The 144,179-nt window shown below is 41.1% G+C and overlaps 2 protein-coding genes across 7 annotated transcripts in view; one reads left to right on the forward strand and one right to left on the reverse strand.

Moving 5' to 3' along the window:
• Positions 1 to 2,664: 2,664 nt before the first annotated feature.
• Positions 2,665 to 89,004, reverse strand: Map3k2 (mitogen-activated protein kinase kinase kinase 2). Of its 2 annotated transcripts, XM_057788406.1 has the most exons (18): positions 88,464 to 89,004; positions 59,895 to 60,002; positions 43,515 to 43,583; positions 39,876 to 39,994; positions 38,576 to 38,616; positions 36,631 to 36,730; positions 32,576 to 32,689; positions 31,801 to 31,888; positions 28,398 to 28,528; positions 27,940 to 28,019; positions 26,719 to 26,786; positions 26,475 to 26,567; positions 22,592 to 22,798; positions 19,853 to 20,001; positions 18,772 to 18,903; positions 16,767 to 16,896; positions 12,750 to 12,927; positions 2,665 to 11,359 (listed from the first exon to the last, which is right to left on the reverse strand). In XM_057788406.1, the coding sequence occupies exons 3-18, from the start codon at positions 43,516 to 43,518 to the stop codon at positions 11,134 to 11,136; spliced, it is 1,860 nt and encodes a 619-aa protein (XP_057644389.1). In that variant the 5' UTR covers positions 43,519 to 43,583; positions 59,895 to 60,002; positions 88,464 to 89,004; the 3' UTR covers positions 2,665 to 11,133. The 2 variants fall into 2 exon arrangements, with proteins under 2 accessions (XP_057644389.1, XP_057644388.1); XM_057788405.1 differs by lacking the exon at positions 59,895 to 60,002.
• A 39,616-nt stretch (positions 89,005 to 128,620) lies between these two features.
• Positions 128,621 to 144,179, forward strand: part of Proc (protein C, inactivator of coagulation factors Va and VIIIa) — an 18,802-nt gene continuing 3,243 nt past the window's right edge. Inside the window, exons 1-7 of one of the 5 annotated variants that reach the window (XM_057788994.1) lie at positions 128,621 to 128,666; positions 131,035 to 131,115; positions 131,939 to 132,105; positions 132,921 to 132,945; positions 133,069 to 133,206; positions 133,301 to 133,435; positions 143,919 to 144,058. In XM_057788994.1, coding sequence (XP_057644977.1) covers positions 128,621 to 128,666; positions 131,035 to 131,115; positions 131,939 to 132,105; positions 132,921 to 132,945; positions 133,069 to 133,206; positions 133,301 to 133,435; positions 143,919 to 144,058 — 732 coding nt within the window. Of the gene's footprint in view, positions 128,667 to 131,034; positions 131,116 to 131,917; positions 132,106 to 132,920; positions 132,952 to 132,985; positions 133,226 to 133,300; positions 133,436 to 143,918; positions 144,059 to 144,179 lie in introns of those variants that run through there. The other 4 variants (XM_057788999.1, XM_057788997.1, XM_057788996.1 and 1 more) reach the window with 4 other exon arrangements.

Here is a 144,179-nt window from a genome sequence, read left to right on the forward strand (position 1 = left end):
AACAAGACACAAAAGAAAGGGGGAAAGGGTCGGGTCAGCTGCTTTAAGTCATCAAATTCTGGTCAGCAGTCTCTCTCTCTCTCTCTCTCTCTCTCTCTGTGTGTGTGTGTGTGTGTGTACGCACTGAACAATTGTAAACAGCCTGTGTGCGCTTGCAAAACAATTGTCAGCAGCCTATGTACGTGTGTGTGCGCGCACACTTGCCCTACATCACATAAACCAAGTGTGGTAGCTCATGACTGTAATCCCAACACCTGGAAGGTGGAGGCAAGAAAAGTTGAAAGAAATACTTGGCTACCTCATAGTGTATATATATGCTACATGCTTCCAAAAATAATAGTAGAATGGTCCTGGAATTGCTCTAAGTAAACAAAATGATGACTGGTTTCATTCTGTGCTTATTTTGAAAGAGAAGTAGATGGGATTTGCTGACTGAGATAATATGGGAAGGGTGAGGAAGGAAAAGTAACATCCAAGACGTTTGGTTTCAGCAGCTACTAAAATGATGTATCTGAGGCAAAGTGCAGATTCGGAAGATGATTTGCAGCAAGTCAGATGTAAGTGGCAAGTCAGTTTGCTGTTCCAGAATAAAATGTCAGAGGTGGCATGATTTAAACAGCAAAACTTAGATAAGAAGGTAGAAGGGTGTGAGAAGGGGACTTGAAAGAGGCAAGAGGGAGGAAAATGAAGCATGCCATAGTATGAAAATGTTACAATGAAACCCATTATGTTAACAAAGTGAACAAGCAATCAAAAATTTAAAAGAGAGCTGGGAAGATAAGTTAGTGGGTAAAAGTACTTGAGCAGAAGCATGAAGCCTTGATGCAGGATCTTCAGAACCTACAGAAATGGGGCAGGCGTGATGTCATTGCAGACATGATGTCAGGTTGCTGTGGTCCTAGCACTGAGGAGCAGAGAAAGGAGAATCCTTGGGGCTTACTTGCCAGTCTCGTCAATGAGCTCTCATTAGTGAAAATTTCTGTTGCAAACTAAACAAGGTGAAGTGGGGCTGTGGGGAGATGGATCAGTGAGAAAGCACTTGAGACAAAGATGTAAGGATCAGAATTTGGAGCTAAGAAACACTCATGGAAAAGCTGAAGAGATAGCTTAATGGCCGAGAACACTTGTTGCTCTTCCAGAAGGTCTGGTTTGCTTCCCAACACCTACATGGTGGCTCACAGCCATCCCTACATCCAGTTCCATGGGATCCAAGGCTTTCTTCTCACCTCTGCAGGCACCAGTCACACATGAGGTGGACATGCATTCATACAAATAAATCTAAACAAACAAAATTCAAAAACAGGTAAGCCGAGTAAACTGCTTCTAATGATGACATGAAGGAAGCAGACAGTAGGTTCCTGGAGCAAGCCCAATCACTGGGCTCTGAATTTAAATGAGAGACCCTGCCTCTATAGGTGAAGAGCAAAGGAGGACAGTAATAGAGGAAGACACTGGACATCAGCCTCTTGTATTAATGGGTGTATACACATACACACACATACCAAGCAAGCATGGGGAAGTAAAAGTCAGCAGAATTAGTGGATTTAGTTCCCTTTGGTTTATACTGCTACTGAATCTATATTGAAAATGTGTTCACTGGACTGGAGAGATGGCTCAGTGGTTAAGAGCACTGATTGCTCTCCCAGAGGACCCGGGTTCAATGCCAGTACTCACAGGGCAATTCACAACTGTCTGCAACTCCAGTTTCAGGGAAAAACACCAATGCACGTGATATAAAAAAATAATTTAAAAAATGTGTCCTGTGTCTATGAGAGCAGTCTTCACAGTGGCTATTTTCCTTCTTTGTGCCTCTACCAGCTTTGCATTCTATGGACTGAGCAAGGTCTCATCCTCTGGAGACTTCCTGATCATATCCTTGTGGGAAGGGAGAGTGTGGAAGCAAGCATAGCACTGAGATGGGTCCAGACGGAGGACCTGTCTTCATACTTTCAAAGCCACTTGAGTATTATTGATCATACTGTTGGAGGAACTCAGCTGTGGCTATCAAATACATCTAGAACAGTGAACCATAAAGAGATGCTTCCAGAATTTGATTCTCCCCACTGGCCTGAGGATCAGCTATCCCACTCCAGGCTTATTCTTAGCTGAGATCAGCCTCCTGTCTCCTGTCCCCTTCAGTTTATTAAAACCCAGCAATAGAGTTCCTCTCAGATAGTATCCAGAGTCATACAGTGTGACAAAACTGGAATTCACTCTTCTGCTGGCCCATCTGCCAGAGGAATCACTACCTCACCAAACCCCACAAATGGAGTGGAGACTCATGAGGACTGTAGGACTGTCCTAAGAATAGGAATGCCTGGTTTTCACCCATCTTTCCTTTTGAAGTGGCATCTGAATCCCCTTCCCTTTCTCCTTTGGCTTTTCCCCCCACCTCTGAGGATTGGACTCAGGTCCCCAGGCTTGTGGGGCAAGCACATTAACCCACTGAACTGGCTCCCCAGCCTGTTGTTTGTTTTTAATCACTGCTACATTCAGTCTGGGCCATCGTTACCTCCACAAAGATCTACTAAAGAGGCTTTATGGGCATTACAGGCTCAGACATTGAGAGTTTCTAGGTAACTGTTAGGTGTTCCAAAGAGCAAGCAAAGCAAGACCGAATTTCTGTAGACACATTATGTCCAAGAACATATCTGTAGACACAAATCACAGTGGGAATAAATACCAGCTTTATTAACACTCAAAGTGCCATCATTTATGTCCATCCCATAGTCCAGAAGGTTACTGAGAGTAAGCCTCTGTACCACAATCCATCCAAAGATGAACAGGAAAGAAAAAGTATGTCTCACTGTACTAAATATCGCAGGCCTTCATGCATGACAAATCTAAATAAAGATGTGTCAATAATACACAGATTGCCATATAAACAAAGTCATTATCACTAACAAAATATAAACATGGTTTCTTTTATATTAAATTTTTAAAAAGCTATTTACCAGCAAGAGAAAAATACATAGAAATTATAAAACTCAAGAAATTTTATGCATTTTTTACAAGCACAATTTTGAATAAACAACAAACCCAAAATGTGTGTGAAATGTGGTACATACTACACTGTGTCTGGCTTCTGGTAGGTTCTAATCACATGGGTTCCTTTCAACTTAATAATCTTAGTGATAGTCAACTTCAACCGTGGGCTTTATTCCTAACACAGATCATTTATAACACCACATATTTTAGAAGGCTTCCATTGAACACTGAATACAGAAACACTGTCAGATGGGAAACCTAATTTCCAACTCTTTTTCTGCCAGTTGCTTAAAACACACAGTACAGTATAAAGACATACCGCGTACTTTGAGATTCCTAACAATGGTAGTCAACTGTGAAGAATCACAATATGCCAATGCATTGTCTCATACACTCAGTCTAACTTTGCTCAGTAAGAGAAAAATTAAAACCTAAAAACTGGGAAATAAAGGATATATTCAAAAACAAAAGCCAGACAGGCCTAAAGTTCAAGACAATTTAATTTCTTACATTTTTAACAACTCCAAGAGGTCAAATGCCATATTTGTGGACAGTGTGTTTTGCTACTGTTTAACAATCCCCCACCCCAACCCCCAAAAGAATGTTAGTTGCAAGAGTATTTTAACTGAGCTCTAAGCAAAATCTGTATCTGATTTTGGAACTACAAATGCCTAAATGGTTAAAACCAAAATTTAAAAAATAATTTTGACCAGCCAGATGAAAAATATAGTATATATATAGTAAATAATTTTTCAGAAAGCCTTTACATATATTTAATTATCATAAAGTTCTTTAAATTGTAGAAATGAAACAAAAATAAGAATTTACTAAGATATATACATGTGCCTACACACAGAAAAGGGCATCTCCAGACAAACACATATCTATTGATACAGAATACTTTCAACCTAGGAACTGATTCAGAATACAGGATAAAATTAGAACGCAACACTGAACTCCTGAGTTCCTCGACAAAGACAGAACCACACAAGGTAACTTTGCAAAAGCAAGAAGGTCCTACTAAGTGTTGTAGCAGCGTAGTAATTGAGGGCTACATCTGGGAAGAAGTGCAAACACGAAGACAGTAGTTCAATGCACACACTCATGATCCTCAGACACTCAACAATTATTGGTCATATAAATCAGTGTACAAATTAAATGTTTGGAAAATGTGCAAAAAAGTCAACATTGATAAGAAACATAAAATATTTATACATAATTATAAACTGCCCAGTATTCAACTGAGATTAAAAACATTTGCTGAAAATAATACATTAAATATAGAGAATTTAATGGATACACTTTAAATTTACATTAAGTCAAAGGGTAAATTTACAAATTGATAATCATAGTTTGTAAGATAAAAGTTTATTTTCAAATTTATCCAAGTTTATTTACAATGAGTAAAAACAACCACATGAGATATAAGAGATGTCAACATTAAAAGTATTTTTTGGTATTAACTTGGTTATGATATTTTAGAATGCAGGCTAAATTTAAAAATCAACAGCAATAGAAGAAATGTAAACCTTTTACTTACTAATTATCAAAAAAAAAACCAAAATTATTTGTTTTAAAGAAGTTTGGCCCACTTCCTTTTGCCCATAAGCCTTTCTGGCTTGTAGCTTCCCACCAGTCTACTCTCCTTACTTCAGGTGGGAAAAAGACTCTTTGGAAAAATGAGAACCTATCAAATACATCCTGGAGTCAAAGCATCTACTAGAGTTTAACATATAGTTACTTATCTTCCCTTGTAAGTAATACTAATGCTAAAATCACTGATTACACAGGGTTGTTTTTTTTTTTTTTAAAGAAGTTATAAAATATACAAATAAATGAACACAAAAGTGGTTTTCAGAATAGATATAAACTTTTCTCAACTGGCATTACGAGATTCATAAATCCAAAGCAGGAGACAAATTCTGTAAGCTTTAAAGAACAGAGAGCAGATGCTTCTGTATGTTCCAAAATGTCTATGGCACAAAGCAGACTTTAGTTCATAACCTACTTTTCTTCACAGCATTGTCGAAATGTCCCTTTAAGTCAAACACAAGCTCATAAATGTTAAGAGACTATAAAGAAAATAAGCCACCAATCTGAGGAATCAGATGTCAATGTAAATCTACATACATCAGTGGTCAAATGACATTAATAAGATTGGCACACATACGAACTTAAGTCTGCAGTATTTATACAGCTTCACGATAGTCTAAATGCAAACACTGAGCACCTGTCCTTTTCCTTGAAGGATTGGCATACAAAGTCTACTGGCGTCTGCTCTACCACTTATCTCCTACTAGTTTACTCACGGGCAGATTTAACAGGACTAATCATTTTGGCTATATGTGCAGGGAATACAAAAGCTTTGGTTTAAAGTGATTCTGGTAATACAGACTGAGATACAAACAAACATCATCAGGCAGAAGGACAGGAGTATTCTCTTGTTTAATGTCTTTGCTGTTAGGAAACAATACCTTATGACTAATACCTTATGACTGTCTATGAAAACACACAACACAAAAAAGCATGAAGAATTATATAAGACTGTATACAGGCAATGGATACAAGCTATGACTCCTCCCTTGAAGCTCAACCTTGACTACACTTAGTACCTCTATCAAAAGACCTGTCTAGGTTCCCCTGAAAGCTTGTCGTCTCCAGTTCTGAATGGAGAGAATGGAGGGAGAGAAGGATGGTCCTGGCATTTCCACAGCTCCTAATGCATCCTGTCTAGTTGATGAGAGAAGTCAAAGCAACACTAAAGGTGACTATGACGTAGGAACAGTGACATCACAGCACGCCTTCCTTAGCCAACCAAAAAGAGGTATAATAATATTTCCTTTTAATGACTTGGTAAGCTAAGGAAGCTGGTTAGGTTAGATAATGTCTGGCAGAATTTCTATTCCAAAAAGTTCATGAAGAAATATCTAAGATTGAATATTTTCTATTTAAGAATTATATATAAGCTAATTATTATACACACAAGCACACAAATTGAATTTTCATCTACTTTTAGCAACTAAGAGCTTGGCAATTTACAATAAATACCTTTATTAAACAATCATTTGTACTAACTACTTACAGAAAATATACTGGCATGCCTACTTGAGGATGATTATTCTCACCCCAAATTAGTAGATCATACATTTTCAGTTGTTCTTCCAAGAACAGAAACAGATCTAACTGAACAACTAACTACACCTTCTTTCCTACCCCTGCCCCAGCTCCAAACACACACACACAGACACACATACACACACGCCACGCACTTCACATAACAGTAAGCTAGAGTATTAGTCAAAATACTAAACACTAAGGATTAGAATTTGCTGTCCCTGGATTTCTTGCTCATTGCCTCAACTTTTGTTAAAGGAGTTCTTTAGGGCAAGATAACAACCCTAGTTCTATGAAAATCACACCAAATAATAATACACAAAAACTTGGACAGTGCCAATATGACTGAAAATCAAGTAATCAACCCAAAAATTAATTTACTATGTCTTTTAGAATGAGAATACCTTTCTGCATTTATTTTAGGACTTCACATATAGTGGAGACTGCAATCATATAAATGCTGCTGTTTCTCTCCTAACTTTTTTAAAGGAGGTAGAAAGGGTAAGAGTAAGAAATAAGCATTAAGAAACACATAAGGACCAACACACAGTCTAAGGCCAAATAAACTCTTGAGGCCTAGTGATTTTGGAAAACTTCATTTTGTTAGGTAATTTCAATTACACATATAAAATAAAATTAAGGCATACAGAGAAAAAGGCACTACTAAAAATTAACAAATTGCTTTTCATTGAAGTTTAACCAGTGTTAAAGTTAAATAAATATGAATGTTATATCTAAAAGTAAATGCCAAACTTAATGATAAAACAATAGGGTCTCAAAAAAATCTGATCTAGCATAATAAACACTTGGCACAAGTTCAACCTCTATCAAATATTTTGGATATTTCAACACCCCAAAATGAAGTTTGGGTTTTTATCCCCCTTAAAACCAAATTAAAACTGTAACAACAGCAGGGTCAGGGAGAACCCCAATACAGTGTGGTAAGGAATAAATATCCCATTGTGGTAGAAGAGTCTGGGTTTGTGTTGTGTAGTAAGAACAGGTGCTGATAGAGAGGTTGTCTAACCTGGGATGTGGGGATAGTTTTACTCTAATCCTTCTTGTTAATGTCTTTGGAGTCTACAATAGCCAACAATTACCCAAACAATTTCTTCCTTATTATTCCATATAAAAATGCTAGCATTTTAAACGTCACTGCTAAACTTTCAGAGTTAGGGTATGCCATAAACTGTCTGCCCATACTCATCCTCGACTGTAACTTCCTGAAGGACATTAATTTAATATGACATAGCATCACAATTATTGAGGAAAAAATGAAAAAGATTGACCCTATTTTTTTAAGAAATGGACAAAGCTGGGTACAGTGGGTGGCACATGCCTGTTTTCCCAGCACCTGGAGGTGGAGGCAGAGCATTGAAGTTCCAGGCCAGCCTGGAACCACATAGTGAGGACCCTGACTTCAAAAACAAATTAAAATAAGACATATATTTGTACACCTGGTTGACTCCAGCTGAATTTATATAAAAGTTCTCAGACCCCAAATAAAACCTTTGGCATGAACTGTGCCATTAGCCAAGGAGTCTGTATCATGCTGGGTCACCTGCCAATCTATTCAGGTTTGATTTTATTTTCTTAGCGATTTCACGTATTTTATAGCAACCCTATTTCAGAAACAGCACAGATCAGACCTGAATGATGTCAAAACTTAGTAGCAGAAAGCTGCTCTAAAGATGTATCTTTACTTTTATGTAATTTCTATTGGGAACAAGGTAAGACTCAAATGAAAGTCAATTCAGTTTAATCTGGAATGAAAGTTTTAATTTCTTTTATAGTCCAGCATGTGCATTAATATTTGACTTCTCACATGTTGTAGATTGTGCCTCTTAATACTTTCTAAGGCAATAGTTATAGATGTTTCTAAAGTTAGAGATATATTTTTGTAAACAAGGAAAAGTGCTGAAATTGTTCAAGGCATTCATTCTGAAAACCTCAAAGTACGTAAAACTTCAATACATTTAAATGCCAATCCATCCAAAATTGTGTTTGTTATGTTTTCCAACTCTTTTATTCAACTACTTTTGTTTACACTACAAAATGTCTTCCATTTGACTCAGTCCTGTCATGCCACTTTGAATCTCTGAGGGTCTAAGCAGAAGGTGCTTCCTGGAAGCACACCTGACGCTGCTAGTGGATCTGGGTCCAGCACCGGAAGTCTGCTACTGGCAATGCAGAATGCATTTAAAGGCACAAAGTCAGCAGTCTGGCCATTTTCCAGCCACAAAGAAACATTGCCGTACCAAAGAATCAGTTGTACATCAAAAACACAAAACAGATTTAGGCAGGAAAAAAATGGAGTGTAATATTTTACTTCCTTTGACAAAACTGTTTCCTTTCAAAAAAAAAATCTTTTTTTAAAAAATTTACTATTGACCTTCCATGTCCCATACCCCTATCATCTACTTCGAGCTTTTTGGCTCTAGCAGGGTTTGCTTTTACACACAAACACACACACACACACACGGAGCATTTGCTTTTATACACACACAAGTGTGTGTGTGTGTCTGTACTTTTATACATATGTATGTGTATGTATATACACACACATATATACATGTATGTGTGTGTATATAAACTTTCATTGTGTTTTTGGTACCTTCATAACTGGTCTGAAATAAATTCACATCATATTCCATATAATAACTCTGTAAACTATTAGTCTATTTTTAAGTCTTTATAATTTTATTTTTCTTATAAAGCAAAAGTATTCTGATACAACTATTTACTATTGAATTTAGAAAAGAAATAGAAGACTGTAAAAAAGCTAACAATTGCTTTGATTTCCAGTGTGCAGGTATCTTTTTGAAGAGTGTTTGTCTCTCTTCTGTACTGCACATTACCCTGATGGACCAAAAATGAGCCAAAGGAAAATCACAACCAGACTAGAGACAAAGAAACAACAATACAAACAAACAAAATAAAACCCCAACAATCCAGGTACCATGACTTTGCTCAAGTAGAAAAGATGTCCTCACTCCTAAGAGATAAAGAAATTACAACACACCCACACGTTAGGTTTGCTGAAGTGGGAGGCACCTGACGTTTAGTCTTTTTAAGGGCTTCCTTTGCTTTACAGTGTGCAGGAGAAGTGTTAACTAATATTTTCTGCTTTGACTCTTACACTACTTCAAATTTCAAAAATTATTACAGGGTATTCCCGATAGTCTCTTGATACATTAATGCCAGATCTACATAACTTCAGAAGCAAAGTACTTAAAAGGTATCTAAATAAACATAATAATAACAACAATGAAATCAGAATCTTTGTCTCTTCTGATGAAAAGAATTCCATTCAGGGTCTCCTGGAAGAGTGTTAGCATCTAGACTTTGGAAAATAAACTACTTAGCACTTGGTTTAATATGCTGAAATATTTAGAAGTGGCCAAATTACTGACACCTTCATGTTTTTTAAATCTCATAATTCTACTAGACAGCGGGATCCTCTCCAGCTCAGTCTTTCTATTTAATGACATGGCTCTAATAGGTGCTTACACTGGAAATACCTGGCAGTGTTTTAATCTTCCCACTGCTAGTAAACAGTTTGTTTTGATGTACTTTTCTGGGCCTAGAAGGATGAACTGACTTTTAGGAAAGAATATACAGAGATGCTAAATTCAAAAGGTTCAATACTCAAATTCATTATTTCTAAAGTGAGAGTTAGTGATTCAAGTGCAATCAGCAGCTATCAAAGGACCGTCTGTTATCTGCTGTGATGAGGTTGTTCATCCCTGACTCTTTTGACCCTCATTTGCCCTACATCTTTCCTCTGAAATGTTTTTACTGATTTGTGAATGGCTGCTTTCAGCTTATAACTGGGTTTTTATTCTAGGCACTTATGCCATCTGTGGCAGAATCATTTCTGAGAAGGGAGTCCTTGTATACTACAGTCTGTTTAACAGCACCCCCAACCCCTGCCCACCAGGTAGTACCTTGCCAAATGCCAAATGAAGTGAAATGACTCCCCACCACTGCCCTCACTGTTACCTGATGTTTGCTCTTCTGAGTGCCTCTGGCTTAGCACTCTGTGATCACAAGAACAAGGGTTTTATTTCATGACAGGAGCTTTAACAGATGGGCTAAAGACTGCAAATATGGGAAACCAGGAACTTGAAATAGAAAGATATGAGACACAATTTTTATTATTTCTCAGTTCCTTTCATTTTGGGAACTTTCCTCTCAAGTAAACAATGTTTAAAATATACTGAATGACACTTGGTTGTTTTTCCATTATTCCTACTGACTGGCAAATGTGGTCTCGTCTACTGCTCAGACGTTTAATGAGCAGTCGTCTGTGTTTTAGTTGAATTTAGTCGTTGGATGCATGTAACCTGCTTTCAAATACAACAGTATTTTTAAGCAAGAAGCTATCTCTCAAGGTTTATAGATTCCAGTAATATGGATCTACTATAGTGTATTTGCCTATCATACTGCCTAGGATTAACAAACATACCTCTGAGAGATTCTCATCTTCTAGTCAAGATTCCTACTGAGCAAAAGAGCTTGATAGACAGAGGTTAGGCTCTAAAGAATACAGATATAAGAAGGAACCTATATTCTTTAAGTTGAGTACCTACCTAAACCCAAGTTTAGGCTCAACCCCACAAATAAGGATCTATTTAAATACTATCACTAAAAACTACAAATTGTACATCACTTTCTTCTCTTGTCTCCCATGTCAGTGATACAGGGCAAGACTACAATCTTTATATATTCCAAATGATTTGTTTGTACTAAAAAGAGCAACTATGTACTAAAGTGCTTTATATCTCTGAACCACATCAGTACATTATAAAAATTTTAAAAAAAACTTTCAAGTTCTTGTAAAGAAAAAGATTAAATATAAAAAATTTAGTTTACTATTATTATTAAACAAATTTAACCAAGAATCAAGAGAAATATTTTCCCTCTTGTCTTTTTCTCCCCATCTCTCATTTTTATAAAAAAAGGAAAGTGCAGTAAGAGAGAAGGTGAACTCGAAGATGGAGCTGGTGGAGGCACAGAAGCTGCCGGCTGCTAGTGATAATGCACAAACATGTGCCGTAAGAGCTCCTCAGCTGACGGTCGCAGTTTGGCCTCTACAAAAATCCGTTTGAGAAAGTCTCGAGTATAGTCTGAGACATGAGGTGGTAGCTTCGGGTTTGTTGGCTGAGTGGCAATCTTAAAGATGGCAGCCATTGCTTCAAATTCAGCCCAAGGTGGCTTTTCAGTTAGCATTTCTACCACAGTACATGCTACACTCCTAAAAAAAAAAAAAAATAAACAAACAAATAAATAAATACAAAAAGGAGCATTACCCAAGCAATAACTTTAGGAAAGAAAGCTGGTTAACCAGAAAATGAGAAACTGGGAAAAGTTCCATAGAGTTTAATATTACTCATTTCAAATACAAAGTTTCACTCAAAGGTTAATTAAATAAAACTGTAATTCAAACATGAAAATCAGTAAAATCCTGGAGCAACATATACATTTCAATGAAAATATATCATAATTATCTATGATCACAAATGTATGGTGAGGCAAAAAAGTTTATTATTTTGTTTTAAATCATTTTCTAACATGACAATAATTTTGTCTCCATCCTACAAAGACTAAAAGTATTATAAATTATTTGCCTTCAAATAAAAATGAATATATTTTTCTGGTTAGGAAGTAGGAAATGGCCATTTTATGATCTAACTTAAAATTATCATGTAATTTATTAATTCACTTTTAAGACGCTAACAACTAAGCACACAGCCCCTGCCATGACAGAGCCCTTGCCAGAGGTATAGACACCAGCACAATTTCTCTTCTTCCTTACCTGGAAGATTTGCAGATACCTTAAATCATCCAGAATCCAATAATGTATTTTCCAAAAACAACAGAGCTAAGCATATTATGAAAATACCACATCACACCACCACCACAGCAACAGTTTTTATTTCTGTAAAGCAATTATCAATTTATTGTAAATAATTATATGATTGACATTCAAGATCCTTGGAAAATCTGATGTTGCAATCAAAACTAAGTCAGCTATTAATGAAGATCTCCTTGTTCTTCAAACACATAAACAGAAATTACATGATGACCCATTCAGAACTGCACTGCTTCACTGTAAGGTTTTAAAATTTTAAGTAAATATTCCTGCAATGGAAAGTTTGAAGAGTCTGACATGTCCCAGCCCACGGTGGTGGTGAGGAGTCAAGATTCGAGTTAGAGTGGGTAGGTATGACATGATCAATTAATCTCATAGCCCTTCTTACCCCAATCCTACTTGTAGCCTCACCCTCATAGAGGTAGCTATTATCGGTTTTCAAATGTTTATAAATATACCTTTGTGACTTAAAAAGGATATCACTGATTCTTTTGTTTGTTTGTTTTGTTTTTAAAGACACTGACAATGAAGAGTACTCTACAAGTTACTTGGGGAAATAAGACCTTTCTAATGTTGATTTGATTAAGACAAAATCCTTCCTAAAAAGACTCAAGTATTTAGTCAAGTTAGCCTTGATAAGGTATAACTGAAATGACATTACAATTCATATATCCTGCTTCCAAAGTATACAGGATAATTTAAATCTGACAATTTCAAATGTGAGTAGAAATAAGAAGGTAAGTTTCTAGGTAAATCTGATATCCAAACTTACCAGATATCTGCTTTTCTGCCATAGCCTTCTCCACTAATGACCTCAGGACTCATCCAATAAGGTGTACCAGTGACAGACTTCATTCCTGTGCCCGAAAGACAGATGGTCTGAAGCCGTTTGCTAGCCCCGAAGTCTCCTAATTTGATATTGCCCGTGGAATCCCTTAAGATATTTGCTCCTAAAAAAAAAATAAGAAATGGTGTCATTTCAATGATTTTATTGGCATTCTACAATGTGCATAAGTGGAAGAGAATTACTTTGAAGATTCTAATTTGTCCCCAAATTAGGTTGTCTGTTTGCTTCCCAGAGTGCATTAACATCTGCTGTTTATACATTTACCCAAGTGTTTCAGAACCTGGATGGAACAGGGGCAGGTGAGGTGGAAAGGGGCTAAGAACAAAGCTTGGTGAAGCACCAAGAAATGCTCTGGCTCCATTTGTTTGCTATGAAGCAAGAAGTCCATAGCTGAAGACTCAGGAACTTCCAACAGGACCTTCATAATCAAAAATTTCTAGCATCATTCCCCTACAGCAATATTATTGAAGCATTAATTACCTGTATTTTAAGGTGTTCTTTTGTTGTTGCTATTGTTATTTTTAATTCAAGGCTACACTATATAGTTCAGACTGACCTCAAACTTGAGATCTCCCTGACTCACTGCCCCAGCATTGGGATTACAGGTATGCACCACCACGCTACACTTTTCTTCTTTTAATGATTTCTACGGAGGAGGCTAAATAGTGCAGACAATCTACATTACAGACCATTGAGAATACACTCTCCATCTTCATCGTGGTCTTCTATTTTTGCAGAAATCTCCCCAGCTTTAGCAGCTGTAATTTCCAGAGGAAAGTCTAGGATCCTTCTCAGCAAAACCTAGTAAACCTGTCTGGCCCACCAGTAATCTAATGTAGCTCTGCTTGCTTATTATTATTTCCTACCATCTAGTATGTAAAAAAGGACTCAGAAAAAATCCAACCATCTCTAGAATATTTATTTAATCACAAAGAAACAGACCTCATTGTTTGCTTGAGATGTGGTCTTGCCATGCTGTTCATGCTGGCAACTTGAACTCTTGGGCTTAGGTGAGCCTCGCGATCCTACTTCAGTTTTCCTAAGTAACTGAGACTACACATGCTTAATAAACCAGATTTTACTGGCTACAAGCAGACGACACTTTCCTTACACATACATGTGCATACGTACAAAGGGTCATCTTTGGGGAAGTAGTATCAATACTGAACCAATACTTGCTCACAGGAGAAGCTGGGGAAAAAATAGGCAGTCAGGTTCCCAACAAAGTTTTGTTTTTTAAACATTATTTTAGTAAATTAAAAATAAGCCCTTTCAAATATGTGCAAGGGTAGACAGAATTGCTAAGGTTCCCATTACTCAGATCCAACATCCAACCAAACAACTAAAAGCTAAAGCAAAACAAAAAATAGTAAGGATAAGAAGATGACTCAGTGGGTAAGGGTACTTTTTGTTCAAGCATGAGGACCTGAATTCAGACCCCCAACAACACATAAAAGCTGGGTGTTATCTGCATGCATCTGTAGTCTCAGTGCCTGGGTCAAGGACATAAACAAGAGGATTGACTAATACTCCTGGCAAGCCAGCTTAGCTGGAAAATAGTGAGCTGCAGATTCAGAGAAAGATCTGGACCCCAAAAAAAACAAACATGATGGAGAGAGACAGCAGGCATTCCCTGTTCTCTTCTGGCATGCACGTTTGTGTGTGTGTGTGTGTGTGTGTGTGTGTGTGTGTGTTTATGCCTGTGTGCATGCGTGCATGTGCACAAATAAAACCATTAGGAAAACCAAGTGTCCTTTTATTAAATATTTGGTATTTAATAGTATAGTCCTCCCCAAACCCAGTTGGCTTTGAACTCATAGAGATTCACATGCATCTGCCTCTGCTATGATTAAAGGCATGTACCACCAAGCCTGTCAACAGTATAGTTCCCTAAAAGAAAAAAAAGATAAAGAATAGGGCCAGAGAGATGGCTCAGTGAGTAAAAGCCGTGATGTGAGTGGTGGAAGAAGAGAACCAACTCCTTCAAGATGTTCTCTGCGTGTTGTGCATGCTCTGTGGCACTAGCATGCATATGCATACACACACAAATAAAATGTGATGAATTGGGGAGGGAGGAAGGAGAAGGAGAGGGAAAGGAGAGGAAGAATGGAGGGAATAAACTTTGGAAAAGAATGAGTTCCCAAACAGTAATCATCTTCATCTTTGTTATGATCCAGCAGCTCTGAAATTATAATGAATCAATTCTCTTTACTTTTCCTTCTGCCACTTATAAATTGTTTATGAAAAATAGAAGACAGAACAGGTAAAAAGTATATTGTATAAAACATATACTACTATGTTGCCATTTGGTGGCCATCATTTTCCTCCTACCACACTTAAATTTACAAATTTGATACTTATTTTTCTAACTTATTTTTCTCCTTTACCAATATATTTGTCTGATAATATTTATATATCAGCTTGCCTCCATCCCCCTTCAATTGACCGAAGTGGTTTGTCATACTTTCTGGTAAGAATAGAAAAATATTGATCTATATAGAAGATGGCTGCCTCTGTTTCTTTTCTTACTTCATTTTGAGGGCCAAAGAGAAGTTGGCTTGTCTAGGAACAGTTATTCCTCATTGAATAATTTCTTTAGTTATCAATCTTCATACTTAATAATTTAGTGCATGTGATCTGCCTCAGGAAATCTGCATACTAGACTCATATTAGAAATTCCTATTCAATTACCAGAAATGATTGGCAATTTTCTTCCTGGCCTAATCTGGACATAGTTAAAATGTGCCCCCACCATATGAAAAAGCAGAAGTTTGGGAACTTATAAAAGGAACAACAAGATCAATGAGTAAATATTATACAGACATACTTACTTTTTTACTCAGTGATTTTCTAAATTTTGGGTCATACCCCAGTTTTTAAAGACTCATGTAGGCTCCAAAGTAAACAGTTTTTAACACACTCAAATTTTACACACTTTTACCATTAACTCACTTCATGTACTCATTTCTGTTTCTGACCCTGGGGAGGAAAGCTCATTCTTGGGATCTTTCCTTTCTTCCTCTTTATTCTTTCATGACATATATTCCCATGACTTTAAATATAATTACAACACACAGTAGCTAGGTTTTAAGTGCTGAGCGGCAGGCATTGTTTTAAACATTACAACATGTTAATGCATTAGATTCTTTTAAGAATCCTATAAATTGGGCTGGAGAGATGGCTCAGAGGTTAAGAGCATTGCCTGTTCTTCCAAAGGTCCTGAGTTCAATTCCCAGCAACCACATGGTGGCTCACAACCATCTGTAATGAGGTCTGGTGCCCTCTTCTGGCCTTCAGACATACACACAGACAGAATATTGTATACATAATAAATAAATAAATATTAAAAAAAAAAAAAAAAAGAATCCTATAAATTGAGTACTATTATGACCCTAACTTAAGAATAAGTAAAAGACAAGACAGTGGGTGCATCTCAGGGGTAGAAACCTTACCTATATGCAGTTTCCTAGATTCCATTTCCAGAAATTAGGGGTGTGAGTCATGAGGAGGGAAGAAAACGAGGGAGGATGAAAGAGAGAGGGGGATGGGAAGAGTAATGAGGACTGAAGATACAGAAAGATTAACATGTCCAAGGTTACAGTTAGAAGCAAATGAAGCCTAAGTTTGAATCCAACTCTGTGATGGCCTAACCCCAGCTCATTGCCCTAATGCCTAGGAAATACACTTACAAACATGGTTATATTATTCTAGGGTGTTTGAATTAGACTGATTCTATGGATCCTTACACTGAAGCTAATCATTTATGTAGGTTCCAACTTGAGAACTGGTCTGACAGGACACTAACAAAGTCCATGAGAAAGCTGGAAAACTGTTTCCTTAATGGTAGTTTACAGTGTAAATGTCCAATGCTTTGATGGTATTTCTTCATTCACACTCACAAAAAAACTGTGTATTTAAAGTAAAAAGTAATTCATGACTTACCTTTGATATCTCTATGGACAATCATATTACTGTGCAAATAATGGACTCCCTCCAGAATCTGACGGGTGTATTTTCTAGTCACATTCTCAGTAAGAGCTCCATATGCTTTTAGTTGGTCCTTAATTGAACCCTAGGAAAAAAGAAAACAACTAAATCTTCTGTTTAAAATAAAAACTGCTACTAAATCTTTATTTTTAGAGAATCCTACTTCAAAGCTAGGAGACTCTAAGTAGAAAGGGCAGGAATTCTTAGTAAAATAAATATGCAGAGTTTCTTTCTCTTCTTTCAGATTATTTATGTTGAACTAATCTCTTTGAAATTAACAAATCACAAGTTTTGCATATTTCTAGGACCTTAATAAAACCCCAATTTGTTTTCCAAAAAAATAATGTTTAGGCCAAGTTACACAGGAAATAGAATATTTGAAAACATTTAAGTAGTAGCAAATAAATTCAGTGAGTAGCAATGGGATCATGATAAAGAGCTGTGCATAATGGTGAGAGTAAACTGCTACTCTGTGTCTAACACTGATGGCCAACAATGGCACTACCAGGTCCTGGTTGATCTATAAGCTCAGATGGCAACCTTGTACCATCAACATGTAATTCTGGCTATCTACTCCCACAAAGCCCCATGAATCAAACTTCTTTTTCCTAACTTACTCTAATAAATTATGAGAATATATTTTTCTCCCCCACCCTTTTTGTTGTTGTTGTTGTTTTTTGGAGACAGGGTTTCTCCATGTAACCACCTTTGCTGTCCTAGAACTCACTCTGTAAACCAGGCTGGCCTCAAACTCATAGAGATCCACCTGCCTCTGTCTCCCAAGTGCTGAGATTAAAGGCATACACCACCACTGCCTGGATACATTTTCTTTTTTTAGGTTTTTTTTTAAGTCATTTTTTTTTTAATTTCAAAAGTCTTTATTTAATTGAACTGGTAACATGTAATAATGCAAGAAACATTCTTCTGTGTATATATTTATAATATTAAGAGTTAAAAGTAGAAAAAATGTATATGGAAAAAGAGTGAAGATCTTGGTCAAGTCTAGATTGGTCTTGAACTTGAAATCCTTCTACCTCTACCGCTTGAGTGCTGGGATCACAGATATATGTTATTATGCCTGGCAGAAGGCACCTATCTCTTAATGAGTAATTACCATCTTGAAGTATGTTTACAAATGAATTAAATATTCCTATTTTGGCTACAGAAAAAAAAATCAAATTTTACAATAATGAGTCAAACCATGACTATTCTCCTCTTGTGAGCAATCAGCACGGCTACAGTGGAATCACCAGACATCCTATGTCTCCTGACATCAGCACATCAGGTTCAAAATTTCATCTCTGACACAGCAGATCAAAAGGGCTGAACTAAATTCTCCTCAACTATTTTTTTTTTTTTTTTGACAGTGTAGCCCTGGTTGTCCCAGAACTCACTTTGTAGACTAGTCTGTCCTCAAACTCAGACATCTGCCAGCCTCTGCCTCCGAAGTGCCAGAATTAAAGGCGTGAGCCACTACCTCCTGGTGACCTCAACTTGGCATATACCCCATAAAGATACGTGGACTTATCCCTGGCATAGACTCCATAAAGATGCATGGTCTTACCCCTGGCATAGACCCCATAAAGATGCATGGACTTACCCCTGGCACAGACCCCATAAAGATGCATGATCTTACTCCTGCCATAGACCCCATAAAGATGCATGGTCTTACCCCTGCCATAGACCTCATAAAGATGCATGGTCTTACCCCTGCCATAGACCCCATAAAGATGCATGGACTTACCCCTGCCATAGACCCCATAACGATGCATGGACTTACCCCTGCCATAGACCCCATAAAGATGCATGGTCTTACCCCTGGCATAGACCCCATAAAGATGCATGGTCTTACCCCTGCCATAGACCCCATAAAGATGCATGGACTTACCCCTGCCATAGACCCCATAAAGATGCATGGACTTACCCCTGGCATAGACCCCATAAAGATGCATGGACTTACCCCTGGCATATACTCCATAAAGATGGAGAGTGTTTTCTCCTGAGGATCCCTCAAACAACCATAATACTGAACAATTCGCTCGTGCAGCAAGTTTTTCAACAACTGAATTTCACACTCAAGTGCATTTACTTCCTGAAAGACAGAACTCCTGCTAAGTCTTTTTAAACAATAAGTTACTCTATTTGTTTCTGTGTGTGTGTGCAGGTTCATTCATACATGCACCATGAAAGACAAGTGGAGGTTAGAGAACAACTTGCAGGAGTTAGTTCTCTCCTTCCACCATGAGGGTCCCCAGGAGGTGGATTCTGGGTATTGACCTAAGGTTGACAGGCTTGGTGGTAAGTACCTTTACTTGTTAGACAATTTCAATGACCCTACATTAAGTCTTTATCGCATAATAGTAAACACAAGATACTCTTAGTTCATGGACAAAATGTTCACTGAACATAGAATATTTTAGTCTCTAATCAATAATTTTTAAAATTTTTATTGTGTGTGAAGTTGCCTGAGCTTATCTGGACAGTGTGTGTGTGTGTGTGTGTGTGTGTGTGTGTGTGTGTTGGCATGCGTGCACACGCAGCCCTCAGAAACCAAAAGAGGATGCTCAACACCCCTGGAACTAGAGACAGGTGTGTGTTGTGCACTTAGCATGAGTTGTCCGAAAGCACAACAGGTGCTCTCAATCACTAAGCCATCTCTCCAGACCCCCAATACCTTTTACTTAACAGTCCCCGAGGGTTTGCTAAAGCACTATACAAATGAAGCATTAAAATAACATTTTACTACAACCCACAAATCCCACCACACTGTCCTATTACATTTTAAAACCTTTTATGTACATTTAGTCTGGCTCTGGGTATGGGGGCAGAGGGTGAACACACATGCCACAGCACAATTGTGGAGGTCAGAGAACAACTTGTGGGACCTGACTCTCAATTATCATGTGGGTTCTGGGGACTGAATCAGGCCTTTAGGCTTGGAATAATCTCACTAGTCCTGTTTTTGTTTTGAGTTTTTTTCCCCCTCCAAGAAAAAATGCTTTACAATGGCCAAGTGAAGCAATCTGCATGGTGACTTTTACCTTGCTGGTCTCCGGGCTATCAGGGTTAAACTGAACTTGTTTAACAGCCAGTTCTCTTCCGGTATCAACATCATAACAGAGGTAGACTCTACCAAATGCTCCTTGGCCAAGCAGTTTGCCCAATCTCCAGTTCGTTGGAGCTCGAGGAGCTGAAAAAGAATATTTTCTTAAAATGGAATAGTCAGGTACTATAAAATGACATCCTTAACTGAACATTGTAGATACAAGGGAAAATTATAATCATCCAAATTTATAATGGTCTCCATCTTCCAAAAAATGTTCTCCTTATTCTTCTAAGAAATCTAACTAAAAGTTTGCATCTTGTGACACATTTTTTACCCCCCCAGGAAGATTTTCTTTTCCCCAATACCAAAGTGACAGCCATTTTTTACTTAATTTAAGATGTAAGATACCCAATTTTCCAATTTACTGCAGCAAATTAAAATATTTGTAAAGAGGGTTTTCAGTTCCATCTATAATACAGAAATCTGGAAAAAGTATCATTTCCCACTTCTGTAGGAGAAATCAGGCAATCAATAAAATTACAGTTTTATTTTATGTATACAGGTGTTTTCCCTGTATGTGTGTATGTGTGCACCACATGCATACAGAACTGGAAGCAGAAAAGGGCATGTGATATCCTGGTACTGGAGTTACAGATGGTTGTAAACTGCCTCCTGAGTGCTAAGAATCAAATCTAGATCATCTAGAAGATCAGCCAGTGCATTTAACCACTGAACCATTTCTCCAGCCCCCATAACTTTTTTAAATTGTTTTTTTGAGACAGGGTCTCACTATGTAGACTTGACTGTCCTGTAACTTGTTATGTACCTCAGGTTGGCCTTGAACTTCTGGTGCTTCTGCTCCCAAGTACTGGAATTATAGATGTGTATTGCTCTCTCTGGAAAAAACTATAACCTTTACTGAACATTTTGGAGCACAGATTACAGGGTATCAAACTAACCTAAAATCTAAGGAAAAGGAGGCACTCCAAGGAGAGAAAGGAAATGATGAAGCATATAAACAAATCCATTCCAGCCAGCAAGGAAAGCTAAGCTCCACTGTGAACAAGTGTGTTTGCTATGACAGCAATGAACACAGGAAAAGCAAGACATACATAAGCCCAACTTGCCCAGCTTCACTCTGTACCTCTTCCCTGTACTCATAGGAGCCAGAGATTATAACCTTGATGGTCAACGATAGGAAATGGAATGGCCCTGTGATAGACAGCCACCCTGAAAAGAAAGAGTCACTGCTGGTGACACACACCTTTAATTCTATCACTAAGGAGGCAGAGTGAGGGGATTTCCCTTGGAAGTTTTGAGCCATCAGGGACAGAGTGAGATCTGTTACCTGCCCCCCTGCCAAAAAAACCCCAAACAGCCTGAAACTTCTTGAAGAAGAGTAACAAGCCCCATTATCACTATGTTAGAGCAGTGGAAAAAGAAATGAAACAAAACAAAAACCAAGCCGGGCAGTGGTGGCACACACTTTTAATCCCAGCACTCAGGAGGCAGAGACAGGAGGATCTCTGTGAGGTGAGGCCAGCTTGGTCTACAGAGCTAGTTCCAGGGCAGGCTCCAAAGCTACAGAGACACCTGTCTTGAAAAACAAAAAACAACAAAGACAAAACAGAACAAAAAACCCTGGAGAATAAATGAGGCCTGGAAACCTGACCATTAAGAGTTTTCTTCCTCCAGAAAAGGGCAGGATCTGTGATAAAGCCCATCTGAATGGGGCCTGCTCAAGACTAAAGTCACAGACTGTCTCTAGCAGCCCACAGCTGAGGAAGCAGGATAAGGACACAGGGAGAGTTTGCCTTTCTGAGAAGCAGGCACAAAAAAGTACCAAATGCTGGGGCTTGAGCAGGATCACTTAGAAACCATCTAAAAAGCCAAGTTGGCAAAACTCTAGAGGAATTTTAAGCCCATGGTACACAGGTATAGGAGCACGCAAAATAACCAACCCAGTAAACTAGGAGTCTGCTGACTCAGTCCATCGTAAAAATAACCAACCCAGTAAACTAGGAGTCTGCTGACTCAGTCCATCGTAAAAATGAATGAGGTACAAGAGCTGTGCATATGCCCAGCTATATAAATTTTATTTACTTCAGTCTTCATGATCCTATAAGTGATGTCTGGCACTCCATGCAAAATTGTAAAAAAACATAAAAAAGCAAACTTAAAAAACAAAAAAACTAGGCATAGTGGTGTATACCATTAATCCTAGAACTTAGGAGGCAGAAGCAGGAAGATCTCTGTGAGTTCAAGACTAACCTCGTCTATGTAATGAGTTCCAAGCCAATCAAGGCCACAGAGATCCTGCTGGGTCTCCTTTAAGTTGTTTTGGAAAAGTATTTCATCTGACACACACAACTAGCAAATTTCTGCATGTCAGGATCTAACAAATGTTATATTGTAATTTTTCTCCATAAACCAATCTCCTCACTAGGCTATTTCTTAGAAATTGCATAGAGAGTCTCAGTGCTTAACACAGACATGTAGACTAGAATAGACAAGAACAATTAGTAACAATTTTCCTAATAAAAGTGAAGAAAAATTAGTAATTATGGCTACAGTAATTAGCGCTAATATACACTTATACCTGAATGTCTAGTCACCTTTAAAAAGCATGCTATTATTTCTTGTGAAGAGTGTTTTTCCCTGAGTTCTGACTTGCCATTTATTCCTGTTAACATAAAACTATGCAAATGTTTTGCTAAACATTTCTATTACTTACAACGGCTGGGTGGGCTGATGTCTGTGACAGTCAAAGTAGGATTGTCTATGTCACTTCCCCTTCTTCTTACTCGACCGTCGTCACACTCTGGGGTGAAGATGCTGCTGCCACTACTAGTGCTTAAGGAGTGATCAGTAGGGCTGAAACTCACAGGAGACCGGAAGCTGGTGCCCTGGGTCCTTCTAGCTCTTGGAAAAGTCTTACGACCTACAAAGTGAAAAGAGAATTAACTTAGTTCTTCTATTAATGTACTACACTTTCAGGATATTTAAACATCTATAATGTAGAATAAGAATCAGCCTTGAAATATAGGCTGAGAAACCTGAAATAACAATGATTACGTGTGCTCTGCTATGGAAAAAATGCACAAACACTCATGTGCACAAGAAAACCACAGAAAAAATTCTTCACTTTCACAGAAGAAAAACAATTTCATTTCCAATAATGACTTTAAAATAAATATAAAAAGCAAACTGGAGAGTTAGAGATAGCAGAGAGATACTGTCGATCCTGGTAGGCTCTTTTAGTTTGTTTTGTCAAGTTGACGCAAGCTGGAGGCATCTGGGAACAGGAAATCTCAATCGAGAAACTACCTCCATCTTATGGGCCTGTAAGCAAGTCAGTGGGGCACTTTCTTAATTAATGATATGAGTGGGAGGGCCTAGCTTACCATGGGTGGTGCCACCCCTGGGCAGATGATCCTGGGCTGTATAAGAAAGCATGCTGAGTAAGCCATGAGAGCAAGCCAGTAAGCAGAATTTTCCCATGGACTCCGCTTCAGTTCCTACCCTGACTTCACTTCATGATGGGCTGTAGCCTGCTAAGTGAAATAAACCTTTTCATGACCAAGTTGGCTTTGGTCATGGTGTTTACCACAGTAGCAGAGAGTAAACTAAGACACTGACACATCTACGTTTATTCATAAGAGCAAAGAAGTGCAAACAGTCCAGATATCCATAAAAAGGTAAATAGAAAAGGAAAATGTAAGGCACATACTGTGGCTGTTGGAATAAAAATGCCCCAGTAGACTCATATCTGAAAGCTTGGGCCCCAGTTGATGTACTCTGAGGTTTCAAAAGCCCACAACAGGCTCAGCTTTTCTGTCTGCTGCCTGCAGATATGTAGGCCCTCAGACACTGCTCCTTCCCCTTGCCTGCTTGCCTGTCTACTGCCGTGCTCCCCACCACAATCATGTACTAAACCTCTGAAACTGTAAGTAAATCCCAGTCAAATGCTTTCTTCTATAAGCTACTTTGGTCATGGTGTCTCTTCATAGCAATTGAATAGTAACTAAGACACACAAACAGTGAATTTTTTTTTCTGCTGTAAAGAAAAATGATATTTGTAAGAAAATGGATGGATCTAAAACTTTATTAAGTAAGGCAACCCAGACTCAGAAAGACAAAAAACTCATAGTCTCTCTCACAGGAAGATTCTTAAATGATATGGGATGTCCTTCTGTATATACGTTGCTTTTATTGGTTGATGAATAAAGCTGTTTGGGTCAATGGCTTAGCAGAGTAAAGCCAGGTGGGAATCAGAACAGAGATATATAGAGAGAGTAGGCAGAGTCAACAGGAAGATTCTTAAATGATATGGGATGTCCTTCTGTATATACGTTGCTTTTATTGGTTGATGAATAAAGCTGTTTGGGCCAATGGCTTAGCAGAGTAAAGCCAGGTGGGAATCAGAACAGAGATATAGAGAGAGAGTAGGCAGAGTCAAAGAGATGCCACATAGCTGCCGAAGGAGATGGACGCCAGAACCTTACCAGTAGGCCATAGCCTTATGGTGATACAGATTAACAGAAATGGGTTAACTTAAGATGTAAGAGTTATTAGCCTGAGCTAATAGGCCGAACAGTGTTGCAATTAATAGAGTTTCTGTGTGATTATTTGGGTCTGGGTGGCTGGGAACAAAAAAACAGTCTACATTTAACTGTTAATGTTTATATGCATGCATATATGTGGGTATGAACATAGTTACAGATTATGAACTAAACAGGAGATGACAAGAGGAAAGGATTTTGAAAAAGTGGGGAAAAACAAAAAGGGGAGGAGGGTAGAGGGGAAAAGCAACAAAAATAAATTTTGTCTAAAAAATGCTATAATGAAACCTAATATTTTGTGTGCTAATTTTTAAGAGTTGTAACATTTTTAAATTTATATATACATATGTATGTAAACCAGCCTCAGTGAAACGTTTTCCTTTAGAAGAGTTGTCACGACCATGAAGTCTGTTCACAACAATAGAACAAGACCAGTTTGATATATATGTGCCCATGCGTGTGGAGACGCAAGGTCAACAATGGGCATCTTCTTCAAACACTCTCCACCTCTATTATCTTGTTTATTTATGTATGTATGAATTTACTTATTTAAGACCAGGGCATAACCATGTAATTTATTTATCTGTTCGGTTTATTTAAGACAAGGTATAATTATGTGATTCTGTAATTCTGGCTGGCCTGGAACCCACTATGTAGACCAGGGTTGTCTCAAACTCAAAGATCCACCTGATTCTGCCTCCCAAGTGCTGGGATTAAAGGTGTGGGCAACATGCCCAGCTGCCATATTTACTTTCTTGAGTATTACTTTTGGATCTCTCATTGAACCTAATATTCACTGATTCATCAAGACAAGCCAACCACCAAGCTTCAGGAATCCTTTGCTCTACATCCTCTCCTCCAAGCTCAGTAAGAGACATGCACTGCTGTGCCAGCTTTTCTTGTGCTTGAGCAGCATATACTTTAGTGACTAATATACCTTCTCTGACCCAATTTGTTTTTCCTTTTCTCTCTGAGACAGTGAGTGGTGTAGGAGTTCCTTCCTTCTGTTTGTGTGCTGCTTTCATAGGATAATGAATAAAAAAAACTGCTTTGGCCTAGTTGATAGGGCGGAACTTAGGTAGGCGGAGAAGACAGAAATGAATTCTGGGAGAAAGGAGCAGAGAGAGAGCCGCCATGGAGCCACCAGGTCAGAGATGCTGAATCTTTCCCGGTAAGCCACGACCTTGTGGTGATATTACAGATTAATAGAAATGGGTTAAATCAAGATGTCAAAGTTAGCCAATAAGAGGCTAGAGATAATGGGCCAGGCAGTGACTTACATGAATACAGTTTTTGTGTGATTACTTCAGGTGTAAGGTAGCCGGGCTATCGGAACAGAACAAAGGGACCCCTCCTCGTGCAAAAAGACAGGGTTTTTCTTGGAACCTATCCTGGAACTAGCTCTTGTAGATCAGGCTGGCTTTGAACTCACAGAGATCCACCTGCCTCTGCCTCCTAAGTGCATGTGCCATCACCACCCAGCCCAATTTACTTTCTTAAAGGGACAAGGAAATATGAATTGTACCCTTAGGGACTAAATTTCTGATTCCTGATTTATACCATTTCCAATTATCCCTCTGTAATTAAACATAAATATCACAAGATGGCATAAAACTACTATATTATTTTGCTTTACTTATAACCTGATATTCTCAAAAAATGTTTTTGGAGGATTGACAGAGGACAAATTTGGGGCTTTGGGCAAGTACTTTACCACTAAGCTGCAGCCCCAGCAAAAAAGGTTTGTTGGGTTTGTTTGTTTGTTTGAAACCTGGTCTCTCTATGTACCTGGCTGTCCTGAGACTCACTATGTAGGTCTTGAACTCATAGAGATCTGCCTGACACTGCCTCCTGAGTATTGAGACTAAAGGCAAAGGTTTTTATTTTATTTTTCCTAGCAAAGGTTTTTATTTATTTATTTTTAACCAGAAACTTAAGTGACTCAAGAACAAATTATTTGGTCATCATAAATATGAGGCTTTTCAAACATGTGGTCATTTTTATAATATTGGCTAATGTTAATCTGTTTTTATAGTCTCATTGTTCGAAACTTACCATCATTATACTCTTGATGATGATATGAAACATGATACCTTCTTGGATATGTTCCTCCTTTTCCAAACTTCTCAAATATAGGGTTATCATAGTCTGTTAAGACATAAGAATGTTATCATTAAAAAAGGAAAGTATTTTTAATAATAAAAAGCATATTTATCATTTTTAATTTTTTTCAAAAATTTTTTCCCTCCCAGCTAAAACGTGACATAAACATTCAAGCACGTAGAATTTGTAGTCTAACCTGAAAACTCCTGATGATTATCCGGGTAACTCTGTGCTCTAGGCATCCGTGACTTTGGATAGTTTTCTCTATAAATAGAAAATGTAAGATTAAATTAAAAGAAGGTATGTAATAAAATGTTTAAAAATTTTTAACCAATATCTGTATTTGTATGTGTGTTAATATCGTGGGGTGGGGGTGATGTGTGGGTGTGTAAAGGAGCTCACATAAGTACTAACATAAAGTTTTAACAAGAAACTTCTTTGAAACACTCATTTAGTACACTCAGACAAAAAGTCAAGCTTTTAAAAATCAGCTACTACTTTTGGGGTAAGAATGGCACATTTGAAACCATGGAGATCTGAAGCACCTGCATTTCAGTTTAATGCTGAAAGATTTTTTTCTAAAATTGTTTATGAATCTATATAAGAGACATATAATTTTAACTTAACAAATATCAATGACAAATTTTCAGGATGGAATACTACAAATTTTCTTTCTTTTCTTTGGAGGTGGGGTGGGTACGAGTAAACAGAGTAGATCCCCAAAGCAAGCACTGACAGACAGGCTTCATAGGTGTGTGTGGAGGAAATTATAGGTGAATTTCCAAATGTGTATCTGGTGTCTAAAGAAGCCTGGAGGAAATAACAAGTGAAGCATCTCATACTAACTGTGCTACACAAGACTGCAAAGAGCAATGTCCTTCTGAGAACAAAAGAGGGCGCCCTCACAAATGCACATCATGCATACAAGGAACAAATAAAAATAAATTTTAAAAGAAACTGCCAAAACCAAACATGAGAAACTTTGCAACAGTTTCAAGAGCTGTCTTAAAATAAACATAGTCTAAGTTTGCACTTGCTACAAACAAGATTTTGAAAAGCATAAATAGAAAAAAAAATAAGACAATAAAGTTATTGAATCTCATGAGGTTACAGGATTTATTCACTTCAGGAGCTGTGGTGCATGCCTTTAATCCCTGCACTCAGGAGACAGAGGTAAGCGAATCTCTGTGAGTTCAAGGCCAGCCTGGTCTACAGAGTGAGTTCCAGTACAGACTCCAAAGCTATAGAGAAACCCTGCCTTGAACCAAAAAGATTTATTCACAATATAGAAAACTTTACTTAATGTCAGTGTAGACAATTATCAATAAGCTACATTTTTCAGAATATAGAATAAAAGAATTATTAATAACTCTATATATCAACATGAACTAAAAGGCAGACCAATAATCATAATTACCCATCCAAAGGACTATCGAGTGATGGACAGCTTCCTGAGCCAGAATTTTCAGGGCTGCTTAAAGACAATGGATCCAGCATCTAGGAAAATAAAGAGTTCCACCATGATTCTGCCTGATAATAACCAAAAGTTACTTTAAAAAAAAAAAAAACAAAACTGCTTGGGGCTATATGTGGGAGGAGGGGGAGGGAAATGGGAAACGGGGAGCAGTTGGAAATTTTAAGTAAAAAAGAATAAAAAAAAAAAAAAGAAAGAAAATCAAATTGTTTCAGTAATTTTACATACTAATACAAAAAGGCATATGTAAATTAATGAGAAGCTTCTAATATTTTTTCACTTAAGATAGAGGATTACAGAAAATGTACACACACACACCCCACCCTGGTATCTGCCAAATCACACTGGTCCTGATCAGTGCATCTTCACATACAGTGAAAAACAGCATCTATCTGGCTTACTTGGTCCATGCTCTCTGGAATGAACTCTCCTTCACTGTTGATGCTAGTGAATGACCCATTCCGGGCGATCTCATGTAGTTCATCTGGAATGTATCCTGGGGGAGGGGAACTTCTATCTCTATTAGTGGTACCTCAAAAAGAAAAATTTTAAGTTTTATTACTGTCAGCAAGCAAACTAATTTTTGTTTCAATTTAATAGGTTATATTTCTAACCACATAAATATAAATTAGCAAGAAAATCTAGTGCTTATAGAAACTTAATCAGAATATTCAGGCTTAGAGCTTTTATAGCCTCTCTAAACTCTAAATTAACATTTGACAACCTCACTCGAATATGCTAATTTATACTAAAGTTTTTCAGACTGATGACAACCATACCATGAACTGATAACAAGAGAAACTTATATTAATGCCACTTATTCTGAATTTCCAAAGATAATTTGTATCTGCTAGTCTTTGATATAACTTGTTGCTGATATCATGGTATAGTAAAAGAATAAGGGCTCTGTATTCAGGCATGGCTTAAAGTCTAGGGCAAGTTACCATCTTAGTGTCTTTGGCAACTGGTTTGTTTGACTATCAAAGTACACAGTACTACATCACTTCTTGGTAAGAATGCTATGATGGTAAATTCATTCACCACAAACATATGTTGTGCACATTTGGTTCCATGACATTCTTTCTGGTCACACTCTTTAATCTTTAGAAAGCTGAAGTGAGATTGCTTCCTACTCATTTGGGTCCTATTTTATATTTACTATCCTATATCTTATTTTTTATTACTTAAAACTATGTTCTTGTGCCAAGCTATATTCCTTTCATTTAAATGTCTTCATAATTTCCCAGGTGTGCTGGCAAACACCTTTAATGCCAGCACCCAGGAGGCAGAGACAGGCAGATCTCTTAAGTACAAAGCCAACCTTATCTACGTAGAGTTCCAGATGAACCAGCCTATACAATAAGACTCTGCCCTATCCCTCTCCTCCAAAAACTTCATACTTTAAGAAAAAATGGAGGAGATCCTGACATTCATGTAGATGGTTCATTTAACTATTTGCAACTCTTATGAAACAATAATCTGCCTATTTTTACCTGGTTCATAGGAAATGATACTTTATTGACATAGTTTTCTGCTCTCCTTGCAGGTTCTTTAAAAGTAAATAGATACATAAGTGGTGTAAGCATTTAAATTCTATTTAAGTTTAAAGGAAAAGAAGCATATATAAAGGGGTCTTTTACTAAGTAGGGAGAAGGAGCAAGAGAACACCTATTAAACGTGCAGAGACCTCATCTGCTGTCTGAAAAGAAGTGTGGGCTGAGTTCAGGGTTCATGTCGGCTTTGTAATAGCTATGGTTAACAGTTATAACTGCATCCCTGGTATTTCTACTCTTTCTGAATATTCCTTTTTTTAAAAAAATAAAAGAACAATATACTCAACTACTAACTGAGATGGAAGGCAGCTATAAAAGTTTCTTCATCCGATTACCTGACAACACATATTCTTAACATTGATTGTAATGGGCATATTAACACACTCATAGAAATTGATTGTAATGGGCATATTAACACACTCATAGAAATTGATTGTAACGGGCATATTAACACACTCATAGAAATTCTGCACAATTTTCAGTTTTTGTCTTATCCTGGCACCAAGTCAAACAACAAAAATACTTATTAGTAGGTTAATAATGGAGAATTCAAAATTGCATTTTAACTAGTGCATTTAAGCTTTTTGTGTCTAACAACTGAAACAAAGTGGCTGATTTTACTTCTACAAAGAAAAACTAAATAGTTAATAGCAACTGTGCCTCCAGTTTGAGAAGCAAAGCCTACTTTACAAGTATTCTGTTTGTGGCTTTAATCTTCTGCTTCAAAGTAAGGGAAAAGGCACTGGCTTCATAGTGAGAGTGCCAGAATTTGAACTCAGTTCAAATAGTCTTTCACTTTTTTTTAAGTAATATCAAGTACATCTGCATAAGGATAAGCCCTGTCTATTTACGTATCATCTCTGTAGGTCATATCTCTAGTTCTCTGAAACAGACTCACATGAGACAAGACACTTAAAAAGAGAATGATCATAAAGCAGCTTATTCTAGAAAACAAAAGAACATAAAAAACTCCTCTACTTTCTCACATGCTAATTTAATCTTTTCATTCATTGTTAACACCCTTCTTCTATTGAAGTCATTTCTAGATTTTTACCCAAATATTTTCTTTTGCCCTGCTTGCTTGCTTTCTCTTTACTTACCTGCATCCCCTCTTTTACTTTCCTTTTCAAGTCTATGCCTTCAATACAAGAGTTCATGCTACCTGGAGTGACTACATTCTATTCCCTATCTGTTAAAAACAGCTGTTCTTTAAGCAACAAACACTTTGATATTGTCTATTTTTTTTTAATTTTTAATGATACTTTAAGAATTTATCTTGTTAGCCAGGCGGTGGTGGCACACGCCTTTAATCCCTGCACTCGAGGTAGAGGCAGGTGGATCTCTGTGAGTTCAAGGCCAGCTTGGTGTACAAGAGCTAGTTCCAGGACAGACTCCAAAGCTACAGAGAAACCCTGTCTCAAAAAAACAAAAAACAAAACAACAACAACAAAAAATTATTTTATTGCCTTTATTTATATGTACACGTGAGTCAACACGTATTCATATGCATGCAAGTGCCAGCAGAGACCCAAAGATGGTGTTGTATCCCCTAGACCAAGAGACACAGATGGTAGTGAGCCGCCTGACACTGGTGCTGAGAATCAAACATCACAAAAATCACTTTTAACCACTGAGTCATCTCTTCAGCTCCTTGTAAATGGCTTTTTTTTTTTTTTTTTTTTTATGGCAACAAGTATGGAGGGTTTAAAACACCTCTGCCTACCCAGGCTCAATAAGGCCACCTCACAAGATAGCACACAGGATCCTTATTTCTTTATATCATAAGCTTACGTATAAGAAATTCATTATTCATGATAAATAAAACTAGATACAAGAAAAAATAACACAATCTAGTTATTCCTAGCCATGTTTATATTGATAGATAACAGCATACTCTGGCAATACCTAAAACCTTAGAGAACTTAGAAACGAGAGTCCAGTCGTAATGTCTTAGTTACTGCCTTTCTTTACTCATATCATTAAAACCTCTTCGAAATTTTACTTCAATTCCTGAATATTAAAATACTCTGTATAAACAAAAATTTTAAATTGGATATAGCTAGTCCTAAAATATGTAAAATTAATTTCTCAGGAACAACAGTTAAGACAAAGTAGTTCAAGCATGTAATTGCAGAGAGCATAGAGACAAGGTACTACTTATCAGGAATATATTTCATGTTACAATACATTAAAAGATGAGAAGGATTTGAGAAATCACTCAATTTCCTTATTCAGACCCTGGCTTTCTCACCTACTACAGATAGCCGCTTTTTCCTCTCTGCACCAAGTTGTGTATTATTCAAATCTTCTGATGATGGTGATGGTTCTAAATTAGTAGCCTAGAAGAGAAAAGAGCAATTAATGCTATTCTTCCCATTTGAGGCTTTCAACTGAATCCTCCTCTCACTACAACACAGCCTAGCTATTCTCCACTCTTGTTGGGACTTTTCAAATCTACTCTTACAAATTTTAGTTTACCAGAAGAGTGGCACAAGCCTGACTGGAAGGCGAGAACAAGAAGATCTCTTGCACCCAGGAACAGAAAGGGACGGAGGGAGGAAAGCAGGTGGTTGAAGGGAGGAGAGGATGAAGAAGACAAGATATTCCAGGGCCAGTAAGATGGCTTAGCAGGTAAGCGTGCTTGCAGTTCAAACCCTGGAACCAACATGTGGAAAGAAGAGAACTGATCTTCTTCATACATGTGCCTGTGCACATCTCACCCCATCCACACAAAATAAACGTAAAAGGTAAAAATAAAAAATGGACATTTCAATTCTAACGTAATTTTTTCCAAGTTGCCAGTTTCTATTCATTTCACATGTATAATATATTCTTATTTGTAACTCTGACTGTATAGTTTCGGGGGAACAAGGATATTAAGTTACAGTAATGAAAAGTATGTAAGTTCAATTTTGTAAACTAAACATAAATCAAATAATTTATAAAACTTAATTTTATAAATTAGAATATATTAAATGATTACAAGTCTTAAAATCTTCAGTGAGAAATACAACCCCAATTCATACCTGTGTACTTCCATTCATTACAAGTAATATCTTGAGACTCTTCATGTGAATACTCCGATCCAGCAGTTCCACGGCTTTGTCTAAGTCATCTTGGGTAGTTAACGGAATTACCAGCTGAACAAAAAGATACAGGAATCATGCAAACATCACATCAGGTCAAGCTCTTCCATGAGCAGCTCCATTACTGGGGAACTGCAAATCTCAAAACACCTGTACTCTATTACTACAATGACAGTTTAAGGAGTATACACATCTCTGTCCTCTATTCCAACACCACTTAAAGTCTCAGAAACAATGTAAAGAGTCAAAATGTATTTCTTATTAATCATTACATTCTTCTAGTAAATATAACTAAAAATTAATTTTCTGTGATATTTTATAACTGCTAAATTTAAGGTACAGTAAGTATATTCATGCTAAGAACAGTGAAAGGTAAAAACACAAATTATATAAAATAAGGTACTCTTTTCATCTGCACAAATAAAATTCTTAGTTCTTTTTCAAATAGTAACCACAGATTTATACTCTGTCTGATGTGTTTGTAATGTAACAAACCTTGAGTATCTGTGACAGCTGCCATGGGAAATATCATCAGCTACATATCTGCAATCTACAATTCACCTGTATTCATCTCTGGTCCTGGTGACTGACCACTACACTCTAGAACAAGCAAGCTAAATGAGCGATCATCTCAGGAAACCCTCAAAGTGATGTCTACTTTCATTAGGACTCACTCATGGCTAAGATGTTATAAAAGACAGAAGCACCCAAGATGTATATGAAAAAAAGTAGGATTCACACAATTTACAAAAATCAGAATCTTTTATTTTTTTAAGTAAAAAATTTTGTGCAGCTTAAGGAAACTGTCAATGATATAAAAGTATGTATTATTTCAGTGGAAGAGGAACACTGTAAATAAAAGGACATATGCCACACTTACTAATCATCTCTAAAGAGCAGAGCATGCGAGACATATTTAAATGTAAAGTCTACTTAGCTGAGAGTCCTCTGCAGTATAAATCCATGAAGATAGGATCCCTTCCAGCAGAATACAGCAAAGAGCAGGCCCCTGGCAAATGCTGTTCAGTACGTATCATTGGGTGAGCACCAGAGATGTGCCCAAACCCAGGAACTACTATGGTATGTAATTATACTCTATAGAGTGTTTTATGAAAACAGTGTCTTTTTTTTAAGATTGACAGAAGTTTAAGGTCATCCTAAGAAATACAGTGAGTGCCAGATCAGCCAAAGTTACATGGTTAAGATTCTGTCTCAAAATTATTATTAATTTTTTTTTAAAAAGAGAAAACTGTCAAGTGCAAATATAAACCAAGACTAATTTGAACTCTGTTTACATCTATCTACTCTCTACTTAAAAGTTTATTCCCAATTTCTATTTGCAGCTAATTTTGTGCTAGTACACATCAACTTAACTCCTCTTGCCTATCGCTGACAAAACACCCTGGGAGAGACAGGGAAAGGAAGAAGGGGTAGACAAAGGGGTTGGAAGGTAGGATGTCTTTGTTTCCCTGAGAATCATACTAGGAGATGATGACTCAAGGTCAAGTTATTTATATGGGAAAAGAATCTAGATAGGTGATTTGGAAAAATGGGGGGAGGGGGTGAAAAATGCATTATCCAGAGAGCTGCCCTTCAGGACAGCTGATAATCATCTTCCCTCTATGTCCTTCACCCCGTGCTTACATCTAGAAAACCCCAAGAACCCTAGGCTGGCTGTTAATTTTTTTTTAAATATTTATTTACTTATTATGTATACAACATTCTGTCTGTGTGTATGCCTGCAGGCCAGAAGAGGACACCAGACCTCATTACAGATGGTTGTGAGCCACCATGTGGTTGCTGGGAATTGAACTCGGGACCTTTGGAAGAGCAAGCAATGCTCTTAACCTCTGAGCCATCTCTAAGGCTGGCTGTTGAAAACCTGGCCAGCATGAACCTATGATACAGTACCCGGAAGACTGGGTAAGACAAATGCTTATGGGTAATAAAACCACAAATGAACTGAAAAGTACAATTTCAAAATATTGCTATCGTACAATACTCATTACTCTGTTTAGAGATCCTATTTAAGACTCAGATTTGTACTTATGAAAGCATGTTCTTCTTGGGACTCCTACCCAGGTCCTGCTGTGGCTCTGTGTCTGTAAGCTGGTGCAGGCAGAAGGGGCTGACACAGGTTGGCTGGTTGATGGAAGAATTACTTTCATTGGTTAATAAAGAAACTGCCTTGGCCCACTTGATAGGCTAGCCCTTAGGTGGGTGGAGTAGACAGAACAGAATGTTGGGAGGAAGTGAGGCAATCGCCATGCCTCTCCTCTCTGGGCAGACGCGATGGACCCAGCCACCAGGTCAGACATGCTGAATCTTTCTTGGTAAGCCACCACTTCGTGGTGCTACACAGATTACTAGATATGGGTTAAAGCAAGATATGAGAGTTAGCCACTAAGAGGCTAGAGCTAATGGGCCAGGCAGTGTTTAAAAGAATACTATTTGTGTGTTGTTATTTCGGGGCATAAGCTAGTCTGGCGACCGGGAGCCGGGCAGCGGGAAGCGGCCTGCAGGTCCTTCTACAGCTGGTGTTGCTGTAGGCCCTGGAGCTCCCAAAGCAATAAACTGTCTGGTATTCAGCACAGAAAGTACTCTATGTTGTAAATAAGCAATCAGACTATGCTACTGTGGTGATGAGTTCTGTGCCTTTTATGTTTAAAAGAGTATTTTCTTCAAATACTCTATTAAATACATATGAAGAAAGTGAAAAAAAATAAAGTATTTTCCTTTCAGAGCTATTCTGAAATACTTTATTTGCACAGGTTTCATGTATTTTCTCTGTTAAAGTTTTAGGGTGACCTCTCTCGTCTCTCCATCTCCACCAGTACACTTGCTATTCACAGTTCTCAAGCTGCTCCATCTTCTGTTCTTCCCCTGAAACTCTTTGTAGGGCTGGCTTTAAATATTAAATCTCGGTATAAATATTATCTCAGCTAGTTTTTCCTTAATAGTGTAAAGAGGATACTCATAGACCTTTTTTGTTTGGGTTTTTTTTTGAGACAGGGTCTCTATGTAGACCTGGCTGTTCTGAAACTTACCAAGCCTGCCTGCCTCTGCCTCCAACTTGCTCCTGCTACCAAGTACTGGGATTAAAGCAGGCACCGCCACTCCCACCTTTGACTTCTCTTTTATTCATTGTCACAAGAGTTTATGTATTTCCTTAAAAATTTTTCAACTCATCTACTGTCTGCTTCTTCTACAAATCTGTAAAGCCTACCCCATAAAAGGCTGCAACTCACAAATCATAACATTAGGCCAATAAAAAGTATTTTCCAAAGATTAAAAAAATTAACTAAAAATTTTAAGATCCCACACAGAGTAAGAAAGTCCAGTTACTATCTAATACAGTTCTAATCTCAAGATTAAAAGGGTTTCCCAAAAACATAATGAGCCCTCAAGACCATATGTACTGACCCCAAACATAAATAACATAGGAATGGGGCATGAAGAGATGCCTCAGTGATTAAGAGCACTAGTTGTTCTTCCAAAGGACCCAGGTTCCATGCCCAGCATCCACAACTGTCTGTAACTCCAATTCCAGGAATCTGGTACCCTCACACTGACACACATGCAGACAATGCACGGAACATATATATATATGCACAGAAAAATAAATAAAAATATTTAAATATATATAGGAATAAAAAAAAAATCCTAAACAACATCCAATGATCCTAAATTTTAATGAAGTTGACTCCCAAAGCTCTATAGGCCCAAGGAAAGTAAATTCACTGCGTACATAGAGTAAAAGGAAAAAAAACTAAAGCAAAAAATGTTGAGGTGATGCCTATCATGCTACTGTATATTCTTACTCAATTATTTTCACAGCAGCACCTCCACTTAATAGGGTAAAATTTACAAACATGTCACATCAGTCATCTAATGTACCACTCTTTTCCTAGTCACCAAATGAAAGTACAGGCTCTTACATGAACACATGAACTGTTCAAAATAAAGACTACTAAAGTGAAATGGCACACATTTACCTCATTGTTGGTATAGTGTAGATCCATAGACTGTCCAAAAGCAACTTTCGACTTAGACCTCAGATCTTCTAGTTTAACTGGTCTGGTAACCTGCAGGATTCTACAGGAAAATAATTTTAAAATATTTTATTTTCTTTGTAATAAACAATATACTTACAACAGCTGTTTCATTATATAAAAAAATTAAGGGCTAGAAAGATGGCTCAGAAGTTAAGAGCACTGGCTCTTCCATAGGACCCAGGTTCAATCCCCAGCACCCACATGACACCTTACAACTGTCTGTAACTCCAGGGTATCTGACACCTTCGCACAGACATACACGCAGAGAAAACCAGTGCACATAAAAAACCCATAAGTTTAAAAAAAAAAAAAAAAGCTGAGAGGTGGTGGCACACACCTTTAATTCCAACACTCAGAGGCAGAGGCAGGCAGATCCCTGTGAGTTTCAGGTCTACCTGGTCTACAGAGTAAGTTCCAGGACAGTCAGGGCTACACAGAGAAACCCGGTCTCAAAAAAATCAAACAATGAAAAAAAAGTGAAAATTATAACACACTTTTAATAAAATACAAAAAATTATTTCAATATAAAACTTAAAACAGAACCACTAAAATTTGTTCTATGCTAATTTATAATTTTTAAAAGATTCTCAAAGTTTAATTCATAATCACATAAATATTAAAAACCAGTGTAAAGCATCCACTTAGGAAAGTGAATTTAATTAACTATGTGACATATTTGTAACAGAATGCTGTGAAATTGATAAGAATAGTAAGTTATCCACTCTGTGGAGATCAAATTTGATTTCTGGATCCTTATTAATTCAACATTTTAGCACATTTACTATATAAGCAACTCTAAGACTCTAAGGGACTGAAGTGAAATAAAATTATGATATTTGCTTTTTCTATTCCTGAAGCCTGGCCGGCCCAGAGAACATGCACTAAGTCTAGAGAGAACCATGTTAGATTAGCTCCTCAGGGGATAAGCCACTTCCGTGCTCATTTTTTATAGTATTAGGGCATATCACATACAAAATCCAGAGCTGAGGAAACGGAAAAGCTAGCAAAGACTCAGAAAATGTCAAACGGGGAATACATTACTAGACAACAGGTTTTAGTTTTTTTGTTCATTTGGTGTGGTTTGGTTTTCGGTTTCTCAAGACAGGATTTCTCTGTGTAACAGCTCTGGCTGTTCTGGAACTTGCTTTGTAGACCAGGCTGGCCTCGAACTCACAGAGATTCACCTGCCTCTGCCTCCTGAATGCTGGGATTAAAGGCATGCACTACCACCTCATAGCTTAGATAATAGTTTACAGTTTGTCAGGTATACTTTTTCCCCCCAGTATCTCTGGTGAATTATACTCACATCTTCGAGTTATATGACTTATGAGCCATTTTAAATTCCTTAGACTAACAAGCCTTCATTAACATCATGAGTCACTAATAACAACAACAACAAAAAATTGTACCTCCTATTAGATCTTTTTGTCAGTTATTTTGCCCTGAGGTACAAATACTAGTCGGACAGCAGGCATAGAAGGCTAGGCTTACAATCATGCTAAATAAACAGTCTGCAGTCACCATTCCAACTCACTGTACAACATTATTAACAAAACACATGTCATGGCATTGAAATCTCTTGAAAACACTCAAAAATTGAACTCAGTAAAAATAAAAGTAAAGAGTAAAATTTAAAGTGTGTAGTATGAGACAATCTTATTTACTTCCCGATATTACAAAGCAAGCACATTCAGTATTTCCAATGGTCAGCAGGCACCTGACATATTCTATTTCTCTTCAGTCTAAGTGAGTATCACATATTACCAAAGACTATTCCATTTTTAATTTTAAAATCACAAAACTTCATTCAAATCTAAAAAGAATCTTTAATAGCTTAGTTGGAATACATGTTTTATTATATAATTTAATTGATTTCCTTACTTACCTTTTTTCTCCTCTGTGTTCAAATTTGACTCGGACATCATTCTATAATAAAGTGAAGATATTACTTATTAGCCTACTCATTGGACACAGAGCAGAAGAGAGGGGGTTTCATTTTCAAAGTATAATTTTAATCACCTGATGTCTGTCAAAAAGCTGAGGTGAGACTACACTGTCAGGTCTGACAATAAGGAAAGAGCACCAACGTACTCGAATGACCTGAACCTAAGGACATACAGAATGCTATACTATAAATCTTCTTCATCTGTATGTTTCAAGGCTTCTGAACATATGCTTGTTGTTTGGCTTGGTTTTTCCTTATTAAATTCAGAACTTCCTCCTTTTTTCTTAAAGGAAGTACTTTAAAGCTTCTTTTCTGAATGTTCAAATTGTCAGTCTCTTTTTTCTCATATTTCAGTAGTCAATCCCATAAGTTAAATAGCTTCTAAGTAACAAACATGGATATACAACATGGATACAACAAACACAGAGGTAGAATTCATGTCCTAAGCAAAGTAGGGCAGGATAGTGTGAGATTTTACTGTGCTACTTCAAACTGCATGAAATTTAAAACTTATGATCTGCTTATCTCTACAATATCATACCTGTTATTTTCTGACCTAAGCCAACCATGAGGAACTGAAACTACGGGAAGTAAAAACGGACATAAGGGGAACTCTAAAATTCTACTTTCCATGCTTTCTACCTCATACTAATCTTGTTTATCATCATATTTCTAAGTATCCAGAAGAGACTTCTGGGAAAATAAATTGTTTATCTTAGGTGCTTGAAGAATAAGTGAAATAAAAACATACAATTATCATATAGCTTTTAAAACATGTATTCATTTTTTGTTATTTCAATATTCTACCTATACACAGCATTTACACTGTATCACATTAAATGTTGTAGATAAGACAAAATTAAAAAAGCAAACATACCAGATAATTTGTTAAACACAACATTTGATTCAAAGTATAAAAGAAGTCTTTACAAGATCAGACTATGAAATGAAAGTTATTCATAAAACAGTAAAATATACTTATTAAAATATTACTGATCTTGGGACTAGAAAGATGGTGCAGTGGTTACTACATACTGGTCTTGCAGAAGACACAAGCTCAACTCCTAACACTCATGTCCGACAGCTCACAACCACCTCTAGCTCCAGCACCAGTGGGTCCCAGTACTGCTGATCTCTACAGGCACCTACAATTTCATCCACATACCCACACAGACACACAAATATACATAATTTAAAAATAATAAAAATGAAATGTTTTAGGTATTATTGAAATAGATACCTGTTTTTTTGGTGATGAAGGTTTTGTTTTTCTGGTTTCCTGTAAAGATAATGCTGGCCGACTAGCCTTATGAAGGACAGCCAAATCTTGCATGATTGAATTCAAAGCTTGCTGATCATCTAGGTATTTTTTAAAAGAACACATATACAAAACTGTAATTTCAACATATATTCATCATAGACAAGAAGCAGAATGTATAATGGAATTGAGTTTAAAGATGAATTAGCTGGACTAGAGAGATGGCTCAGCAGTTAAGAGGGCTTGCTACTCTTCCAGAACATCCAAGTTTAGTTCCCAGTACTCACACTGAGCAGCTTACAACCACCTGCGACTCTAGAATCCTGTACACTCTTCTGGCCCTTATGGTCACCTCCAAACATGTGGAACATACTCATAGATTATATAAATTTGTTGCTGCTGTTCTGTTGGAGACAGGGTCTCTCTATGTAGCCCTGGCTGTCCTGGAACTCACTATGTTTATCAGGCTGGCTTTGAATTCACAGGGATCAACCTGCCAAATGTTGTGTTATAAGTAAATACAAAATACCACCTCTGAGAACAGCTAACATCAATCTACGTAAGACTCAAGTTCAACATAAACTAAGTATCCACACATGAGACATTTATTTTTGTTTTAAATATTTTACCTGTTACTTTATATTATTTCTATTACTTTTAATTGAGTGTATGCATGTGTTTGTGTGGGGATAAGTATATATGAGTGCAGGTGCCCATGGAGGCCAAAGGTAGAGGTGTTAATCCCCTAAAGCTGCGCTCTTCGCTGCTGAGCTCTCTCCAAGCCCTCTACACATGAGACATTTGTAGGGAAAGTAAATGCCATTCTAATTCATTTACTGATTTAACACCTTGCATCAAAACAGCTCAGCTGGAACAAATTCTTTTCTATGACTCCCAAACGAAACATCAGGCATCAGAAACCTTACTAAAAGTGAGTAAAAATATAAACCTTATGTAAACATCATCTTCCTTTAGCATTTATATATTAAAAACACAGACTTCACCTTAGAGATGTGTTCCTAGATGTGATACTTAGAACTATCAGTAAAGCTCTCTCTGGACACTGCCTACTAATGCTCTGAAGGGTTCTCTCAAACTTCTCACAAAGACTACAAACATAAAAGTATTTATCAGGCTGGAGAGATGGCTCAGTAGTTCAGAGCACTGGCTGTTCTTCCAGAGGACCTGGGCTCAATTCCCAGCATCCACATGGCAGCTCACAACTGTCTGTAACTCTAGTTCCAGGGTTTCTGACACCTTCACACAGACATACATGCAGACAAAATATCAATGCACATAAAACAAACACATAAATTATGAAAACAAACAAATAAATTGAAATATTTCTCAACAAAGACCAATAACAATGTGGAGCTGAAGAGATGGCTCAGCAGTTAAGAGCACCAGCTCTTCCTGCAGAGGAGAGGGGTTTCATTCCCAGCACCCACACAGTAGCTCACAACTGTAACTCCAGACAATCCCATAGCCTCTATTATCCACTGTAGGCATCAGACACAAAAAAAAAATTTATTTAAAGTCAAAAATATAAAATAAATTCATTTCTTAGAAAACAGAGGCCAGCCAGGAAGTGGTGACACGTGCCTTTAACCCCAGCACTGAGGAAGCAGAGGTAGGTGGATCTCTGTGAGTTCAAGGTCAACCAGATCTATAGAGCAAGTTCCAGGACAGCCAGGGCTGTTACATAGAGAAACCCTGTCTCAAACACACACACACACACACACACACACACAAAAGTTAGGATCCTTAATCCCACACTGGAATGAGAATCTACTTCTTAAATGTACCTATCTTGTTCTGATTATTTTGATTAAAAAAATCTTTAGCACTTGAATTTAGGTATTTTTATATACTCAGTAACACAGTGGCCAAATAAATACCTACGAAAGCTTTAGCTCCAATCTCTTTTCATGCTCACATATATTTATTTCCATGTTAAGAAAACAAATACTTTTATCATATATAAAAAAGGAAAAGATCATTTAACAAAATTCAGCTCTGCCGGGCGGTGGTGGCGCACGCCTTTAATCCCAGCACTTGGGAGGCAGAGGCAGGCGGATCTCTGTGAGTTCGAGACCAGCCTGGTCTACAGAGCTAGTTCCAGGACAGGCTCCAAAACCACAGAGAAACCCTGTCTCGAAAAAAAAAAAAAAAAAAAAAAAAAAAAATTCAGCTCTTAAGAAGGTCCTGCCAAGGTGGAAACTGGAGATTCTGACAAGACAGATAGATGAGAGCTAACAATTCCACAAACTACCCAACATAGTGTGCACACACTAACTAGAAAGGGACTGTCTTAACAACTCCAGTTAGGAATGCCTGTGATAACCATGGAATGCCAGGCAGATGAGACAGGTAACAGGTGCCAGAAGGGTCATGGATTGACCTAACAGGGAGTGAAAACATCTTGAGGATCACAGACTAAGCACAAGCACAAAAAAGAAGCAGATGTTTGACACCTGCACTCAATTGAGCATAAAAACAGAAAAGGGTTGGGAATTAATTTCAAATAACTTTTATTAGGAATGCTTATAGGAATGTCAGGCATGGGGCACACACCTTTAATCCCAGCACTCAAGAGGCAGAGGCAAGGAAGATCCTTGAGTTTGAGGGCAGCCTGGTATAGAAAGTGAATCCCAAGGACAGCCGGAGCAATACAGAGAAGCCCTATGTCTAAATAATAACAAACAAACAAAAATACTGAATTTTGAATTGATAGATTGTATACATATTCATTATATATTAATATTCTCAAAAAATTCAAGTATCCGTGATTCCCATTTTGTGTGTGTGTATGTGATTTCTTTGTTTTGAGACAGGGTTTCATTATGTAGCCTAGAACTTTATGTAGTCCAGAATGGCCTTGAACTCAGAGATCCCCGCTCCCACGCTTTTATCTCCTCAGTGCTGGAACTAACTACATGCTCCAAGACATCCATCCAGCTTGTGATGGCCACTTTTAAACAGTCATGATTGTCTGTGAATACTCCAGTATGTATTTTTTGGTTGTTTGAAATAATAATTATACCATTTCCCCATTCCTTTTATGTATCTTTAGGCAATGACTGTTCTTTGTCTTGTAACTAGAGTGTATATTGTTTCAGAAGGGTTATAAAGATCAACTTAATATATAAGTCGCAATGCAAATGAAAGAAACAAAAGTGAAATGCAAACAGGAGTCAGTAAAAGTGTGCCCGACTTGGAGCTACAGGGGACTCTGTGTTCAAGGCTACAAAGAAGAAGAAGAAGAATTTTAAAAGTGATAATGTGAAGCTTTGGTTTACACACCTAACCCAACCTTACACAGAGTGAGAGTATGCTGAGCCCTCAAAAACTAGACTTTCTAAATGTCTTTTTAACCTCTACAACCTGTGTGTGTGTGTGTGTGTGAGAGAGAGAGAGAGAGAGAGAGAGAGAGAGAGAGAGAGAGAGACACTTCTCCCTAAGCCTTAAAATCCATTAAGTAAAATGCTAGCTAAATCTCCTATATCACAGGTATCAATCTACTATATCATAAATTTCTAAAGAAATTTATAATATAAATATGTTCTCCCTCATCCTATTCTTTAGTTATAAATATTTTAAATGCTTTTAACTTAAACTTACCCATTATGACGACCAGCTTAATAATTTGGAAATTAGGAAAATAGTTCTCCCATCAACATTATTTATTGCCTGAAAAGGAAAGAAGATGAACACATTAATTAACAACAACCAGAAGAGGTAACCACAAAAAGAAAAATAACAGTATAAGTGCCACTAATGAAGGATATGTGTGTGTACACTAGAAATAATTTGAGTTTTTCAGAATACCTAACATTAGGACCTGATTGTGTAGGTACCCTTCCCCAACACACTAAACTTCCAGGATCCAAAAAAAGCAGGTGATCAGCAACAAGCATATTGTTTGTATAAACAGCTCAGATACAATGACCCTTATCATAACCCTCCTCAAATCTCAGCTCCCAGGTGGCATTTTGTAATCAGGCCTTTCGAACAACATGCGGTCTTCCTGCCACATTAATTCTTTTCTATGAAAACAGCAACAGAAAAATACATTGTTTTAAACAAAATTGCATAAAGAATAATTATAACTGTTGCTTGGCATAAATTTTATAGCAATATAATTTGTATAACTGTAAGGAGGGAGGAAAGATACAATTATATATGTGTTTGTGTATGCTCTTGCAAGTAGGTTGGTATCAAACCAACAACAGTTTGAGTTCTAAAGATAAACCACCAAAAAGCAAATCTAAAATAGAGCAAAAGAGACAAAAACTTAAAACAGCACACTGCAAAACATATACAAAAAGAAGGGAGAAAATGAGAAGAAAATGTGACCCACAAAAACACAGAAATAGCAGATAGACCTTATATAAATTATATAAAATATAAATAAAATAAAAACAAGTTAAAGGTAAACAGACTAAAAACAAACTCTAACTTGTTAACAAATTTTAAAACCAAAGGCAGGCCAGCCAGGGCTACACAGTGAAAAAAATCCAATAAAAGACTAGCAAACATAACCTAAAAAGGGTTACAGGGGCTATAGATGGCTCGGTGGTTAAGAGCATTTTCTGCTTTTGCGAAGGACCCAGGTTCATTTCCCAGCACTCATGTGGTGGCTCACAACCATCCTTAACTCCAGATCCAGAGGATCTGACACCTTCTTCTGACATCCCTGGTGGCCAGGGATGTATACTGTGCACAAACATACTTACTTACATACATACATATATACTGGAAAAACTCATATACATAAATCTTTCCTAAAAATTTTAAGAGATTATATAGCATGACTAGATGAGATATATCCAATAAAAACAAGGCAGGTTCAACACACAAGAATCAATACAACAAACTGCATTAATGGAATAAAGGATAAAATCCACGGCAGCACCTCAGCACCAACAGGTCATAAAATTCAATCCCCTTTAGCACAATGAGAATGCCAACATCAGCTGTTTCATTGTTTTTGTTCTCGTTGTTTTTACTCACTTCCAGTCAGTTCTATTTGTATACGTTAACAAATGATATTGTGGAAAAGAAATTAATTCTACTGTCAATAACATAAAAAGGAAAGTGTGCAGGAATATACTTAAATTTAAAGCTTGTATAGTAAAAACTAAAAAAACACTGTAGTGAGAAATTACACTTAAAGTCTGGAGTGATAACACACGCATCTAATCCTAGCACTGGGAGGCAGAGGCAGGCGGGATCTCTGAGTTCAAGGCCAGCTTGGTCTATACAGTAAGTTCCAAGACAATCAGGGCTACACAATGAGAACCTGTCTCAAACACACACACACACATACACACACATACACACACCTATAAATTATATGCACTCTCTTTCAAAATTCTAATGATCTTTATCAAGAATGGAACAGCTAATCCTCAAACTCATATGGCACTCCAAGTGGGGCAAAAGAATTAAACAATTTATTGCAAATAAAAAAGTGAGGGGACTTACACTTGCTATCTTTAAAACTTGTTACTATAATCAAAATAGTTGTAGAGCTGGCACAAAAATAAACCAACACCCAGGGTCAACTGAGTTTTCACAAAGACATCATAGCAATTCAGTGTACAAGCTAATTTAATATAATCTTATAAGTGAGTATATGTATTTCTTTATAGCCTTAGATTAGGCAACTTTTTTAAGTATCTTATGATACCATAATCACAAATCATTAATATCAAATCATAATGATAAGTAATACAAGAAAAATAAATTGTACTTCCACCAAAATTTTTAAAAGTTCTGCAAAAAAATGACATGAAAATAATAAAAAAATAACCCCAAGAACAGGAGAAAATAAACTATTTTATTATATATTAATATATTTATTTAATATATAATATTAATAAATTTATTTGTTCATATAAATTTATATCTAATAAAGGTCTACTTTTTATGTATAATATACATTATATAAAAAATCATTATAACTCAACAATAAGATAATCCAATTAAAGGATGGACAAAGGATTTCAATAGAGATTTTTTCCAAAGAGAATACACAAGGGCAGAAGCACTTAGATAATGCTGAGTATCATGAGTTCATTAGGAAAATGGAGACCAACAGCAAAGTGCCAGACCGCTTCACTTCAGTAGGACAGACATGGGCAAAAAGACAACGTGAGTGGTGGTGAAAATGTGCACAGTAGGAAATCACCATTTCCACTTTTACACATACATACAACACTTGAAAACAGAAGCACACAAAGTCTGTTCACTTGGCTAGGGAGACAGCTCAGTCAATAATGCACTTGTCACGAGCATGAGGACCTGAGTTCAATTCCAAGTCACATACAAAGTTAGTCACAGAGTCTGCTGGCTGGCCAACCTAGCTTAATCTAGGAGCCCCAGGTCCAAGTGAGAAATTGTCTCAGAAGAAGGAAATTGGGGTGGGGGTGGTATGAACAGAAAAGAAAACCAAAGTGGACAGCTCCTGAGGAAGAACATCCAACGTTGAATCTGCTCTCTACACACGTGTGCATGAACACATATACTCACATTAACAAATAGAGACATCATTTTTTAAAGTATCACATGGGACCTGGGGAGATGCCCAGTTCACAAAGTTGCCACACAAGCATAAAGAACCTGAATTCAGAAGTGCAGCAACCACACAAAACAACAAAAAGTTAGGCATGACAGCAGTGGTTCCCTACCTGTGAGTCACAACCCCTTTGGGAGCCAAACAACCTTTTACAGGAGCTGCATATTAGATATCTTGCATATCAAATATTTACATTACAATTAATGCAGTAGTATAATTACAGTTATGCAGCAACTACGGAATAATTTTATGGTTGAGGGTCACTACAACACGAGGAACATACATAAAGGGACCTTGACAGGATGTCCTATAACTATATAATCATATATTCTCTAACTCTTGACTATGTTCTCTTACAGTAAAGATTGATATAAAAATAAAATCAACATAAAAAGTACCACAACTACTACTCTTATCACCACCATAATTAGCATTGTATATTATATAATCATTCACTTTAAAAAGAAGGCTGTTTAGCTTCTAGTTACCTGCCACCTGCACTGCCTCCTCCTGCACCACTCAGGACAGGCTACAACCTTCGGGGAGTAAACAAGCTCCTTTTCTGTGGTGTGTGTGGTCACACACAGTTTCTGGAAGGCAGTGGAGATTACTGCTAGGCAGAGCATGAACTCTATGGAGAAAGTGAGCTGTAGAAATTCACTGCTGCTCCACCAAGAAGCCCCAGGAGAGTGGATAACCTGAACACTGAGCTAAAATTTTACAAGAGCTCAGGCCTGGGCGGAGTAAACCTCAGTGTGTTTCCTTTATGATGCTTCAGTGTTACTAGACTGAGAAATCCCTGCTTCCTGTTCTTTCATTCCCCACTTCTTCCGAGTACATACTCCAAACACTGAAATTTTCAAGTAGAATTCTGAAGTGGGTTTAGGGTTTTCTGCATCATTTCTGCAACTGATTTTTAAAATTCTTCTTTTGTAACCCTACTGGATGCCTTCTGGTTTTTGTTTTGTTAAACTAAATTAACACGGCTTGAATGAACTGTCCTGGTTACACACAATCCAACCAATGTGACCTTAAGTTTATAGAGGAATTTAAGTACAGTGCTGGCCTGGCCTGGTGCCACAACCCTTCAGAGGCAGGCAGACCTCTATGAGCTTGAACCACCCTAGTCTCATTGCAAGTTCCAGGCCTGCCACGACTATAAACTGAGACCCTGTCTGGGGGAAAAAAAAAAACTAAAACAAACACGTGAGTGTGTGTGTGTGTGTGTGTGTGTGTGTGTGTGTGTGTGTGTGTGTGTGTGGTGTCACCATAATAGTATGAGTATGTAGAGCAACTTATTACTCTGGTGGAGAAAGAAGGCACTCAAGTTCTGGGCTAGCCTTTTGATGACAGACAGTACACTACCATCCAACCAGACTGCTGATGACTTTGTGAGGAGGCTGGATATTTGACTGCTGTCCACTATACTGCAAGTCTTGGGAGAGCACCAGTGTTTTGGGGCCTAGCATTCAATAAAGGCGGAATGAAATAAGAAGATGCAAGTATAATTCATTAGTACAATTCATAACAACAGTAGAATGAAGATTTTAATAACAAACAACTTTTGCATCTGGAGACGTACTATCCTTAAATGTGGCGTCACTGCAAAGATTCCAGTGATCACAGAAATAACCAGTTTCAATAAACCTGGGGCGTCAGCTGCCACTGTCCTCGAGTGGAACTTCAGGTAAAACTTAATTTGTTGTGCATAATTAGCCAGTGTGTCAGCCTGGTGAATGTGTCTATTGACGTTTTCATGGAAATGCTGAAATTGAATTTCATCAGCCACAAGTTTGAGTGACTTGCAACCTATGTTTAGATTATGACCCATCTATTTAGACACTAGCAAAAGTTATCTGCTGTTCAATGTTTAAAATGTACTTATTACTTTTATCAATTGACCTTTCCTGAAATCAAATTGCTCTGAGTTATGTCTTTAAGTGTACTATTGTGCCAGAACCTTACCAATACATATGAAATTTAGAAATATAGGTACCAAAAAACTCATCACACCAAGTCTTATGATGATTATTTAAAGACTTTATATGCTCATTCTGTGCTGTTATGAGAAACTTCCATTTTGAAAATCTACTTTGTTACATAGAAGCACACATCTTCAATAATGTCTCCAAACAAAAAGCCTATATAGTTCTGGGCATGGTAGTACATGTCTTTAATCTCAGCACTGAAGAGGCAGAAGTAGGCAGATCTCTATAAGTTTGAGACCAATCTAGTCTACAAAGAAAGTTCCAGAAGAGCAAGGTCTACATGGTAAGACCCTGTCTCATGGTGGAGAAAAAGCTTATAGTATGGTTACACTAAGACTGGAAGAGGGCTATTAAATATTTTTATTAACTGTCGTAGTGGTGGTTTGAATGATAATGCCCCCTATATACCCATAGGGAGTGGCACTATTATGAAGTGTGGCCTTATATGAATATCTGTGGCCTTGCCGAAGGAAGTATGTCACTGGGAGTAGGCCCTGAGGTTTCAGAAGCTCAAGTCAAGCCCAATGTCACTCTCTCTTCCTGCTGCCTGCTGATCCAGATATAGAACTCTCAGCTACCTATCCAGCACCACAGCAACCTGCAGGCTGCCATGTTTCCCACCATAAGGATAACAGACTAAACCTGTAGAGAGCTGCGTGAAGCCGCACCTGATGGCAATGTGTAGAGAGCTGCGTGGAGCCGCACCTGATTGTGCTGGCTTCCGCCCTCCGCTATCCCGAAAGCGAGTGCTCTCTGTGATAATCAACTCCTGAGATGGCTAAGGCCTGACTTATGCTATTATCACGCAATGATTGTCAGCTGCTTGCATATGCGTGGATCTATGGGTAGTGCCCACCTGGCAATCTGGGGTTGGCGGCCCAGGCCTACTTAAGGGCTGGGAGAGGTTTGAGAGAGAGAGAGAGAGGGAGGGAGGGAGGGAGGGAGGGAGGGAGGGAGGGAGGGAAAGAAGTTGTGAATAAAGTCCTGAATAAACTGCAGCAGGAAGAGCTCCGGTGTTGCGTCCTTCTTGCTGGCTGAGGGGGATCGCGACATAAACCCCTGAACTGTATACCAGCCCCAATTAAATGTTTTCCTTTGTCAGAGTTATTGTAGTTATGGTGTCTCTTCACAGCAATAGAAACCCTAAAACAGCTATCTTTATCTTGTGCAGATTGTGTTGAATATGCTCTTCAATTTAGTAAATATTTTTAAAGGTAGAAATGAATAGTAGATAATTAAATTATTTTATATGTTAAGATTAAAATATAATTACATCATTCCCTCTTCCTTTTCCTCTGTCCAAGTCTTCCCATGTAACACTCCTCCCCTTTTGTGATTCATGGCCTTTTAAAATAGTTGAGTGTGCATGTGCATGTGTGTGTGCATGCATGCGTGTGTGATCATATTCCTATATACGACCTGCTCAGTCTGTATATATTATTTGTATGACTGTTTTGTATTGGATAACTACTGGGAGTGAGACTGAACCAAGACTTTCTCAGAAACCCAGATGAAAGGAGAAAGGGAATGTTAGTTCTGAATCCTTGTAGAAGACTAGACTTGGCCAGACCAGTCTGGGTATAAGAACAAATATTGAGAATGCTGTTAGGGATTGTGCTGGTTTAGCAGAGTAGAGAATTAGGTTCTCCTCCAAGATCCATGATTTCACTAGCCCTGAGTAGCTGGTTAGGTTTCCAGTACTAGACATGAGTTTCTATTTGTTGAGCTGGTCTTAAATCCAATTAGAGAGCTATTGGTTACCACCAACGTATGTGTGTCACTACTGCATCCTTAGGGTTGTCATACCATGCTGGCTGTTGTCATGGTTCATAGACACTGGTAGCTAAATTGTTGGGGGTCTTTATGGGGGGGGGTGATGTTTGGTTGGTTGGTTTGGTTTTTCAAGATAGGGATTCTCTGTGTAGCCCTGGCTGTCCTGGAACTCACTCAGTAGACTAGACTGGCCTTAAACTCAGAGATCAGTCTGGCCTCTGTCTCCTGAGTGCTGACATCAAAGGTGTATGCCACCACCATCTAGCAATAATTCTTAATCAAAACATTTGAAACTCTTGTAAATTTTTCCATACTATTACAAGTTCTTTTCCAACTTCTTGTTTGAAGTATAATTTTCCACTTCTTTTCCCAACCTCTCAAAAAACAAAGAAGGAAGGAGGGAGGGAGAGAGAAAGGAAAGAAGGGAGGGAAAGGGATTCTGCAAATGAACTAACTGAGCAGATATCTACTATCTATGTAACTTAATAAAAGGGTAGTTGATTGCTGTGAAAACTCCTTCAGCCAATAGCCTTTAAGATACCAGCCCATTTGGGGGTGGTCTCTTGTACTTAAATGTAGATATAAACTTTGCATGGTATCTCTCTCAGCTGCTGGATTAGATTCCTGTTCCCTACTTGTGCAGAGGACTGTGATATGTGAGTCTACCCCTAAATAAAGAACCCTTTATTATACTCAATTCTGAGCTAGTGTGAGATTACTTTATAGTGTCCATCTATATCTGGTGCCCATGTGAGACCCAACTCCACACCTACCAGGACCAGCACAAAAGGTCCATGGCTAGAAGGTTTCCCACCCCAGCCCAACTGGCTTGATTTCATCTACTAAGTGGTTTTTTGTCAAAACCCTACCACAGTGGAACTACCATGCAGTGATTTGGCAATTTCTTGGGCTCACATAAGCTCCCCACTGCTTTCCCTGCTATGTGGCAACTTGTGCAGCTTCTGGTTTGTGTTCCCCAATCACAAGCGTTAGGTTCCTTGATATTCTGGCCACCAAAAAACTCTATGTACAGAATCAATTTAATTGCCCTTAATTTGTCAAGCAAAGGATACAGTATTTAAGCAGACACCAACTCAGAACCTAAAGGTTGTGCCTCTCAACAATGCGGCAGCAACTGCAACACATGCTGGTCAATAAAGATTATTACACCTACAACAATTTACTGAAATCTCATAACAAAGGTAGCTTTATTTGATTACTAAATAAACAAATAAACTTGAAAGGTATATAATGACAAACATTATCACCATCCAGAAATTTAATAACCTTTTTGCATTCTGCAAGGCTTATGTGGTTATTCTAATACATCCATTTATCTGATATTGGGACTTAGCTTTGTTTTTCATATTATATCCTTAAGAAAATGGTTTGATAACAGAGCCGAGAATCAGGCACTTTTAGAAATGATACAGTCTTTACAAACTAATAATGAACAACTAGCTGACAGGATTAATACCATCGATTATCAAAAGTTACCTGAAAAAAATTAATACCATTGAAAAGGATAACATTAATTTGACAGACAAAATTCAATCTATGTCAAAAGGTGCTGAGAAGTTATCTAAAAGATTTGACAATCAAAATAGTTAAAAAGTTATAAGTTAGCAGATAAGTATCTCTCCAGGAAGGCAATATGCACACCATTCAAACAATATCAAAGAATGAGAAGTTATCCTTAATGAAAAATTTCATACCATGGAATGACAAGAGGTTATGTGAGTCAATGAAATCACTGTAAATATTCACAGATCAAGAGATCTAGGCTTGCTGGGCGGTGGTGGCGCACGCCTTTAATCCCAGCACTTGGGAGGCAGAGGTAGGTGGATCTCTGTGAGTTCGAGACCAGCCTGGTATACAAGAGCTAGTTCCGGGACAGGCTCCAAAGCCACAGAGAAACCCTGTCTCGAAAAACCAAAAAAAAAAAAAAAGAGAGAGAGAGAGAGATCTAGGCTTTACAAAAGACAGTGGTATAAAGATTTGAAACGATTGAGAAAAAATACAAGGACAGGATTTAACATCACTAGTACTTGTCAGAATCAGAGATTACTTACCAATAGTTTTAGCTATGTAATCACCTCGAACAAACTATCAAACACTAAATAACCAAAATAATGCACAGGAAGTAGATGGAAACGGATAGGTATGAACAATATAAAAGAAATTAAGCAAACAGTAGTATCTTCTATTTGTTTGTTTGTTTGTGTTGGTTTGTCAAGACAGGGTTGCTCTGTAGCTTTGGAGCCTGTCCTGGAACTAGCTCTTGTAGAACAGACTGGCTTGAAACTCATGGAGATCTGCCTGCCTCTGACTCCCAAGTCCTGGGATTAAAGGTGAGCAACACCACTGCCTGGCTCAGGCAGTAGTATCTTATGGCTTACATTCACCATTTGTTAGGGAGATGCTAAAGATGTGTGCTTTAAGCAATAAGGATACACCACATGATTGGCTTCAATTAATTTCAATGGTCTAAGATTGGCTGCAACTAAAATGAAAATGCTACTAGTGAGAAGAGGCAAAAATTTTAGACAACAGAGGAAAGCAAAAGGATCTGAGGCTTTCCCACAATCAAAATCTTGGCAAGGGCCTTTATACTGACCCACAGGATCAAGCTCTTTATGATGAACACATCTTGAACCTATGCCACAGACAGCCTTAAATGCTTGGGACAGGATTCAAGAACTAGCAAAAATAACTGAATCATATATAAGGGTTAAACAGAGCCAAAGAGAACCCTTTAGTGACTTTTTACAAAGATTAACTAAGGCTGCACAAATAAGAATAAAAAGCCTAGAAGCTAGACAAGTACATATTAAATCACTGGCTTTTGAAAATGCCAACTTTGCCGGGTGGTGGTGGCGCACGCCTTTAATCCCAGCACTTGGGAGGCAGAGGCAGGTGAATCTCTGTGAGTTCGAGACCAGCCTGGTCTACAAGAGCTAGTTCCAGGACCGGCTCCAAAACCACAGAGAAACCCTGTCTTGAAAAACAAAAAAAAAAAGAAAAAAAAGAAAAAAAAGAAAATGCCAACTTAAAATGCAAAAAGATACTTATATGAGAAGACAATGAACCCTGGCAAAGAGCTTGTAATAATTATTTAGGAGAGATTAAGAGCAAGTATCCCAAAAACAATAGAATTAACCATATGAAGAGAACTACTTGAATCTTACCCCATATTGTATATGGCACACCAATTAACTGGAACCAATACTTCTATACTGATGCAAATAAATCAGAAAAGGCAGGTTGCAAATCATTAGATTTAAGTGAGGGGAAACAAAAACCCTTCTAATTCTTTCTAAAAGCAGAATTATATGCTATTCTCATGGTACTAAGGAATCTTAAAGAACTTCTCAATATAGTTACTAGTTCACAATATGCAGAAAGAGTTGTTTTGCATATTGAAACCACTGAATTTATACCAGATTATACAGATTTGACTTCATTATTCATTCAGTTTCAAAATATAATCATAGATTTTGTCAATATACATAACACACATTCAATAACATACAAGTCTGCCAGTTACTCTAGCACAAGGTAATGCAGAAATTTATTGATTATTGATTGGAAAGGTGCTGAAGGCTTCATAATTTTAAAAAAATCATGTCAGTAACAAAGATTTAAAGAAACAGTTTTCTATTACATGACAACAAGCTAAGGAGATTATAAAGAGATGTCCTACTTGTTCTTTCTATAACCAAACACCATTACCTGCAGGAAGTAACCCAAAGGATACTCAAAGGAATGAAATTTGGCAGATGGATGTGTTTCACTTTGCAGATTTTGGAAAATTAAAATACGTACACCACACCACTGACATTTCTTCAGGTTTTCAATGGGCAACTGCTTTGAGTTCAGAAAAGGCTGATTCAGTATTTGAATTTATTGGAAGTTACTGCTATCTTGGGTATACCTGTCCAAATACAGACAGATAATGGTCCGACGTATGTCTCTAAGAAAATGACACAGATTTTTGCTTATTATAATATAAAGCATATTAGAGGTATACCAAACAATCCTACTGGTCCAGCAGTTATAGAAAGATCAATTCAAACTATAAAGAATAGGTTAAACAAACAGAAAGTAATGGAAAACACCCCCAGAAATAGATTGCATAATGCTTCATTAACCTTGAATTTTCTTAATACTAATGAGAAAAAAATAATGGCAACACAGAGACATTGGATAATAGAAAAAAAAAAAACTTCTGAACTAAATTAGCCAGTGTATTTCAAGGATGTGCTGATCTCAGAATGGAAACCAGGAGATATGCTATACTGGGGAAGGGGTTTCACTCTTATTTCCACAGGAGAAGAAAAGTTATGGATACCTTCAAAATTAATAAAGGTTCTGTTTAAAAAAGGGAAACCTCTTGAGACAGAAATGACAGCTCATCCATCGAGGTAACTATAATACAGGTGGTAAGGAAACCTCATAATGACTGGGGCAGGGTTTGTTCTTGTCTTTGCAGGAAAATACTCATCTTCAAAATATCCAGAGACCTCGCACATTGAGATGGCAAAGGAAAAAAGATAACTATTCAGAAAGGATCACCAAGCAAAGAGAAATCTGACTTGTCATGACAGGTCATCTGCAGGGTAAAACTTCATTACCTCAGTATGTATATATCTCTACTTAAAAACTGAAGTTGGCTTTGGAGTTGGACAATGGCTATCCTCTCTAAATCCAAGCATACTGTTAAAAGAAAAATTCAGACTTTCTGTCTCATGTCAGGAGCCATCTGGTATAAGAAAGAAAGAAGAAAGAATTTAGGAAAAATTTTACTTCTCTCCATACCGATTTTTGTTCCTATTGTACCTTTCATTGAATATGTGTCTATATGAATAATGTTTAAGTTTTCCATAATGAACAATAAATTTTCCTTCAGCAATCTTTGAAATTTTCGGGAAGAAGATGGGGCCCCACAACAACAATTCCACATGGTTGATATATTGTCATGATGTTGATAGCACTACTTTAATATCTGTTTTGGGTACCAGCTGCTTAAAATGATTCCAACTTGGTTAGCTGAAATGGTGCACCTTCTCACAACATTCTGGCCAGAACTTCAAATAAGAACATCAAAAAAACCCTAGCGACTACAGACAGTAATCTTGGAATTTAATTATCATTTTAGTTTTACAGGATCCCATAGAAAGAACACTGCCCCCGTTAACAGCTGGAAGTAATTCTAGAAGACAGCATCCCCTCTCCCAACAAAGTTTGTCCTTAGGGCAAAAGATATTAATTAGGGGTATAGGGTTGGGTGGAAATTATGTAGGCTCAAGGATCACTTTGGGGGGAAAAAAGGGAAATTGGATGGGATTATAGGCAGATTAGTGTGAGTATTCTCACACTAATAATAATAGTGAGTAATACAGTGAATACTTGAGAGCTATTATTTATAGACAATTTACATTGATATATTCTTGTATATTGATACAAATTCAAATTATATCTCTTATATTGAGTATGTTCCTATTTCCGTTTACAATATTTGTACACCTAGGTAAAGTTATTTTGTCATTATTTCATGCATGCATACTTCTAGTTCTGCTTAAGGCATTTTGTTATTGATACAATTTTAGGATATATTTATCATACAGTTATACATGGTTTGCATTTTGAGGTCATTGTCCTCATTTGCTACACAGTTGTTTAAAGACTGTTTAATATTCTAATGAGGCCTTACTCTTTAAGTTATATCGGTATTAACAAATATAGGTCAATAGTCATACATGTTCTTCACACTTATAGTTAAACTAATCAGGTTCTTAGACACATAGAGGTTGTATTTCACATAGATAGGTAATATTCAACCACTTCAAAGAGCTGTAGAATATGGCATTTAAATAACTTATGGTTCTGTTGATGTGAGACACAATAGCACTTGATCTATTCCTGAGAGAAGATTGAGCACTGAAGACACTCCATATGGAGCTTGTTTTCTTCTTGGCAAACTGGTCTTTGGGCAAAGAACTGCCTATGCCTCGACCACTGACAAGATATGCAGTGTTCAGACAAGACAAGCAGTATACAAGAAAAAAGACTGCCAAACTTTGCCAAGACAGGGTAAGATGGTTTTGAAAATTTTCCTGCCTCTGAAAATGGTCTGTCAGTTACTCTAGGCCTTAGCCAAAGTTGGTTGCTCCAACATTGCAAATGAGAATCTGGGGGATGCCCAGGTAGTCAGTTGTGTCTGTCATTTATTGCACATTTTGAAAGTTGTTGGATTGCACTTCCTGTTTACTCAAGTAATATTATTTCCTTTCTCAGGTCTTCGATGGGGTTGAAGGCCCACAAATCACAATCCCAGAAAACCTAGGTAACAATGAGGACCCTAAGAGAGACATACATAGATCTAATCTACACGGGAAGTAGAAAAAGACAAGATCTACTAAGTAAATTGAGAGCATGGGGACCTTGGGAAAGGGCTTAAGGGGAAGGGAGAGGCAGGGAGGGGAGCAAAGAAAAATGTAGAGCTCAATAAAAATCAATAAAAATTTAAAAAAAGAAAGCTGGGAACAGATAGATCTACCTCCAGATTCAGCTATACCAGTCTTAGACATAGGTCCTATATCCTACGACAGAAACAACTACTCAACAATGTCCATTGTTTCTCTAGTCATTTATAACCAGAAATTGGAAACAGACTAGATGTCTGTCAATGGATGAATGGATAAAGAACATGTGTTACATTTACACAATGGAATATTACTCAGCTGTTAAAGAAAAAAATGAAATAACAAAACTTACAAAATTTCAGGTAAATGGATAGAGCTTTAAAAAGAAAAGCCCTCAATCAGGTAACCCAGAGCCAAAAAGACAAATACAGTATATATTCATTTATATGTGGATATTGGCTGCTAAGTCTTTGATAAGCAGGCTACAATCCATACAACCATAGAAATCAGATATAAAGGATTATGGTGGAAGAATTTTGAGGAAGGATAAATAGAATATTTATGAATGGACTTAGCATGCTAAGACCTTTTAAGTTCAAGCTACAATACCAAATAAGTGATATTTTTATTATATGAGGTGAAAAACCTCAGATACACACATACATCATATAAACTGTATTATTCCAATTATATATAAGTCTAGAAAGACAAAGTAATTTATGGAGAAAATAACAGATCATCTATTGCTGGAAAGTCATGGGCAAAGAGGTAAGAATATAACATATTATAAAAAAGCCTTTTCGAGGTGAAAAATATGACCACTGTCTGGAAATGGGTACTAATTTCACAGGTAAATACACATATAAAAATTTAATAACAGGTTTTAAATGCACAGCACATTGCAAATCACTTACCAATCAAGTTATGAAGACATTGCTATCTCATGCTATCAGACCCACAACTCTAATGAGTCATACAGGCACTCCTTGTTGTTCAATTTTTAAAAATTATTACCTAAGTTGGTGATCCCTTGATTTACTGGGCTATAAAAGAATTCTAAGTTTTTAAAAATAAAATAAAACTGTCTAATATTGGTTAAAAACTTTAGTGCATACATCTGGAAGTAATTTCAAAATATTTTCCTATTAAAATCATATAACATTTAAAGGGAAATTTAACTGTTTCAAATTTTTTATTTATTTTGTCTACAAATGTGTGTGCATATGTGAGCCCAATGTATACTACAGGTCACAGAGAGGACAACTTTCAGAAGTTGGTTCTTTCCTTCCACTATATGAGTACTAGGGACTGAACTCAGGTTGTCGGGTTTGGTGGCAGGCTTCTTTACCTACTGAGCCTATATTTTGTCATTCCTTGGTTAAGTTTTAATAATGCAATAGCCATATTTCATCTGGGGTCTGTCTATCTGTCTTTCATATTATATTTTGTTTTTTGAGGCAGAGTATCATTCTGTATTTCAAACTGGCCTCAAAGTGACGATCCTTCAGCTTCCCAGGCAGCAGGAATACAGGCATGCATCACCATGCTTGGCCCATATTTTAATCTATAACACTCTTTTCCAGTCATCTACATTTTCTCTCTGAATGGGTCATGATCCCTTCAAAAGCAAAGACAGAAAGCATGGTAGTAAAAAGCTTAGGTGGTAGGTCCAAACTGTCTGAATTTGACAGTGAATCTGTTACTTAACAAGTATACAACCGTATGTAAATGATTTAATATTTCTTTGCTTCAGTTTCCACACTTGTAAATATGGAGACTATGGCATGATACCATAACCAAATTGCACTGGAAATTTCATGAGTATATGTTTCTTTGTGACTTGTGTTTTGTTTTCATTTTCTCCCAGTACTGGTGATCCAACCCAGGTTCTTGTGCATAGTTAAGAACTACTTGTGAGTCACAATCCTAGCCCAACAAGTAAATATCTGTAAAGCACTTAACTGAAGGTTTACTATATAGTAGTAATTATGTTAATAATTGTTAAGCAAAACCAACTTGAGATACTGCTATGGCTTGAATGTATCTTTGAAAAACCATGTTGTTGAGCTTTTCCCAATAAAACAGTATTAAAACATAGATCCTAAGAGGTGATTATGCCAGGAGGGCTTGGCCTTCCTGCATAGACTACTGCTGATAATAAAAGGGCTAGAGGCTATAACTTTGATCTGTTGTTCTAGCCACCATAAAATGTGTTCTACCATATTATAACAAAACAAGATAATCCTCTCACCAGCCATAATCTCTTGATTCTGGATTTCAGCCTGTAAGAAATAAATCTTAGATCTTCGTAACTTCCACAGTCTATGGCAATCTGTTTAGAGAAGCACAAAACCAGCTTCTCTGGAAGTACATATTTACAAGTTCTTCCTACTTCTGTTCTTAAGTCATAGTGGCAATGCTATAGAATGTATGTGTCTACCAAGCTTGTTTTCTGTATTTTATAAGACAGCCTTTTAAAAAAAACTTTATCACTTTATATGTATAGATGGTGTGCCTGCATGTATGTCTGTGAACCATGTACATGTATATGTGCAGTGCCCAAGGAGGCTAGAGAGGCCAGAAGGAAGCTTTAGATCTTCTGAAACTAGAGATAATAGATGTTTTGAGCTACCATGTGGGTGCTGAGAATTGAGCCTGGTTCTGTAGAAGAGCAGACAGTGCCTTTAACCACCAAGCCATCTCTCCTGCCCCACTATAAAACAGTCTTAAGGAAAATAAAAGTAGCTTTTAAATTAGTACTCTAATAAATTTAGGCTTTTGCCAAAACTCCCAAATCACTCTGGACAAACGTACAGAGCATAAACACCCTAACTGTTGTCTTTGGGTATTTTTATGAGGTATTAAAAAAAGGAATAATTCATAAATAGTTTACCAAACATATTACTCAATGTTCACTGACAGTAATTATAATAGTGGCTCTCATAATGAAAATGGGACAAAACTGTATCTACTTCGTGAATGATGTAAGAATTAAAGAAAATATTATGTATAAAATATTTTAAATACAAGATCATAATACATACATCAGAAACTCAGTTATTAAGTTCAGCTTTGAATCTAATCTTGTTCAGAATCTACTCATATACACTACTATATTACCTTTAGTTCATTTATTTGTTCTAGAAACACATGTCTTTGGTATAACATCATAATTCCCTCAATACTCTCCCATATTGAAAAATGACAAAATAAGGCCAGGTCTGGTGGCACATACCTTTAATCCCAGCATTTGGGAGGCAGAGGTGGGTGATATCTGAATTCAATGCCAGTCTGATGTATGAGCAAGTTCCAGGATAGCCAGGGATACATTGAGAAACCCTGTCTTTAAAAAACAAAGAAACTAATAAAAATTTTAAAAACTAAATTACAAAATTTACTATCTTTTTAAAATTCTAAAAAGAATATCTTGTTAAAGTTCTAAAATCAAGACAGTATTAACTGGATTCAAAAGTGCTTGCCACCAAGCCTAAGTACCTGACTTCAATCTCTAAAATCTATCTGATGGAAGGAGAGAACCAATCCCCACAAGCTATTCTCTGATCTACACACACAAGTACACACTGATAAAGGCCACAGAGTGCACACACAAATATATATGCATACACACACAATAAAGTAAATTTTTAAATTCTAAAATATTTCCAAAGCATAAAAGTAATGTTTACAGAACCAGTTTAAAAAAAAAAAAGTGTGCCTTAACACTGGCCTTAAAACAATACCTGGGCCTACCATGAAAATGTGTTTAATATTAAGAATACTCTTACTTTACTGGTAGTTTAATACTTTTTGCTGTTTATTTTTGAAATCTACCTATCTTACATGTTTTGTGCACCATATGCATGCCTGGTGCCCAGAGAGCAAAAGTCACTGGATCCGCTGGTACTGGGGTTTCAGAGGATTGTGAGCTACCACATAGGTGCTGGGAATCTAAGTGTTCTTAACTACTCCAGCCCTCTTTTTGCTACTTATTATATAATTCAAAAGTCCCAAATAATACCAAATGCTGTACTGTTCCATCAAAACTCAGAGGACATATTACTACCAAAACCTCAACCTCCAACAAAAACCCTATGACAAACCAATAACATGCTTCCTGCTTTTCTCCCGAAAGGAACTGCTAGAGTCTACTTCCTGGGTCTACTTTTGTATCCCAAGTGCCTATCTCCCTCTTCTCTTTGGTAATCCTTACTCCTAAACACATAGCAATTATTAAAGAAATGTTTCCCTGAATATGAGAAAACAGACAATGTTTGTCTAAGTCAAGTTTATGAAAACTGAATGAAATTTATGCCCTGGCAATGCTGAAGTATGCATGAACAGCCTACATATGGCGGTTCTGTTGAACTTGTCCATACTGGGTTTCATGGTCTACATTGGTGAGGATGACTGACCAGGTCTCTTCCTCAAGAGGGCACAAGATGGCTGGAGAGATGCCTCAATGGTTAAGAGTGCTGCCTTCTCTTCCAAAGGTCCTGAGTTCAATTCCTAGCAAACACATGATGGCTCACAACCATCTGTAATGAGATCTGGTGCCCTCCTAAGGAAGAGCCAGTCATCCTCATCCAATTTAGACCATGAAATCCAAAATGGACCCCCAAGTCAAGCTTATATCTTATTTCAATTAACATGATGGTCTCCAGTCAGTCAATTTACTGCAAATAAAGTCAATTTTCATTATGGATGAATAAATAAAACTCTGTTGTGTATATACTGCCCCCTACAAAAAAGAAAATGTTTTCAATTAACTTTATTGCCACTCTGAGCACTTTTGAATCCCATTTTGTGGCTCAGAGTATGATCTTTCAATATGGAATTTATTTTTATTGGCCAAACTGAGGTTTTTGTCTATTTACATCTTGTTTCCATTAGGTGAGGTTGATATTTAAGTATTTCATTTCTAAAATACCAATACTACTGATATCATATATATATATTTAAATACATTTAAATGTATTTAAATATATATTTAAATGCTTACTTTTTTGCTATGAGCTTTTAGAATATAGTTGCTGTGGATTATGCTCATTGCTAATAAAAACTGGTTGGCCGATAGCAGGGCAAGAAGAGATTAGGATAGTCAACCTGAAACATAGAGAATGATGGGAAGAAGAAGGGAAGTCAGGGGAGTCAAAAGAGATGCTAGCCAGCTGCTCAGGAAGCAAGACATGCTAGAGGACAAGTAAAGCCACAAGCCACATGGCAACACATAGATTAATAAAAGTGAGCTAATTTAAGAGTAAGAGTCAGCTAGTAACAAGCCTGAGCTATTGGCCAAGAAGTTATAATTCATATTCAACCTCTAAGTCAGTTATTTGGGACAGAGTGGTTGGGACAGGAAAACTATGCTTGCATATGATGTTTTATAATAATGATTCCCATGGTACTTTGCAAATATTTCATTGTATCACATTCATTTTAACATACACAGGGAAATCATACACTTCAGTTTGCTAGTGGTTTTTCCAGTTTATTTTTGTTAAATAGAGATAATTCATGCCATGGCACATGGGGGGTCAGATATCTATAAATGATATGTCTGTATTTGATCATATCTATAAATGACAGTAGGAAAGAATTACCACCTGGAAACACCAAGCAATATGTTAAGCACTTCATACACCACCGCTCTACACTAACCACTCTCAATGACAACACTTGCTATCTCTCTAGCCCATGTCTCCATGTGTTCTTGTAGCTAGATTGCAATATCCTCAAATATATGAACTTTATATTGCATTCTTACCTCCACTCATTTCCTCTCCATCTATCTTTCCAAAATGTGCCCTATTTCTTTCTTGCCATTACTACTGTAATTACTACTAGCAATAAAAGCTACTAATTACCATAGCTTGCGTTATACTTGTAGGGTAAAAAGTCCATGTGCAATCCTAGGTTTGGAAAACCCACCAATCCCTGAGCTCAAAAAAAAAAAAAAAAAATCAATCCCTGAATAAAAAATCCCACCAATCCCACCTTGGAAATTTCCACCCTGGAAAGTTTTGCTGGCCAAGAGACCCTATATAAAGCCTGCCTCACACATGGATGGATCTCTGTTGCTTCTCACCCAAGCAGAGGCAGCCACCCTCTTGTGTCTTTCTTAATACATCTCTTGTGTGAGGTTTGCTGTGCAGTGTGACTCTGTGGTATCCCTTAGTTCCTGACTGCCAGGACACTGCTCCCCCGGAGCTGTACCCTTCCCTTGAGGAAACCGTTCCCCTCGGAGCTGTAACACTTATAATGCTGACTTTGCTAAATGCTTTTCACGACAGTCCCATAAAGTAGATAAGGAAACAGGTGTGGGAAGATTAAGCAATTGGCTTTATCAGATTGGCATGGGCATAGTCTGCAGACACCCATAACTTCAACATCCTCCTTTGTGGAGTTTCTCCCCATTCCCTTAACTGCTATTGAAATTGTACTAGGTCAACTTGATTAATTCAAACCACATTTCCCAGAATCTTATTCCAGGTTACAGTTGCCCAAAAGGACGAATTACTCTCAAAAACATAATTAGACAAAGAAGAATGCTGACACCAGACTCCACCACATCTCTGGTCTCCCTGCTCCACAATTAGCTGTTCTTCCAAGAACAGGTCTATCACAGAGAAAATGAAGAGGCTGTGCAGAAATGTCATACTGCAGACTCTCCACCAGCTCCACCCTGTGGCCAAACAGGTTCACCCATCATCTGCACTGAACCACCACTTCAGACAAGCTGGTAAGTAGCTTTTCTCAAATCTGCAGAGTGGGGCCTGAGTCTCTCCACAACCATATCTGCTTTGAATCTCTTCTTTCATATACCACAGTAGCTGTATGTCCTTGATAAAGCTCTCACATGGTGCAAGCACCAATTCTTCTCCTAAGCTACTGAAATGTCTGAAATTTTTCCTTCTGAGGTACTTGGTCCTCCAATCAAATGACTTCTGCAATACTCCTTTTTGCTTCTCAAGAAGCCACTTCTCCTTACTTGCTCCTTTTATTAAAAAAGAGCAGAACTTAGTGGTGAGAATACTAGTTAGTACATCTACAGATTAGCAAACATCAATAAAAGCATGACCAAAACTAAAAGCAAGTTTCACTTAGGGGCACTTTTGCATTCTGGTTAAGATGGAAAGACAGAAAAGGAATACAAAAAATATAAGAAAAATTGTTTGTAGATTATTATCTCAAAAATCACTTTTTATGTAGTAATGTTGGACTTACCAAAGTATCTCCCTAAAATTTTAAATTTCTACTGTACCTAAAAGATTGCATATAATTTTCTGATACTTTTTTTTTCCTTAAAATATCCCTAACTTTTGGCTATTTCCAGAAATGTATTTCACTAGTTTGGTTTCTCCAGAATAAAATGAGAACAATTCATTTCTGTGTGATTTTTCTGGGACCCAATAGTTCTCAATTGCCTCACAGATGAATATGACTTATGGCTTACCCTTTCAAGAATCCACTGAGAACCTAAAATTCTGCACTACCAGGTATAGGAAGGCGTCTAGGTATGAAATGCTTTCAAAAAAAATTTCATTCAGATCAATTAATTACATTTTAAAAAGCTTATTTATCCTGTTTCTAAGTGCTGCCTTGAAATAAATCTACTCTCATATTACTGTTGTGGTCAACAAAATTAAGTTTCTTCTACCTCCTCTACTTCTATTAAGCTGTGGTTCCAAGAATCATACACTAGACAGGTCTTTTATACAAAAATGCCCAGACAAATGCACTTTTATAAATCCGGAAGTCAGGGCTGGGGACATAGCTCTATGATAAAACACTAACACAGCAAGGCACTGAGTTTGATCCCGTGTTGAAAGCATTCTGCCACAGTTCTAACAAACAGCCAATTTAAGACTGCATTCAGATTTCCTACCTGCAGTTGTATAGCGGTTTTCTGAGGAAATGAAACATTCCATCTTCCAGGGAAGCTACAGAAGGTAAACAACTCAAAATAGTTTCAGGAAGTACCAGAAACTGACTCCATTCACTAGGTTCCTCCCCTCCGAGTAAGCAACAACTGATGAAGAATCACTCTCAGCCAAAGACTTTGAGACCAGACCAGGAGCCTGGAGGAAGGTTAGACCTACTGAGTCACATATAAAGAACACTCTCTAACCTGGCAAGCTGTCTATAGGCTGTGCAGTGTGCTCCAGCTTTTGTGAGGTGTTGCACATGCTTGGGTGGGCTCAGGTGATGCAGCTATCTTTGAGTCATTTCTTCTCCTTTAAGTAACCATTCACTCCTACTCCTCTAAGTAACCCTAACAAATAAAATGGATGGAAGTTTCTGTCCTACCCTCAGTCATTCAGTCCTAAATGTTAACTATAAACTATTTGGCCTATTAGCTCAGGCTTATTATTAACTAGCTCTTACAACTTAAATTAAGTAAATTAGGTTAATTAATTCTTGCCTACGTTTAGTCGTGTGGCTTGGTACCTTTTTTCAGTAAGGTATTCTCATCTTGCTTCCTCTGCATCTGGCTAGTGACTGCACCTCTGCCTTTCCTCTTCCCAGAATTCTCTTAGTCTGGTTGCCCCACCTCTACTTTCTGCCTGTCTACTGGCCAATCAGTGTTTTATTAAACCAACACAAGTGACAAATCTTTATAGTATACAAGAGAATTATCCCACAGCACTCAATGGTTCATCAAGTTTGACTTCAGCGTTATTCATACTTTGTTTCTGCCATAGGTTCCCTATCTTGGGTGAGTAGACATGTGTATTGTGTCTCCCCATGAAGTCACACAACACACCTGCCTAGCCTCTAACTATAAGATAATAGAGAACATTTTGGAGTTTTGTTGTTGTTGTTTTATTTTGTTTTAATCTAATAAGAAAATGAGATTAATGTCACCTGTTTCAATCTAAACAGAAATCAATATAATTTACAGAGTTTCTTAAACCTTTTCCACTCACATCCATTTTTCACCTGAGAACTTTAAACAACCAGGTATACAAAATAGATACATAAATTAAACATTTACTGATAACTGTAAAGAATTTTATTTCAAATGAATTTTTAAGCTATTTTAATTATTATTTTATGTATGACACAGTATTGTGTAGGCATGCACATACCATGGCATGATTGTGGAGTTCATTCTCTCCTTCTACGTGTACAAGGGTTCCAGGAATCAAACATGGATCATCAAGCTCACACAGAGCAAAACACCTTTACTTGATGAACCATCTTGCCTTCCAGATTTTTATTTTAAAATAATTCTTCAGAAGAAATGTAATTTTAACATTCAATATAGATGAAGGTAAATATACATTTGGTTAAAAAAAAAGGCTTCACTTGCTGATTTTTACATTTTATATTTATAAAATGCTTTTTTAAATAGATTATTTCAAGCAGCTGGATGAAAAGTATCTTCAAAATTTTTCAGAGTTGACTAATATTTGATTTTGTGATTATCAATGTTCAGAGTGCCACTTCATATAAACATGTAGTACAAAATAGCAGTAGTACATTTAGGGCCCTTTCAGTAACTGCTAGAAATAATGCTTTAATGTCAAGCCAAAATTCATTCAACAATTTTTTTAAAAAATGAAATTCAAATCAGTAAATGAAACATGTGTGTGACTGATTATTCCTCAGTAGCCATCTACTTTATCTTCTAAGGCAGGATCTCTCATGGGTTTGGAACTTGTCAAGCTGTCTAGACTAGGTGGCCAAGAACCTCAAAGGTTGACTTGTCTGTATCTCCCCAGGACTTCCCAGTGCCACCACACCCGACCTTGAACACAAATTCTGGGGACTGACTCGGGTCTTCATGCTTGTACAAGTATTTAGTCTACTGACAGAGCTATCTCCCCAGTCCTCAACCAGCATTTAAGAATGAAGCATTCTAACCATCTAAAACTATATTAATTTGTTATTTATCCAGAGAAAAGGCAGCTAAAAAAAAAGTACTCTCTGTTTTCCATAACTGAATCATGCTTCTATAAGAATAAATTTGTATGTACAGTTAAAAACACCACAATTCTTAATATGAAATTATCTAGACTCTAAAACTAGGCAGTGTTCCCTAATATTGCATGGTGTGACAGCACAAGTTGTATGTTCAGAAACAAGGTTGTAATGTGCTCTCTCCAAATTTGATAAGGACAGTAGCACTGACAGAAACACTTTGGGTGTGTTACATAATAGATTTTGAATTTATTTTATTACTGAGTTCAGGTACCTTTTGCTGTTGCCAAAAATGAAATTAGGTCTGTATTATCTTTCACCCTGCACAATCAACCAAAGACTTTAATGTAAGACCTGAAGATTTGAAACTGCTATAGAAAAAACATTTCAAAACATATAACTACATGTAAGGGCTTTCTGGAAAGAACTCTAATAGCACAGGAAGTAAACCCAAAGAGTTGTCAAATGCAGTTTACAAGACATTAAAAAGTGTCTGCAAAGCAAAGCAAACAATCAAACACCAGAAAATCCATATCATCCATCCAATAAATGAGCTAATTAAATTAATAGATAGCTCTCAAAAGAAGAAATACAAACAACCAATAAATATTTGAAAGTGTTCAACATCCTTGGCCAAATACAAATTAAAACTACTTTGAGAATCCATTTCATCCTAGTCAAAAAACTACAACTACAAAAAGAGACGATGGGAACTGATAACCAGTGATGGCAAGGATATGTAGGCTGAGAGGAATCCTTACATACTGCCACCAACAGGAATGTAAATGTATGGTCACTATGGAAATTAATACGAGGTTTCCCAAAGAACTAAATATAGCACTACCAAATAACTGAGCTACATAACTCCTAGGCATATACCTGAAAGATTCTGTGTTAGTTACTTTTCTGTTGCTGGAATAAACACCATGACCAAGGCAGATAGAAGAAAGAAGTTATTAGGGTTATGGGTCCAGAGGTGGGAATGCATGGCAGAAGCAAAAGGCATGGCAACCAAAAGGAGAAACTGAGAGCTCACATCATCAACCATCAGCACAAAACAGAGGGGATGAAGCCTTAAACTCTCAAAGCCCACATCCAGTTACATACTTCCTCCAGCAAAACATGCACCCAAACAGCACTACCAACCAACATTAACTGTTGGAATTTCTCATTCAAATCACCATATTCCCTTCCCTGGCCCCAACAGTCTCCCAACATAAAGCAAAATGCATTTCGTCCAACTTTAAAAATCCCTATAGTCTTTCAGTCTTGTGATCCCTACTGTTGGTTCTTGATCACATCTGGAATCAACAAAAGCCCAGGCAGCTAGGGCATACCTGTGAGGAAAGGAATTTTCTTGATTGGATCATTTGAGGTAGGATGATCCACTTTAAGACCACACTTTCTATTAACAGCCCATATAAAAGGATATGGGAAAAGGAAGCTTTTGCCTGCCTGTCCTTGTGCTGCCTGGCAAATGCATTCTTCATGTTCTGAGGCATTCCTTTGCTACTGCAGAACCTATGTCTCCCAGATTCCACCAGACTCAAGACCAGCAACTCCCTAGGAATTCCCTAGGGAGGAATCTAGCACCAGATCAAGACTGCAGAGACACACAATCTCCTGGACTAGACTCTTGGCCTTTCCAGAAGACCACCATTTTTGAACTTGTCATACCACAGCCTGTAAGTCACTCTAAGAAATCCCCTTTATTTGTATATATACTTTTTTTTTCATTCTACTGGTTGGTTCTGTTTATAATGGTCTGTTCTGTCCCTTTAAGAGACAAGCCATGCCCACTCCCTTCCCCATCCACCGCCGAGGCAGGCAGATCTTCCTTCTTGCTTACAGTCTGAGCCCCTTCCTTTCCCCCCTCTCGTCTCTCTCCCAAAGAGGTAGCTGCTGCCATGGCTCTTCCCCTCAACCCCCCACCCTCTCTCTTTCTTCTCATCCCCATTCTCCCTCCCTTCCTCTCCCCTTTCCCCTTCCCTTCCATAACCCACTAAATAAATATCCAACGTCACTCTGATGGTGTACCTATACGTCTTGGTCTCTCATCTGTCATGGCTGTAGCTCCCTGCCTGGGACTCGCTGCCCCTTGTGGCCCACTGTTGTCACTTGGGGAAAGGCACCATTTTATTTTTACCATTATGGTACTTGTGCCAGGCTCTTCACGTTCCCTCCTGCCCATGGGCATGTTGGCTGAGGACACATGGAACCCTGGGCTCTGGAACCAGGTTTCTTTACAACAGCTCTGCAGTCTATCTGCCTGAACACTGACCTCTACGCACACCAGTAGCTTTGGTGGTGAGTTTTCCCCTTCTAGCCCCCAACCACAGCCTTCACAGCTATGGTTGAGCCCTTCGCTAACATTCATCTCTGGTTGCTTCCCATAGCTAAAAACGTGACCAGACTAACCAGGTTGGTCCTCCCGCGCTAGCACTGCACACACTGTGTGATGCATTCGATTTGGGGGCCCAGGGTCCCTCGAATTTTTCTCATTTCTTTTTCTTTTCTTTTGGACCACTTGTAAGTAGTCCCCGCAGTGAGAGACAGTGCAGAGCAGCCTCTAGCCTCTCTGGCTTCTGAGTAGCCCTGACTGGAACCAGTCAGGCTTTAACACCCTGCCTATAGAGAGAGGATGCTCTTCTATTTTTCACAGGTTTTCATGTTTTCAGCTATGGTATAAACCCTCAAACTATGCTCCGCCGGTTTCCTGCAGGCTCCGTTTTTCCTCAAACTGTCCCTGCCACTGCTACTGCTGCCAACAAAATCGGCCGGATTCACAAGGCAGCTGTTTTCAATTCCAGCCTTTGCTCCCCACTGCGGTTTATAGCATGGTGGTTCGGCAACAGGGCAGATCACGCCTCTAGCTCTCTTTTGCTATTATGTTTTAAACTCTCACAGCTCAAAAAAAAAAAAAAAAAAAAAAAGTGGCTTCTCCATACAACATGTGACTGCCACCATTTTGACTGAGGTCAGGTGACTTCACTGCCATCTTAAGTGAGAGCCAGGTCAGGCGACCAAATCCCACCATCATTACTAAGGTATTCCCTGCCTGGTTCCCTGGTGTTGACTCTGCTGTCTCTATGTTTTACGCAGTGGCATGCCTTTGATAGGGCCTACCAAAAGCATCAACTTCGCCTGATTTCTGTTCACTCTATGTGTGTGTTGTGTGTGTGTGTATGTACATGTAACTTGAATGCACCTATGTTTACTGTTAAATGTTCTAATTGTCTGTCCACTGTATCTCATTATAGACTACAAAACAATTAAGTTTCACATTTTAAATGGATATGTCTTAAGTCTCTTACAGAAAATACTATATATGTAATCCAACCCTGATTTAAAATAAATTAAGCTGTTCTTTATTATTGTCTATTCTGCCGTTAACCTTCTATTGCAAGCAAATTTTTCTTCTTTCTGTCTTTTTTTTTTTTTTTGGATTTTCGAGACAGGGTTTCTCCGTAGCTTTTGGTTCCTGTCCTGGAACTAGATCTTGTAGACCAGGCTGGACTCGAACTCACAGAGATCCGCCTGCCTCTGCCTCCTGAGTGCTGGGATTAAAGGCATGCGCCACCACCGCCCGGCTTCTTTTGTCTTTTTACAAGTGTAAATCTTTCCTGTTAAGAGTCAGTACAGTCAAGCTCAGACCCAACTCTCCAGGTAGATTATATACTGTTGTTATACCTCATAGACAGCCCTCAACTGCTCAGAGATCTGGGCATTTAAATAATTAATTATTAAAAGACTTTTCATAACAAAAAGACAGGTTGGCTCCTAGCAGCAACACTCTATTTCCTCCAAAGAAGACAGAAGACAAATGGACACAAAACAATGTTCATCCACAATTTGTTTCAACTGCTAAGCACTGACCACTGGGAAAATGCCTTTCATCTAAACTGAAGATTTCCAGACATGGACAGAATCACTGGGATCAACATCCTAGCTGTTCAGGTCAAGGCAGGCTTGTCTTCCTACAGATTTCTTAGCCCACAGGATCTTCTGGAGCCTGGCAGGTCCTGTGATAAACAGCAGAAGAAAAATATAACCCTCAGCAACCATGGAGGACCCTGAGTAGTAGCTCTAGGTGCCAATCAAATAAGTTCTCTATCATTTTTTAATCAATAACTCAAGTAAAATTTTATCTTTCTCAAAGATCTCTGATGCAGTTTGACAGCTGAGAGATTTTGTCAATTTAAAAGGACAACCTCACTAAACAAATTTTAGTAAAACACAAATACAAATTATTAAGGTGTGTACCTACAAATTATAAAGGTGTGAGGACAAATACAAGTTAATCCAATTTCAAACACTGCCTCCCATAGTCTTAAAAATACTTTTCGTTGTGCAAAAACATCTGTCACAGTCATTCTGACATAAATATGCTACTGTTTATACAATGCATGTTTTTAATATTTATTTATTTATTTATTTATTTATTATGTGTACAATATTCTGTCTGTGTGTATGCCTGCGGCCAGAAGAGGGCACCAGACCCCATTACAGATGGTTGTGAGCCACCATGTGGTTGCTGGGAATTGATCTCAGGACCTTTGGAAGAGCAGGCAATGCTCTTAACCTCTGAGCCATCTCTCCAGCCCTACAATGCATATGTTTAAAACTTATGTTTTCACAAACCCAAAGAATTCTGGTGAGTTCCAGAGAGCTGAATTGAAGTATCTACCTTAAACATTAAGGTCAGATACACCCCTCTCAATTCGCTGGTCCAAAAATATCTTTTTCCTAAACTTAAGTTTGTCCTCTGTTCTGTCAGTACCTTAAACAGGTCTAAGAGACACCAGACATTTCCATACCACAAACACTGGACAGGAACAAGCAGATCAGCTATGCCAGGATGTGACCAGTACCCAGCTTTCTCAGGTTCCCCACCCCCAAGACAATGCCCACAAATAAGCAGGAAGCAGTCTTGAGAATACACCGCCTCAATTCCTTTAACCTGTTGTACCTAACCTCCCACCTTTTTATTATATAAAAGAAATGAGAATGCAATGGTCTGTCCTGTCCCTTTAAAAGACAAGCCCCACTCCCTCCCCTCCTCCCTCTTCTGCTGAGGCAAGCAGAGCTTCTGCTTCCAGCCTGAGTCTCTTCCTTTCGATCTCTCTCCCAAAAGAGGTAGCTGCTGCCATGGCTCCTCTCCCCCCCCCCCACCATGCACTCTGTTTTTCTCCCTCCCTCCCTCCCTCCCTCCCTCCCTCCCTCCCTCCCTCCCTCCCTCCCTCTCTCTCTCTCTCTCTGAAGGATGCTTAAAAGAAATCCCACACTAGCTCAGAATTGAGAAATAGATGGTTATTTATTTAGGGGTAGACTCACAAATCAGAATTCTCTGTTTGAACGGTGATCAGAAACTGAATCCCGCAGCCGGAAAAAGAGCAAACCTATGCTCTACATTGGCTTATATAAGAGACCACACCCCAGTGGGTGGGTAACCACTGGCTGTAAGACTTCCTACAGCACCTCCCCCTTTTGTTTAATAAGAGTTCTAAGCCTAATACAAAATTATATACAATAAGAACAAATATATTCAATAATTATCCTATCCTAACTAGTTTAAGTCTTGTATGATAAATAACTTGGCCAAGTCATGAGAGGAAAGTAACTACAACTATCTAGTCTTCAACCCCATCGAAGATCCGAGAAGGGAAATAATATTAAGCAGGAAGTGCAATCAAGCAACTTCCAAAATGTGCAACAAAAGACAGAGACAACTGGCTACCTGGGCAATCACCCAGAGTCTCATTTGGAATGTTGAAGCAACCAACTTTGGCTAAGGCGTAGAATAACTGACAGATCATTTTCAGAGGCAGGAAAATTTTCAAAACCATCTTACCCTGTCTTGGCAAGATTTGACAGTCCTGCGTATATCCATTTCCGGATACCATGTATTTTGTCATTTGTTGAGAAATGGGCATTTCTTTGCCCAAAGGCCAGTTTTGCCAAGAAGGAAACAAGCTCCAAGTGGAGTGTCTTCTGTACTCACCATTCTCTCAGGAATAGAATGATGCTGTCAAGAGCAATCTTGTCTCACTTCAACAGAACCCTAAGTTATTTAAATGTCATATTCTACAGCTCTTTGAAGTGGTTGAAGATTACCTATCTATGCAGAATATAATCTCTATATATCTAAAGAACCTGATTAGCCTAACTATAAAACATATAGACAAACATAGATGTAGGCTATCCCTAAATAAATAACCATCTATTTCTCAATTCTGAGCTAGTGTGGGATTTCTTTTAAGCATCCTTCTTCTTCCTATGTTCTTTTCCCCTTGCCCCCTTTCCTCTCCATAACCCACTAAATAAATATCCAACCTCACTCTGCACGGCATGCCTATCCATCTCGGTCTCTCACCTGCTACGCAGCTCTGTGCCTACGACCTACTGGCCCTCATGGCCCATGGGCCACTTGGGGGCTTCCAGCCTGGGAATGACTGCCTTCATGGCCCACCATGGTCTCATGTCCGCTACCCACTACAGCCACTCAGGGAACAGCACCATTTTACTTAAACCATTATATTGTTTCTTTACAGAACCCTAATACAGTCTTAACACTGTTTAAAAACCTGAAGTCTCTTCTGGAACCCAAGGCCAATAGTTCTCAACCTGTGGGTCAGAACCCCTTGGGTGAGGGGTGTCAAACAACCTTTTCACCTAAGACCATCCTACATATCAGATATTTACATTACTAAGGTGGTCTGAATAAGAATGGCCCCCATAGGCCCATAGGGAGTAGCATTATTAGATGTGGCCTTGTTGGGGCAAGTGTCAATGGGAAGAATTTTGAGATCTTAGATGCTCAAGCCACAAGCAGTGTGGCATTCACTTCCTGTTGCAAACTCTCAGCAACCTCTCCAGCACTATATCTGCCTGCACACCACCATGCTTCCCTCCAATGACAATAATGACTAAACCTCTGAAACTGTAAGGTAGCCCCAATTAAACGTTTTCCTGTGTAAGAGTTGCCATGGTCATGGTATCTATTCACAGCAACAGAAATACTACCTAAGACAATTACGATTCATAACAGTGGCAAAATTACAGTTATGAAGTAACAATGAAAATAATTTTATGGTTGAGGGTCACCAAAACATGACGAACTATATTAAAGGGTTGTAGAGTTAGGAAGGTTGAGAACCACTGCTCAACGCAACCTCTTAATTGTAACCTCTGTAAAATCAGAAAGCAAATTAAATATATCCAACATACATTGACATTCCAAAAAGGAAGAATGCAAAACAGTAAGGAAAAAAAGGACTAAAGCAAGATCAGAACACAGCAGAACAAACACCAGTTGGAACACAACTCCAGCCTCTCTCCTATTCCAACTCCCACCCTCTCAGAAAGCCCACCAAATGTTGGCTCCTCCCCCAGAACTACTCAGGTCCATGCCTACAAGGTATTTAAACTGCCTCCTAGAAAACTGCCAAATGTTTTTTCCTGGTCTCCTCTCCAGTCTCATCTCTTAGGGACCAGGAAAATAACACAGGAATGTTTTGTCCAATAAACTTGGTCTTTTATTCTTAATTCACCTTGATTAGGATTACTGCATCAGTGGAGAGACTGAATATCAGGACACAGAAACCTTTCATCTTGGTGCACTGTAGTGATATTTCATTTGTATTTTAATAAATAAAGCTTGCCTGAAGATCAGAGAGTAAAACAGTCACCCTGGTCAGCTCTACAGACCAGGCAGTGGTGACACACACCTTTAATCCCAGTTGCCACAATAGTTTGCCATAGAAACAGGGCAGTAGTGGTGCACGCCTTTAATCCCAGCCTAAGAGAAGAATATAAGACAGGAGGAGACAACTCTCAGCCTCATTCTGAGGATTCCTGGAGGCAGGATCCCCATTTTAGACTGAAGTAGAAAAGGCCGTGGCTGGCTGTTTTTTGCTTTTCTGACCTTCAGGTCATCTTAAAGGGGATTGTAAAAAGGGAATCCCTAGAAACAATGTTTTGAATAAGCATAATCCAAACAAAACGCCCCTCCCATCTGGATTATGCAGAAGGTGTGGCAAAGGCAGGCATTGGACTAATGAATGTAGACCAACAAGGGACAGTGAAGGTAACTGTTTGCCAACAGGAAACTCCTTGAGGAACCTCTAGCAGGTCCCCATACCAAATCAGGTTGAGCTTTTTCCTATGATCATGGAGAAAACTCCTTCCCAAAGATATTAAAGAACCTAATGTCTATTGTAAGAAACCATACTTCTCTGGTGATAGAACAGCTATAAAATAAAGAACAAAAAAAATCAGGAGAAACCATAAAGTGAGTGTTTTGATAAACTTCTATAAATGAACAAAGACCAAAATTAAAAATACAAATAAATGACATTGTCACATGGTAGACACAGATGTGGATTTAACAGTAATTTCACAAGAATCTTCGTATCCAAACTGGCCACTTCAGGATGTAAATGTTCAGGTTTTATGGACTGGAACTTTATCATTGGTAAAAGAGCACAAGATGGGTCAAATGTATAGGATAGAAGGACAGAGAGAAAATTAAAGCCATATGGGGCTAACACAGCAATGAATTTATGGAGATATGATTTGTTACAGCAACGGAATACTCAGATTAACATTTCCCCAATCGTAGAAACAAACCATAAATTAATATATATTACAAGGTATTATAAATATTTTGTATATGGTTGTTGTATTTATTGTATATAATTTTTTCATATTAATCATAGCCTTCTTTTTTATTTTAGATAAATGGAGGAAATGTAGTAATATTTTGTTTGTACTCTAACAAATAAAACTTGCCTGAAGATCAGAATTCAGAGCTAAGCCACTAGTTAACCATAGAGGCCAGGCAGTAGTGGCATATACCTTTAATCCCGGTGTGGGAGAATTGTCTGTATTCTGTCAATCATGTTTTAAATAAACACTGATTGGCCAGGCAGGAAGTATAGGTGGGTCAACCAGAGAGGAAGTAAAGGCAGGGTGATGAGAACAGGAGTATGCTGGGAAGCAGAAAGCTCCCTCCACAGTTCTGCCCAGACCACCGAAGAAGCAAGATGTGAGCTGCCCCACTGAAAAAGGTACCGAGCCATGTGGCTCACATAGATAAGAATAATAGGTTAATATAAGCTACAAGAGCTAAGAAGTAGCCTGAGATAATGGGCCAATCAGTTTTATAACTTATAGAGATCTCTGTGTGATTTTCTTTGGGGCTTGCTGGCTGTGGGGAACCGGGCAGGACATAAACCCCAATAAGCAGGCCCCTTCATGTTACATAATCCCAACACTCAGGAGTCAAAGTCAGAGGAATTTCTAAGAGTTCAAGGCCACTCTGGGCTACAGAAGATTGATCCAGTCTAAGAGGGAAACAAAGCCATGTGGTAGTGGCTCACACCTTTAATCTTAGCACTAGGGAGGTGGAGAAAAGAAGGGATATGGCTAGGCAGAGAGAGAAATATAAGGTGGGAGAGACAAGTGCTCTGAAGCAGTCTGAGGATGCATATGCAGTCTAAGTATGCAGTCAAGGATTAGTAGAGAGAAGATGGCCCCTTCAGTCTGATGATTCTGTAGCACTGCTTCTCTGATCTTTCCAGCTTTCATCCCCTAATATCTGACTCTGGGTTTTATTTATTAAGAACAATCAGAATTTGTGCTACACCTCCCTGTCCCTTCCTCTTTTGGTACCTATAGTGGTATTTTATTTGTGTTTTAATAAACAAAGCTTGCCTAAAGATCAGAGTGCAAAGCTAGCCACACTAGTCAGCCATACAGACTAGGCAGTAGTGGCACACACTTTTAATCCCAGCAGCAACATTAGTTAGCCATAGAGGCTGGGCAATAGTGGTGTATACCTTTAATCCCAGCACTAGAGAGGAATATAAGACGGGAGGAGACATAAGCTCAGGGTCTCTGTTTGAGTCTGAGGTTTGGTGGAGAGCAATGCAGTCTGAGGTTCAGTGGCTCACCTCTTCGGTCTGAGCACTGTTAGAAGTGAGAACTCTCTAGTGGATGACTGCTTTGCTTTTCTGATCTCCAGCTTAAACCCCAGTATCTATCTGTGGGTTTTTATTATTCATGCTACAGGTTCCTCCTCTTGCCCCCACCCAGAGGCTGTGGAGGCAGTACACTAACCTCAGCCTGGTCTCCTATACCAAACTCTCACAAACCCCCAACTCACCCTCTTTGTTGACAGAAGCTTTCTTATAGACAGATCAGGAAACTGCCAGGCAGCATATGCAGTGGACTAAAACAGTTGAGTGACCCACCTGCCAATGGGAACCTCTTCACAAAAGGCTGAATTAATTGCCTTGACTAGAGCTTCAGATAGCCAAGAGTTAACAGGATAACATCTATACTGACTCTAAATATGCCTTTTTAATAGCCCATACCCATTCTGTCCTCTGGAAGGAAAGGGGCTTCCTCACTACCAAAAGCTCTCCCATAGTTGACAGACTTCTCATAGTCAAGCTCTTGGAGGCCCTCCAGCTCCATTCAGAAGTGCCCATAATCCACTACTGGGGACACCAGTCCCACAAGGACCCATTGGCCTTAGGTAAAGCCAGGGCTGACTTAACAGCTCAGGGACTGGCCTTCAGTTCCACTGGAACAACAGAACATATTTTGGTTTTGATACCCTCCTATCAACCCTGCTAACAACCAGAGGAGAGGAACTAACTACTGAAAAAAGGGGGCCTTGCAAACAAAGGATAGATGATTCTTCTTAAATAACTTCATCCTCCCTCAGGACCAGGTACTGTCCATCATTTCAGACATCCACCAGACCTTATTATATATAGGCCCCAAAGCTTTGTTGCATTTCTTAGAGCTCTTCTTTGTGCCCATGCATCTTCAAGTTTGTATTTTACAGGTTCACTCCTGCCAGATGTATGAAGACCAACTTGCAAGGGGCTCTCCAAATACATCAGCCCCTGCACCATCTTTGAGGCAGGTTAACTTCACCCACCTGCCTACTCATAAAAAGTTTCACTATCTCCTAACTCTTGTTGACACCTTTGCAGGATGGCTAGAAATGTTTCCCACCTCCAGGGAGACAGGAGATGTGGTGGCTCAGGTACTCCTGAACCACATCATCCCTTAGTTTGGCACGCCAGATTAACCAAACAGACAACGTGCCAGTCTTCACTTCCAGGCTCACAGAGCTCTTATCAGAAGCTCTCAGCATCTCCTGGAAGTTCCATATCCCCTACCGTCCACAATCCTAGGGAAAGGTGGAGAGGGCCAACTGACATTAAACGACAGCTCATCAAGTGCTCCATTGAACTCAGGTCACTTGATCGCCCTCCTCAGCATGATCCTTACATGCCTCTGGGCCACCCCACCCTTGCCTACAGGCTTAAGCCCTTTTGAGCTCCTTTACTGGAGACCCTTCCTTGTCAATCACCACCACCCACTGGCCAGGTACCTATTCTACCTCTTCCTTCTGAGGCTTCTCCATTCACAAGCTGACAACTAACTCCCTGACTCCCAACATCCCCCTTCCATACCAACAGAGAGGAGTCAGACTTGAACCAGCACCCATATATCCATAAAGGTTGAGATGTTTTGTTGTGGGGAGGCTGCTAGTTAGTTCTTGGCCACTTAGCCCTGAAATAATCACAGAAAATGTATTGATCAGATCACAGCTTGGCCCATTAGCTCTAGTTTCTTATTAGCTTACTCTTACACATGAATTTAAACCATTTCTATTAATCTGTGTCTCGCCATGTGGTTGTGGCTTACTGGCTAAAGTTCCATCTGGCGCCCGTCAGCAGTGGGGCTACATGGCATCTCTCTGACTCCACCTTCTTCCTCCCAGCAATCAGCTTAGTTTTCCCCGCCTACCTCTGTTCCCTGTGCAGGCCCAAGACAGTTTTCTTTATTAACCAATGGTATTCACAACATACAGAGTAGAATCCAGCATCACCTCCCCTTTCTATTCTATCTATTCTTCAACTCCATCAAAGACTCCAGAAGGATGTAATATTACCTAAGTAAACAGCAAATGCATTGTAAGTAACTTCCAAAACTCTAGAATTGACAGAGACATCTCGCTACCTGGACAATCACCCAAAGTTCTGTAATGTTGGGGCATCATCTTCAACCTAGTGGCCCATAGTATCCAGCAGACTTTTCCATGAAGCAGGAAATTTCAAAGACAGTTCAGCATATATTAGCAGTTTGTCAGTCACTTTCTTCTGTGTCCTACAAAATGTCTGGCAGATTTTTTTTCATGAAGCAGGAACCCTAAGGACTATCTCCTTCTTTAGGCAGCTTCAGCAGTCATCTCTCTGTGGGTCATGCAGTCATCAAGCAGTCTACTCAAGAGCAGTTTTTTGCCCAAATGGCTAACTAACTCCATAAGAATCCTCTTCGATGCCCATCTTCTTCTTGAAATAAGTGGTGCTGCCTGGAGCAGATATGTCTCACTGTCATGAAAAGTCCTAAGTTCTTAAAACATTAAATGCCATATTCTGAAGACCTCTAAAAGATTTGAAGAATACCTATCTAACTGAAATATATCTCTATATATCTAGAAAACCTAACTACAAACTTGACTACAAACTTGACTTAACCTATATTTCTTAATTATACATTAAAATTTGAAATGAGCTATACAAACACAATACCTTAATCAAGAGCATAAATATACATATACACAATATTAACAAAATTGACCTTAAATTTGTATCAATAAACCAAAATCCATACCAATGCAAATCTCTGTAGCATATCCCCACTTTAAATGTAAAGAAACATTTATAAACAAAATTTGGGAATATGGGCATAATTTTTTCTCTCCAAACTGCTTCAATGCTTTTTGTTGGACAAAGTAATTTTTTAAGGGGAGTTCAAGGCGTTCTTTCATGGGGTCTTGGTCCATCAAACCACATTAGTCTGGAAGGATTCCACAGGTTCTCATCCTCCATGGAAACAAAAGAACCTTTTTTTCCAAAGCAACATATCCTTAGATCCATATTTTGAAATCAAGATACCTTTAAAGTATATATGTTGGTTTATCTTAGCAATCCCCAGAATCAAATGTCTCTCTGCAGTCAAAAAATTCAAAGAAAACACAATAGTATACATAATCCAGACTCTCTTTGCATAGTCTATCTTTACGTGGCTTATTTTTCTTTACTTCTTTTAATCTATGACTGTCTGTACTGTTTCTTTAAAGACTTTACTTTTTTCTAACCATTTACTTCTTTTTATAACTGTCTATATTCTTTTTCTTCTCTCTCCTAATCCTACATACATTTATTCAACACTGTTAACCATTTAGAGGTCTTTTCCATCTGGATCTGTCTTTATTGCGTATCTGTAATTATTTTCTGACCAGAAGCACTTCTTAAAATGCCAAGCCCTCGGGGCTGGAGTGATGGCTCAGAGGTTAAGAGCATTGCCTGCTCTTCCAAAGGTCCCGAGTTCAATACCCAGCAACCACATGGTGGCTCACAACCATCTGTAATGGGTCTGGTGCCCTCTTCTGGCCTGCAGGCATACACACAGAATATTGTATACATGATAAATAAATAAATATTTTTTAAAAATGCCAAGCCCTTCTTATGAACTTAAACAGCACCACTGCCAGGGGAAATACGATACTGCCTGTTGCCCCACCCAGTCCAGCATGGCGGAGCTGCTTGCCTCCTCTAAGAGCCATGCACAATGCCCCATCTCTAGGCACACAGCAGGTCCATGCTGCCAACAAGCAAGTCAGAGTACGTTTCTCACAAACCCTACTCAATGGCTCGATCTCCTGAAAGACACAGAGGTTGCGCTGGCAGCACATCCCAGAAATCCGGCATTTCAAACCATGGCTTTTTTCCTGCTACCGCTGAATCAGGAAAACCTCTCTTAAAGGAGCTGCAGCATGCCGCCAGTAAGTAAAGCCCATTTGGGAATGTAAATGTGGCTAAAGTTTGTTTTTTAGTGTCTAGAATTCCTTTCCAAGCCCTCTCAGGTTTTAAGTGGATTTTAGTTGGCCACATGGGCGCCAATTTGCTGTGGGGAAGCTGCTAGTTAGTTCCCAGCTGCTTAGCCCCAAAATAATCACACAGAAATTATATTAATTAAATCACTGTTTGACCCATTAGCTCTAGTTTCTTATTGGCTAACTCTCACATATTAATTTAACCCATTTCTATTAATCTTCGTATCACCATGTGGCTGTAGCTTACTGGCTAAAGTTCCATGTGGCATCTGTCTAGGGGAGGACTACATGGCTTCTAACTCCTCCTCCTTTCTCCCAGTATTCTGTTTAGTTTTACCTGCCTAGCTCTGTTCCCCTATAGCTCTGCTATAGGTCCAAAGCAGTTCCTTTATTAACCAAGGATACTCACAGCATACAGAGAGGAATCCCACATCAAGGTTTAAGCTGGAAGCTCTGCTCCAGTCTCACTGTCCCCCATTCCAAACCCCACTCCCTCTCAGAAAGCCCACCAAGTGCTGGCTCCTCCCCCAGAGCTATTGGAGAATGTGCCTACAGGGTATTTAAACTGCCTCCTATAGAGCAGTCAAGTAGTCATTCTAGTCTCCTCTCCTGATATCATCTCTGGGTGCCAGGAAAATCACCCAGGAATGTTTTGCCCAATAAACTTGGACTTTTATTCTTAATTCGGCTTGATCCTGCTTATTGCCATCAGTAGAGAGATTTAACATCAGGGTATGGAAACCTTTCACCAACAAAACTTAAATGGCACGATGCCCCTTGGCCTGCTTCCACTTCCTGTATAAAGCTTTCCTTCACAGAAATCTCATGACTCTGGAGTTCTTGAGTTCTCCACAGCCAGTCAGGCTTCACTTTTACAGCTTAATACAACAGCTTCTCACAGTCTCTTGCCCTCTCATGGCCTTCATGCAAAGACTCTCTCTATACACTGCCTAGCCTCTATAGCTCTCTAAAACAGAGGCCACAACCCTTTCACGCTTGCATCCTTTATACTAAAGCCATCAGCACATGGATAACACTGCCAAGTTTTGCTGCTATCTTGGGATGGAGCCTGGGCTCCTTAAACCACATTAGCAGCAGTTTTTAGTTGCTTTGTAGGAATAACTACTCTCTTTCACGGGGACCGCTCCCTTTATTCCAATGCACAGGATTCTCCTGAATCTTGATCTTAATCTCCATCTCTTTCAGCACAAGCCTTGGCCAAAATTCAGTTTAGTGGTCCTCTTTCTCTTAAAACTGAACATTTTGTATTTCTTTCTTCCCCACTTACTCTTTTTCTCTTAAGATCTGCATAACAGTCATTAATAACAACCCTGCCAGATCCAATATCACACTACCTCGAAATTCTCTCTGCCAGAGAAATTAGCGCACTACTTTTTAATTTAGCCGACAAGTTCTTAGGATAAGGGCAGAAAGCAGCCAGACTCTTTGCCAAAATATCATAGGAATGGATGGCCTCTAACCTGGAGGCTAATACTGTTCCTCTCTGAAATCACTTGAGTTGATCTCCATAGTTCAACTACTCTCAGCACTACTGTCTTCCAAGTTTCTACTCGGACAATCCTAAAGTTCTGAAGATAGCTTTCAATTGCTTTTCTAATCCAAGTTCCAAAGTCTTCCATATTCTCCAAAAAAGCATGGTCAGATTCCTCACAGCAGCAGCCCACTCTCTAGTATCAACTTCTGTGTTAGTTACTTTTCTGTTGCTGTGATAAAACACCATGACCAAGGCTACTTACAGAAGGAAGAGTTTGTTTGGTTTAAGGTTCCAGAGGGTAAGAGTCTGTCATGGCAAGAAAACATGGCAGCAAGCAGCAGTCAAGAAAGCCAGAACAGGAAACTAAGCATTTATATCCTCAAATGACATCATGAAACAGAGAGCACGAAAAGTAGGGGCAGCCTTTACAGTGTTACCAGCTGTGGTCAAGTGTTCCAATGACCAAGCCTACGGAAGCATTTCTCATCCAAGCCACCACAGACTCTTAAAATCAACATACCATTTTTTGAGATTTTCATACATGCATTTATGTATTTTGGTCAAAATCATCCCCCTCCTTCCCTCCAATTTCATCTCTATCCTTATCATCACTTTTCCCTCTCAATTTCATGTGTTTTGTTTTTATTTTTAACTACTGAGTTCACACAGAGCTGCCTTATGTGCACGGTTATAGAACCATCCACAGGGACGGTTGTTAACCTCTCAGGGACCACATCCCTAGACAAAACAGACTCTCCATCCCTCAGCAGCCATCAACTGCCAATAGCTCCTTGAATGGGGGTGAAACTTCACAAGCTGGAGTTTTGGCTGGCTTGAGCTCATGCAGGTCTGTGCAAGCAGTTACAGCCGTGCAAATTTAATGCAGCAAGGATTGTTTTGCTGCACATGTTTCACTACCATTAGGCTCTTAAAATCTTTGCACCCCTTACTCAGCCTTAACAAACAAATGTAACAAATTCACTGCCTCCATTCTCTCTAGAAAGTCTTTTAATAAATTCTCAGTATGTACCACTAGTAACTAAAAATCACATAAACCAGTGGGAGTTAAGGAAGTCAGGCCAGGCATGGTAGCGCATGCTTTTAATCCCAGCACTCGGGAGGCAGAGGCAGGCGGATCTCTGTGAGTTTGAGGCCAGCCTGGTCTACAAAGTGAGTTCCAGGAGAACCAGGGCTGTTATACAGAGAAAACCCTGTCTCAAAAAAAAAAAAAAAAAAAAAAAGTTGAAACTATGAAAATGAAGCCAAATAATCAGACAAGTCGCAAAAAAAAAAAAAAAAAAGAAAAGAAACTTTAATATAAATAGGTGGGCCATGGACTCAGAATGCTTTACATTTATCTTATAAAATAATATAATATAAAATATTTAGGATAAAACAGGTCATTTGTATGTCATTTATATTAGTTTTATTAAAATGAGTACCATCAGCCCTAGTATTAATTTTGTCTCACTGTACATATACAGACATGATCTTCATGGCTGTAGGTTTCACATCAACTGATATACACACACATACACAAATGACAGGAATTCTCCTGAACATGCTATCCCATTTACACATAACAAATCTCTGGGTCAGGCTCTATAATCCCTATCATACAGATAAGACAAGTAAGGCTTGGAGCAATTAAAGAGAAGCACCAGCACTCATTTAGGTCTGACTGTCAAGCTCCTTCCTTTATCAGTGGTTCTCACCCTTTTGAATACTGCATCCCTTTAACACAGCTCCTCATGCTATGTGAGAAACTGTAATTTTGCTACTGTAATGAGTCATAATGTAAATATATGTTCTCTGATGATCTTAGGAGACCCCTGTGAAAGTGTCATTCACTCCAAGAGGTCATGACCCATAGGTTAAGAATCACTGACCTTCACCTTTGTCGTCTGCATTTTCAAATATCTTAGTGGGTACTATAAACAGTAGTTTATATAATATCTACTATGTCCTTAGTAGGTATTATAAACAGTTCACATCTAGAATTTTTCATTCAGTTCCTACTGTTGCCTACTTTTCAAAGCCTTGGAAAACACCCTGCCTCAGCTTAGTATATGCTCAATATCTGAGTAAGACCTACTTTTTGGTAAAGCAACTCAAAACAGAGAGGCAGTGTGTGAAAGCAGGAATTCTGGAGCAAGACTGTCTTACTCCAAGTCCCAGCTCCACAAAATAATCTAAACATGGGCAAATTACCTATTATCCTTTTCCTACAGTCTGGATATAGTAATAACTGCTAGCTCACTGACTAGTGTTGTGATTAGCTGAATTATGTTACTTAAAGTAGTACTTACATCAGTATACACCTATAACAGAAAATTATGCTCTAAGTAAGCCACATAAAATCAAATAAATAACATAAGAGAAAAAGGAAATTCATAAAATTAAGACAAAAATCACTGTATACTACAATGATTTTGGGTTCTCAGGCTTTTTAAGTAGTCTTAAACACTGTAAAAGGAAGCCTCTACTATTTATTAGGCTAGACTTCAGGGTACCAAAAATCAACAAAATACTACTTCTGTTCTTGAATAGTTAACTTCCCTCTGGAGGACAGATGTGATTATAGTGTATTTGGTTAGGATGCTGATAGAAGCAGATATATAGAGAGTACACATTATGTTCAGAGCCGAATTACTTCCTGAAAAAAAAATTCCAAAATTTACGAGCTACAATACAACTTTTTAAATTTATGGTACTAAGCACATATAAGAAAATCAGTCTGGCCAGGCTAAGCACTTGGTAAGCAGGGGCTGAGTTCACGGCCTGATCAACAGATCAAGTGCTAGGACAGCCAGGAACACACAGAGAAACCTTATCTTGGGGGGAGGGGGACAAGAAAGAAAAAATAAAATCAGTCTGATGGGTGTAATGATGGTTAAAAAAAGAGGTTGTAAATGGAGGGGGGGCAAGGGAAGAGGAGAAGGAAGAGAAAAATTATGTAAAAGTATTTTAAATTAAAAAAACAAAAAGGAAGAAAAGCAGTTTGCTAGTTATAATAGAGAATCTTAAAAAGAGATTCTCTCCTTACCTTTCCATGTGCTGAAAGACACATACACACACAAAAGCATGTCTTGGGGCTGGAAAGACAGCTTAGCCATTGAGAGCAAAGACCATGCTTGTGAGAACCTGAGATGGTTCCAGCATCCACATCAAGTGGCGCAGAACTGCCTGGTACTCCAGCTTCAGAGGGGTCTGAACTGTACTATGCATATGCATAATTTTTAAAATAATAATAAAACATCAATTTAAGTAACAACAAAAGCAACAATTCAATAGATATCACAATACAAATATGTGATTAGCCACCATGAGGAACATAGTCAACCAATGTTCAAAATAAATCCAAAGGATCCAAGACAAATTGTATATTTCTTTTAAGCCTGCAGGCAGAGGTATGTAGAATATAGATATACTATGAAAACATTTTAAAAATAACAGTAAAGCTTTTTATTTCTGTGTACATGGACCATCTTAATCTACAAAAATATACGCAAAAAAATCTTCAAAACTGTTTCAAGAGTTAAATATTTTTAATGAAAGAATATGCTACTTAAGGAAATCTTACTATGAAACTATTGAAACAAATACTAAATTCATTGAAAAAATAAATCTGATATATATTACATATTTATTTATATCTGGCTTAATAAAAATGAGGTCCATCTAAACCATATGATCAAACAGCGTCAAGAAGTAAAGGGACTAGCCAGTGTGAAACTCCTGATGGGAAGTAATACTAAGCACGTGGCATCATTTACAAGGTATTCTTGTTCTTGGACTCTTTAAAACTAGTTTACAATCAACAGCTAGTTTAAGTGGGGCAGAGAAAAGAGCCTGTACTTGATTCCACCGGAAGGAAAATTTCTGACAAATCCAGAATGTGGGTCATTTCTCTCTTCCTCTCTCTCTGAAATGTCACTTTACAAAGAGGGGTTGGGTAGTCTAAATTAGAAGAAATCAAAAGAGTTAAACAAATGCAAAGAATAATCTCTGATGAGTTGCTGGTTGGGCAAGAAAGGCTGTGCACAACGGTCTAGAAGACCTTTTCAGGACAATTAGAGATATGTATATTAGATATAAATATGTATATTAGATTGCACTGAGGAGACACCGGAGAGATGGCTCATCAGTCAAGGGCACCGGCTCTAACAGAGGACCCAGGTTTGGTTCCCAGCATCCACATAATGGCTCACAACTACCTATAACTTTAGTTCTAGGAGATTTGATACCCTCTTTTGACCTCCACTGGCACCAGACATGTGCGCATACACATAAGTTTGTTTGTTTGTTTTTAAGATTACACTAAGGAATTACCATGTTGAAGAAAATGAATAATAGTATTTTACCCATGTGAAAAAGTGCCCTTGTTTTTAGACAAAGCAAGCTGACATATCAAGAGTAAAGTGTCACACATCAAGAGATTAGCTTCAAACGGTTCACCCAAAAAGAATAGACATTTACAAACAAAGCAAATACAGCAAACTATCAACAAATGTTGAATGGAGAAGATCAATACATGGCTGTTTAGCACTGACAGATTTTCTTTATGCTTAAATTGTTTGTTTTCATGATAGAAAGCTGGAGAGAGGGGAACTAGAGAGCTTCAGTTTTCCAGACCGGGAAAGACATAACCTAAAAGCTCAAGTGCAGAAAGCACAGTGCACTACCACAGTGCAGTACCTACTAATATGGGTTTGTCCCTTTGGCAGCAACTAAGGAGCAACACTCCACCTAAAACACCACTTAAATGATTCAATCTTAATATCTAATTATTTAAGATAAGCCCCTTAACAGCTAGTTCCCTCAAAACAGACAAACCAGGGGCATGACTAGACAACCACTCTGCAGTAATACCAAATTCAACCTACTTCAACAAATGTTTGTATTCTAACCAAACAGCAAAACAGTCTGCAAGCAATTCACCTGTTAACGCTATAAGTGTAACCTCTTCCCTATAGGTTATTACAAAGACAGTCAACTTGGGGCTGGAGAGATGGCACAGTGGTTAAGAGCACTGGCTGCTCTTATAGAAGACCCAGATTCAATTTCCACTACCCAGATGGCAGCTCAAAACTGTCTGTAACTCCAGATCCAAGAGATCTGACACCCTCACACAGACATCCTCACGAAGACATAACACAGGCATAATGCCGATGCACATAAAATAAAGCAAGTAAGTTTAAAAAAAAAAAAAACTTTGCAAAGACAGTCAATTATGAGTTTCCTTCAAGGTGTAATACATCAGTGAAATTTGAATACTATAATTGAGTATTTGTGGTTACATAAAGCTTCAATTACTCAAGAAAAATTTATCAGTATTTTCTTCTGTAAAGAGCTCCTGAACGGCTTACTTGCTAATCACACACTACAGTGTGGTACTAAAAGGAGAATTTTCTGTCATCTAGGAGAATTTTCTGTCATCTTATTAACTGGTTAGTAGCATTTTGCATAGATATATAAATCATGACAACAAATGATCACTTCCTGTAACATTCTACACAATGACTTTTGACATTAAACTCTGAGGTACTGCATAAGATAATACAAAATCACTAAATATTGCCACATAATCCAGCAACAAAGTTTTCAATAAGGAATTCTCGAGCAAAGAAAATAACCTGTGAGTTCCCCGTATATCACAACAAAATGCAAAAGTAAAAGATAACTCAAGAAATATGAAGTCTTATCAGGTATTTCTTCTTTTCAGTAAGCTGGCAAATTTGTGTTTTGTACAGTTCAGAGCCACTTTTTCACAAGTAATGTCTTTGAAAATTAAAATGACTGGGGACAAGGCTGCAATCAAATACATCCAACGAGGTAAATCAAAAAGTGTAAACGCTATCTATCCAGGTGTTTAGCATTTCCAGCCGGGGCAAACTATTCAGCCAACCTCATTCTCTAACGCACTTATTTTTGCAAGACGGAGAAACGCAGTCCTCAGAAACATATCTGTATATGTGAACTAAGGGCTTCCTCGATGACCACTTCCATGACCTTGGGAAGTTACACCTTTATCTCGCTGAGCCTCAATTTTTCATTTTCATAGCTGGCTGACTGCATACTCGTCTTTTGGAGCTAGGAAGATGAGACGAGTTGACATAAAAGCACACATAAAAGTGTGTGTGCACCTCGAGAGCTGGGCCACCTCTCCAAGATAAGAGGAAGCCAGCCACCTTCATCAATAACCTACCGCACCGACAACCCAAAGACTTTGGGGACTAAAGGCACCTCGGTGCCAGCTTCCTCTGCGATCAGCTGGTTGCAACCTTCTGGTTAGAATAAAATCCCCGCGGAGTACGAGTCTGACAGTTTCCCAGCCCACATCGCACTGACCTGGAGGCTCTGAGGTCAGCCCTAGCTTAGCAGGGCTATCCGCCACCCCCGACCCCCCTGCAGTGGAATTCCCGTCCCTGGGCCCAGTCGCACGCTGAGCCAGAAGCACTTACCGGCCGCTGGGCGGGGATCACGGAGCCGAGGGCCGAGAGGAGGCCACCGAGCTGGCCCCTCCGCCCCCGCACGGCCTGTCACCGCGCCCCCCAGGAGCGGCGCCTCACTGGGCCCCGGAGGCCCGAAGGGCCGCAGCAGAAACCGGGCGCGGGCCGGGGAGCAGGCCCAACCTGCTTCACATGGGGCAGCGGGCGCGCGGCCCGGGGCCTCTTTACCGCTTCAGGATAGCTGCAGTCCCGGGGCCCGCGGGGTAAGCTGGGCCGATGAGGAGGAAGCCACGGGCTCGCGTCGTCGGGGGCCGGAGAAGCAGCGAAGCGGAAGCGCCGGACTCTGGCACCGGATCGTCCGCCGTGGGTCGTCTTTGTCGCCGGCTGCGCCACCCGCGAACGCCGCGCCACCCTCGCCAGGCGATGCAGCTGAGGACAGCCGGGCCGCCACTACACAGAGACCCGTGATGTCTGGCGTAGCACGGCGGAGCACGTCACGGCGGCTCGCTCGTGTGCGCGCAACCCCTCGGCCCGCCGGGAGCGGAACCCGCCGCATCCGCGCGCCCGGCTGAGGCCAGGGAGCAGGCGCCTGCGCAGTGTCTGTTCGCCACAGCACAGCCGGCTCCGCCCGCCGGGGCCGGCCCGGCCCACCGACGGCGCGACGTTCCCAGGCTCCAGACGGGGTGCGCGCGCAGCGGAGCCTCTGTGTTCTGCGCCTGTGCAAAGCGTGTGCTGCCAGAGACGCGCAGACAGGGTTTCTCCAATGGGTGGCACGTCGCAGAGAGGCAGTGACTGTCTCCCGATCCTGGCAATCATCTGCCTCCACAGATTTCACAAGCATTTTTAAAGGACTTTAAAGATCATTGGCCTGACCTTAGACCACCGCCTAAAAACACCGTCGCAAACCAAATTTTAAGCGTTTTCTGGTTAGCCTAGTACGTTATCACTTTTCCGATTTACCCCGAGATGACTTGACATCACACCCCCAGACCAAAAGATAGTGAAATCCCTTTCACCAAAGCCTTCCCTTTCCCCCACTTAACCCAAGAGATAAAATACAGAATAACTAGCGGGCTAGCTAGCCCTGGAGGCCCTCTGTGGTGTGACTTGTACCCTGAGGTTTTTACACCACTCAGAACGGCAAAACACCCTCTCCGCCCCATCTTCTCCTCGCCTCTAGTACCCCTAACAGTTTCCTGTACCATTCCTCTTTGGTGATCAGTACAGTCTGATCTTTCCCACTTGAGGCAGATCACGTTTCCACATCGGTATTTGACATGAGAGATATGGTAGCTGATACACTACCCAAATTGTCGAGGGAGCTGACCTGACCACAGGCTCCTGGGAGCAACTGTTGAGTATTATCAACATGTCTGTGTCTCCTTCCAGAGATATCAACCGCAGAAAAACAAGGATGTTTGCTCCAAATATGTAGAGCTAAGTAGAAAATCAGTCTATTTCCATTACAAGATTTTGTTTTTCAACTTATGTATGGTCGGAAGCATCACCTCAGCTCCCTAACACCCCTTTATACAAAAAAGTCTGAATTGTTTCCTTGGGGGGCTTCACCCCAGCTCCTGGCATAAGCTCCCTCCCCTGGGAGTTGCCTCAGTCAAAACTCCACCTCTGAGAAAGCCCGCCAAACGGTAACCCCTCCCCAGGGAAGGTCGAGACCACCCCCACAGTCTATTTAGACTGTGCCCAAAGAATGAACACATGGTCTCTGGATTTCGCTTGGTCTCCCCTTATTTCTCTCTTCCGGTCTCCATGTTTTCCCCGGGGCCTCCCGGGAGCACTCCATTAAACATGGGCATCTTCAGTTCGGTCTGATTGGGATTATTTACGTCGGCTGAGGGGCGGGGGGGGGGGGACGACAAAGAGGGGTCTCGTCTAAGAGAAAATACTTAACAGTGTTTGCATAAAACCAAGTCTTTTTGTGGACCAGAGAGATGGCTCGCCCGTTAAAGGTGATGCCAGCCTGACAACCTGTATTTGATCCCCAAATCCATGATGGGTTGTAGATGTGCGTGTGTGTGTGTCTCTGTGTGTGTGACTTTTCCTCTTAGGTATTAAATCTTGAATTCTTTCGGGTTTTTAGTATATATAATGACAAATTAAGTTCAGGTGTGGTGGTACATGCTTGTAGTCCCAACATTATAGAGGCTGAAATGGCAGGATCCTTCGGGATTGAGGCCAACCTATGACATATAACAAGTTCCAGGCTGGCCTTGGTTGAATAGTAAGATCCTGTCTCAAAAGAACACAATTTGTTGGGGCTGGAGAGATAGCTCAACAGCTAATAGCTCTGGCTGCTCTTGCAGAGGACCCAGTGTTAATTCCCAGTACCCACATGGTGGCTCATAGCTGTCTGTAACTCCAGTCCTAGATAACGCCTTCGGATCTCTGAGTGTCAGGCATGCGTGTGGTGCACAGACATGCAAACTGGCAAACACCCATCCTCATAAAAATAAGTTTAAGACAAAGAAAAGATGAGATAATTGTAACACAGGATTACTTGCACTGTGGCAGAGGTAGCAGTGGAAAAGAAGGTGTCACAGGTGTGCCTGAGGAAGCAGGGGAAGGTTTCAGCCAAAAGGCATGATACCTGAATCTTCTGCTGCTGTATGACAAGTTACCATAGACTGCCAGAGGTGGTATTTTATACCTGTATCCAACTACTCAAGGAGAATTCAAAGCCAGCCAGGGTGACATAGAGAGATCACATTTTAAGAGAGAGAGAATAAAAAAGAAAAATGTAGATGGAAGTTTCTGTCCCACTCAGTCCTGAAGCCATGCAGTCCCAAAGAAACACACAGAGGCTTATATTAATTATAAACTGTTTGGCCTATTAGCTCAGGCTTATTATTAACTTGTTCTTACAACTTAAATTAATCCATATTTCTTGTCTATGTTTAGTAGCATGGCTTGGCACCTTTTCTCAGTGAGGCATTCTCATCTTGCTTCCTCTGCGCCTGACTGGTGACTGTGTCTCTGCCTTTCCTCTTCCCAGAATTCTCCTAGTCTGGTTGCCCCACCTATAATTCCTGCCTGGCTACTGGTCAATCAACATTTTATTAGACCAATATGAGTGACAATTTTTTACAGTATACAAGAGCATTCTCCCACAACAGAAAAAAAACAGACTTGATGACTTCATTTAATACCTGTTATTTAGCTCACAGTGTTGAGGTGAGAATTTTCCACCAAGAATGTCCCAATTGCTCCTCAAGATCTCTATCACAGGCTAAAATTAAGAGATCAACTGGACTGAATTCTCATTTGAAAGTTCACATCCCTTATCAATGCTATGGGCAGGATTCAGTTCCTTGTGGTTCCAGATAGAGACCCTCATTTCCTGGGATTTTTCTTGGCTCCATGAAGTCACTTGCACTCCTACCCCCTCTTCCCTGGCTACCAACAGAGAATGTTGTGTGTTCAATCTCTTCCTGACTTCCTCTTTTGCTACAAAGCAAAGGAAACTGTGTGTCTTGCCTTCCTTTCTGTTACTGTGATAAACTATCATGACCAAGGCAACTTAAGAAAGGAAAAGTTTATTTGGGCTTACCACTCCAGGGGGATGAGTTCATCCCCAACAGAGACAGCAAGCATGGCAGCATGGGAGGCCTGGAGGCTGGGGCGGCAACTGAGAGCTCACACCTTAAACTGCAAGCAGGAAGCAGACACAACAGATTCAAATGCCTGAGAGTCTTTCAACTCTCAAACCCTCTCCCAGTGACACAGGTCTCCCAGCAAGGCCACATCTCCCAGGCCTCCCCAAACTCCACCCAACTGGGAACCAGAAGTTCAAAGGCCAGAGCCTATGGAGGACATTCTCATTCAAACCACTCCACTGTGCTTTTTAAAGGGTTAATATATCTGAGGTATGGTTGATGGCAGTCCCTGGCTGCCAGTGTTGTTATATAATAATAAAATTGTAAACAAAGTTTTTATAATTAGGCTATGCTTATCTAAATAATATTCTATTAAAGACAACTTAGTCACAGAACTTCCTCAGATAACTATGCATTATGTTCACATTACTAAGCGTTATATGGGGTAAGTACGCCAGTAGACAGGATCTTCAGATTCTGTCCTGGGAATGGCAGAGGCTGAATTTGGGGAGACTGACTAGGACTCCCACATGCTACGATGGTTAAATGACCTAGAGCAAATCTATCACGATTTTTTCCAGAGCAGGTGACACCTGCTCTATTGTCACAAAATATTAGTAGAATGAAGCTTATTTTCAAATAAACAAAAAACTACAGTGCTTCCTAGAGGGAGACTTGCCCACAATTTTTTAACCTAAAAATCAAATAATTTAAACAATCAAGTGAATTAAACTTAAATTAATATTTACAATGTTTCTCTCTCCCTCTCTAGAAGCCGACTGAGGGGGACTGCTCACTATGATTCTAGCCAGTCCACCAACTACCAAAGTGCCTGAAAAGCAGACCCTGATTCTCTGTTAAGTTCAGCCTCTCAGGAAAGCAAGAAAAATGAGCAAGAGCCCAGTAGAAAGATGTTCGCCCATCAGGAAGCTCTAATGTACCTTGACATAGACACACCCCCTTCTCTGTCTCCTCTGGATCCTCACATAGGCTAATAACTCTTGCCTTTACTTCCTTCTTACACCTATTTCCAGACACCAGACCAGGACTTCCTTTTCTCTCTACATCTGACAGTGTAGATACACCCTCTGAAGAGATACCCCAACTGCCACACTAAACACCCCAAATTCACCTGGAAGAAGCCACATCAGCTTTTCTCTAGTTCTACAGTGGCTCTTGCAGGGCATAAGAAGAAGAGGTAGAAATTGGCTAGACAATTTGACAGTTCAAGAAAAGTATCCAGTTTCCTAGTTAGCCAAAAGCCAAAATTTCCCTTAGATCTCCTGGCAGTCTCATCCTTGCTAGAGACCAGATATGCCAAAAGTGCTTTGGAGGCCCAGGTCTCTGATGTGGTTAAATGACTCTAAAACCATCTTAGACCATCACTTACCATAACAATTTATGGCGGGGCTGGTGAGGTGGCTTAGAGGTTAAGAGATCTGGTCCCTTCTCTAGGGTTCGCTCCCAGTATTCACATGGCAGCTCACAACCGTGTGTAAGCCAAGGTCTGGGAAATCTGATGTCCTCTTCTGGCCTTCACTTCCACCAAGTATGCAAGTGCTGCACAGACAAAACACCCACAAACATAAAGAGGCTTCAAATGATCAGCATCTACTGTCTGCATTTGGAAAAAAAAAAACTGTAAAGAAGAGGGAATTTTTAGAAAAAGTCTTTTTCTATCAAAGTTATGGGGTTTTTTTTCTATCAAAGGTACTTAGCCTGACAATGATTCATAGTTCTTGGAACTCCTCTTCCTCTTTGTGCCAATTAACTAATTGTGTAAGATTATGAAGTCAAGCTCCGACCAATGGGGTTGAGTCACATGTCAGAGATTGAAGACTGAAGCCATTTTAACCAAGTGTGCTTGTCAGCTGTGCTTGGAATCTGCGGTCGTTTAGATGAGAATGGCCCCAATAAGCTCATATGTTTATTAAATACTGGATCCCCAGTTGGAAGGATTGTTTGTTTGAGAAAGATCAGAAGGTGTGGCCTTGTTGAAGTAGGTGTGTCATTGATGGTATGCTATTGCCAATGTGTTCTGCCTCCTGCTTATTATTTGAGATACGACCCCCTTATTATGTGAGCTGTGAACCCTCAACCTCTCCTACTGCTGTGTCTTCACTCTGCCTTCATAGACTCCAGCCCTTTGAAAATATAAGTCCAAATAAACACTTCATTTATAAGTCATAGTGCTTTATCACAACAACAGAAAAGAAACTAACTTGGAAGCTGGTACCAGAAGTTGAATGTTGCTGTGACAAGCCTGACCGTACAGATGTTTGGAAGAAACGTGATTAGAAACGTGATTGAATTCTGTAAGCAGGGTTTACTGGGCCATCCTTCCAGGAGATTGGCCGACAGTAGGACTGAGCACTGTGGACTGTGGATGCCCAGCTCAAAAGGTTTCAGTGGGGAACAATAACAACAGCTGGGCGGGAGACCATTCTTGTGACACTTTGGCAAAGACTGTGGCTGGTTTCTGCCATTTGTCCTAAGATTTTTTTGTGAGACTAAATTGGAAAATAATGGACTAATTTCTTCGGCAGGGGAGATTTTAAGATATCCTAACATCAAACCTATTTCACAGTCATTAATAATCTTATGCATTGTTACCCAAGGAAAAATAGAGCAGGTGTAGTTTGAAGAGAAAAAGAGCATCGGAAATTTTTTTTTAATAACCACATTGAGAATTTATTTAATACAACCACTAATCTAATGTTAACAACAAAATCTAAGCAATTACATCACAAAACAAGGGTTATATCCAGCAAACATGAATAATAATCTATACAACTTAACATTACCCCAGAAGAGGAATTGGATATAAAAGTTCTTATAATTTTGGTGCTGGATCCAAGGCTTGTGCTGAAAGAGCTAAGGAGATTAAGAGACCAGATCTGAAATGGAATTGGGGGTGTTGCCCTCAGGGAAGACTCTACCCAGATAAGCTTCCAACTTGTGAAAGGAAAAGACCTATGGGGCTTTCAGTTCTTATGTCATTCAAGGGAGCTAGGCAGACAGGCAGACAGGCCAATGTTGTTCTCATGGTTCTGGCTTTAGAGTCATAAAGGGTACAGGAGTAGAGAGGTTATGAAATCTTCCTCTGAGGTTAAGGTGTGAATCCCTGCAGCATGTGGCAGGCTGGCCTCTGCATGGCCACCACACCCAGAGAGGCATTTGTAAAGCTGTGAAAGTGGAACCTCGATTGCATTGGAGACCCCAAGATGTTCGAGGTGCCAAAGGTATGGGATACCTGCCAATGGAAGCTGCAGCCTGGTGTAGGAGGTCCTGATCTCAATTTTTTTGAGTGCTCAATACTCACATATCCACTGACTTTTTTTTTTGTGGGTTCCTCACATCTAGTCACTTCTTCCTTGTTTTTTGAGGTTTGTGGATTAGCCTCACGTTCTCCTCTGTGCTTCTGGTCCCTTCTCTAACATTTTTGGGGGTTTAGTGGTCAGCCCCTCATTGGGTGCCAATTGTTGAAAGGATCGCGGGGCCCTTTCTTTGTCCCAGCTGCCCCACTAGCTTACACCTGAAATAATCACACAGAAATTGTATTAATTAAATCACTGCCTGGCTTATTATCTCTAGCCTCTTATTGGCTAACTCTTACATCTTGATTTAACCCATTTGTATTAATTTGTATAACACCACGAGGTGTCGGCTTACTGGGAAAGATTCAGCATGTCTGATTCTGGCAGCTCCATAGCGGTTCTCTGTCTGCCCTTCTTCCCAGCATTTCAGTTCTGTCTTCCCGCCTACCTAAGTTCTGCCCTATCACCAGGCCCAAAGCAGTTTCTTTATTTAACCAATGAAAGTAACACATAAACAGAAGGACCTCCTACACCAGCAGCCAAAGAGTAGAACAAACCTGAGGGAGCGAGAGATGAATGTGACAGGCGGGAAAGCTGGAGAAAGCTAAGTCCTAATTTTTTTTGTTTTTTGTTTATTTTTTTTGTTTTTCGAGACAGGGTTTCTCTGTAGCTTTGGTGCCTGTCCCGGAACTAGCTCTTGTAGACCAACCAGGCTGGCCTCGAACTCCCAGAGATCCACCTGCCTCTGCCTCCCGAGTGCTGGGATTAAAGACATGTGCCACCACCGCCTGGCTTAAAGCTAAGTCCTTTGACATGAGCCTGGAAGCTACAGGTTTTGGAATTTGCTCTGCTGGATTTTGGTTCTTCTTTGAGCCAGTATTTCTCAATATGCCCTCATTCTTCCTTTTGGAATGGTAATGTATATACTATGCTATTGTATGTTAGAAGTGTGTAATTTGCTTTTTGATTTTGCAGGTTGCTATGTTACAATTCATAGATTGTCTTAAGTTTCAAAAGAAGCCTTAGACTTTTAAACTGTGTTGGGACTGTGGAAGACTATGGCAACTTTTGGAGTTGGACTACATGCATTTTGCATTATGATATGGTCAGGAGCTTAAGGGAACTAGGGAGAGAGGTGTGGTGGTTTGAATGAGAATGACCTCCTTAGGCGCATATGTTTGAATACTTGGTTCCCAATTGGTGGAACTATTTGGGAAGGATCAGGAGTCCTGGCCTTGATGGAAGAGGTGTTTCATTTGGGGCAGGCTTTCAGGCTTCAAAAGGCTCATGCCATTCCATTGTTCTTTCTCCTGCTTGCTGTTTGAGATGTGAGCCTCCAGATGTTTCTGCCATCATGCCTTTGTTCTGCTGTCATGGAGTTTAGCCCTCTGAAACCATAAGCTCAAATAAAATTTGTATTTATAAGTTGCCTTGGTCATGGTGTTTTATCACAGCAATATAAAAGTAGCTTATACGTGTTCTAATACATTTTTTTTACAAACGCACACACATACACAATTGCATTACCAAACAATTTTTGTTTTGTCTATATTTTCCTTTGTACAACAAGATTGTTCTTTGTTTCTAACACAGAGTGGAATAGTTGCTAGAGTTACGAAAATGCCTGGAAATGTTGAGGAATGAAGACATGAGCAAGGTGTGACTGGGAACGGCTGGAGCTCCTTAGCTGCTATTTCAATGATTATGTCCAGAATTCTGAAAGAAACACAGAAAGTAGTAAGCAATCTAATGATGTAACAGATGGAAATAAGGAATAACTGGTCAGAAACAGACATTAAAATCTTCCTTGCTGGGGTTGGAGAGATGGCTGGGTGGTTAAGAACACTGATTGCTCTTCCAGAGAACCTGGGTTCAATTCCAAGCACCCACTACAGACTACTGTCTGTAATTCCAGTTCCAGGGGACCTGACACCCGTGGTAAAACACCAATGCACCGAAAGTAAAATTAAAAACTTCCTTGTTAAATAGAAACAAGAATGAGGTGTCTCACATGCCCTGTGTCTTTATGGCAACTAGAATAGGATCACTAGTGAAATAAAACTGTAAGCAAAATACGGGAGACTACATAGTTACTTAGGTTGGGGTAGTATAGGTGTGCGTTGGCACATGTGCGACAGTGCACATGAAGATCACAGGGACAATCTCAACCTTCATTTCTCAGACACCATTCATGTGTTTTTTGTGTTTTCTTTTTATGAGCGGGGTTCTCTCACTGGAGCAGACCAGAGTGGCTGGCCAGTGAGCCCCAGGAATCTCCCCAACTCCTACTTTCTAGTGACAGTTACAAAACCCATCCCCCCCCTTTCTCTCATCTTTTTTAAATTGCATATTTATGCATTTAATTTGCATATTTATGCGGGTTCTGGGAACAGGCCATCAGGCTGGCGGTAAGTTTTACTCAAGGACTTATCTCCCCAACCATTTGCAGCTGTTTTTTTTAACCACTTCAGTTGAGATACAAGAACAAAGGGATGACCTAAAGATGTCATTCACAAATAAAGGGGAAAAAAATAAAAATTTCAAAACTTTGCAGACTGGCATGCGAGGAGTGAGAGAGCCGGTCCGGGGGAGAATGCTGAGAACAGAGCGTGGCCATGCTATCCTTTATTTAAGAGCTCAGTATCAATTCCAAAGTCGGCTTTTCCTCTTCATCCGGAGAAGAGACCCTCAAAACATGTCAGACATTCAGGCTTCTCTTCCCATACCAAGTTCAGAATGATGGGCCTTTAAGGGTGAGTGCTCACTGCCTCCAGGCTACCTGGAAGCTTAGCTCATCAAATTCCAAAGGAGAAGTGAACTGCACCAATCACGGCTCAGCAGCAAGGAGCAAGCCAACCTTGCTGGTATCTACAACCACATGATGCTAATTCTGCAAGGTGTGCCAAATACAAGAGCTCAGAGGGCTCCCTCTAGATTTCAAAGGATGTACTGACTAGCTTGGGAACACAGGGATGGAGCCACCACATAAAACTATTAATAGAAGGTTCTCACAGGAGCTGTGGGAATAGTGTTGGAAACAAATATTCTAGGTATCGCACAAAGAAACTCATGAACAAAAGGAAAATAACTGGGCGAGGCAATTCCTTTTTGAAAAAAAAAGGATATGCTAGGACCTAAACCAAGCTAGCAAGGACGCCAGGTAGGAAGTTCGCTTAGTGTTTACTCTAACTCAGTGTGACTCCTGCTTTCCGCATTGACTGTAGTTCAACTTCAGTCTTTTGCCATTGACTAGTTGTTTTGTTTTGCTTTTTAATTGGGGCAAAGGAAATGAAAGGAAGGGGTTGGTCACTCTAGGCCATCAGGTTCCCAGAATACACCTGGGCCTTACACAAAAGTTTTACTAGATGAGGGAGATTAAAATATTTTCATTAAAGTTTTACGAGGCACGGGAGACTAAAATATTTGAATTCCTTTACAGGACAGTTTTGCAGGGTGAGGGAGATTTATGGAATCTCAGCACCTAGAAGGTTAGCTCTCTTTGACAGAAAAAAACTCAAAGTATGATTACTGCTTTGGTGCTGGTACATCAGAATGGCAGTGCCTCTAATGGGTGCAGTGCCCACCTGGGAAAGCTGCACACTCCAGTGTGGTACCAACCCCAGAGAACAGCCACAAGGTGCAAGCTCAGCAAAGTCCTAGAAGTGGGGTGGTCTGACCTTAGAGGTCCAGCCTTAGCCCTCTAAGGAAGGAAGAACTACATTCCAGCTTCAAGGCTTACACTCTTCCTACAGGGTTTCATACTTGCTTTGGGTTACTTACACCTGGCTTCTGCCTTTTGGACTAGAAATGGCCCCCGTCACTGTCCCCACTGTTGATACTAGGAACGGATCATTTGATTTGGATTAGGATTGGACTCGGGCTGTGGAGTAGGTGTTGGAATGATCTTGAGACTTTGGAATTATAGAGATGGTGTAATCAAATTTTGCACTGTATAAGGACATGAGTTTAGAGGACCCAGGAGTGGGTGTTATAGTTGAGATATTGTCCTTAACAAAGTTATGTTTATTCTCTCTCTCTCTCTCTCTCTCTCTCTCTCTCTCTCTCTCTCTCTCTCTCTCTCTCTCTCTCTCTCTCTCTCTTTGGTATTTTGAGACAGGGTTTCTCTGTGTAGCCCCGGTTGTCCCAGAACTTGCTCTGTAGATCAGGCTGGTCCTTGAACTCAGAGATCCTCCTGCTTCTGCCTCCAAGTGCTGGGATTAAAGATGTGTACTACCACTGCCCGGCTTTTTAAATTTTTATTATTTTGGCTCTCTTTAACAAATGTAATTGTTCATGTTTGATGCTTTAATGAGAACGGTCCCCCTGGCTCCTGTTTGAATGATGGTCCCTAGTTAGTGGAACTGTTTGGAAAGGGTTAGGAGGTGTGTTACCAGGACTGGGTTTTGAGGTTTCAAAGCCCACACCATTCTGAGCCACTCTTTTTACCACATGCTAGCGGATCATATGTAAGCTCTCAGTTACTGTTTGCCCCAGTGCTGTACCTCCCTACCTGCTCCCATGCTTCACATCATGATAGCCATGGACACATCCTCTGAAACTGTAAGCAAGCCTCCAACCAAATACTTCCTTTTACAGGTTTCTTTGGTCATGGTGTCTCTTACAGCAATAGAAAAGTAGCTAAGACACCAGGTAACCACTCTGGGACGTGTGGGGCTGTATAAGAGGTGCAGGTCATTAGGACTCTCTTTCAAGTACTTTGGGTTTTGTTGTTGTTAGTGTGCGTATGAGTGTGTGTGCAAGCAATCAATGTGTGCTGTATGTGTGGTGTGTTGATATGTGTTGTATGAGTGATGTGTGTATATGCATGTCATGCGTGTAATGTATGTATATGTGTGTTGTACATGTGATGTGAATATATGTGTAAGTGTGATGTGTGTATATGTGTGTATGTACGTGCAATTGGGTTGCAAGAACATGTATGTGGAGGCCAGAGGTCAAGTACTTCTACTACTCTTCATCTTTAAAAGAACTAATTTTATTAGGTTTTTAATTAATGTATGTGTCACGGGTGCACACATTCACACACTTGAATGCACTCATGCATGCCTACAATCCCAGTACTTGGGAGTGGGGAGTAGAGGAGACAAGTGCATCCCTGGAGTTCATTGGCCAGCCAGCCTGGACCAGTCAGTCAGTGAGCTCCAGGCTCAGTGAAAGATGCTGTCTCAAAAAACAAGGTAGAGGGAAATTGAGGAACTATCCAAAGGGTAAAAATATCTCAGTCTGGAAAAGCTTGTGAGTCACCAACCAGCTCCCAAATCATGACCCAGAGACTTCTTATTAGTTATGAATACTCAGCCTTAGTTTATGCTCATTTCTGGCTAACTTTTTTTCTTTAACTTGTATTAACCTGTTTCTCTTCAACTATGTTTTGTCTTGGAGTGTTTTACATTTCTTTTCTTCTGTATATTTTGCTTTCATTGTTTCTTGTGTCTGGTTGGCGGGAGGCTGCCTGGCTTCTGGCCCCAGGAGTGTCCCTCTCTTTCTCCCTCATTCTCTTCTCTTTCTTTCCCTCTCCCTCTGTCTCATGCCTAGATTTCTCTTCCTACCTATTCTCTCTGTCTGCCAGTTCCACCTATTCCTCTCATGCCTAGCTATTGGCTATTCAACTTTTTGCTAGACCAATCAGGTGCCTTAGCCAGGGAAGGGAACAAATGCAATACATCTTTACATGATTAAACAAAGGCAGCAGAAACAAATGTAACACATCTTTGCCTAGTTAAAATAATGTTATACAACACTCTAGCATAACTGCCATAACAGATAGTTCCTATCTGAAACTTCAGAAGCAGGACTAAGGCCAGAAACTTACCCACTAACTCGCCCTGATATATCCTTCCCCACTTCAAGCCCCCAGTGCCACAGTGCACAGCCTCCATTTCCTCTAAAAGACTGCAGTTCTTCAGTTCCGATCAAAAGAGCAACCCTGCCGGGCGGTGGTGGCACACACCTTTAATCCCAGCACTCGGGAGGCAGAGGCAGGTGGATCTCTGTGAGTTCGAGGCCAGCCTGGTCTACAAGAGCTAGTTCAGGACAGGAACCAAATGCTATGGAGAAACCCTGTCTCGAAAATCCAAAAAAAAAAAAAAAAAAAAGCAATCCTGTTTCTAGAGATGCCTGTCTTCTATCTTTCACTTCTACTCCACCTCCATCATCCTAATCTGACAATACCCAAGGCCAACCTCTAGCCTGAATACACATGCGCACACACATGCACCCAACGTACATGAGCACATATTCACACTAACACATATATACACCCTTTACTAACAATACAACACACACTCAATGTTTAAAAATCAGTTAAAAAAATCAGTTTAAATTAATGATGATGACCTGTATCGTAGACATTGACTGAGTGCTGTAGGCTTCCTGGCATCCTCTGGGAACCACTGTATCTTAGACACTGACTGTATACTGTAGGCTTCCTGGCATCCTCTGGGAACCACTGTATCTTAGACACTGTGTGCTGTAGGCTTCCTGGCATCCTCTGGGAACCCCTGTATCTTAGACACTGTGTGCTATAAGCTTCCTGGAATCCTCTGGGAACCACTGTATCTTAGACACTGACTGTGTACTGTAGGCTTCCTGGCATCCTCTGGGAACCACTGTATCTTAGACACTGACTGTGTACTGTAGGCTTCCTGGAATCCTCTGGGAACCACTGTATCTTAGACACTAACTGTGTGCTATAGGCTTCCTGGCATCCTCTGGGAACCACTGTATCGTGGACATTGACTGTGTGCTGTAGGCTTCCTGACATCCTCTGGGAACCACTGTATCGTAGACATTGACTGTGTGCTGTAGGCTTCCTGGAATCCTCTGGGAACCCCTGTATCTTAGACACTGTGTGCTGTAGGCTTCCTGGAATCCTCTGGGAACCACTGTATCTTAGACACTGTGTGCTATAGGCTTCCTGGCATCCTCTGGGAACCACTGTATCGTAGACATTGACTGTGTGCTGTAGGCTTCCTGGAATCCTCTGGGAACCCCTGCAGCTTCTTCTCTTAGGGGTCTGATGGTCCACACTTCAGTTCCAGTTTCTATGGCTCAACAGCAAAATGAGGATTGTCTATTTTTTCCTTTTCTTCTGTTTATACATCTTGTTATTCTCTGCCTGTCCTAGTTAGGATTATTATTGTTGTGATGAAACACCATGACCAAAAGTAAGTTGGGGTGAAAGGGTTTATTTAGCTTATGCTTCCAAATCACTGTTGGGTATTGAAAGAAACCAGGACAGGAACTCAAGCAGGGCAGGAACCTGGAGGCAGAAACTGATGCAGAGGCCATGGAGGGGTTCTGCTTACTGATTTGTTCCACATGGCTTACTCATCCTGCTTTTTTCTTCTTCTCCTCCTCCTCCTCCTTCGTTTTGGTTTTTCAAGAGAAGGTTTCTTTCTAGCTTTGGAACCTGTTCTGGACCTCATTCTGCAGAACAAGTTGGCTTTGAACTCACAGAGATCCACCTGTGTCTGCCTCCCAAGTGCTAGGATTAAAGGCGTGCGCCACCACTGCTCAGCTCTTCATCTTTCTTTAACTTTTATTGATTCTTTGTGAATTTGACATCATGCATCCCAATCCCATTTATCTTCCTGTCCCCTCAAATCTACCTTCTTCCCATGCAACCTTTCCTCCAAAACAAAACAAAATTTAAAAAGAAATCCAAAAACCAAAAAAGAAAGAAAGAGGGAGTGGGAGAGAGGGAGGGTGGGAGAGAGAGAAGGAAGGAAGGAAGGAAGGAAGGAAGGAAGGAAGGAAGGAAGGAAGGAAGGAAGAAAGGAAGGAAGAAAGGAAGGAAGAAAGGAAGGAGAAGAATCTTGTTGTCTTGGTAGTTGCAGTTTGTCTGGTTGAGTCACACAGTTTGCCCTTTAGTCCGTTCATCTTGTTAAACGTTCATTGCTCTGAGTCATGATGGTCTGGTTTGAGACCTCTGACTTCTGCTAAACTACTGATACTAGTCTCTCTGGGCTCTTCTGGATACCCTGTTGTTGTCATGGAGACCCTGCAGCTTTGGAGCTGTAGATTTGTCCCCTTCACATGCTCCAGCAGTTCGTGGTTGCCGTGGGTGTTGGGGTGGGCTAACTCATAGCCCTGGTTCTGGGCTGGGCTGGGTGGTAGCTGGGTTGGCCAGCTGGTCAGCTTTCCCTCGTCATCACTACTGCCTCACCCAGTGGGGCCTACAGCAAGGATGGGGCCAGTTCTCCTGCTCCCAGGTCCTCATATCCGGCTCAACCACGACTCACACCACCAGGGCCGGCTCTACTGTTTTGCTTAGGCGAGGTACAGGGCCTTCTCTCTCGATTGCTGTAAGAGGCATACCAGTTTTGGGGTAGGGTCAGCTCTGCCGCTCTCTTGCCCCCCGGGCTGGCTCTCCTGTATCCCCGACAATAGTGTTCTACCCAAATGGGGAGCAGAGACAGTTTTCTCATGCATACACTGCAGCCCTTGAGGGGCGGGCTAGTTCTCCCACTCTCATGACCATGGGGCCAGCTCTGTCACCTGCCACAGGTGGCAGGGGAAGGAGAGAAGGGGAAGGCATCTTTCCCTCACCCATGCCACCACATGGCAGACAGGGGGGACAGGGTCAGCTCTCTTGCTCAGGTGAGCAGAGTCAGCTCGCCTGAGTCCCAGACAATAGGGTCAGCTCCAGTGTTCTGCCCAGGTGAGTCGCATGCCTGTGGCAGGTGGTGGGGTCACCTTTCCCAAGGGTGCATGGGGAGGCTGGGGGGCTGAGGGGCAGGGCCAGCTCTCCTGCTGCAGTATCCAGCAAGGGGCAGGACTAGCTATCCCAGAGTGAGTGAAGGGAGGGGCTGGCTCAGCACAGTCCTGGAATCCTGTGACACCCTGTGCTAACACTGGCCATGGACATCATTACAGACCCCAGTTGCAGCAGGACCATGGACCCAGACATGTCCCTCGGCAGCAGTCCTGGCCTGGTTGACACTGTAGCCCTGGGTGAGAGCATAGGCCACTCAGACCAGCCAGCATGGCCTTGGCAGCAGGTCAGCCCTCAGACACCCTTTGGCCTGCTGTCTTGTAGCACTAAGGGTCACTAACCCAGAGACAGGCTCCACCTACAGTAGGTTGGGCCCTCCCACATCAATCACTAATTAAGAAAATGTCTTACAAGCTTGTCTACAGCTAGATCTTAGGGAGGAGTTTTCTCAACTGAGGCTCCCACCTCTTCCCTGACTCTAGCTTGTATCAGTTGACATAAAAGTAGCCAGCACACTCCCTATTCCTTCTCCTTCTCTGCTTCTTCCACATCCTCCTTAGTTGACCACACTAGGTACTTTCCCCACATATCCTGACAACCTAAGAAGGTAATCACCAGTTATTCTCATAGGCAAAGATGTCAGAAAAAGGCTGGTGGTCATACTAGGCCCCAGAGACACTATTGGATCAGCCAGAAGACCTTGGGACCGTAGAAGCCACCTGGTAGAGGCCCTCATTTCAGGGTACACATTCATTGTCTAATGTCTTGGAGTGTCTCTCCATCCTGTCATCTCCAGCGGCTTCTCCCAGCACTAGCCCCCACCCCACTCCAAGCACTCCCAGCCTCTTTGAACTCTGCTCTCTCCTCATCCCATCATGGGAAGCCACACAGACAGAAAGGAGGGGAGAATGAATCATCTTCTGGCCTAGTTTTAGGTCTATCGGCTGTGATTAAATAGCTTGACAAAAAGCAACTTAGAGGGTGAAAGGGTTTCTGCTCAAAATCCCAGTTTATAGTTCACCACAGCGGTGAAGTCAAGGCAGAAACGTCGAATAACTAGTCATATCCCTTCCACAGTTAAGAGCAGGAAAATAAGCCCGGTGGTGGTGGTGGTGGTGCTCGCCTCTAATCCCAGCACTAGGGAGGCAGAGGCAGGCAAATCTCTGAGTTCGAGGCCAGCCTGTTCTACAGAGTGAGTTCCAGGATGGCCAAGGCTACACAGAGAAACCCTGTCTCAAAACAAAGCAAAGCAAACAAAAAGCAGAGAAATATGAACGTCCATTTGCTTGCTTGCTTTCGTTCACTTTTAGCTCTCCACTCTTCAAAAGTTCAGGAACTCCTGCCTAGGCTACTGTCTGAGGTAGGCTGGATCCCATATCACTGAACTTTAAGACAGTCCTCCATAGGGTTGTCAACCCAGTGTGGATAATTCCCATCGAGACTCTTCTCAGATTCCGGTTTGTGTCCAGCTGACAAACCTAATGCCTTCCTCTGTCAGGTTCTTTAGCCCCTCAACCCAGCACAATGCAGATCCTTCTGGGATTGTGCCCGGAAGTCGAACGACAAGTGTGATACTGGCCCTCTATCCCAGGCCAGCTAGCGGAGGTTACATAGGGGAGAGTGTGTCCCGAGAGGCCCCAGGACCACCAAGTCCCCAGTCCAGCTGTACTGCAGGAGCTGCTCAGGGCCCTTCCAAAGAGTGTCGTTCTCTTGACCTCCCTCGTAAACTTTCAGCTTGCTGTCTACAGGCCAGATGGTCCTACAGAAAAACACAGGCTTCCCTAAGAGGAGGTGTTCACCCTGTGCTTGGGCCTGAGGTGGAGACAGACCATCTGGGTAAGGGAGGAGAAGCCTCTAGTGACAAGCAGCCCTTAGCTCCATCCACAGCCTAGAGGGGCCCAAGGCCGCCCTGCTCCAGCAGCTCTTTCAGAGCAAAGTCCCTCTCCCTCACACACTGGTCACCCTAGCTCTTGGTTCACAAACCAGCCAATCAAATAGCCTTCATAGATGTCCCATGCCAGAAAACAACTCTGAAGCTTTCTGTTTCCACAGAGACCCAGATCTACCACAGAGCTTTGAAGATCACCCCTCCTCTCCATGCCTTCCCTACTCCATCCACTCCCTACCATGAACCTGGCTACCAAGTTCTTTGCTATGGAACTAGCTCAAGCTAAGGCAAAAGCTGAATGATGTTGTCTTAGTTAGGGTTACTATTGCTGTGAAGAGACACCATGACCATGGCAATACCGTGTTTTGTTTGTTTGGTTGGTTTTGGTCAGTGAAACAGCCCTGGCTATCCTGGAACTCAGTCTGTAGACCAGGCTGGCCTCAAAATCACAGAGATCTACCTGTCTCTGCATGCCAAGTGCTAGGATTAAAGGCATGTGCCTTCACTGCCCAGCTGACCATGGCAACTCTTATAAGGAAAACATTTAATTTAATTAAGCAGGCATGCTTACAGTTCAGAGGTTCAGTTTATAATTGTCATGGCAGGGAGCATGGTGGCATGCAGGCAGACATGGTACTGAAGAAGTGGCTGAGAGTCCTACATCTTGCAGGCAATAGGAAGTTGACTGATAGTCACACTAAGGGAAGCTTGAGCAAAGCCTGCCCGCACAGTGACGCACTTCCTCCAACAAGGCCATACTTCCTAATAGTGCCACTCCCTTTGGGGGCCATTTTCTTTCAAACCACCGCAGATGTCTACAAACCTATGAGCTTGGTGCATTACTGATTTCCTGTGACGGACTCCGGCTGTACCTAAACTCATAGCTCATAAGCCCAGGCTCATGGCTGGCCCTTAAGAACCTGTAGCCTGAGGTGGCCTAGAAGGTATGATATCTCAGTACAGGAAGCTGTATATAGAGAGATTGTAGTTAGCAGGGCACTGTGGTATCTGCCCTATTATAGTGCAGTAAGAAGACCCTTACCAGATACCAACCAAACACCGGCAATATGGGTGCCCTGAGGCTTCCTAGATTCCAAACTGTGAGTCAAATAAACGTATACTCTTGAAAAACTTCCCAGCCTCACATACTTTGTTACAGCAATGCAAAATCAGACTCTTAATATGCTCTTCCTAGCAAAAGAATATAACTACCAAATGTTATCCTTACAAAACTAACCAAAAAAAAAAAAAAACCCAGCTCCTATAGACCTCCAGCTCAAGCTCTCATTGGTCCTCAAGACAGGTACTTGCTGTGGTTGCAACTTGTACTCAAGGACAGTCAGGGTATGAGCTACAAACTTAAACTCAGCCTATGTGTAGTAATTATTTACCAAAAAAAAAAAAAAAAAGCTGCTCACACACACACACACAAATTACCTGTTTTATTATATTGGTGGGGTGAAGTCCTAGAGAAGAGGCCAGTGATAGCTTTGAACTTCTGGCAGCTGCTTAGCCTCTCTGTGATTGCACCATTCTTCTAAAGAATAGGGATGACAGGAGCCAACATTTCCCCTCCTAGGTATTTCCACAGAAGAAGTGAAGCTATGTGTTCAAACACTTGTATCTGTGTGTTCCATACTGTTAGTACAGCTCTAAGCAATTTGAATATTCACAAGCGGATTAACAAAGAAAGGGGGGGGAAATCAATGAGAACATGAACAGGGTTGAAACACAATGCGGCTGGTGAGATGACTCAGTGGATACCTGATACAGTGTTTGCCTCCAAAGTCCGAGGACCTGAGTGCCAACCCAGGTACCCACATGAGGGAGGGAGAGAGTCACTTCTGAAAGCCGTCCTCTGACCTGGAGCATGCATGTAGACATACACACACAGCTCAATGTAATCTTAAAAGTTAGCCAACAAATGCACTGTGCTAAATGAAAAAAAGCAGATAAAACATTACATCATATATGGTTTCATTTATATTAAATTCTCCTAAGAACAAGACCTATCTAGAGGCCATTGGTGAGCTGTCTAGGAAGGGTAACGAGGGAAACTCTCTGTGGAAGAAGCAATGTGTCTTGAAGGCTGTGATGTCAAATCTGTGTATGCACCTAAACCGGTCTCAAAGGTTTAAACTAAGCCGTAATAAAGTTGATCCCTCTGAAAAAAAATCACAAAGTCTCTGTAAAGATTAATGAAGTGATGTGTGTGTGATTCGGGGATGAATATACATATATGCAAGTTCAGTGTTGCCCCAGAGAGGCTTTCTAAGCTAATGGTTGTGTCTGTGTGCATATCTGACTGGGGCACTAACTTTCAGGTACTGCCCAGGGATCTAGGTGTTGTGCACCTAAATAAAATGAGTCACCAGAGACAAGTGCAGGTGCCCGTTCAGGCAGTCCCTGCCGTCAGGTGATTCCATGGTAGCATAAGTCCCACCCATGCGTGGGAAGTGGACACCGTTTCCCCGCAGAAGCCTCGGGCACCTCCTGCCCTTCTGATTCAGGGTCGGGCACTCACGTCCAGCCAAGCCGCCCTTGTCCAGTAATCCAGGCAGTAAAGTCCAGGGTGCCTGCCAAGCCTCTCCCTTTCTGCACCACCCCGAGGCAACTTATCTCATCGGGCGCCTGCAGAACCCAGCACCCACAATTAAGAATCCGCCACTCGTTGTTGTAGCGAGGGCTTTGAGCATTGAATCAATGAACCGGGGCAAGCTAGTAGGGGGACGAATGGACAGGAGAAGCAAGAAGGCATCAGGCCTCCCTCCTGAAGCAAGAAGCTGCATTTTATTTATATATATTATGTCTCGTTGCTGAGCAACCAGGCCTCGGCCCAAGTGGCAGGGAGGAGGGGTCTCCTGCTGCAATGAGCCAGGGTGAGTCATCCCCGAGTTGTTAGTTCCTCTGGGACTGGTGCACACAGTCAAGTCAGGCTTGGAGAGCAGACCCACCTGGTTGTGGAATTCCCAGATGGAACGGAGCCAGTTCCCAGCATCTCACCTGCTTGCCGAGAGCCAAAGCAAGCACACATACCAGGCGCCTGCTCTGGCGTTGGCTGAACTCTTGGGCAGGCCATTTAAGACGTCTAACTTTCTGAGAGGACAATGTGAGATGACATTTCAAAGTCTTACAGCGTGCGCTCCGTGTCCTGGTTAATTCACACAGCTGCCGCCCTCTCCCTTGGACAATCAGGAAATTCGAGTTCCAGGGAACGTTCACTTTCTCAGCTATGCAAAACTTATCCAAAGAAGCGGGGCTTCAAGCTCCATCTCCAGAGTCAGGCTCTGTGTGTGTGTATGTACACAGAGTATCTCTGTATGTATTCCTTTACCACGGCAGATATCTTGAGTTCTGCGGCTGAGCTTCTCCAGGGCAGTCTCTCAGAGCAGGAATGGAAACCTATAGAATTCTCCCTGCATTAGGCCAGAACGATCCCAGTCCCAGTGAGTGCAGCTGCCCTCCTGCGTCAGTTTGTCTGCCCACTGTGGGTCACTGGTTAGAGATGCCAGCCCCCCGCTGAATATCTGAGTCACCCAACAGTTGTCTTACAAGAAGGTCACATTGTCCAATTTTGACAGCTTCTGGCTACACGAACTGTGTTTAGGTCAATGGAGGCGCCAAGACTGGCTGTCACTTCTCTTCCGTCCTGGAAACATTTCCCCTGGTTCAAGGGGATGGAACCAGGAGCCACCGAGCCACATGCTCACCCTATAAGCTGAATTTAAACTCCTTGAGGTAGAAAGCCATGACCACCCTTCTTATTCCTTCTTTCTTAATTGTTTTTATTTCTAGCCTTTTTATTTTATGGGCATTGGTGTTTTGCCTGAATGCATGTCTGCACACCATGTTCCTGGTGCCTGTGGAGGCCAGAAGGGTGTACCAGATTTTTCTGGAACTAAAATTACGGACAGTTGTGACTTGACACGTGGGCACTGGCAATCCATCCCTGGTCTTCTGGAAGGGCAACAAAACATTCTTAACCACTGAGCCATCTCTCCAGTCTTGCTCCTTGTCATTCTTACCAACTGGTACCTGCTTTCCAGACCCAAGTCCTTTAGAACACAGGTACCCTCAGGAGCTGGTCCAAATGTAGCTCATCCTTCAAGTTTCGGGGACAAGCTTTCAGAAGCTGTGAGGCTTTACTGGTGTGGCTGAGTTGGGGAATGGAGGCTTCCTGAACAGGATAGCTCAAGGAGACAGGTCTCTGTTTCAGGCTCAGAAAAATGTCGTTACTGAGGCCGACAATCTACCATAACATACCATAAGTACCATAACAATACATGTGTATGCATGTGTACATTACTGCATGTGTACAATCTCACATATTTTGTGTAGGTGGATGTGCAGTTCACAGACACCCTTGGCTGTTATTCCTCAGGTACAGTCCATTTGGGATTTTATTGGTTTGGTTTTGTCTTGTCTTGTTTGAGACAGGGTTTCACTATGTTTCTCTGGTTGGACTGGAACTCACTATGTTGACCAGGCTGGCCTTGAATTTACCTGACTCTGCCTCTCAAGTGCTGGGACTGAAGGTGTGAGTCCCTACATCTAATGTCTTTGAGGTTTTTGTTTTGATTTTTGTTCTTTCAAAATAAGGTTTTTGTATGTAGCCCTGGCTGTCCCAGAACTCACTCTGTAGACCAGGTTGGCCTTGAACTCACAGAGATCTGCCTGCCTCTGCCTCCAGAGGGTTTGTTTGTTTTAATGTGGGTTCTGAGAATCAAACTTAGGCTCTCATGCTCATAAGGTAAGCACTTTACCAACTGAGCTGTCTCCTCCGCCTCTTCAGAGTAATACTATAAAAACGGGATCATTTGGGCATAGGATCCTGAGCCAAAGTCTAAGATGTCTTTGAGATTGACATAGGATATCATATGGCAAGAAATAAGGAGCATGCTCTGTGTGTGTAGTGTTGCCTTACGAAGCCATCAGGATCCAATCATGAATGTCTCTCTTGATGACAACCACCACCCTTCAACATTTCACATGGTGATTAAACTCTCCCCTGCAGCCCCTTGAGGGATCCTCCAATCATAACCAAGCCATCCAGCCATCCGTCAGCTTTCCTGAGAGCCTAATGCACCAGCACTAGGCACATCTCCACCACTAGGTTGCTGGTGCTTGACTGACTCCACTAGACTGACTCTCCATTGAAGGCATCTTCATTTTCCTTACCTTCCTCTGCCATACTAGGGTGTTTACTGAAAAAAGAGTCAAGGGACCAACAAATTAGTTCTGTTTTAAAGAGTATGGGCCTTCAACACGAGAAATCTGGGGCTACTGACTAAGGAAAGGCAGAAACACCCTGACTCTGGTTTAAAATTTCTTGCTCACTAAGGGAATCTGGTAAATGTAGCAAGGAAAAGTTAAAAAAAAAATATATTGAAATGAATGAGACAGGAATGTTGCATTCAGTTTGGGCATATTCTACAAAATACCTGGGATGAAACAAAATTTTGGACTGCTCATGTGTCAGAAAACGTAAGATATAGCGTTCTGTTCTTGTAAGGGTGAAGAAACATGTCACCAAAGTTCCTGCTGGAAAACATAGAACAGTAGGTAAATTATTAACTCAGAACATAGAACACTTCATATAATGATTTCTCATTTTCAATCTGATATTTCTCGTACATATTACTCATTTGAATTTGCTACAATAGCAACAAAGGGCTTGGCAAGTTACCAACACGGTGATAGATGTTTAACTGAATTCCTTTGCTCGTTCTCTTCAGTAAATAATTGCTTACCAGTTTGTTTTTTTTTCAACATTGATCTCCAGAATTGAATACGAATTTGTACAGCATGGTGTGATGCTGCTCCACTTGGCCTTAAACGACAATTTACTTAAATTACTTTAGACTTAGAGACACTAACTGTACACCAGCTCACCGGGACAGAATCACCTTCATTTAATATCTCGTTAGGTTATATCCTTTCCTCTCTATTTTCACCATGAATTTTACTTACTCTTAAATCATATAGGTATATTATTATTATTACTACATTATTATTGTTTATCATTTCTGTATAGTAGAATGCAGAAATTAAAATACTTATATTGAAATTGTCAAACATGTACTATTATTGAATAAAAATATTATAACATTATTAAAAGTTTTCACTGAAGTCACCTAATTTAGAACTATAACTTAGATATATTTGCTATCATTAATACTGTGGAAGTATTAATTATTAATAATAAAATTATTATTTAAACTAATAAATGGAAACCTATGAAAATCAAAAAAATCTCTTGCTCTGATCTGATTTCACTCAGCTCTTAACACTTAAAAAAAATCAACCTGGGAAGGGGCTTCTGGAGAGATGGCTTAACAGTTGAGAGCACTGACTGCTCTTCCAGAAGACTGGGTTCAACTCCCAGCACCCACATGGCAGCTCACAACTGTCTGTGTAACTCCAGGATCCAACACCCTCACACAGACAGACACGCAGGCAAAACGCCAATGCACATAAAATAAAATAAATAAATTTTAAAAAATTGGCCGGGTGCTGGGGCTGTGACTCAGTTGGTCTAGTGCTTGCCTTGCAAGGACAGATAAAGCCCTGGATTTCAGACACAGCACCAAGTTAACTCGGTGTGGTGGTGCATACCTCTAATTCCAACATTGCAGAAGTTCAAGGTCATGCTCATCATCATAACAAGTTCAAGGCCAGCCTGGGGTACTTGATGCCCTGTCTTAAAAAGCAAGCAAATAAACAAAATCTCAAAACCAAAAATCTTGAGCCTTCAAGATGGTTCATCCTGTTAAGGTACTTGCCACTAGGCTGGATGACCTGAATTCACATGGTGGAAGGAGAGAACCATCTCCTTCTGACTCCCATTTGCATACTATGACCCTCTTATACACACACACACAAATAGAATAATAACAAATGTAATAAAACTTTTTAAAAAATCAACTCAGGGAGCTGGAGAGATGGCTCAGAGGTTAAGAACACTGGCTGATCTCCCAGAGGTCCTGAGTTCAATTCCCAGCAACCACATGATGGCTCACAACCATCTGTAATGAGACCTGGTACCTTCTTCTGGCCTGCAGGTGTACATGCAGGCAGAACACTGTACACTAAAGAAAGAAAGAAAGAAAGAAAGAAAGAAAGAAAGAAAGAAAGAAAGAAAGAAAGAAAGTTATGTATGCACATGAAAATAAGTCAATCTTTAAAAACAAATCAACTCAGCCTAAGATGATGGTGCACTCCTGTAAGCATAGTACTCGGGAGGCTGAGACTGGAGGATGGCAAGTTTGAGGCTAACCCAGGTCTACATAGCAAGAGCTTGTCTCAAAACAACAAGCTGTGAGCATAGCTCAGTGATAGACACTTGCTTAATGTGTTTGGGCTCCAGCTCCAGCATCATATACACGTCCCAAATAAATAGCCCTGATAGCTTAAGTCTGATTCACCCTCACTAAAGCTAGAAATATAACACTATTTTCTTTTTCTTTTTTTTTTTTTCTTTTTTTTTTTCTTTTTTTTTCTTTTTTTGGTTTTTCGAGACAGGGTTTCTCTGTGGTTTTGGAGCCTGTCCTGGAACTAGCTCTTGTAGACCAGGCTGGTCTCGAACTCACAGAGATCCGCCTGCCTCTGCCTCCCAAGTGCTGGGATTAAAGGCATGCGCCACCACCGCCCGGCTAACACTATTTTCTTGACAAAAATCTATCTTGAAAACTCAGGTACACAGACTTTGTTGACTCCCCAAGGGAGGTCTTAATGCCTCTGAAGAGTAGATGGGGGAGGTGAAGGGGTGGGAGAAGGGGAAAAGGGGGGAACTGGGGCTGGTGTGTAAAAAGGAAAAAAATAAATAATAAATTAAATGAAAAATAAAAATAGCTTAAAACATAAAAAAAAGAAAAAACGGAGGTACATTAGGTATCCGCTCTTACTGTTGGCGCTTCAGTTTTTCATTTAGACAGTGCGAGCTCACCCGAGTCTCTGCATACTGAAGACACTGATTCCTTCACTGTAGGCTGTAGAATGAACTCTCAGGAAATACGCTATGCAGGACTGAGACTAGAACGCCATGCTTGGTAACAAGACTGAACCAAGATAGTGAGATCTTGTTATGGTTGACAATGTTTCTATGGTGCGGCCTGAACGAGCAAACCATTTCTCAGTCCTGGGGGAGAGGACCAGAGATAAGGAAAGGAAAAAGGTACGAAAGCTGGGATCAGGGGGTGTTGCATATGTGGATGGCTCGTGCTGAGCGAGTGTATTAGGAAGTACTGCGTCTCGTATGCAGTTTACAGGGGGAGATGGGACAGTCAGCATGACGCTGTCATAAAATGGGACGGAGTCAGCAGGAAACTCATCAAGTAAGGCTGCACAAAGGGGACACAGGCTGTCTCAAGTGTGACACAGACCAAGCACACGCTGACCTCGAGACTGATAGATAATTCCAGTCTCTTTGAGCGGGGAATGTCAGGTTAGTCCTGCCTGTCCTAGACTTCACTATGCAGTGAGTCTGGCTTCAAATTCAGAGATCCTCCTGCCTCCGCCTCCTGAGTACTGGAGTTAAAGACATGAGCCACCACCCTTGGCTTTGTAAGTGATTTTTAATTTTATCTCACTTTTATTTAGATTTGTTGCAGCTTAGTGGAGTAACACAGACATACCTAAAGTCAGCCGGACACTGGAAAGTTAACTGATGTTGCGTAGTTTGTACTGCATCTCCTAAATGCAACACCACAGTTTCTGAGCCTTTAACTCGGAGCTCTGATTAGCAGAACAAGCAGTCTGCACTTGTTGAGTAAGGGCCCACTGTGGAGGTGTGAGGGCTAGTGTCGTGTTTTAAGTTTAAATTACTGTGCTTAAGAGATCTATAAAACAAAAAGAACCCTCTAACGGTAAGCCCTGCTTGCCCAAGGAGAGATAACTTGCTGGAATTCTGGGGCTGTTATTTATGTAAGATAACAAGCCACGTGTTTTCGCTTCTGTAAACAAGGCTGGTTGCCCCAACTGCACGGGATGTGCCTGATTACACCTAGGCTGGAGGTGCAAAGGCAGAAAGTGTGTTGGGATGTAGGCTTGCCCCTGATTGGGTGAAGACAGTGCGTAGCCTGGTGGGTTTTGCTTCTCTAAGGCCCCAGCTGACGTAATTCAATGCCATACTCTGGGAATCTCAGGTTTGGATCTGGCCAGTGTTCATCATCCTAGCCTGTGTTTAATAAAGCTTGCTTCAAATTTGGCTCAAAGAATTGTGATAGTGATCTTATTCTCTCCAGAAGTATTAACAGAAGAAGCTGCAGAAGGTAGCGCAGTGACTATTACAAAAATGCTGCTGAAATCTGACCCAAAATTCTCTGCTTTCTATTAAGGGCCTGATACAGTTCAAGGAGAACCTGTAGTCTGAAATCACCCTATCATATACCATAAAAGTGCACAGCTACCATAACAAAGAGAGTCTGCCAGAGCAAGGGGGCTCTGAGAAGCAGAGGAGGAGCTTACACAATTGGAGAGGATACAATCAGTGCAAGTCATTTTAAAGCGTCCCCATTCTCTTAAATTGAGGGAATCCCATTCAGTAGCATATATAGAGGGTTAGGGCAGGCAGTGAGTCCACAAGTCCTATAGACAATCACATTGTCCAGCGCTGTGACTGACAGTCAAAGGTAAGGTTGAACCTTTCCTTTCAAAGATAATACGACAGGACAGAGCCAATGAGGGGATCCTAGGAAGTCCATCGCGTCTAGACCAGGTGGGTGTCTCCAGGACAAGTCTACCAGCACCCCAGGTCATCTACTCAGAGAGCATGACCCAAAGGGGAATTCAATTCAGAAACCAGGGAGGCACCCATCCAAGGAGGTTACCGGTGGGTGAGGAGTAGAGACCGGAAAACTCGGGTGATGAGTTGGCGGATAATGTTGTAGGGTGCATTGTTTCTGACTTCCCTTCGTAGGTTTGAAATGCTTTCTAACCTAACTGCTTGGGCAATGGATGTGTAACTAACGTTCAGGCAGCATCAAAGTGTATAAGAAACTAAGTCCTCTTTCAAGTCCCACTCACCAGGATTCCCTGGTCCTTAAACCAACACAAACAAGTACTCATTGCTTCTGCCGGTCCAGGGTCCATCTCCAGGTCAAAGGACTAGAAATAAATCCTAACAACTGAATCCAGACAGCCTCAGCAGGCGGGTCAGCTGTGAGGTCCTTCCCGTTGCTGTACGTAAGGACAGGGTTGGAGATGCAGCTAAATTAACAGAATGCATGAATCCCTGGGTTCCACCTGAGCATGCCATAAAGCCAGGCTGATCGTGAATGCCCGCAGTGCCAAGACTTACAAGGTGGAGCTGGGAGGTACTGAAGTTCAAGGTCGTCCCTTGGCAACCTAGGAAGTTAGGCCAGCAGAACCAATTCTACAGATTACAACCTATTAATAGGTCATCGAGTTATTAAGAGTTCATGATGATTAAAAAGAACTAAAATTAAACAAGGTTTTGTGAAACTTTGTTGCAATCATTGTAAAACTATTTTTTACTGCTGGCTGAAGATTAAAAGGAAAGTTTGAGAGACACTGCCAGATGCCAGCGTGGACTCTAAACACAGCGGCAACCTGGGTCACCAAGGCTGTCTGCCCTGCTCTGCAGATGAGGTCTCACGTCTCATTCCTGCAATAAATGCACAGGCCTGACTTCCGAGAAAGTTGCTGGGGCGACAAGCTGGTTAATGGGTAACTCTGCTCCTCCATTGGCTCCTTTCCAGCCCTCTCTCTGTGTCCCCCTGGAGCAGGACGTGGCGCGGTCAGGGGACACTGACTCACAGCTGACTCAGCGCGAGGCGTGCAGCCAGGGGGCGCCTGGCGGAGCCGGCTTTGTCCGCCGCTCTAGGAGGGAGGGGCCTAGGCGCGGAGGATCGTGGTTCTAAGGCCCCACAAGGGACAATTAGGTCGCGACTAAGCCCAAAGCATGACCTTAGCACACCGTGGTGGGACCGACACTAGCCAGTCGAGGCTAAAGCACTGGTCCCGCCCTTCTCCTGTAGATTGATCCTTAGAACGCAGCCAACTCGCTGTGCAGGCTAGGCAGTTCCTCCAGGGAGCTGGAGAACTATAGGGCACCTTCGACCTGGCCTGATTTATCTCTGACCTTTTAACTAGGTAAAACACAGTGAGAGAAACAACAGCATCTTCGTTTGCTTTGTAACTTCCCTGGTTAGCCAGGGCTGTGACAGAAGCCACAGGATATGAGTTTGAGTGACCAGGGTTAAAGATTCAGATCCAAGGCACACAACCAGCTACTCAGACCTTCCCCCCAATAATTCATAGTATTATATAACATATAATATATTACAAATATTATACACGAGATATAATGTAATAATATATGGTATTATATAATGTGTTTTATATAATGTGTTTTCTATAATGTAATGCTATATGTTATATATTTAGTATGTATATGTATATATTATATTTAAAATTTTATATATGTACAGAATATAGTGACCCGTGGCTGTAATTCTGGCACTGGGCAGGCTGAGGCAGGAGGATGCTGAGTTTAAGGATGTTGTGGACTACATACTGAGACCCTAGTTTTATGTTTCCTCCTGTCCTCTGATACAGCACTTTATTATTTATTTATTATTAGCTACCTAAGCTTTACATTAAAATGTACATACCCAGGTGTTGAAATGCATGCCTTTAATCCCAGAACTCAGCAGGCAGAAGCAGATGGACCTCTGTGAGTTTAAAGCCGGACTGGTCTACACAGTGAGATAGTGAGTTCCAGGACAGCCAAAACTACATAGTGAGGCCTTGTCTAAAAAATTATTACACACACACACACTCACACACACACACACACACATGATATGAGGAAGGAGAAAGCAAAGAATATTGGGAGGACGAAAGGAAGAAGAGAAAGAGTTTTACAGAATGAAGGAGAATACAAAAAGCCTTAGCTGACCCCTGTGATGGTGAATACTGACTATCAACAGGATCTAGAATCAGCTACAGGAGGAGCCGAGCCTCAAGGCATGTCTGTGAGGGGCTTTCTAGCTTGAGTTCACTGAGATGAGAGATGACCCACCTTAGATGTGGGAGGCACTAGTCCCTGCACTGGGGTCCTGGACTGAATAAAAATGAGACTTCAACTAAATACCAGCCTTCATCTCTTACTGCTTCCTGCCTGTGGACACAATGGGACCAGTAGCCTCAAGCCCGTCTCCATGCTTTCCCCAGCCACTGGAGGTGTGAGCCAAAACAAAGCCTTCTAGGAGCTGCTTTTGTTGGGTACTTTGTCACAGGAAGGGGAAGTAACTAAGGCACTGTCTCACCAGGCTCCCAGGCAACAGTAGAACATTTTCATTCTCCTTCAGGGTGGCTGTGATGGTTGGTTTTGACTGTCAACCTGACATAATCTAGAATCTTTTGGGAAGAGAGTCTTAGTAAGGGGTTGACCAGGTTGGCCTTTAGCCGTGTCTGGAGGGGACTGTCTTGATTGTGTGGATTTCTGTGGGAAGATGCAGTCTGTACTCATATAGCAGCATTCTCTGGGTTTGGGTCCCGGACTGTGTAACAGACAAGAAAGCAAGCAAAGTGTAAACTGCCTTTGTTCGTTCATGTCTCGGTGCTCTGAACTGTGGATGTGACAAGCTGCCGTGAGTTCTTGTTGCCTTCACTTCCCTACAACTGTGGACTTTAACCCGGAATTGTGAGCCAGATGAACCCTTTCTCAAGCTGCCTTTGTCAAGGTGTTTTTATCCCAGCCACAGGAAACAAACAATACGGAAGTCATCAAACTGAAGGCAATGAACACAGACGTTCTCTGACACAAAGTTACCCACCGCTAGTAAGCCCACATGGTAATGACCCCTGGTGCCAGTCCAGTGTGTTGGCACTTTCCCCTGAGAAGGGTGCTCTGGAGAAGAGGGTGTGGGCCTGGCCACACTTGGAAAACTACTGTGTAGGGATGGAGGCTTGGGTCTGTGGTGCTAGTCTCCAGGCCTTTTGAACCCTGTGTTCATCCCAAGCAGGTAAACAACCTTGGCTGTCCTTCACAGTGTCACTCTGTCCTTTAGGGCTCTTCCAAGATCCTCTGGTGGTTTTGGAGGAACAACTTAACATATTTGAACTTGACGGTGTCTGTGTCCATTTTCTGTTGCTATAATAAAATAGCGGAAACTGGCTAATTTACAAACAATAACAGCTAACCTGTGTGTTAGTTACTTGTTTAAAGACTCATTTTGGCTTAATTTTTCCCCTAAAGTTTTATTTTATTTTATGTGTATGGGTGTTTTGCTTGCATGTATGTCTGTACTCCCCTCAAGTCCCTGATGCCTGAAGACATCATCAGATTCCTTGGAACAGGAGTTACAGATGGCTATGAGCCACCATGTGGGTGCTGGGAATCAAACCAGGTCCTCTGGAGGAGCAGCCAGAGCTCTCTCTCCAGTCCCTCTGGCTCAATTTTGAGGGTGCAGTTCATCATGGAAGGGAAGGCATGGTAGCAGAAGCTTGAGACAGAGGTCACATTGCACCCACAGTTAGGAAGCAAAGAAGGATGAAGTCTGATGCTCAACTGAGTTTTTCCTTCATGCTCAGTCTGGGACCCGGGCAATGGGATAGTACCTCACCCACTTAAGGTGGGTCTTCTTGCCTCCGCTAACTTAGTCTAGAAATTTCTTCACAGACATGCCCAGAGGCATGTCTCCTAGCTGATGCTAGATCCTGTTAAGTTGAAAACCAATATTAACCATCACAACCTGGTTTATGGTTCTGGCAGTTGGTAATGTCCCAGAGCACAGGGCTGACATTTGGTGAGAGACAGAGCAAGTGTCTGGACAAAGCCAGTCTCTCAGCAACCCATTCATTTGTTTGTCCCTGGAAGTTCAGTGCCCACTAACTCCTTAGAGTAGCTTACAAAAAGGGAAAGAAAGATTGTGAGAGAGACAAAGAGAGATTGAAAGAAAAGGAGAGGAGAAAGGAGGAAAAGGTGTCGAGGCTTTTTGGTCTGGCAATAATGATAGCCCCCTAAAGATGATTTAAAGAAGACTATTCTTCTCCCTTCCAGAAACTTGAAGCCCCCATTAAATACTTGTACTGTCTTGAGACAACTGGGAAATAACTCAGACTTTCCATTTTTGAAAGCTTCGGTGTCAGCAGAAGTCAAAACCTGGCCCTGACCCCTGTCAACAGAGCTGTGTCTAAGGTGGGCCAGATACACACTGGCTCCCATCTTTCTGTTTCCCTTGCTAAGAAGGCCATAGGAGGATGGAATTTGCCAGTTTCATATCTGCACTACTTGTCACAGACGCACACAGATGGGCTAACGTCTCTCAGTACCTGGACAAGTTATCTGTGTTGCTTCCTTCTGAAGTTTCACTAAAGCCTTGATAGAAACTTGATGTATTCAATCAAAAGTCTTAAGAGATAAGAAATTATCTTAGTTAGGGTTTCTATTGCTGTGACCATGGCAACTAATAAAAAAAAACAGTTTAGGAGTTTAGTCCATTTTCATCATGGTGGAACATAACGCTGTGCAGGCAGACATAGTGCTGGAGAAGTAGCTAAGAGACTTACATCTTGCAGGCAACAGGAAGTGGTCTATCTCACTGGACGTGACTTGAGCATATATGAGAAGCCCACAGTGACACATTTCCTCCAACAAGGCCATACCCACTCCAACAAAGCCACATCTCCTAATAGTGCCACTCTCGTTGGGGGCGATTTTGTTTCAAACCACCACAGAGCCATTTTTGTATTAGCATGATTTGTGGTAGCTCTGTGGTGTAAGAGGTTAGAACAGCTACCATTTGCCTCCCTGTATTTACCCAGGTTATTTCAATTATAGCTTTTTTTCGTTATAGTTACTTGCTTGATGGAGGGGTTAAATTCATCTTTATTGTAATATTAAATGTATAGATGTTTAACATGCATGCATGTATATACACTACATGAGTGCAATACCTGCATGAACCAGAAGAGGGCCTTACATCCCATATAACTGGAGTTACAAATGGCTGTGAACCACCATATGGATACTGAGAATTAAACCTATGTTCTTAACTGCTGAACCATCTCTCCAGCCCCTGTTTAGGAGGATTTTTGAAACAAGATCTCATTAGATATAAAAGCTAGGGAGACAGCTCAGTCAGTAAAGATTTTGCTTGCAAGCATGATGATCTGAGTCCAATACCCAAAACCCTGTTATAAAAGTGGCTGGGTGGGGGTGGCATGCATGTGTTCTCTGGTAATGTTGAAACAAGCAGATTCACGGGGGTCACCCGCTAGTCAGCCTAGCCAAAGTGGTGAAAGCCTGTCTCAAAAATTAAAAAATAAATAAATAAAAAGATAACTGTGCCCACTGTTTTTCTGTGATGGTCAAGGTTGTCCTCTGGTTTCTGCGTACACGCACTCATGCACACATATATTCAATAATAGTAATGAAATAAAAATGAAAATAAATGACAACATCTAACACTGGTGAAAATAAAAGTAGGAAGATGGACACTATAAAGTAATCTCACACTAGCTCAGAATTGAGTATAATAAAAGGTTCTTTATCTAGGGGTAGACTCACAGATCACAGTCCTCTGCACAAATGGGGAACAGGAACTGAATCCAGAAGCCAGGAGAGAGAGCACACAAGTTTTACAGCTGCGTTTATAGTATAAGAGACTATGCCCGAGTGGGCTGGTATCTTAAAGGGTATCGGCTGAAGGGGTTCCCACAGCACCTCCCCCTTTTGTCTAAATAAGAGAGCTCTAACCCAAACACAAAACTATACACAGTAAGAACAAATATCATGTATAAAAATTAGAATTATAACCAGCATAAGCAATAGCAAGCAAGAAACATATGCTAAATGTTCCAATAATTATCCTATCCCAAGGTGTCTATCTAAATCTTGTATTAGAAACGGCTTGGCCAAGTCATGAGAGGAAAGTAACTGTGACTATTTAGTCTTCAACCCCATTGAAAACCTGAGAAGGGAAATAATATTACTTGAGTAAACAGGAAGTGCAATCAAACAACTTCCAAAATGTGCAATAAGTGATAGAGACAAGTGGTTATCTGGGCAATCTCCCAAAGTCTCATTTGCAATGTTGGAGCAACCAACTTTGGAGAAGGCCTAGAGTAACTGATAGATCATTTTCAGAGGCAGAAAAATTTTCAAAACCATCTTACCCTACCTTGGCAAGGTTTGGCAGTCTTTTTTCTTGTATCCTGTTTATCCTGTCCAGACACTGTGCATTTTGTCAGTTATCGAGGCATGGCAATTCCTTGTCCAAAGGCCAATTTTGCCAAAAAGAAAACAAGCTCCAAGTAGAGTGTCTTTGGTTTTCAACATTCTCTCAGGAATAGATCAGTGCTGCCAGGAGCAATCATGTCTCACTTCAACAGAACCCTAAGTTATTTAAATGCCATCTTCTACAGTTCTTTGAAGTGGTTGAAGATTACCTATCTATTGCAGAATATAATCTCTATTTAGCTAAATAACCTAATTAATCTAACTATAAGTATGACAAGCATAGATGACTATTGACCTATAATTCTTAATACCTATATAGCTTAAAGACTAAGGCTTCATATTAGAATATTAAACAATCTTTAAACAACTGTGCAGCAAATGGGAACAATGACCTCAAAATGTAAACAATATATGTTTCTTGATCAGAGGTAGAAATGTATAGTGCAATATGATAAATATATCCCAAGATTATATCAATATACAAAATGTCTTAAGCAGAGCTAGAAGCAAGCATGCATACTGTTAGACCCCCAACTCTGGGATGCTAACTCCTCAGGAGGGTCGCCCCATGGAACCACCCACCAGTCCAGCTGATGCAAAAGCAGGAGGAATTTTATTCTCGTTTGCGCAATGGGGCTCCTAGGCCAGGTGAGGGAGAGAAGCCCCGACTAGCTATTATAGGCTGCTTTTAAAGGCAAAAAACCACATATTCAGGGAGGGGGGTACAGTGGGTTGTTTGTCAAATGCAGGGATTGGCTCATTTTAAGGGCATTTACTATGATTGGTTATGTCAAAGGTGGGACAGGCAGTTGCTGGGTCAGGCAAAGGACAGGGAAGTACCTGCAGGCTGTTGGAAAACACCTAACAGGGGCTGGAGAGATGGCTCAGAGGTTAAGAGCATTGCCTGCTCTTCTAAAGGTCCTGAGTTCAATTCCCAGCAACCACATGGTGGCTCACAACCATCTGTAATGGGGTCTGGTGCCCTCTTCTGGCCTGAAGGCATACACACAGACAGAATATTGTATACATAATATATATATATATAAAAGGAAAACACCTAACATTCTAGTCAACATGCAGGGTGGGATCACAACTAGTTCACAAAAACATGTTTTCTCTAGTTCACAAAAACGTGTTTTCTTCAATACAATATGACAAAATAACTACTGGGTGTACAAATATTGTAACATAAATAGGAGCATATTCAATATAATTTGAATTTGTATCACTATACAAGAATCTATACCAATGTAAATTGCCTATAAATAATAGCTCACAAGTATTCACTCTATTACTTATTATTAGTGTGAGTAAGCTCACACTAATCTGCCTATTATCCCATCCAATTTTCCTCTTTTTTTAATGAAAATACTGCTTGGCCTATTAGCTTATACATATTTATATCTAGCTCTTTTATCTTAACCCATATCCATTAATCTGTGTATCGCCATGTGGCTGTGGCTTACCAGGTAAAGTTCTATCCCACGTGTGGCGTCTGTCTCCTGAGGCGTTAGATGGCTTCCTATTGACTACCTACTCTTTTGCTATATCGTTTCCAGTCTGACTATATTCTGCCCTACTATAGGCCAAAACGGATTTTTTGATTAACCAATGGTTGTGATACAGCTGTGTATCGCTGAAGGCATGCATATTTTTGTGTAGCCATCTGAACTTGAAATAATGGTGTGAACATAAGCATGGAATCACTGCATGACTCATCAAACCCTTTCCTAGATATTTACCTAAGAAAAATGAAAATGTGTACTCACACAAACACCTACACACGAATGTTCTGGAATCTGTATTTAATAGGAGTCAACAACTTAGTGAATGAATAACCGACTGTGCTGTATTCATGCAATGGGGCCGCTCAGTAACAAAACAGAGGGACTGGTACGAGAGAAGGAAGCCAGTGGAAATAATGTCTCCTGAGAAGTCCACTTAGGCCATAAACCACAGAGGTGGAAATCAGATTGGTGGTGGCCGGAAGCAGGGAATGGCCCAAAGAACTGGAATGACAGAAATGTGCAATATCCTAACTGTAGACTTGGTTCAGCTACGGCCTTCGTCAAAACCAATTGAACATTACATTCAAATGGCTGATGCTGGGGCTGGAGAGAGGGACACCAGTTAAGAGAGCTCTTGCAGAGGACCCGAGTTCAGCTTCTAGCACTTGCGGGAAGCTTAAGACTGCCTGTAACTCTAGCTCCAAGGGATCTGACACCCTTTTCTGGAATTCCTGGGCATCTACCATCACTGGTGTATTAGCTCACATAGACATACATGCATACAGAGAATTCAAAAATACATATAAACAAAACAAAATGAATGTTTAAAAGGGGGGATTTTATTGCTTATAAGTTTGCTTCAAAGAATCTGACTTTTTTTTTAAAAAAAGAAAGTTTTTATGCCACTGGGATTGGCTCCATTGGCCACCCCTTCTTTGCTGTTTGTGGCAGTGTCTCAGGGTCTCATATAGGCCAAACTGTCCCCAAACTTACTAGTAGCCAAGGACAAACTTTCATTTTTGATCCTTTTGCCTCTATTACCTGAGTGCCGGGATTACAGGTGTGCTGTGCACCATCATTCCTGGTTTATGCAGTTTGGGCACAGACCCCAGAGGGCTTTTTGCACTGGACAAGCACTCTATCAACTGAACCGCACCTCCAGCCACCACCGCCAGTTGTTAACTGGACTCTGTCTAGTTTCTGTCCTGCCCTGTCTTCTCCACAACAGAACCAGGGATAATGCGTTCAGGAGAGCAGACACGGACTGACCAAGAACTTGGGGTTGGGGTAAGAGAGACTCAGTAGGCCAGTTGACCTTCTACAGACAGACCACTCTGCCAACCCTGCAAAGGCGAGATTCTAATGCCTACCAGCAGAGTGAGAGTGACCCGGGGTGTGTAGAACAGACTGCACTTTGACAAGACAGGACACGCCTGTCATCCCAGCACTTAGCAGGCTGTGTCGTGAAGATTGTCAAGGGCTGAGACCAGCCTAGGCTATGCAGTGAAACACTGTTTGAAAACGTAAAACCAAACAAACCACAGGCCCCTCCACATGCCTGAGGCGACTTGAAGTTGAGAGCTGCGAAGGTGGGACACTAGACAGCTGTCCTTCACCCTGCCCCCGACTTCCACAGCACTCCAGATAGCTGGCAGCTGTCTTTTATAAAAAGTGGTTTTCAATGTTTTTAGTGAAAATTTTAGTATGAAAATTATGGTATTTTCATACATGTATGTCGTTGTTTGATCATATCTGCCCTTGCACCCTTCCTTACTCCTCCTGCCTGGCCCTACTCCCTTCTTCCTCACTCAGAGTCCCCGTTCCACTTCCATATTATCCATCTATCGTTGTATCATATACTGCATATTTGTCTGTCTTCTCTCCGTTACCGTCTCTTGCTCTTCACCCCTCCCTCCCCATTGTCTCCTTTCTAGTCTCATGTCATATACATGCATATATATGTGACTTTCCTGTCACACATATGCGTATATGTGTATATACACAATTCTTTATATAAGAAAAAGTAAGTGATCTTTGTCTTCCAGATTGGCTTATTTCACTCAGTATAATGCTCTCCAACTGTATCCATTTTCATGAACGTGACATAATTTCACTCCTCTTATGGCTAAGAAAAACTCCACAGCGTGTAGGTATGTGTCACACTTTTTATGCACACCCATGTTGATGGACACATGGCTGGCTTCACATCTGGGCTGTTGTGAACAGGGCTCAAGAAACCCGGATGGGCAGAAGTCCATGCTGACTCAGCTTCCTTTCTGTCTACACCCAGTAGAGTCACTGGGCTTTTATATCCACAGATGTCCTTGAGAGAATTGTCCTTTGATCCTTTGAGTCAAGGGCCCTGTTTACTTTGCAGAAAACATTTAGTTAAAACTTTTAGGTGCTTTTAAAACTTTTAGGGATGGCACAATGAGTCTGTCCTCACAGACACTTGCTGGCAAGCCCCAAGATCTTAGTTCAACCCTTGGCGCCCATGTAATGGAATGCAGAATGAGGGAATCAACTCTCTAAGTTGTCCTCTGACTTACACACACACAGAGACACACACATAAACACAGACACATACACATGTACACACACATACATGAACGCATACTTGCATGCATACATGCGTGCACACATGAACACATACACGCACACACAAACACTATTAAGACTTTTAAAGAAAATGTAAATAGGGGCTGGAGAGATGGCTCCGAGGTTAAGAACACTGGCTGTTCATCCCGAGGTCCTGAGTTCAATTCTTGGCAACCACATGGTGGCTCACAACCATCTGCAATGAGATCTGGTGCCCTCTCCTGGCCTACAGGCATACATGCAGACAGAACACTGTATACATAATAAATAGATTTTTTTAAAAAATGTAAATATTCCAGCTGAAGTGGACATCTTATTCACCGGGTGTTACAGATGTATAGCCGAGGCTCAGGAGAAGGTAAGTAGTCCAGTCAGTAAGGAGCCATACTGAGCTTCGACATTGGGATTCTGATCCCAAGCTTTCAGACCACCTCATAGTTCATTGCCTTCCAAATTTTTTCTTTTCCCTTTAGGATGTCTTTCTTCCGTAAAATGGGTTCAAGGCTGTGCTCTGGAAATCACAAGTGCTTTGTCCCCACCAAAGTCCTGCTGGGATATTTGCTGTAGACTTGGTTTAATTGGGGTACACTTGAGAGAGACACTCCCATCAAAGTGGATCCGAGGGTCACTCCACACAGGACCTCGACCTAGTGCAGTATAGTGGCGGTGGTGGGGTGGTGAAGTTTCCCCCGCCAGGAACCTGCAAAGGGGCTCAATGGCTCTTGAATGGCTAGCGGCTGGTGACACAGAGCTCCAGGCCGGGCTGAGCCCCCAGGAAGTCTGAAGTCGTGAGGAGCTCCGCTGAGGAAGCGCAAGGATCTCCCCCAAGCAGTCTGCCTGGCCTACATGACTCCCAGGCTATGGGCTCATCAGTATCACGACTCAGAGGCCTCTGGGTTTGGACTTTGCCACCTTGGGCAGAGTCCAGCACGCAGGTTGGGGTCAGTGTGTGCACCCTGCTAGTCTTGCAATGAAACCGACCTTGTGAGTGCAGTCGGGAAGTAGTGGAAGCGGAGGGAAGCCGCTGACACCGGGCAGCTGCGACCCTTAGGCGTGGTCGGCCGCATGCTTGTGGGGCGGTGGCCACCCCTGGAGCAATAGCACCCGCAACAAGGGTTTATTTCACAAGTTCCTGGAAAGCTGGGTAGAACTGTTGCATAGAGACAAAATAAAAAGTTCTCCGGGGTGCACAAGCAGACCCTGCATTTAGTCTTTAATGGCTGACTGACTAGGAACTCGGTTCTCCTCTAGGAAGCCACCACAGCCCGCTCCCAAACAGCTACTGCCTCTACACTTGCTGTAAGTTTATTTCCAAGTACCTCACAGTCCATCTCGCCTCTGCTTCACCCATCCCAGAACTTCCCTGCTGCCTCCCACCTCACCTCCAGTGGGGAAAACTTGGGCAAACACGTCACCAGCCCTCCCTTTCCTCAAATTTCTGACTCCAGCCCAACACCTGATCAGCTCACTAAGATCATATTCCTCGGGACTGAAACAGAAAATCTGATTGGCTCTCTGGGTCAAACAACTTCCCCCTGTGCCAAGACAGATGGACCACTTGGAGCCAAGCTCCCAGTTCAGAACAAAGATTTTGTGGAGGAGCAGGGTAAAATCGCCAAGAGCCTTAGGGCAGGGAAAAGATGGCAGGTTCCCTGGTAGAGCCAGTCTCAAGGAAGGAAGGTGCTTGGGAAATGCTGACAGCTTGCTGAACATAGCAAGAGCTATGTCTGCCTCCCTCTTTCCCAGACATCTTAGCAGGCAGCGCTCTGCAGTTCTCCTGAGTCACCCACCCTTTTTCTCACTAGCTCACAAAGTGGCCAGGTGAACCAGAAGCCTTGTTCTAACCCAGGCCTGCCTCCCGCCAACTCCATCTATTTGGACAAGTAATGAAGATTTCTGAGAGTCCTCTCCTGTAGAATGGAGGGGACAGTAAGATGGTTTTATCACTTATGGCATCCTGGGTTTGAATAAATATGGAAATACTTTCGAGTGTCCTCCCCGTAAACAAGCTATAGTATGCTTGTTTGTTTGTAAAGGTTCCCATTCCGCTCTCAGCCATTCACTGTGAGGCTAAAATGAGACCATGTTTGCCAGGCTGCTCAAACATGCTCAACCCTCCCTTCCCCCATCCCTCTCTTCTAGACAATTTCTTTGATAGGCAGAGGTGAGCATTGAACATATGAAGCCTTGCAGAGCCGGGAACAGAAAAACTTTTTGTTTGTTTGTCAGGGGAGAGGGAGGTTCAACACTGAGGGCTAAAGCAAATATTTGTGGTTATGGATTAACCCAACTCCCAGACTGACATGGCGGCACCAGGACGAAATTGCAGTTTCTCCTTGGCCCACCCCGGTAAGTCCCCCTCAAGGCAAGACCTTGAAAGGCTGTGGAGGACTAGATGGGAAAGAGAGTTGGGCTGTGAGGAAGGGGGAAACCTTGAACCAAGGATCTCCAGGTTGACTGAAGCTTGGGGCCAAGGGAAATGGGGCCCAAACTCTCTCTAGACCAAAGTATGGATTGGCATTCCCTATAATTCAATTGGCCCTCAGGACACATCCGATTATGCAGATCAAGCGGGGCTCAGTCCAGGGGATCTCCATGACCCAGAGCCATCCTCAGAGGCCTCTCAATATCCAGAGCCCCCACTACCTCACGGCACCCTGTTCTCTAAGATGGAACCTATAAACCAGGAAGTCAGTGAAGGAGGAATGGAAGGCCGGGAGGGCCTGCCCACCTGGTCTTGGGGACAGTAGAGGCCTTGAAGGGTGACTATTGGTTTGAAGCACAGGTTAAGGTTCCAGAGCTAGGACCACACAGGCTTGTCCTTAAAACCAAACTCTGCCCTCCTCTTAGGTGTAGATAAGCTGCTCTTTTCCTCTGTGCTTCTGGTTCCTTCCCGTGAAATGGGGCTGGAAACATTAACGCTCACCTATTGGGTGATTGTAAACCTCGACCGAGCCAGTGACAGTGAGTGGAGACTGTGTGGTGTGTGTGTGGTATGTATGATGTGTGTGTGGGGTGTGTGGGGTGTGTGGTGTATGTATGGTATGTGTGTGGTGTGTGTATGGTGTGTATGTGTGTGTGGTGTGGTGATTTGTGTGTGGTGTATGTGTGTGGTTTGGTGTGTGTGTGTGCTGTGTGTGAAGTGTGTGTGGTGTGTGGTTTTGTGTAATGTGTGTGTGGTGTATGTGTGGTATGTGTGTGGTGTGTGTGGAGTGTGTGTTGTGTGTATGTGGAGTGTGTATAGTGTATGTGGTGTATGTAGTATGTATGTGTGGTGTGTGTGTGTGGTGTATGTTTGTGTGGTATGTGTGTATAGTGTGTGTGTGTGTGGTGTGTGTGGTATGTGTTCTAGTGTTGGAGGATTGAACCCAGAGTCTTAAACATGCTAAGTGTGTTCTCTTCTACTGAGCTGCAACCCCCCATCCAGTATCCAATACTTCTTTAGCAGCTTGGAGGAGAGGTGGGGAAGCTGGGAAGATGGCTCAGTTGAAAAAGTGCTTTACCTTATAAATGTGAGGACCTCAGTTGTAGTCCTAGAACACATGTTTTCTTTAAAAATAAAAAAAGTCATGTGTGGTGGCACACACTTAAACTCCTACTGCTAGAGATCAGAAACAAGCAGATCCCTTGGGCTTGCTGGCTAACCAGCCTACTTGATGAGTTCCAGGCTATGAGAACTTGTCTCAAACAACAAGGTGGAAAGTAGGCAGGCTGGTGCACCCCTTTAGTTTCAACGCTTGGGAGGCAGAAGCAGGCAGATCTCTATGCGTTCAATGCCAGCCTGGTCTACATAGCAAGTTCCGGAACAACCATGACTGCCTCAGAAAACAAACACACAAAAACTTGGGGAGAAAAAGTGGGCAATGCCCAGATAAGGACAGCCAAGGTCCCTGCTGGTCTCCACACTTGCACATGGCTGTGCGCGCACAGGGGCCTATTGGTCTCCACACTTGCACACGCCTGTGCACACACGGGGGCCTTCTGTGGGTCCCAATTCCAGCAACGCTATCCATTTTGCACTTAAGGCATGGAACGTCAAATACTGCTCTCTCTCTCTCTCTCTCTCTCTCTCTCTCTCTCTCTCTCTCTCTCTCCTGCCCTGCCCCCCCCCCCATGAACTGGAATTTGCCCTCAGGAAGTGACTTCTCTGTTTTCAGGTAGCTGGTGTGTGTCCAGCTCTAAAGGCCAAATGACTGTTTTGTGAACAGTGTAACCTACTCCCAGCCCCAGCCGTCACAGAGACAATGAGCACACAGAGGTGTCCTTCCCTCTCTCCCTCCCTCCCTTTCTTACTTTTTCTTTCATTCTTGTGCATGCGCACACACACAAGGGGAGGCAAGAGATAGATCTCAGATATTTTCTTCAGGACCTATTCACCTTGTTTTTTGAGACAGGGCCTTCTACTGGCCGGGAGCTGGTCAACTGGAGCTGGACAGGCAAGCTAACAATCCTGACTGCCGGCCAGCCAGCCACAGGGTCCTGCTTGCCTCTGCCTCCCCAGTACTGGGATTGCAAGAACATGCCACGGCACCTAGATTTTTGTTTTAACTTTACATGTGTTCTGGGGATCAGACTTAAGTCTTCATGTTTCTACAACAAGTGCTTTAGGGAGTAAGATGTCTCCCCCACTCAGGGACGACCCTTTCATTCCATTTTCGGGGGTTGAGGGCAGAGCAACTGTGGATGTCCTTGGAGCTTAGAGGCTCTCCTCAGACAGGTGTCAGCAGCTCCAGGATGTGGCAAGTCAGAATCTTCCTGCTGTTCCTGGCCGCCTGGGGAATTTCTAGCACACCTCTTGGTAAGACGGTCTCCACCCCTGTGCAAAACCCTCAGAACCTCCACTGGTTTCCTGTGGTGCCAGGGTAAATGGACCGGCTGTCTCCTGAACTTGGGTCCTTCCCTGAGTGTTCTGTCTACCAAGTCCTTTTCTAGCCTGCCCTGCCCATCCCAGCCCTCTCAGTCCTCTGCTACCTTAGCTCAGGTGGCCACGTCTTCCTCTACACTCACTGCCCAAGCCCCTACTGCATACCTCTGATCCAGTCCCTCCCTCTTAGCTCTTCTCCTCCTACCCAAGCCATCTCTCAGAACGGACTGACAGGTCTCTGTTCTCCAGGTGTCCCTGCTCAAGGGGAACAGATAGGAGGGTGAGGGAAATCAAGGGTGAGGCAAGCCGGGCTTGCTCAGCTCTGCTGGGAGGAGACGTGTGAGACAGATTTCACTTTGCAGTCTTAGTCTTTACTACTCTCATTTATTTATTATTGGATAGCATTATGTCAGGCTGTTTCTCATGCACACATACCTGCAGTTTTAAAAGCGGCAAGATCTGGCGTTGACCCGAAGCACTCCACTCTGCACAGCACACATTGTTGAGTGTGGCTTCAAAGGAAGGTCTGTCTGTTTGTGTCAGAAGATCCATGCTGCTGTTCTCCCACGGGGATCTGGGAACAGAGCAGTAGAGCAGGGCACAGCATCCTTCCTGGGATGCTCTGAATAATAATAATATAGTAGTAATAATAATAATAAGGCGAGGTCTTGAGGTCTTCCCAGGCTCTAGCTGGGGTTCTTCAGATCCCCCCTGGCTTCTCTTGGGTCCCTCCACCACATTGACTCCCATCCCAAAGCAGACCCAGTGTTCTCCAGCAGTGAGCGTGCCCACCAGGTGCTGCGGGCCAAACGTGCCAACACCTTCCTGGAGGAGATGCGGCCGGGCAACCTGGAACGGGAGTGTGTGGAGGAGGTCTGTGACTTTGAGGAGGCCAAGGAGATTTTCCAAAATGTGGAAGACACAGTAAGGCTACAAGACTAAGTTCAGAGGGCGGGGCTCAGGGGTGGGCTGGCGGCTGGATGGGACCTAGAGGAGCAGTGGGCATGATGACCACCATTGGGGATCTTCTTAGAGTTGTAAGAGTTGGTGGGTGCCAACCTTATTTAAAGGCTTGGTCAGAGCACTGGGGACTATAGGAACCAAGACCCTGAAATTAATGTCAGGGAAAAGAGGGTCTGGACACCTCTCCAGCGGTCCCTTCACCTCCACGCTGCCCCGTACCTTATGATTAGGTGTGTGACCAGGACTTTTTGTTTGTTTGTTTTGTTGTTTTGTTTTTCAAGACAAGGTTTCTCTGTAGCTTTTGGGGCCTGTCCTGGAACTCGCTCTGTAGACCAGGCTGGCCTCGAACTCACAGAGATTCTCCTGTCTCTGCCTCCTGAATGCTGGGATTAAAGGCGAGCGCCACCACCGCCCAGCTTGACCAGGGCTTTCTAATGTCTGTCCCCACAGGGCACTCTAAGCCTCAGTCAGTTGAGGTCTAGTTAGAACACAGACTCTGAGCCAGCAAGTCATGTCTCAAGCCTGGATGGTCCAAAGCGATCAGAACAATCTGTGAGGGCTTTAGATACTTTCCACTGAGGACGCTGCTGTGGGAGTAGATGACCGGCTGGGGAGAGTCCTGCTGCGTGGAAAGGGATGTTGTGGGGTGGGGAGCCAGGAGCACTAAGGCAGCTGTTTTTCTGAAAGCCCTTTCCACTAGAAGGAGGCAGTGCCTTAAGGGTGTCCCCTAGTAACAGTGCTGGGCCCTGACACTCTACCCTCTCTTCCCGCCACAGCTGGCCTTCTGGATCAAGTACTTCGGTGAGTGAGTCCCAGCCGCCTGGATGGATGGAGAGTCGAAGCTTGCTCCAGGGTCGGTGGAGGTTGGAAAGGAAAATGGAGGTACCCACATCCTCTACTGCCCCGTCCCTCTGTCTTTCACAGATGGTGACCAGTGCGAGGCTCCGCCCTTGGACCACAAGTGCAACAACCCATGCTGCGGGCATGGCACATGCATCGACAGCCTGGGCAGCTTCAGCTGCTTCTGCGATAAAGGCTGGGAGGGCAGGTTCTGCCAGGAGGGTGAGGGGACCTCTGCGAGGCAGTGAGGTGGGCTGAGGTGGGATCTGGAACTAGCAGGGCCACCACGAGCTGTCTGCACTCCTCTGTCGCACAGAGCGGCAATACCACGACTGCCAGGTGAACAACGGCGGTTGCGTGCACTACTGTCTGGAGGAAGGCGGCAGTCGGCGCTGCGCTTGCGCTCCGGGCTACCAGCTGGCGGACGACCACAAGCGCTGCAAGTCTACCGGTGAGCCCAGGCAGGCCTGCAAAAAGCATCTGGCCTAAGGCAGGCAGGGAGGAAGGGCATCCCCGAAAGCTAACACATCTTGAGGACCCAAGATAGGTAGACATACTCCGCTCATCACTTCCCGGACCCTGTATGTAGTCTCTCGTTTACTTGCCAACCTTCAGGCATCCCTGGACATACCCTGGAGCACAGCAGTCTTCTGTTTCCGTCTGTCTGTCTGTCTGTCTGTCTGTCTGTCTGTCTGTCTGTCTGTCTCTCTCTCTCTGCTCTCTGTGTGTCTGTCTGTCTGTCTCTCTCTCTGTCTGTCTCTCTCTGTCTGTCTGTCTCTCTCTCTCTGTCTGTCTCTCTCTCTCTCTCTCTCTCTCTCTCTCTCTCTCACACACACACACACACACACACACACACACTGAGATGACCTAGGAACCCAGTCATTAGTATTCCCCCCATCCACACTTCTGGGTGTGTTACTTCCTTGCAGAACCTTGGTTCTGCCTTCCTTTTAGATTTTCCTTGAATTTTTCTTTTGGATGAGTTTACTTATGTGTGTAGCGTAAGAAGTCAGAATAGCCAGGCAGAGAGGTCACCACGCTTTTAATCCCAGCACTCGGGAGGCAGAAGCAGGTGAATCTCTGAGTTCGAAGCCAGAGGAAGTACTAGGACAGTCTACACAAAGAAACTGTGTCTCAGTAAAAAAAGAAGGGGGAGGAGGAGAAAAGAAAAGAAAAAAAAGTTTTTAAGTAAGATAAAAATTATTTTAAAAAATAGACTTTCCCCTATAAAACCTTAGTAAAGTGTTATAATGATTAGTATTTAAATATCAAAAATTTTTTAAAAATGGTTTTGGTTTTGTTCTCAGACAGGGTTTCTCTGTGTATCCCTGACTGTCCTGGAACTCTATTCTGTAGACCAGGCTGTCCTTGAACTCCCAGAGATCCTCCTGCCTCTGCCTCCTGAGTGCTGAGATTAAAGGTGTGAGCCAACACCATCCCTCTGAGTTTAGAATTTTTTTAATTAAAAATGTTTAAAAAATAATCTGTATGTATAAAATAAATATTGGCCAAGTGGCAGTGGTCACACCTTTAATCCCAGCACTTGGGAGGCAGAGTTCAAGGCCAACCTGGTCTACAAAGCAAGTTCCAGGACAGCTTGGACTGTTAAACAGAGAAACCCTGTCTCAAAAAATCAGTCAATCAATATGTTAGTGTGTAATCTGTAAAAAATAGTTTTTTACACAATGTGATTATACTCCACCACACACACACTCTTCCCAGTTCATCCCCACCTCCCTCCCATCCTATTCACACCCTTAAAAAACAGGTATCTCAGGGGTAACAGTAAATAAAATAAGATAAATTTTAAAAGTTGAAATATGACAAAACTGATAAGAAAAAGAGCCAAAGAAAAAGCACACTCACATACTTGCACACTCGGGAATCCCATAAAGACCCAAAACAGGAAGCCATAGTATATATGGCTGAGGATCTGTAAGGTTACAGAAAAAGCCCTGGCTTCGCACTGTGAAAGAACCTCCAGCCGACTTGATTCTGTGTTGGCCATTTACTGCTGGGCATGGAGCCAACCCTTAAGACCTTAAGAGCGGTTTGTTTCCCCAGGAAGGTTCCCTTGGAGAAAACTTACTTTTCACTTGCAAATGGCTGTCAGTTGGAGACAGCTTCTGGTGTCTGTGTCCACTTCTCCACTCAGCTGGTGCAGACCCACGCCGGCCCCGTGCATGCCGCCACAGTCTCTGTGAGTTCATACGCTGTGTCTAGAAGGCCTTGATTCCTTGGTGTCCTCCATCCCCTCTGGCTCTTACACTCTTTCTGCCTCCTCTTCCACAGCTCCCTGAACCCTGAGGGGAAGAATTTGATGGAGACATCTCTTTTAGGGCTGAGTATTCCAAGGCCTCCCGTTCTCTGTGTTGTTGTCGGCCTGTTGGACTCTACGTCTCATTTCCTGCAGGAGGAAGCTATCTCTGATGATGGTTGAGCAAGGCACTGCTCTATGAGTACAACAGAATGTCCTTAGGAGCCATTTTATTGCTACATTCCTTTAGTAGAACAATGATATTTGGTTTTCCCCTAAGTCCCCAAGTCCCTGACCTATCTAGTCTCAGGTTTTTGACCACCAAGCAGCATTGGGTGAGGGTTCTGTCTCATGGAATGTGCCTTAACTCAGACATTGGTTCTTTGGCTACTCCTACAAGCTTTGTGCCACTATTGCACCAGCATGTCTTGCAGTGCACTCTTGTAGATGAAAGGGTTTATAGGTTGGTGTTTGCCTTTCCCCTTTGGTAGCATGTAGCGTGCCTTCCAGTGCCATGATACTAGTCCATAACAGGACACTACTTTACCTTCAGTCTGTGGAGAGCCACTAGTAGCCTTGGCAAAAAGGCTAGGTTGTTTGGAGGTTCCCATAGGACACCTTTGGCAAAGAACTCAATTAGATGCAGTCCTTTGGTGACAAGAAATGTCCTGTTGTACCTCTGTCTCCCTTATTATTTGGCAATTTCATTTAGATTGCCTTCATACATGTATATGCTATAAGAAGCTTCTCCTGTGCTAGGCTTCCACATAACCCCTCAAATGGCCCATAGTTTTATCCATCCCTCCTCATATTCCCCACTCCACCCCAACTCACCTGCCCATTTGATCCTCCCATTCCAGTTCCTTCCCTATCTATAACTGTCTATTCTATTTCCCCTTCCTCGGGAGAGCCAGCCCTCCTCCACAGTCCCTCACTCTCTACCTAACTTCTGTGGTTATATGGATCGTAGCTTGCTTGTCGATGACTTAACAACTGATATCCACACACAAGAGAAGATAGACCACCTGAGTTACCTCACTCAGGATGCTTTTCTTTAATTTTATTCATTTACTTGAGAATTTCATGATTTTATTCATTTATTTATTTTAGAGCTGAGTAATATTTCAATCTGTAAACATACCACATTATCTTTATTCGTTCACCCACTGACAAACATCTATGTTGTTTCCAGTTTCTGGCTATTATAAATATGGCTGAGCAAGTGTCTCTGTAGTGGGACAAAACATCCTTTGGGTATATGCCCAAGAGTGATATAGCTGGATCTTGATATAGATTGATTCCCATCTTCCTGAGTAACTGCCACACTGATTTCCATAGTGGCTGGACAAGTTTGTACTCCCACCAACAACAGACACGTGTTCCCCTTACTCTTCCTCTCGACAGTATGAGCTGTCATTGTTTTTATTGATTTTTGAGACCTGTGTTTAGAGCCATACAAAATTTTTAATTGGGTTGTTTCCTTGATGTCCAGTTTCTTGAGGTCTTTATACATTTTAAATATCAGTCCTGCCGGGTGGTGGTGGCGCACGCCTTTAATCCCAGCACTCGGGAGGCAGAGGCAGGCAGATCTCTGTGAGTTTGAGGCCAGCCTGGTCTACAAGAGCTAGTTCCAGGCCAGGCACCAAAGCTACAGAGAAACCCTGTCTTAAAAAACCAAAAAAAAAAAAAAAAAAAAAAAAACAGTCCTCTATCAGATGAGTAATCAGTAAAATCTTTTCCCATCCTGTAGCCATTTTGTCCAAATAATGGTGTCCTTTGCTTTACACATGCTTTTCAGTTTCATGAGGTCCCAGTTATTAATATTGATCATAGTGCCTGCAATATCAGTGCTCTGTTCAGAAAGTCTTTGCCAGTATAAATGAGTTCAAGGCTATTATCTACTTTCCCTTCTATCAGGTTTAGTGTATCTGTCCTTGTGTTAAGGTCTTTGATCTACTTGTAGTTGAATTTTGTGCAGAGTGCTAAATATAGATCTATTCGCCTTCTTCTACTTGCAATCATCCAATTTGACCAACACTATTTGTCTTTCTCTTTCCACCTATTGTGATTGAAAGTTTTGCTGGATATAGTACTCTGGGCTGGTATCTGTGATCTCTTAGAGTTTGTAGAACATCTGTCTAGGACATTCTTGCTTTTAGAGTCTCCATGGAAAAGCCAGGTGTTATTCTAATAGATTTGCCTTTGTTTGTTATTTTGTCTTTCACCTTTTTCAATTCCAGCTTTTAATATTTTTTTGTTCTTTGTGTTTGTAATTGGAAGTTTCTCTCCTGCCCATCTGCTTCCCAAATAATTTACTCAGAGGCTTAATATTACTTATAAATGCTTGGCCAATAGCTCAGGTTTATTACTAGCTGACTCTTATGTTTTACATTAACCTATATTCTTTATTTACACTCTGAAACATGGCAGTATTTTTATTAGCATGGCACATTCATCTCCTGCTCCCTCTGCATCTGGCTGTGACTGGCAGCTCCTCACTCTACCCTTTTTCCCATCATATCTTTACTTTGGTTGCCCCACCTATACTTCCTGTCTGGCTACTGGTCAATCAGTGTTTAATTAAACCCATTTGAGTGACTAATCTTTTTGTTTTGTTTTTTTTTTTTGAGACAAGGTTTCTCCGTAGCTTTGGAGCCTGTCCTGGAACTAGCTCTTGTAGACCAGGCTGGCCTCAAACTCACAGAGATCCACCTGCCTCTCTGCCTCCCAAGTGCTGGAGTGACTAATCTTTACAGTATACAAGAGGATTATTTTACAGCATTTCTTCCTTTTTGTCTAATTAAAAAGGATGGTTTTAACTTTAACATAGTAAGATTGTAAATGACAAAAACAGTTATCAAGTTAGAATTACAGTTACAATATCCAGGCTATTTGTATTTTATAAAATTAGATTTAAGAAAATACTCTATTATCTATCTTATCTTTGTGAGTCCAAAGTTTTGTACCTAATTTATCTTTTATCATAACTAAAGAAAACTATAACTATTTAGTCTTCTACCCCATCAAATACCCCAGAAGGTGAAATGTTACCTAATGACAAGGAACTGAAACTGCCTGAACAGTCACCCAAAGTTCCTCTGTAATGTTGGGGACTGCCTGACAGACTTAACATATTTGACAGACTTTCCTGTGAAGCAGGTAATTTTGAAGGACTATCCTACCTTGTCTTGGCAAAGTTTATCAGTCACCCCTTTTGCATCCTGCTGGTCCAGTTTGGACAGTAACTATGAGGCAAGGGCAGTTTCTTTGCCCATATTGCTAGCTTTTGCAAAAAAAGAAGACAAACTCCATACAGAGTTTCTTTGGTGTTCATCATCCTCTTTGAAGTAATTGTTGCTGCCAGGAGCAGCACTGTTCTCACTGTTGAGAAAAGTCTAACTTCCTAAAACATTTTAAATGACTTTGAAGTGTTTGAATATTGCTTATCTATCTGAAATATATCTCTGTATAACCTTGAAAACATACCTAACATGACTATAAGTTTGCTATGATAGATGACCATTAATCTGTATTTCTTAATTATATATTACTCTTTTTGTTTTTTTTTTTGGTTTTTCTGTAGCTTTGGAGCCTATCCTGGAACTCACCCTGTAGACCAGGCTGGTCTCAAACTCACAGAGATCTGCCTATCTCTGACTCTCACTGCTTAAACATAATACCCTAAACAAGAGTAAAAATATACATACAGTATAACAAAATTAACTTTAAATTTGTATCAATAAGCCAAAATCCATACCAATGTAAAATATGTAAGATTAACAGTTGTATTTAGGATTAAAGTAGATACAATAATCTACCCTTTCATCCTATCATTTCTACATTCTCCCTCTTTCTTTTCAGAACAAGATCCTTGAATCTAATCTCTTTGGTTAGTTTTTTCTGACCATTGTTCATAACAACTTGTAACCAACCCCCTAAATGATGATAAACATTCATGATTTATTTTTGAGAATATGGGCATAGTTTTCTAGACTATTTCCTGCTGATTGGGGGCACTGGGAATCTTTGAAGAACCCTGGGAAGATTTAGGATTATGGTCATGTCCTGACTGGAATATCTGTGGGTCTGGATCATCTCAATCAGCAGCCTTGAAGCTGTTCTGGATATAGAACTCAGAGAAAACTGCAACAGAGACACTCTCCAGAAACTTTGGATCATCTGGGTCATCCATTCCCATTAGAGATTTTTCAGGGGCTCTTCCTTAATCAAACCTGATTTTTCATTACCCAGAATGAATCCACAGCCTCTCATTTCCTAAAATTACATTTCCTAAAGTAACATATATTTTGACTTAAATTTTGAAGTCAAGATATTTTTAAAATATGTAGGTTGGTTTACTCTAGCAGCTTTCATAATCAAATGTCTCTCAGCAGTTATCATTTGTTCATTAGCAGTCAAAAAATGTAAAGATAATACATACAATACATACAGTATCCAGACTCTGTGTATTTCCCATCTTTATATGGCTTATTATATTTGTTTACTCAATTTCTTTTTAAGGACTTCCTCTATCCTCTTTTTGCTCTCTCCCAAGCCTACATATATTTTTAAACACACTATAACCTGTTTAGAGGGGGCTTTGCCTGAATCTATCTTTCCTGCATATCTCTTTCTTTTTCTAACCATGTAACTATTTAAACTGATAAGCAGCATGGCTAGGACCAAAGCAGTGCTTTGGTGATTGGCTCCACCCCATTCATTGGTTCTGAGAACTTAGCTTCATGGCAGAGGTGCCAGCAGAAACCATGTTTATCACCCTACTCTGAGAAGTTTCTGGGTCCACATCTTAATCCTAGAATTGTGGGTTTGTGCCCCACATTGGGTACCATATGGAATTGGAAGTTTCTCTCCCAACTGCCCACCTGTTCCCAAATACCCAGTGACTGCTTCCTGAATAATTGACTCAGAGGCTTAATATTACTTATAAATGATTGGCTGATAGCTCAGGCTTGTTGCTAGCTAACTCTTACATTTTAAGTTAACTCGTATGCCTTATTTATACTCTGCCATGTGGCAGTACCTTTATTAGCATGGCACATTCATCTCCTGCTCCCTCTGCATCTGGCTGGCGACTCCTCACTACACCTTTCTTCTTCCCATTATCCTTAGTCTGGTTGCCCCACCTATATTTCCTACTTGGCTACTAGCCAATCAGCATTTTATTAAACCAATTCGAGCGACAAATCTTTACAGTGTACAAGAGACTATTCCACAGCATATGTTTACTGTTCTTAGGTGACGAGGGGAACCCATTTTTCTGGTCCATTTTGTTTTGTGTTCTGTATGCTTCTTGTACCTTGATAGTTATCTCCTTTTTTAGGTTGGGGAAGTTTTCTTCTATAATTTTGTTGAAAATATTTTCTGTATCTTTTGTCTGGATTTCTTCTCCTTCCTATTATTCTTAGACTTGGTCTTTTCTTAGTGTCCCAGGTTTCCTGGGTGTTTTGTACCTGAATTTTTAAATATTTAATGTTCTTTGACCAAGGTGTCCATTTATTCTATCTTATCTTCAATGCCTAAGATTTTCTCTTCCATTTCTTATATTCTGTTGGTGAGGCTTGCCTCTGAGTTCCCTGCTCAAGTTCCTAAACTTTTCATTTCCAGTTTTCCCTCTGTTTGAATTTTCTTTATTGATTGTATTTGCACTTGTAAGTCTTGAACTGTTTTCTTCCCCTCATTACACTGTTTTGGTTTTCATGGATTTCTTAATGGATTTGTTCATTTCCTTTTTAAGGGCCTGCAGTATATTCATAAACGCCATTTTGAAGTCCTTGTCTGGTGCTTCAACTATGTTCCAGGCCGGCTGTAGTAGGGTTGCTGGGCTTCCGTGAAGACATATTGTCCTGGCTGTTGTTGGCTAAGCATCTGGATTTGGGATGATTGTAATGTTAAGTGGTGATGGTGTTCTCTTCATTGATTTCTGTTGCCCTTTCTGGTTCTTATGGAGTGCTATGGCTATGGGCTGCCTGGTAGTGAATGCTTCTGGGGTCCTGCCAGGTGTGGCCACTGGTATTCAGGGAGTTGCCGATGCAAGGTGGAGGCTGAGACAACAGGATGGTGCTGAGGGAGTCTTAGGAGATCTTCCTGATCTGCTGGTGGTGGGGCAAGGAAGGAGAGGCTACAATTGGCAGTGCGCTATAGAGATGTGGATGAGGTAGAGGAACTGGGTGTGGGGAAGAGGGGAGAGACTGAATGCCTGAAGGTTGTCCACCTGCTGCCTTCACCTTGAGATCATCTGGTTGGCACTCTCCCTTGCGCTTCCTTTGTTGTCTTTCTGGGTCTCTTACAACATTCATACTTATCGCCTCTTCTATTTTTCATATCTGACCTTTTTCCCCCCGAAACAGTTCTTGTATCCCAAGCTGGCCTTGAGCTCATTGTATTGCTGGGGATGTCTGATTTCCTCATCCTCCCGCCTTTATCTCCAGAGTTCTGGAACTATGGGCATGCACACTTCATTTTATTTGTTACCGGGTTGAAACTCAGAGCTTTAAGCATGCCAGGCAAGCACTCTATCACCCGAGCTTTGTCCCCAGGCCTGACTTTGCATTTTTTTCAGGGAACTATTTACAATTTTATCTTCTAGTCACTGTACAGAAACACATGTTTAAACTGGGTAATTTTTTAGAGATTTGTTTATTTTATATGAATAAGTATTTTGCTTGCATGCGTGTGTGTGTGTCACTTGCATGTCTGTTTTAATTGATCCCCTGGAACTGGAGCTATAGACAGCTGTGAACCACCATGTGGCTGCTGGGAATTGAACTTAGGTCTTCCAGGGGAGCAGCCAGTGCTCCCCAATGCTGAAGCATTTCTCCAGGTCCTAAACTTTGTATTTTGAAATTATACATCTCCAGGAAGTTTCAAGAAGTCCCCACGGGCCTGCCTTCCTGTAAGCTTTCCTGAAGGTTAGAGTCATCCGCAGACACTGGTTTCGGATCCTTAGGTCTGAACACTGCAGCAGGGTTTGAGGAGAGTGCCTACAAGGCTGGTGAGTGCGCTCAGTTGCCTTCCAGCACCCAGGAGCAGGACAGGCAGAGGCTCTGTCATTTTTGCAGCCTGAGGCCTTCTAGCCATGCCACTGGATCACAGAACTATCTGTAGATTTTTCTCATGGCCTCTGGTTCCCCTTCTGCAGGAATTGACCTCTTTAGGTGAGAAAAGGGGAGGCAAGCCATGAGGAGGGCTCCCCAAGACTCCCTTGTCAGCTCGCATGCCCCACCTTCTGTCTTATCTGTACTGCCTCCACCCCCGGACTTTAGAGGACTCCAGAAAGGTGCTGTCTGTGAAATCCCAGCTTCTGGGAACTTTGCTACCAGGAGAGACTTTTGCTTCTTGGTTTGCCAAGCCAGTTACTATGTCTACCTACTGGCCAGTTTCTGGAATTTCGTTGCTGCTGTCTGCTTTCTGTTCTGTCATTCCTCACTTCCCCTGCTGACGGTGTTCCTCCACTCCAGCTTAGAGTCTCCCAACTAGCATTCAACATTTCTAGGAGCAGACCTCCCAGACCACCAACCCCTGGATTTCCACGGTGTGCCCACTGCTATGAGAAGAGAGGTTTCAAAATGAATCGCCCAGAGCTGGAGACAGCTTGGCTGACAGCTCACACGCAGGCACAAGGACCTGAGTTTGGATCCCCAGCATCTGCATTAAAAAAGCCAGACATGGTTGTATGTGCCTGTAGCCTCAGCATGCTGCGGGGAGTGGCAGAGACAGTAGGATCCCTAGGAGTCACTGCCAATCACGCTCTACACTCAGTGAGAGGCCGTCTCAAGAATAAAGCATAGAAACAAGAAAGACACTCAATGTTGACCTCTGGCTTCTACATGCATGTGCAACTGCACACATATATACACACACACAGGCACATGCAGGGACACACACACCTTTCTGGGGTTGGAAAGATGACTCAGCAATTTAGAGTACTTGCTGTTCTTGCACAGGGCTGTGATTTACAAGGCGGCTCCCATTTATCCTTCGTTCCAGTTCCAGAGAATCTGGTGACCTCTTCCTGCCTCTGAAGGCACCAGACACACGCAGTGTGCCTAAATACAGTGTACTTGCATACATGCAGGTAAAACACTCATGCACCTTTAGAGAGAGAAAAATACTAAGCCTTTTCTCCATAATCTGCCCCCCTACTTTGAGATAGGGTCACATGTAGCCCAGGCTGACCTAAAACTCACTGTGTAGCCTAAGACGACCTTGGACTTCAGATCCTTCTGCCCTACTTTCCCAATGCTGTGGTTACAGATGTGTGTTACTATGCCTGGTTCATGCAGTAGGGATCTCACCCAGGGCCATATGTGTGCTAGGCAAGCATCCTACCAACTGAGTTATATCCGTAGACCCGTCCATGTAATTTATCATCTCCCTAGGAGCTTGGTAGCATCCAAACAGGAGCCTTTCCTTATATATCTTGGGGATAATCGATCACCCATAACCCTGGAGTATAATGAATCCACGATATCTTTCATCATCAGCTCAGGCACACTTAGGTAGTAACAGTGCTTGGCCAGTAGGTGGCACTATTTGATTTTGAGTCCCAAGCCGTACTTCGTGAATCCTCCGCGGTGGCAGCCCAGTCTACAGACAGACGAGAGGGCCCTGGGAGTCATGCCAGGGAGACCCTTTACCACCTCTCTTTTACTCTCAGTGAATTTTCCATGCGGAAAGCTGGGGAGACGGATGGAGAAGAAACGCAAGAACAGGGACACAGACCCAGAAGATGAACTAGAACAAGATCCAAGGATTGTCAACGGAACACTGACGAAGCAGGGAGACAGTCCTTGGCAGGTGAGGGCGTGGAGGAGAGACAGTCTTCTGGGACCCCTGCTGGCGTGAGAGAAGTGTTGCAGCTTGAGGGGACGGGGTGGTGGGAGGGAACGGAGGTTAGAGCTGGGGTTGGAGCTGGAAT

Source organism: Chionomys nivalis, chromosome 14 (assembly GCF_950005125.1).
Source record: "Chionomys nivalis chromosome 14, mChiNiv1.1, whole genome shotgun sequence".
Taxonomy (NCBI): Eukaryota; Metazoa; Chordata; class Mammalia; order Rodentia; family Cricetidae; genus Chionomys; species Chionomys nivalis.

Coding starts and splice junctions, on each gene's coding strand:
- Map3k2 (XM_057788405.1), bottom strand. Junction 31,889..32,575: donor TAATGAATGGAAGTACACAG/GTATGAATTGGG, acceptor TTTCTCTTCTAG/GCTACTAATTTAGAACCATC. Junction 11,360..12,749: donor GGCAGAAAAGCAGATATCTG/GTAAGTTTGGAT, acceptor TTTTTTTTTTAG/GAGTGTAGCATGTACTGTGG.